This window comes from Ovis canadensis, chromosome 2 (assembly GCF_042477335.2).
Source record: "Ovis canadensis isolate MfBH-ARS-UI-01 breed Bighorn chromosome 2, ARS-UI_OviCan_v2, whole genome shotgun sequence".
In the NCBI taxonomy this organism is placed as follows: domain Eukaryota; kingdom Metazoa; phylum Chordata; class Mammalia; order Artiodactyla; family Bovidae; genus Ovis; species Ovis canadensis.
Window position 1 is genome coordinate 180,036,483 of NC_091246.1, and position 144,179 is coordinate 180,180,661.

The 144,179-nt window shown below is 42.9% G+C and overlaps 1 protein-coding gene and 1 long non-coding RNA gene across 4 annotated transcripts; one reads left to right on the forward strand and one right to left on the reverse strand.

Annotated features, from left to right (window-relative positions):
- Window positions 1–40,654: 40,654 nt before the first annotated feature.
- LOC138432825 (uncharacterized) lies at window positions 40,655–85,745 on the reverse strand. Of its 3 annotated transcripts, none has more exons than XR_011254002.1 (4): window positions 85,086–85,719; window positions 84,796–84,969; window positions 67,077–67,152; window positions 40,655–41,652 (listed from the first exon to the last, which is right to left on the reverse strand). It is a non-coding gene; the product is annotated as an uncharacterized lncRNA (long non-coding RNA). The 3 variants fall into 3 exon arrangements; XR_011254003.1 differs by having other exon boundaries at window positions 40,684–41,652; window positions 85,566–85,745; XR_011254001.1 differs by having other exon boundaries at window positions 40,684–41,652; window positions 85,638–85,717.
- Window positions 85,158–89,531, forward strand: CXCR4 (C-X-C motif chemokine receptor 4). Its single transcript, XM_069574438.1, has 2 exons — window positions 85,158–85,963; window positions 87,959–89,531. Exons 1-2 carry the CDS (start codon window positions 85,949–85,951, stop codon window positions 89,003–89,005), a joined length of 1,062 nt encoding a protein of 353 aa, XP_069430539.1. The 5' UTR covers window positions 85,158–85,948; the 3' UTR covers window positions 89,006–89,531.
- Window positions 89,532–144,179: the final 54,648 nt, after the last annotated feature.

Below are 144,179 nucleotides of genomic sequence, written 5' to 3' on the forward strand. Positions count from 1 at the left end.
CACTCCTCCTGAACAAAGTCATTTCCTGACCTACCGCAAGACACCATTCATCATCCCTACCCCATTAAATCTACTTGCTTTCATCAGCTGTTCCTAATCCAGTTGGGCATGGACAAAACGTTGGGCATGCTTCCCATGAATTCCACTTTTTACTTGAATACCCACTTCCTTCACTTAGTTTCCCTGGCTTACCTTTCATCCACTCCTCCCTAATCTATCAGCTTGCCTGTTGCCTGGGATATAGTGGGCTCAAGGAAGCTGTGACCATGCCCCCTCTTCACATCAGCCCACTCCCATCTCCACCCCCAGCTCAATTCTATACTCCACTGGTTCCTGGAAGTACTCTGATCTCAGGGTTAAGAGCATAAGAACTACGGGAAGATATTTTGCAGGCAGAGGCCCTGTTTGATGGCAGACTCGCTCATCACCTCCTTCCACGCCCTCTGAAACATTTTTTCAACTTTTATGGCTTTCTAAAATTGAAGTATAGTTGATTTACAATGTTGTGTTAATTTCTGCTGCACAACAAAGTGATTCAGTTATATATATGCAATATATACATACACATACATATATGTATTCTTTTTCATATTCTTTCCCATAATGTTTTATTATAAGATATCAAATATAGTTACCTGTGCCATACAGTAGGGCCTTGTTGCTTATCTATTTTATATAAAATAGTTTGTATCTGTTACCCCCAAACTCCTGATTTATCCCTCTTCCACCCTATTCCCCTTTGGTAACCACAAATTTGTTTTTTATGTGTTCATTTGTGTGATGTTTCAGATTTCACAGATAAATGATATCATATGTTATTTGTCTTTCTCTGTCCAACTCCCTTCACTTAGTTTGATCATCTCTAGGTCCTTCCGTGTTGATGCAGAAGGCATGATGAAAACATTTTGAAGCAGGTGTAAAAAGTCACACCAAGCCCATTGTCCAAGCCCATTGTCTTTCTGCTGCACAAGGTCAATAGGATAAGAATCAAGGGTCGGTACAATCCTAGGCATTTTTTTCATTCATGCTGCCAGGCCATGAGAGACCAGGGAGAAATTAGCTTCAGAATTATAGTCTGAGCCCCTTGGCCTTCTCTAAAATGAATGCTTCAGTAATGCACCATAGGCAGATCATCAAAACCTCCTTAGGTGTTGTTACAGGAATGCTTCTGAGGGCCACAAATCTTGCCACAGAACTTCAGTATTTACCCAGTCAGCATTTCCACAGTGTGCTAAGGGCTGGTGAAGGGTTGACAAGGTGGCTCTCCCAGCCTCCCCACTTTACAAAGTTGGAGGTGGCTGACCTTGAGCGGGGCATGTGTCTTCTCTGAACCTCAGTTTCCTCATGTAAAAAAAGAAGGGGTTAGACCAAAGCCTGTTGGAGAAGGAAATGGCAACCCACTCCAGTGTTCTTGCCTGAAGAATCCCAGGGATGGTGGAGCCTGGTGGGCTGCCATCTCTGGGGTCGCACAGGGTCAGACACGACTGAAGCGACTTAGCAGCAGCAGCAGCAGACCAAAGCCTGCCATGCTGAGCTGTTAGAAGATAGTTTCAAGGACACTGCTCCCCTCACTATTCCAAACACCCTGGATTCCATGCACCTGAGGGGCTGGTTTAATACAGGGTGGTCTTGCCTTGAAAAAAAAATAAACTGGTTAACAGTCCCCAAACTCAGATAGAATACTTTAAGCCATTTAACCTGAATATTTGGCAACGAGAGATGTCTCTCAGGTGTCTGTCTGCACAGCCTGTCAGAACCCCCCTTTTCTTTTGAAAACATTCTCCCAAGCAATACATGTGCATGGGCTTTCAACAGCAATGCTGGTGACCCTGCCCCTTCTGACGACTGGCCAGCAAAATAGACACTGGGCCCACGAGGAATCGATCAGATCCTCTCACCCAGAAGTCAGAGTTGGAACTGTGAGACTACAAGTCAGTTTCCACATAAAACTGGAACTATAACATATTTGTGGGCTTCTTGGATCAAGATAGAAAATATATGCTCATCCTCCAGTCTTCCTTCTACCGTTTGAACTTTAAAATCCGAGGTGTTCATCCTTACAGAGCTCCAACTGCCTGGGTGTGGCTGCTCAACACAATGTTTACCATTTCTCCTAGAATATGATACACAAAGTGGGGGTGGGGTGAAAAATTGGAATTGTGTAACCACATCTGGCATTAGAATAGCCTCTCTGCTGGTTTTCGTGGCTCGGAGGAACAATGTGGTGGCTGAAGTGTATAGATAGACTAAATCTGCAGGTGAGTTTAAAGATGGAATTGCAGGTAAGATCCTGAATTAGTGGTTCAAAGCTACCATCCTAAGTGTTCCCCTTATACTGGCCTGTGTGGCATTGGAATAACAAGATCCTGGCACTTTAAGGTTAATGAGACTCCTCTCTAGAGCCTTTCCATGGACTTTAGAGGCCAGGGTAGGGCAGCCCTATATAGTGGGGGAAAGTGAGGAGTAGTTATAGGCCTGTGTAACACGGCTCCTAGTCATGGTTGGCTAGATGGGCCAGAGAAGAGAATGCTTCTCTGCTGATGGAGAAAGGATGCTTCAGGCTCTCTTTTTATCAGCAACAGTTGTTTACTATTTCTAAGTTAGGGCAACCCGAGAGCCCTAACTTACCCAGCAAACCTAACAGTCAAGATCAAAACTGAATGCTCCTTCAGAGTCTGTGAGAACACAGTGTTAGAGAGAGTGGGTGACAAGTCTTGTGGGCTGCCAGCCACTCTGTAGCCGAGACAGTGCCAGACATTTGTGCCACAACCTGCCCTCAGCTTCCCCTTTCCCATGCTGCAAACAACCTACTCAGTTCTTTGCACTGCACCAACTTTGTGATCACCAGTCCCCCAAAGAGTCTTCAGGGAAGAGCCACTGGAGGGTGGTAGGCTCCCTTATGACCTGAGGCTCAAAGCAGTGAGCTGAAGGAGACGGTGTGATGGGTGGAATGGCTCACAGGAAGCCAGGACTCAGAAGCAGCAGGCCCAGCCCTCCGGTGAGCTGTGTGCCTGTGGGCAAGTCCCTTACCCTCTCTCTGGCCTTCACATGATTCCTCTGTAGAAAGGGGAGGGAAGAACAGGTGATCAATCACCAAGATCCTATGAGCAAAGGGATTCCCTCACCTCCTCTGGCAACACCTCCTATCTTCCAAACAATTTCCGATGACAGTCACTCCCCAGGAAGGTGGCTGAGCCTTTCCTGGACGCTATCTGCCCAGAGGGAGTGAGCCTTGATTGTGATTCACCCGACACTTCTTTCCTCCATCGCCAGGACTGCTCACTTGATTTGGAGTCGAGGACTGCCAGTGTCTGGGCTGCTCTGGCAATAGACGGTTGAGTTATTGGAACAGAACAGCAGGTCTTCAGTGCATGTCAATCTGGTCCTTGGATTTGCATGATTGCACATTCAGAGACAGGCACCTGCACTCAGAGCATCCTTGCTCGGGTTCCAACACGCTCCACTGAGCCAGCCCCAGCTGTTTCGAGCTGCCTGTTTAAACAAGGCCTGCCAGGAGCTGGGCCTGGCTGCTGAGGTAAAACTGTGTGTTACTGGTTGAGGTCGCTTGACTGGCAGCCGGGCCTTAGGGACAGCTGCACAGGGTGTCGGCCCCAAGAAGCCTCCTCCCTGCTGGGCTGGGACATCTGCTAAGCGTATTTGTCATCTTTTCCCAGCATCAGAGCTGGGTCCTAGGATACTCAGAATCCCCATTACAAAGGCTTTCTCTGGGCCCCTGGCTTACCTCAAGTGATAAATCCATGAATGGAACTCTCCAAGAAGATTTCATTGTAGCATACAATCCACAGTTAATTTCAGGGTTTCAGTCCCAACCCTACATTTACTGGCTGTGTAACCCTAGGCCTGCCTGAGCCTCTGGTTCCTCAATTGTAAATAGGAATGACAATACCACCCACCACATTGGGTTGATGTAGAAATAAATAATACAGGCTAAGTGCTTAGAACAAGGCCTGGCACTTGGTAAATGCTCAGTAAATCTTATGGTCAAGGGAGACTGGATGTGGAAGGTGGGTGGAAGAAGACAATTTCATTTCATCATTGAAAAGCACTACTTCTGTTTAAGTGTCAAAATCTTCCTTGTATTCAGATGGAATTATTTTTAACTGTGACACTGAGTACTATAAAATGTAATCTCTTCTGAGATTTTTCCATTTTTAAGATACAATGCATTATTTGGAATGCAGGCTGAGGGGAGAGTGGGAAAATGGGAAGGTCCGGTAGACCTTTCACCAGACCTGGTAGACCACTCCCCTCAGGCTTCTGGCCTCCCTCCCCATGGGGTGACGTGCCTTTTGCTCTGAACAGAAAAAGTCAGAATAGAGAAGTTAAACGATTTTTCCATAGTATCTATGCACCACATCCTCTTTACCTATTCCTTTGTTGAGGGATATTTAGATTGCTTTCAAGTCCTGGCTGGGGTAAATAGTGCTGCAATGAACACTGGGTGGTGGGAGTGGGGGGGTATCTTTTTGAATTATGGTTTTCTCTGGGTACAAGCCCATGAGTGGGGTTGCTGGGTCATATGGTAGTTCTATTTTTAGTTTTTTAAAGAATCTCCATACTGTTCTCCATAGTGGCTGTATCAATTTACATTCCCACCAACTGTGCAAGAGGGTTTCCTTTTCCCCACACCTTCTCGAAACATTTGTTTGTAGAATGTTTAGTGATGGCTATTCTGATAGGTGTGAGGTGGTACCTCATTGTAGTTCTGATTTGCATTTCTCTAATAATTAATGATGTTGAGCATCTTTTCATGTGTTTGTGGCCATCTTATGTCTTCTTTGGAAAGGACTATTATTCAACCTTAAAAGGAATGAAATTGGGTCATCTGTAGAGACGTGGATGGGCCTAGAGACTGTCATACAGAGTGAAGTAAGTCAGAAAGAGAAAAAAAATCCTAATATTAATTCATATATATGGAATCTAGAAAAAGTGGTACAGATGATCTTATTTGCAAAACAGAAATAGAGACATAGATGTAGAGAGTAAACATATGGATAACAAAAGCGGAAAGTGGGGGGTGAATTGGAAAATTGGGATTGGCATATATACACTATTGATACTGTGTATAAAATAGATAACTAATGAGAACCTACTTATAGTTCAGAGAAACCTACTGTGGTGACCTAAATGGGAAGGAAATCTAAAAAAGAGGGAATATATGTATATGAATGGGCTTCCCAGGTAGTTCAGTGGTAAAAGATTCCACCTGCCAAAGTGTGAGATGCAGGTTCAATCCTGGGTCGGAAGATCCCCTGGAGGAGGGCATGGCACCCCACTCCAGTATTCTTGCCTGGAGAATCCCATGGACAGAGGAGCCTGGTGGGCTACAGTCCATGGGGTCACAAAGAGACACAACTTGGTGACTGAGCACAACACGTATATATATAGCTGATCCATGCAATGGCAACCCACTTCAGTACTCTTGCCTGGAGAATCCCATGGACAGAGGAGCCTGGTAGGCTGCAGTCCATGGAGTTGCTAAGAGTCCAACACGACTGAGCGACTTCACTTTCACTTTTCACTTTCCTGCACTGGAGAAAGAAATGGCAACCCACTCCAGTGTTCTTGCCTGGAGAATCCCAGGGACGAGGGAGCCTGGTGGGCTGCCATCTCTGGGGTGGCACAGAGTCGGACATGACTGAAGCAACTTAGCAGCACCAGAAGAAAGTAACACAACATTATAAAGCAACCATACTCCAATAAAAATTAATTTTAAAAAATAATGATTTGTCCATGCTGTATGATTCAAAACCAGATCCACCTGGATGAAAAGTCTCCGCTATTTCTACTCCTCCATCGTGTCAAGTGTGGTGCCAAGCAGGCACTCCAGAAGAGACGTAGACATAGGACATGGCCCCAAATCCAAGGTGCCATCACCCTGACAGGAACAGCTAGTGTGACACAGAAGGCCTAGGAAACAGTTGAGAAAGAAAATCTAGATTTTCCAACAACAAGAAAAGGAAACTTAGAGAATCAAAACAAGAGATCTAATATCCAGCTAACCAGAGCTCTAGGAAAAGAGAGGAAATCATGGAGAAGGAAATGGCAACCCACTCCAGTGTTCTTGCCTGGAAAAGTCCATGGGCAGAGAAGCCTGGCAGGTTGCAGTCCATGGGGTTACATGACTGAGCGTGCATGCATGAGGGGAGAGGGAGATGGGTTGGTAGCAGTAAACTGGTGGAACTCAAAGAAAAAGAAAAGAGAGGAAATCAAAGAAATAAAGCTTCCCAAAACTGAAAGGTGTGAGCTCACTGACAAGGATCTGCTAAGGCTACAGACCAACTGGGGATTAGGGACACATCATGATGAAACTTTCTATCGATGAGGATAAAGAGAAAATCCTAGAGGTGTTCAAAGAAGAAAAATAATATACTTACAAAGGATTAGCCCCAGGACAGCACTGCAGTTCTTTCCAGCAACACTGGAAACAAACACCCCCCAGTTTCTGAGTAAAAACCATTTCCCACCTAGATTTTAAGACTATGTCAATGAAGTATGACAGTAAAATTGTCATTTTTTTAAAAAAGTTTTTGAAACATCTACTTTCCACGTACTCTTTCTCAGGAAGCTATTAGAAGAGACGCTGCATCAGAAGCAAGGTGACTGCCCAGTGGCGTGCTGTGAGCAGGCTCTTACCTGTCCACAGGAGCATCTCCTCCCATTCCTAAGCAAGATAGTGCGACTGATGTCTGCCCAGACATCATTACTGAGAGTATCTAGAAGGGTGTTTCAGAGGAGATTAATATTTCAATTGGAGGATTCAATTCAGTAAAGTGTCTTGTCCTCCCCAGTGTGGGTGGACATCTTCCAACCTGTAGAGGGCCTGAGAAGAAAAAAAGGCAGAGGAAGGAGAAATTTGCCCCTTTCACTTCCTGGCTGCCTGCTGAGCTGGAACATGGATCTTCTCCTGCCCTCAGACTGGGATTTATATCATTAGCTCCCCTGGTTCTCAGGCCTTCATACTCAGACTGGAATTAAACCACTGGCTTTTCAGGCTTTCCAGCTTATAGGTTGGAAGAATTCTCAGCCCATGTAACCTGGTGAGCCAATCCCTCATAATAAGTCTCTTAATGATTGATTGACAGATAGATAGGTATCTTATTGGTTCTGTTACTCTGAAGAACCCTGACTAATATATCAAGTTTAGTGATATTATATTAGTAAGCTAAAATCAGCCATGGAGGGAATACTGATCCCACAGAAATCAGCAACACTACAAACTAGGGCTTCCTCCCCTTTTCCACTGTCCCCCAGCCCAAGGTAGTCATGAAACATTTACCAGCATACCCCTGAAATAAACCAAGAGAGAAAAAGACAAGGGATCCTGGAAACAGCAAAGCTACTTAGGAGAAAAAGCTAAGTAAATTACAAAGATAATGATGAAGAGAAATCCCAGGATAGCTGAGGAGAAAGTAAATAGAGGGTTAGGAAGACTGATACATTATCTAACAGTTTTGACTGCCTTGAGAGGGACTTTTAAACTCTGGCAAAGACTATAGAGATATCTTAGTAACAGATGCAAATGAAAAGCACAAAGTCAATTATTAACTATAAGGAAAATAAAACGTTGTTACAACAACAACTCTGGTACACTGTTTGACTCCGCTGTGAATAATGTTAGTGACAGTGATGTAAAAACCAATGTTGATACTCCTCTTAAATACATCCACTACTAAAACATCTGTATTATTTTGGTGAGTGTGATAAGTTCTATTGGGTATAGAGCACAAGCTGTGAAGGATGGAGAGGACTTTCCCACCTGAGTATCTCTTGAGCTGTATGATATTTTTTCTCCAGTGTTTTGTTTTATACAAGTTTTTAATTTCTTTAATTTTATTACGTGTACTGAATACCACACATACACAATTCTGATTGTTTGCTCTGGTTTACTACCAACAAAAGACCTGTTAATCACACACACACAAAACCCTAATGTTGATCTAACTAAAACTGGTGTATAACTACATCAATCGACTGTATGGAAAGGAACTGGAGACGCTAGGATATAGTAATGGGCTTCCCTGATAGTTCAGCTGGCAAAGAATCTGCCTGCAATGCAGGAGACCTGGGTTTGATCCCTGGGTTGGGAAGATCCCCTAGAGAAGGGAAAGGCTACCCACTGCAGTGTTCTGGTCTGGAGAATTCCATGGGCTGTATAGTCCATGGGGTCACAAAGAGTCAGACACGACTGAGTGACTTTCACTTTCAAGTTATTGGAATACTGTCTAAATCTATAGTAGGCAAACAATAGATAAAATGGAAAATGGAAAAAAAAATTGCTATATAAGCATGTTATCAAAGTATACAAGTAAGCATCTCAAGAAGTAGAGAAGTGTAACTGGTTACCTCTGAGGAATGATAGGTCATTGGAGGGTGTCAGGAGGCAGGCAGGTGACTGTCACTTCTTGTCTAATCCTCATAGTACTATCTTACTCTCTAACTGTGCCCCTAATTATTTTAAATAAACAAGGAGAGGAGGCAGCGTGATACAGTTAGGATTACCTCAGCCTTTGGTCCTGTGAGGCTCCTGAGATGAAGAGCAAGACCGAGTGAGCTGGGGAAGATGGAGTGCCCAGTGCTTCCCTCGGTTATAGATCTGTGAAACGAAGAGAGGGGAATAGTCAGGGGGAAAGAAGTGCAAAGGGCAGGCACAAGAATCCATCTTGGAGTCAGTCAGCTGGGAACATCTACAATTGAGTCAGCTTCTCCCTGAATTGTTCCCAAACAAGGCTGCTAGCTATAAAACCCAGAAGTCAGTGGATAAAAAGGATTATTGACAATAATGGAAAACACATGATGCAGAAGAGTCCAACCATAAGGGATGGATCAAATTTTCAAAAGTGCATCCATATACAGAATAGTGGGCAGGCATTTTAAGAGATGCTTAGGAGGCTATTAAATGGCATGGAAAGGCACTTAAAGTCTGTTCTGTTTAAGGAGAGTAAAAGGGAGAAATGAGAATATACTAAAGCATATACAGCATGCCTTTAAAGAAAATTCCAAATTTGGTCATCTCCTTCTAAAACTATCAGGCAACAAACAGACATCCAAATGCAACATGCCAAAATGCTGATTTCTAAGTTAAAACAGAGCTCTTAGTTTGGTTAATACAGTAATTAAAAGAAGTTGCACTCTCTTCATTGGAGGGAATATAAACTAATACAAACATTTTGGAAAACAATTTAGAACTATGTACTTAAGCCTCAAAAGCTGATCTGGTAATTTCTCTTCTGGGAACATGATCAAAGAAAACAATGAAAATGCAGGAAAAAGGACCCTGCACCATTATTTATAAAGCAGACCAAGTAAAGTATTTAATCCCAGGGGTGGTATATTACATAGTCATTAAAAAAGATGTTTTCAATAATTTTAATAAAATTCAGGGAAATGCTTATGATATGATTGATGGTGGGCAAGGAAAAGGATGCCCCACTGTATAATCTCAAATATTTAAGCAAAATGCACAGCATAAAAGAAACGCATCAAAACATTAATCATGGTTATGTTTGAGAGGTAGAATCATGGTTAATTTCCATTCTCTTATCTAGACATGATTCCTCAGTTTTGTACGCTGATAGCTAAGAGGTTGAATAACATTCCTAAGTACACACAAACTGGTAAGTACAATGTTGTTTTCAATCATGCATTCAAGAAGTATGCTCATGAACAGACTCTCTAAAAAACAAAGAAACAACAACAACAACAACAAAAATACCTGGAACTATAGCATTTGCAATTTCCATGGTGTAAATACTCCCTCTGTGGCCAATTTCAAGCTTCAGAGCCTGCGTCACACAGGTAGACTGGAGCAGGGAGGAGGCCTCAGACAAACGCCTAGGGCAAAGGTGAAACCAAGCAAGCGGAGAATGAGTTACCCTCTCTAAGCATATCATCCAACCCACCTCCCCGTACCCCAACCTCCCAGCTTCCCCCCCAACTGTTGGAATCCTGCTAATGAGGGTCACGTTTACCTGGAGCCATGGTAAAGAAAACCAGCTCAAGAGTAAGATTTATTCAGTCCCAAAGACAGATTTCAAAAAAAGCTGGAAAGTCCAAAAGCCAAGATGGGTCAAAAACTGAGATTATCGCAGGTACACTCAAGAGCAAGTAGCTAATCAAGCCATGGAGACCAGCTGCCTCCAATCTGATTCATTTCCAGAGGTAATGGTGGGAGGAGGGATGGTTTACTCCACATTTTAAGGAGTAGCAGAGTCACCTGGGCGGAGAAGGCAATGGCACCCCTCTCTAGTACTCTTTCCTGGAAAAACCCATGGATGGAGGAGCCTGGTGGGCTGCAGTCCATGGAGTCGCTAGGAGTCAGACTCGACTGAACGATTTCACTTTCACTCTTCACTTTCATGCATTGGAGAAGGAAATGGCAACCCACTCCAGTGTTCTTGCCTGGAGAATCCCAGGGACCGGGGAGCCTGGGGGCTGCCATCTCTGGGGTCGCACAGAGTCGGACACAACTGAAGCGACTTAGCAGCAGCAGCAGTAGCATCAGAGTCACTTGGGAAATTTGGTAAATATAGATGGCAGGGCCCCGCCGTCATCACATGTGAGTCTGCAGTGGAGTCAGAAAAGGCGCATTTGTCACTCACTCCCAGGTAACGCCTGTGTTCTTGGCCCAGAAACCACATTCTGAGAACCACTGGCATAGATGGTTCAAGTTACCAGCAAAAAAAAAAAGAAAAGAAAAAGGAGAATTTCAGCAGAAGAGCGGATGGATGATGTTTTCACATGGATTAAAGGAATGAAAACAGGTTCTGTTCCTTCTAAATACACAATTACAATGGTTTCCAGTTCATGTCTTAGTAATTTGCAGATCAGAAGGCAATGGCACCCCACTCCAGTACTCTTGCCTGGAAAATCCCTTGGACGGAGAAGCCTGGTGGGCTGCAGTCCATGGGGTCGCTAGGAGTCGGACACGACTAAGCGACTTCACTTTCACTTTTCACTTTCATGCATTGGAGAAGGAAATGGCAACCCACTCCAGTGTTCTTGCCTGGAGAATCCCAGGGACAGGGGAGCCTGGTGGGCTGCCGTCTATGGGGTCGCACAGAGTCGGACACAACTGAAGCGACTTAGCAGCAGCAGCAGCAGCAGCAGCAGCTTACCAAGAAAGGAAAGTCAGAAGTCATTTTCAGTACTTTACACGTGCAGATGCAGTCGGACCTCCTAAAAACAACGAAGTTTTTACTACTGTCGCTGCTATTTTAGACACCAGAACACACAGCCTCAGAGAGGGTCAGCTACCCCAAACCACTGGGCGTGAGCAGCAGTGTACTGGGAATGGAGGTAGGGAAATGCCTCCTGCCCTTGTGTGCCCTCACCCCACTGTCCCTCCAGTCTCGCTGATGACAAAGAAGGGATGAAGCCCCAGGTTCTTCACTCTCTCATGCCGTGGACCCTGGGGCAAGCTGAAGGAATCTCTGAACCTCTTCTCAGAATCATGTTTTTCAGTGCTTGATGTAAAATATCCAAGATAAAAAGAAAATCAACTGCATTGAAATATTATCAAAATATTTTTTACAGTAACACATAGTGATGACAAGATATTGCTATATATTAAAACACTGAAAACCTAGGGACTGATCTACCAGCTGCCATCATTTTGAAATAGTGAAATAAACCATATTTTTATATAACTGAAGTAATTTCAATGTGCTAAGAAAATGGCTGTGATTTCTACTGGTGGCAGTCACAGGTTGGCTAATGCTGTGGTTTGCCACCTATATTAGTAATTAAAGGAAACACCAATTTTCAATTAGAGATATTCAGAATTATAAACATAGACCCCAGTTTAAGTCAGGTTCAACAAATCTAAATAAATCTTCATGCCACTCAAATTTACATTTTCATCTTATTTTTCATAGTCCTTTTAAAAACATGGTTGCATAATTCCTTGCCTTCTTTTCTCTTTTTTTCATTTTAAAACTTGGAATGAGTATACTTGTGGCCCAGTAATTACTCTAGGATCTACTATATGAAACACAAAACATATTCACATTTGTGTTTCAATAGGTCTCAGCAAATGTAATAGATCCAACCTAATTTCCAAATATAAAACATAATTGGTTAAAAATAATTGTATTTCAAAGTTTTCAACTTCGAAAGCTGGAAAGAGTTCTGGAAGTGAATGGTAGTGATGGTGGCACAACAGTGTGAAGGTACTCAATGCCACTGAATTGGATACTTAAAGTGATTGAGATGCTAAATTTGATGTTATGTATATTTCACCACAACTTAAAAAATAAAAAAAAAATTCCTAGATAAGTGTTGGTGATACAATATATGTAGTCTTTTTGTGTGGATATTGCCTGAAAAATCTCAACCCCTTAAAAAAATTGTATTTGACCCATGGGCCCATCTTTTTCAGAATCATAAACCCAAAGAAATCTTGCCTGTAGGGCGCTGCACCAAATTCCATCCGGTGCTCACTGCAAAGCATTTTTGGCTCCTTAGAACACATTCCACTCCATTCTCTACTGGTTCTTAATTAATGTCCTGTTAGGGCCACCCCAGGAAAAACCATTCCAAAAAAACACCTTTGTTCTCTTCTAAACAATCAAAAGCAAATAACCATCATAGCGGCAAAGGTAAGAAAAAAGAAACAGTATGTATTGTTTTCTAAACTCCATAACTGCACATGAACATATTTAAGGTAACTGGAAGTTAAATTTCTACTTTTTACAAGTCGTGGGCATCACTGCAGAGCAGGCACCACCAGCCAGCACATTCACATTTTTCTCATTGCATTCCCCAAGCTCCTGCCCTTTCAAACACGTATGGAAATGAGGGGGCCCAATGAGCTCTTAATGCAAATTTCTTTATATAAGGACCCTGAAAACCAAAAGGCTGTTGGTGGTTTCAGAAAATATCTTGCAGGAAAATGCTGTGTCCATAGTGAACTGTCGCCACATGACCCTGGGAAAATTAACTTGTGCGGAGGGAAAAACAAAGAGAGGCGGTCTAAGCAGGACACCTCCTTCAGTCTCCGAGCACAGAACCCCACAGCTATGCTGGTGGGGAGGAAGATTTTGAAAGGGGCTTGGGAGGGGCGCTGATTCTTTTTCATGGACTTGAGGATTATTCTTTAACAGGAAGATATCTCTAAACATCATGCTTAATAGTTCATTAATAAATGTGTAAAAAGGTCTTTGCTAGAGGGCTGCAGTCCTCCCACCCATCACTAGATCAGTGCTACACTAATGTGACCAGAAACCACAGGTCCCACTGGGCTCACTCCAGGGAGCCCCCACCCAAGGCTCTGCCCCTCCACCACCAGGAGGCTACCGATGTAGGAAGCCAGCTCCTGGTTTGGCTGGTGGGTCTGCTTCTTGCCTACGGGTTTTTCCTGCTGGCAGAGGGACTGGATTTTGTCACTTCGTGGAATCTGTTGGGAATTTGCTTCAAACTCTGCGCATTTCCCATAAGCCTATTTTTAAATAAGAGAGAGATGCTCTGGGGACTTCCCTGGTGGTCCAGTGGTTACGACTTGTGTCCCCAGTTCAGGGGTCCCAGGCTCCACCCCTAGTCAGAGTATTAGATCCCACATGCCACAGCTAAGAACCCCACACAGCCAAATAAATGCATAAATGCATAATTTTTTCTTTCTAAATAAAAGGATGCTCTGTAAGCAAAACCTTGAGAATCTAAAAGAGAAATCAGCAGAGGGGTGACACACACCCGTTTCCATGATTTAGACTCTCAGAGTCTCTGCTTCTCATCTGCAAAAGGGAGACGATAGACAGTGCCTGCCTGGCAGGGTGTGTGAAGGTTGAATAACTACTAACCCAGAGTACACAACCCGCTGTTATGTAGGTCAGCAGCTATTCAGCCTATAAAGTGCCAGCGAATTTTATTATGTCTTTTAACTCAGTCTGACACACCAAAAAACACACACTTCTGTGGAAAATTATTGATTTTGTGATCATGTATTGATTGGTCAAGGAAAGTAAAGGGCCATGTCCATTAGGAGCAACTGATCTTTTTTTTCTCCCCAGAAACCCATATTGCTGCACTTGTCAAACTGGTGGGAAAGCTCCAGTGCTCCTTTAGAGGGAGGGCAATCCCCCCTCCAGTCATCGGCCAGCAGTCCTGACACTGCCACACTTACAGGGGGTTTGGAGAATCCATTCCCTACAACACCCTGGCTTTAGTGATGAGACACTAGGACCAGAAGCATCTACTGTCCATGGTCACTGGCAGAGTCTAACCCAGAACTCAGCACCCCTAGTTCCCACCCAAGTTCATCTGTAGCTCCACAGTCCCCTTGCCACCCTAAGGTGGCTCTGATTCCCCTCCCCCCACCACCAAGTGCCTTTCATCAGAGGTACCAAGGGTTGAAGATGCAATTTAGACCTATGAGTGGCCTTTGAATTTATAGCCCATTGAAAGGATATAAACTCAGAAACTAAAAACTGGTAGTCAGAGGTTAGAGGCAGAAATGTTTCCCCAGGAACTGTCGGCACACAATTATTATTAAGGTTCCAGTAAAAAGTTGGCTTAAAGTTCAACATTCAGAAAATGAAGATCATGGCATCCAGTCCCATCACTTCATGGGAAATAGATGGGGAAACAGTAGAAACAGTGTCAGACTTTATTTTTTGGGGGGCTCCAAAATCACTGCAGATGGTGATTGCAGCCATGAAATTAAAAGACGCTTACTCCTTGGAAGAAAAGTTATGACCAACCTAGATAGTATATTCAAAAGCAGAGACATTACTTTGCCAACTAAGGTCCGTCTACTCAAGGCTATGGTTTTTCCAGTGGTCATGTATGGATGTGAGGGTTGGACTTGGAAGAAGGCTGAGCGCTGAAGAATTGATGCTTTTGAACTGTGGTGTTGGAGAAGACTCTTGAGAGTCCCTTGGACTGCAAGGAGATCCAACCAGTCCATCCTAAACGAGATCAGTCCTAGGTGTTCTTTGGAAGGAATGATGCTAAAGCTGAAACTCCAGTACTTTGGCCACCTGATGCAAAGAGTTGACTTATTGGAAAAGACTCTGATGCTGGGAGGGATTGGGGGCAGGAGGAGAAGGGGACGACAGAGGATGAGATGGCTGGATGGCATCACCAACTCGATGGACGTGAGTCTGAGTGAACTCCAGGAGTTGGTGATGGACACAGAGGCCTGGCATGCTGCGATTCATGGGGTCGCAAAGAGTCAGACATGACTGAGTGACTGAACTGAACTGAACTGACTGAATTCTCCTTACCTTCCTCAGTAGATTTCACTACTCCATTAATTTTAGGAAATGCAGCCCTATAAAGTTCTAAATGCAGCCCCAGATTCTTTACTCTCAGCAGCCTTTTAAGAACAGCCACCCTCAGAAGGCAAGGTACTGAGCCCAGCTGACCTTGGCTGTATGTGAAGTACAAGTTAACAAGCACACCAACCACAACCCAATCATCATCACACACCTGCTGGCCTCTGAACTCACACAAAATCTATACAAGTGCTTAGGGCCTCACCACTCACATTCGTATCTACACACTATCTCAACACATGAACACATTCAGCATACTCTGTACATACAATCCTACATGCACATATATGCATCATATTCAGCCTACATGTGTGCTCACACACAAACACCCCATGTGTGCGTGTGCTCATGCCCACCCGCATGTGCGCACACGCACACACACACACACACACACACATTCTTATTCAGTTCCCTACCTGACTGCTAACCCTCTAAGTCTTGGCTCTGTGATCCTAAACTTTAACCCTCAGGCCTGCTTCTGGACTTTTACACTTGGCATTTACTCTTGAGCTCTCTGGAACTTGAACATGGCTGTCTCTAAAGGTTTTTAACTCAACTTGCCTTACTTCTCATGAGATCTGCAACCCAGATCTGAAACATCTATGTTCTGGCTCAATCCTCTAAAGAATCCAAGTTCTGACACCTCCCATTTGGTCAGAGACCCAACCTAACCAATCCAGCCGGTCCAGCATCATGGCCCCTCTCCTTCCACCACTACATTGTTCACAGAATTGAAGGGTGGGGCCATGGGGGTGCAAGCGACTAGGCCGGACAGTCCCAAAGATGACCAGAACACGAATCTCACTCACCGGAGCCAGCTGCTCAGTGCCGTCAGCCTGGAATTCTGCATCTGCAGAGTGACTCTGAGGGACCTCATCATAGCGCTGCATAACTACCTTTCTGGTAGGAGTTCAAAGGTTAGTTAGTTCACCTCCTCCCCTAAAAAGAGCCACAAGGAACTGGCCCATCCTTGTACATCTTAAAACGATTTCAGATGCTTTTTTTCCAAACTTTTGAGGTGTTCTTTTTCAGAAAGCAGCTTGACACCCTGACTCTCTCTTGGTATGCCCAGCTGTCAGCAGCAGCTAAGGACAGCCAGGCAGAATCTCCTCGGCTCCTCAGCTGCCCGCCACAACTACCAACCAGGCAGAGTGTGGCTGATCTGGGCACAGGCCTAAAGAGACACCCACTGCCTATCCCTGCCTGATCCTGTCCCCATTTCCCACCATCAAGCTCTGGTTCAGGGTGCTATGCTGAAGTGAGGTCTCCAGGATTATAACCAGAATTGACCACTTTTTTCTCTCTTGTTTTCACGTGGTTTTGTTCTGAGACTGTGGACAAGGGTAAAGGTGGAGGCAGAGAGGTGATCTTTATCCTGCACGGAGCTCATTCATTTCCAAGGATGCCTCTGCTGCCCATTCTTAAACCCACCCCCAGAAGAAAACACACACAGGAGCCCAGGTTCTACCAAACAGCCACGGGCATTTCACATGCACACAGGTGACTCACTCTCCCCCACACACTGTGCAGTCATCTTAATAGCCCATGACCTCATGTTAATTGAAACCCATCCATCACTGTAAAGAGCAAAATGGACTGGGGAAGAGCAGTCCAATCGAGTTCCTTTTTCTTGCTCCTGCCTCTGAGAAGGAAGAAGTGTCTGTGCTGGTGAGTAACAGTGGCTCAGGGGAGGCGCTATCACCAGGGCAAGTGGATCCCATCCCCAAACTCCCTCGAGCTCTGAATGAGATGTAGAGGACCCAGGAGAGACTCAGAACTGGGTCCAAATGATAGATTAATACTTGACTGAATAGTTAGAAACCACACATTATTATCTGAGCTCAGAAATGAAGACAATATTTTACTTTTATTGATCATTCTACAGAATTACACTTGCAGCTATTCATAAATGAATTTCAACTGCCTGTGTTCTGTTTTATCACAAAAAGAACTAGAGGTGGCTAAAACTATTACTATACAAAAAGTATATTTTTAAAAGGTGATGGAACAACTCAATTAATGAATGGATAAACAAAATTTGCTGTATCTATTAAAATGTCTGACTCTCTTGCAACCCCATGGACTGTAGCCCACCAGGCTCCTCTGTCCATGGGATTTCCCAGGCAAGAATACTGGAGTGGGCAGCCATTTCCTTCTCCAGGGGATCCTCTCCACCCAGGGATCGGATCTGCATCTCCAATGTCTCCTGCACTGGCAGGCAGATTCTTTTACCGCTGAGCCACCTGGGAAGACCCAATTTAAATGGAGTATTATTCAGCCATAAAGAGGAATGAAATATGGATACATGGATGAACCTTGAAAGCATTGTGCTAAGTGAAGGAAGTCAGGCATAAATGGCCACATATCATAAGATTCCATTTATAGGAAATGTCCAAAATAGGAAAATCCACAGAGATAGTAAGCAGATCAGTGGCTGCCTAGGCTTGTGGGGAGGAAGTGGGAAGTGACTGCTTAATGGATAAGGGGTTTTCTTTTTAGGGTGATAAAAATATTCTGTAATGAGATAGCAGTGATGGTTGCATGACACTGTGAGTGTACTAAAAGCCACTGAGTTGTATGCTTTAAAATGGTGAATTTTATGTTATATGAATTTTACCTAAAAAATATTTAAAAAAAAATAGTACCAAAGCATTAAGGGAAAACAAATGGTAAGAGAATAACACAAAGCCTGGATTGGGGGTAGTGATTATTACCCCACAATCACTATGGTTTGCTCCACAGTGCAAACCATAGTTGCTGAGATGAGCCACCAGTTCAGCCATGATTCCCAGAGAGAACAGTCCAGGAAACCAACTGATCAGTTAGGAGGAGATTCCCATATTCCATCAGACAAGAGCAAGCCAGTAGTGAGGAGAAGCACAGGTCTCCCAGCACAGTCTCCCACGAACACTGATCCCTGGATCCCCAAAGTGCAAGCTCTGTGATGTGGCAGGCTGGGTACTCCCCAACAGACCTTCAGCAAACATGATCCTGACTCCCATGCAATTTCTGTTACTCAGTGCAACCTGAAGGCAAACACCAGATCTACTGTCAACAAAGCCACACCCATAACTAAATACCCACACAGGTGGCTTCCAACCTTTGAACTGTTTTTAAGGCCGGTATTTCTCAAAGGATTGTCTAATCTTTATCTTTCCTTATTTTTAAACATGTGTCCATATTGTATGTACCTTCAAGCCACTTTGAATCCTGCATTAGTAGCACTTGGAGTGTTGATTAAAATTAAGATTCCAGGACCTTAGGCTAATCTAATGTATATTCAAAGTCTTTGAGGATAGAGTCTATCATTATGAAGTTTAATAAACTCCTGAGACAATTTTTATGAACAATAACGTTTGAGAGTGCTCCCCTTCCATTCCCGGAGTCCCTGAAGAAGGCTGCACTCCACAAGCAGCAGGTGGGAGCCATGGTGTGTCTCCTTCCTCCTTACCCTCCCTCTTCACATCAGCCATCCAAGGTCTCCAATCCCTGGGTAGGCATATTATCACTTCAAAGAAAAGTAGTCAAGTGGCATCTTCCAAGGTCATCTCTCAGCCCTTTCAGAGCCTCCTGCTTTGAGTCAGATGCCCAGGAGTCTCAGCAGTTCTGTTCTCAGAGACAGAACAATGTTGATGAGGTCATTAACACCTCAAACTACCGCACAACTGCACTCATCTCACACGCTAGCAAAGTAGTGCTCAAAATTCTCCAAATCAGGCTTCAGCAATACATGAACCGTGAACTTCCAGATGTTCAAGTTGCTTTCAGAAAAGGCAAAGGAACCAGAGATCAAATTGCCAACATCCGCTGGATCATGGAAAAAGCAAGAGAGTTCCAGAAACACATCTATTTCTGCTTTATTGATCATGCCAAAGCCTTTGACTGTGTGGATCACAATAAACTGTGGAAAATTCTGAAAGAGATGGGAATACCAGACCACTTGACCTGCCTCTTGAGAAACCTGTATGCAGGCCAGGAAGCAACAGTTAGAACTGGACATGGAACAATAGACTGGTTCCAAATAGGAAAAGGAGTACATCAAGGCTGTATATTGTCACCCTTCTTATTTAACTTATATGCAGAGGACATCATGAGAAATGCTGGGCTGGAAGAAGCACAAGCTGGAGTCAAGATTGCTGGGAGAAATATCAATAACCTCAGATATGCAGATGACATCAGTCTTATGGCAGAAAGTGAAGAGGAACTAAAAAGCCTCTTGATGAACATGAAAGAGGAGAGTGAAAAAGTTGGCTTAAAGCTCAACATTCAGAAAACGAAGATCATGGCATCTGGTCCCATCACTTCATGACAAAGAGATGGGGAAACAGTGGAAACAGTGTCAGACTTTATTTTGGGGGGCTCTAAAATCACTGCAGATGGTGACTGCAGCCATGAAATTAAAAGACGCTTACTCCTTGGAAGGAAAGTTATGACCAACCTAGATAGCATATTGAAAAGTAGAGGCATTACTTTGCCAACAAAGGTCCATCTAGTCAAGGCTATGGTTTTTCCAGTGGTTGTGTATGGATGTGAGAGTCGGACTGTGAAGAAAGCTGAGAGCCAAAGAATTGATGCTTTTGAACTGTGGTGTTGGAGAAGACTCTTGAGAGTCCCTTGGACTGCAAGGAGATCCAAACTATCCATTCTAAAGGAGATCAGTCCTGAGTGTTCACTGGAAGGACTGATGCTGAAGCTGAAACTCCAACACTTTGCCCACCTCATGCAAAGAGTTGACTCATTGGAAAAGATCCTGATGCTGGGAGGGATTGGGAGCAGGAGGAGAAGGGGATGACAGAGGATGAGATGGCTGGATGGCATCACTGACTCAATGGACGTGAGTCTGAGTGAACTCCAGGAGTTGATGATGGACAGGGAGGCCTGGTGCGCTGTGATTCATGGGGTCACAAAGAATCAGACACGACTGAGCAACTGAACTGAACTGAACTGAACTGAATGAGTTCACAGGAAGAGCTAGCCATAGGACTTAGCAAAAGATGTCATGTCTCCTCACTGCCTGTCTAGGCCCTTCTACACATAGGAGCCACTGATTCTTACTGCATGTCCAGCCTTTCTCTCCCCAGTTTTGAGCTAAGCCTGGGTCCATGTTCATAGCTCTGTGCTAGACAGTTCCAGTCAGCGGTCCTGGGGCACCTTCAACCCAACAGGCCCCAAATGGGCCCTAGATCTCTCCATTATCTCTAAGGAAAGAAACAGCTGAATCTCCAGACCTCTGCAGGTAGGCGTGCAGTCTGTCACAGTACTTCTTTAGCAGCAAGAAGTAAAGGCTTGTACACAAAATCATGTATACTACACATATGGGATTTAAGGGACCTAGTAAGGGTAATTTTTACTCAGCTGGCTTTTGCTACCATCGAACTTCAGAGACTAACACACAGTTGATGTGACTCCTCTGCACCTGTTTCTGTTTATAGCATTTATCACTTGAGAATCAGCATTTCCCCCTCGCTAGATTCTGAATCGAAGGCAAGAGTCTCTTTTTCTGTTCTTATTATTTGCCCATTTTTCTATTGGATGGGTCTCTTCCTTATTGGCTTATATCACTCCAGTTTTATTGTGATACAATTGACATACAGCACTGTGTAAGTTTAAGGTGTAATGCATAATGATTTGACTAACATCATGAAATGATGACCACAGTAAGTTTAAGGAACAGCTAACATGTCATACAGATTTTAAAAAGAGAAATAGAAAAAATATATATTTTTTTCCTTGTGATGAGAACTCAAGATTTTGCTCTCATGACTTTCATATATGTCATATAGCAGTGTTAATGATATTTATCATGTTGTACTTTATTATACATTTTCTTATTCATATTGATTTATAGGTGCTCTTTACATAGTATGGCTATTGACCTGTTAATTGACATAGGTAGTACTATTTTCTCCTACTCTACCCATTTAATTTTAATGTTGTTTGTAACATTTTCCATTACATCAGAAATTTTGTTGCTGTTATGTGTTGGCAAGATACTATGGTGGTAATATTACCCCAGAAATGAAACTTTAGAAGAAGCAAGCAAAAGGAAAGAAAAAACTGCGAAAAGCTGGCAACATTGAAGTTCCAAAAGATGCTTTTATAAAAGCTCTGAGAACATAATCTAATAAGTAACTGATGGGGGAAAATAAGAATTTTCAAGTTTTTTTAAGTACATGATTGTCATTCTTCTATTTGATGCTTTAGGGGATTGTTGAAAATAGCTGGGCAAGTATCTAATAATCTGTCATCACCAACACCAGCAAAGAAATGTCCCATTTTGTTGACTTTCCAATGCCTGAAGACTTTCCAAATTTATTGCATAATTCTAAGCTTCTGGAATACTTCAGAATTTTTGCCCAAAATTTGATCTTCTAAAATAATCTCAGTTACAGGTGCTGTGTTTTGGAAAGAGAATGATTTTTCTCTACAGTAGTTCAGCTCATATTTAAATGGAGAATTTGATAATGAAAAAAAATTATGTAGTTCTAGTTCAATTATTTTCTGAAAAGCAAAGGCATGATAGAAAACCCCAAAAGTAATGTTGTTTCCCCTCACAGTATAGATTATAACATTAACAGAAAACTATCAGTTAAAATTAATAGTTTGAATGACGATAGCATTGATGGTAAAATCATCAGTGCTGCCTTATCTGTCCATCTTTCAATCCCTGTATCTGTGGCTTCTAGAGAAATGCCTGGTACCTAGACAGTGCTCAGTAGAAATGGATGGATTGAAGAAAATGAGTAAGCAAATATGTGCTAAAGGGATTGGACTTCCCTCGTGGCGCACTGGCTAAGACTCCATGCTCCCAATGCCGAGGGGCCCAGGTTCAATCCGTCAGGGAGCTAGATCCCGCATGTCACAACTAAAGATCCTATGAGCTGAAACTAAATAAATAAATATATAAATATTAAATAGCCAAATAAATAAGTACTAAATAAAAAGAAATCTTGTACTGAAAGGAAACTTCTATAAATATCATTGGCAGAAACTCTCATATTTTGAGATAGAAGTCTGTAGAAGGAGAGCCTTGCTGGCACGACACATAAGCACTGCTTTGAGAATTTTTTTCTCAGAAAAAAACCACTCACGGGCAGCTACTATTCTTCCTTTTTCACACAGCCTCAGCACCCAGGAACGGTTCAGACAAGAAGCACGCCCACTGTCTTGCACAGCCCCCTCTTTTCTCCCTGTACCCCTTCTGTATGGCCCCTTCACCCACGGAAGAGAACAAATGAGATTGCTCAGGCTGGGTGGAAGGGACCGAGTGTCCTCCTTGCCTCCCAGCATCTTGGAGATCCAAAGGATTTTAGTTTATACTGTATAGACAGCGTGTGCTAGAACCGAAAACCTAATCTTACAAGCGAGACTTTTTCCTTTCATCTCATCTGGCCAGTCCCCACTCTCTGATCTGATAGAAGCTTGCTGAGGGAAATAAAGCCCACCACCACCTCTACACACCCACAGAAGCTTCTTGTCCAAGAACTGCTCCAATGGGACTACCATTCTGGAAGGTGTGCAGACACACTTTCAGACTCTGGCTCCATCACTCATTAGTTATCTAACCCCAGAGTGACATCACCTTGATGTGCCTCAGTTTCTTCATCTGTAAAACCCTATTTTATAGAACTACTGAGAGAGAAAATTAACTGAATAAAAATGTATCATTGCTTGACAATCCTGGAAAAAAAGAAACACTCAAAACCTTAGGATATTCTGAATACACACCTGTTGTCTTGAGTCTTTACTGAAGGGAAAACTTTTGGTAGTAGTTCTGAAGGACACTATAGATTCTTCTGTCCCAAAAGGAAGTACTGATGACTGAACATACAGAACACTCACAGTGCAGGCTCATTTGGCCACTGTCCTGCCTCTTTGAAGAAGCTGTTTATCATAAGTTCAATTTCCTGAGGGGTGGTTTCAGCCAAAATGAAAAAAAAAAAAAAAACCAACGATATAGGATTTAACATAGTTTAGCCAATGGCAACCCACTCCAGTACTCTTGCCTGGAAAATCCTATGGATGGAGGAGGCTGCAGTCCATGGGGTCGCAAAGTCGGGCACGACTGAGCGACTTCACTTTCACTTTTCACTTTCATGCATTGGAGAAGGAAATGGCAACCCACTCCAGTGTTCTCGCCCGGAGAATCCCAGGGACGGGGGAGCCTGGTGGACTGCCATCTATGGGGTCGCACAGAGTTGGACATGACTGAAGCAACTTAGCAGCAGCAGCAGCAGCAGCCAGACCTAGGGCCACCTAGGAGTAAGGGGTGAGACCTCTGGCTCTGTCCACAGCTGCTCTAGACTTGGGATGAGGCACCATCGCTGATAGGCAGTCAGATGCTAGAACTTCCCAGGTGCTCCTGGCCCCAGACCTGGACAGGGTTCCTGCTAAACCTCTGCAGATGTTTGAACCAAACTGAACACCTTCCAGTTATTCCGCTGGACTCCTTGGCCCCACAGCGGTCTGTGGAGAAGAATCCAGGCCAGATTTTACCAGAGCCTTTCCTCCCCAGAGTCAGAACAGGGTTTTCCTCTCAGTTCTACACATTTCTCACTTAAAAGTTGATGTTCAACTTAACACCATGAAACCTCACTCACTCCCCAGAGCAATAAAAAGTAAGCCACCCCCAAATTCTACTCAATAGGGTAAATATTGGAATAAGATAAACATCTGAGCAGCCTTAAAAAGACCATTGTATTCAACCAAGCTGCCATTTCCTTACCTTGAGGAAGGTTCTGAATTCAGAAACTTCTGAGGAAGGGGCCCAGCTGTGGGAAGGGAAGGCTATTAATATGGGCACTGTTTATCCAGTCCCTACTATGTGCCAAGTTCCAATCAAATGCTTTATCCACTGATTTGCTCATCTTTTTAGCAGCACTGCAGGGTTGGTGTCTCTATCTCCATCCCCTTTATACCAGGACTACATGGCTGCCCCCTTCTCATGCACCAGATGGGTGGGCTGGGTCAAAAAACCAAACACCATCTTGGTTCCAACCTTCTGGACTTGCAATCTGACCTAAGGCCAGTGGTACTTCTTTTAGTTCATTCCCTCCATCTCCATCTTAGAATTGTCCACCTTCTTCCTGGGATAATGTGTATATAGAACTAGTGATTACTCTTTATTGAGTAACTTACCACACGATTCTAAACAATCTGATATGCAATATTTAATGTAATCCTATAAATGTGATGTTATTTATTTTATAGAGGCATGGGGGGCTCAGAAACTTGCCCAACCCACTGACTCAGATCCTAGTGTTTCTAACCAAAATCTAAACCAGACAAGGACAGAAAAGCAGCTTTCCTTCTTCCGCTCAAAATCTGCACCCATGAGGCTGCCAGCTGATGTTTCCCCAAAGGGCCTGTCTCTGCAGGTGTTGATCAGGCTTCAGGCTGCGCTGAGGGGAGCACCGCGAAAGTCTCAAAATGTTAAAAAGGGCATTTGATCTCAGAAAGAAATCACTGGAAGCTCCACACATTTCCTTAGGGTACAAAGAGCCAAAGAAAGCCACCTGCAACAGAGACAGAGAAAGAAAATCTAATTGATTTGATTCAGGATAACATGAAGGTGTGTCACTGAAATGTCTAGGTGTTTGTAAGCCCTAATACAGAGCATGCTCCCAAAGGGCCCACTGGGATGTGAGTTTTCTCTACAAATAATGAACTAAAGAGAGGCTGAGGATGTTGACGTGGGAGGTTGCAGGTTGCTTTTTCGGTCTGGGGGGTTGAGGTGGTGGGTTTTGTTTGTTCTGGTCGCTTTTTAAGTTTCTCCTGAAGCTTGTGTTTCTAGATGACTATCTCCTGAGCAGTCAAGCAAATGGACAAACACATTAGGTCAAAAACAAACATTTACACAGGCAGGGAAGTCTTTCTCCCAAGTCCCCTAATTCACAGGACTGTATCCATTTAGGGATTAAAACAAGCTGGCTTCTTTTCCCCTGAAGAGAGTAGATTCCTTCCAGAATTCCCATACTCTAGAGAGCAGGAGCAAACTTGGATGACAGGATTCTTTCTTCTCTTTCCAAAAACAAAACCCCAGTTCAGACGAGCAGGGCACATGGTAACTCTTCACAGCCTCACTCTCCACCCCCCGTGCAAGTAAACAATTCTCCACAATTAGCTTCTTTTCTTCCTTCAGACCATGTCCTTGACTTCCAGAAAACTGGAATGGGAGCCGATCATATACGTAATTTCTTTTAAATTAACCCAGCTGGGCTCTAGTCAGTCATTACCCTGGGAAATTAATTATTCTTTCTTCTCTTAAATCCATACAGCCCATGTAGATCTAAAATTATAGAAAGTGCAGGCTGAAAGGGCCCTGGGGGATCATCTAGTCCCGTGTTGTTCAAACTGAACCATGAGAGGCTCAGGAAGTCAATACAGAGGGTTATGACCAGCATCTTTAAAGACAGAAAAACAGAATTTCACATAGAAAGAGTAATTTCTGTTTTATAAAATTTTGTTTCAGTTGTAGATGTAATCCTGAGGATCGCGACATAAAATTATGGACACTTCTTCCTGTGGGTCCTGGTCTAAAAAGTTTGAAAACGGTTGACCAACCCTCTGGTTTTACAGATGGGGAAAGTGAGGCCCAAGAGGGTCAAGGGCTTACCCAGGGTACTATGGCCAACTAAAGGGGAGCCAGCCCCTCTTGACCCCCCTTCCTGACATGCTGACCACCCCACCCCCAGCTCCCTCCTACTGGCTAGCACACAAATCAGCACATATCAGGTCAAGTCTGGCATTATATACATCCCTTCAAATAGCAGACCCTGTATGAGGCCTGGTGACATACAGGCTTTTGTCACTCCACAGCATTGAGCACAGTGCAGAGCTCCTGGAAGGCATTGGCTATTGGTGAATCGTTGAGGTGGGAAAAAGAGGATTCAAGAAGGAGAAAAGGCATGAAGATGTCCAAGAAAGGAGAAGAGATCCAGGAGAAGGCCACCATGTTTGTCAGTTTCTCAACACCAATGACAGTGATGACAAGGATTCTAACAACAACCATCCACTAGTTTGCTTTATCCTCCCAGCTACTGGCTGAGCTCTGAGGATGCTATACTTTATTCACTCTTCACAAGAAGCTTGTGGAATGCTACTACCCAGGACCTGCCAAGGTTGAGGAACTCAGCCAGGGTCATTCAGCCAGCCAGGATTCAACCCCAAGCAATCAGGCTTTAGACTCCCTGCTTTTAACCACTCTAGTCCATCCCTCCTCTTGAGAAAGGGAGTAGAAAGTCCTCAGAATGTTAGCTTTCTGACACTGCAGTAATGAGTAGGTGTTTAATCCATTTGTTGAAAGACTGAATGAGTGGGTAATGGAGGGAGGATCACTCTAGTCTGCCCAGAGGCTGAAGACTGAGGCAGAGATTTACAGAAGCAGAGCAGTCTGGTCCAGAGAAACATGCTGGCACAAGATAAGCCTTCTTTCAAAGGGGGAGCTGATGCCCCTGGAATGTAATTGTCAGACCTTCTCAGCCCTCCTTCCACCCCCGAGTTGTCATCCATCATGCCCGCCACTGCCGACAGCACCGAAGGGAGTGACCACGCCCTCAGTCTAGCGATACAGTTTCTAACCCTAGAGTATGGGTTTATAACCCAGAGAAGTCTGTTAGGTCTAATCCCTAAATCAACACCCCTCCAGAATCCCTGTTTAAGAAAAAAAAATTTAATGTGAGGTTGAGCTGTGGAAGAGAAAATTAACTCAGCTTTTCATCAGCTTGGACTCCTGGGGTTGTCAAAGGCAGAGTGTCAAGTTAAAACATACAGCTAAAATAAAGAAGAAAAAGGAAAGAAAAGCCTGTCTTTGGAAGAGAGTCTTTTCTTTCTATTCTTCACTGTCAAGGAGGCAAAGCTGGTTTGGTTATTCTGCTTTGCTCCCCTGGAGAAATTCTCAATATGATTGGCAAGAAGTCAGGAATAACAAGATAGAATGGTGATGTAAATGCCTGTGGAAACAGTAGACCCTTTGTGCTGACTTTGTCTAAGTCTCAAAGTGGGAAGAAAAGCCGGGATTTAGACTTTGATGCAGAGCCCTTGCATGTAAAATTTACAGTATCCTTCCTATCGGAAATGCTTAAATACTTTCAGGTATTTACAATCTGTCCCAACATTTGGCTGACTCCTGGCAATTTTCTGCCTTCATTCACATTGACTACTTAGAGGAAAACTCCAGGGCAGCATTTTGAGTAGCACATTGAATTAAAACAAAGGATAAATCACCAAAGAAACTTTGGAGGGTCTGGAATACAGTCATCACCTAAGGAAAAAAAATCGTTATTCTTCACAAATACAAAACAATGGCAAGACATTGACAAGGACCCAGAAAGCTGAGAAAACAAGTCCAGGCAAAACTTCATCTGAAACCACAATGCTCTCCTCAAGAAAACATCCAAAGCTCTGACATTCCATTGTCCTGTTGTGTTTCCAATTTAGAATCTTTTTAATAATCACAATAGACACAATCCTTCCTTGTGTGTAACTTAATCCCTCCAACTGCTGTTTAATTTGAATTATCTTATGTTTTGCATCCAACAGAAAGAGAAACTGTATACTTACATCACAAAATCTCAAGCTCCTAGGATCTTTGCCTTAAAAAGTCTCAAGACTCCTGTTTTATTTATGAATTTTAAACCCTATACCAATATTATCCATGTTTGTCTTCATATGAAAATGCCATCTAAGCTATCATCAGGTTAACAAATCCACTAGGAAAATGCACTGTGTTTTCCAGTTTTCTGGCATATTCCCAGCTCACTGGCATAAACCCCCTTTAAAAAGCCCAGCTTCTGGCCTATATAACCCCTTAAACAGTCCATTCTCTATCCAGTAGAATGCTTTTGGCTGCAAGTAAAAACATATCTAATCAAAAGTAGCCTAGGCACTTCTCTGATGGTGCAGTGACTAAGGCTCAGTGCTCCCCGTGCAGGAGTCTGAGCTCAGTCCCTGGCCAGGGAGCGAGACCCCACAAAACTGCAACTAACAGTTTGCAGACTACAACGAAAGATCTCACATGCCACAACAAAGACCCACCACAGTCAAATAAATGCTTTTTCTTTTAATGGTGACCAAGAAATATATTACTGCATATAAAAAATTCCAAAGATAAATGGTACAAGATTGCTTAAGTGCTTCAAAAATGTCATCAAGGACCTAGGCTCCTGGCAACTTTCCACTTTACAAGAACTTTCAGTTTGTCCTCTCAGACACAAGATGAGTGTCATGGTTCAGGCATTCAGACAGAATACATTAACATCTAGTTGAAGAAAATGAATGCTTTCTCTCGTGAGCCATGCTGTATTAGGGAAGAGAATCTTTCCCCAAAGCCACCCCGCCCAAGGGAACTTTCCCTCAAGCTCCACTGGCCATGATTGAACCATATGCCTGCTATAGACTGAATGTCTGTATTTTCCCCAAATTCTAACCCCCATATCATGGTACTAGGAAGTGGGACCCTTCAGAAGATGATTAAGTCATGCAGGCAGAACCCTCATGTTTGGGATCATTTCTCTTATGAAAAAGGCCTGAGAAAGTCCCCTAGCCCCACCCACCATGGGAGGACATAGCAAGAAGGTGCTGTCCGTGAGGAAGGAAGTCCTTGTTACCAGACATGTCCCCCTAGCCCAGAAAGCCAAACTCTGATAGTGGGTGCTGGCAGCGAAGTAAGGATTTATCTTCAGGGCACCAAATAAGGAGAAGGGGCAGCTCATGCACAAAAAGACCTGAACTCTTGATGGATTTCAGGCAAGGGTTTTTAAATACCATCATAGGAGAGAGGGTCATAGGGTGCCAGATCAGTTCCTGAACCTTCTTCTGATTGGTTGGTGGTGAGGTAACAGGGTAATATTTCAGAAATCTCAACTTTCTGCTTCCAGCCAGTCTGGGGTGTATGTGCTTGTGGTCATAACAGAGTCACTAACCTCCATTTGAATGGGGGTCTCATATTTTACAGAACAACTCAAAGATGTGCATCAGATTGTTACCTACAGCCTTCAGGAGGAACTAGGCATCCTGTGACTCTATTGCCCTAATCGTTAACTGCTTGAGACTGCTTTTTGGAACTCGAGGAAGGTCTAGGAGACCCAAGTCTGTTTTCCTGTAAACAAGAAATGAAGAACAGAGAAAGCCTGAAAGGCCCCACAGAATCCTGCTCAGTTTCAATCCCCCCTTTTCTTTAATATTCCTCAATCCTGAGGGGAATGAGGGTGGGACAAGAAAGGAAATAAATAGAGTTTTGGATAGAGAGCCTAAACATAAAGTAAGTAAGGGAACGCGCTTTTAGGGGGACTTGGTTTCACAATCACCAAACATCAGATCTACCAGTACCATGATCATGGACTTCCCAGGCTTCAGAACTGTGAGAAATAAGTGTCTGATTTTATATGCCACATAGTCGCTGGTATTCTGTTATAGCAGCCCAAACAAGCTATTTATAATACAGTGCCCAAGCCTTAGTTGTAGCAAAGACTGGAAAATGGAAAATATGACATTTTCAGCTTCTGTAGTAAACGTAATTTCTTCAAGGAAGAAAGTAGATAAGTGGGGGTCTCATAGCCCTCCCACTAGACAGGTATGGAAGGATCTGCCACAAAGCCATCAGTCTCATTGGCTCAGCTCTCAGGGCAAAGCTAGATACAACACCTTGAATGAACAAGATTCTCAAGGGATTTGAGCAAGTAGCCCTAGGAACAGGGCCACTTTTGCAACATTTTGCAACATTTCTTCAAGCTCTTTTTTGAAAGCTCAGTTGGGAAAGAATCTGCCTGCAATGCAGGAGACCCCGGTTAATTGCCTGGGTTGAGAAGATCTGCTGGGTAGGGATAGGCTACTCACTCCAGTATTCTTGGGCTTCCCTTGTGGCTCAACTGGTAAAGAATCCACCTGCAATGCAGGAAACCTGGGTTTGATTCCTGGGCTGGGAAGATCCCTTGGAGAAGGAAAAGGCTACCCACTCTAGTATTCTGGCCTGGAGAATTCCATGGACTGTATAGTCCATGGGCTTGCAAAGAGTCAGACAGGACTGAGCAACTTTTACTACACTCTCTTTTAGTCCCTTGTGACCCATGACTTCTGTCTCCCTGTGTCCCTTCTCTACCTGTCACTATGGTCATGGTGCAGGGCACAATTAGGGTCCCTCTTATGCCAAGGGACCAAGACCTAGCTTCATTGGTTCAGCCCTCGTTTCAAATCCAGGTCACAAATTCCATACCTCTGGGTGCATATTTCTATATGCACATAATAAACTTTCCTACCAGAGAGAAACCAAAGAACAGTTCAAGAACAAATAACAAATGACACTGAATCTGTTGGGGATTAACAAGAAATGGCGAGGAATATGGCAAACTGAAAAATCAGCCCTGCTTCTAAAGGGAAGAGTGAAGTATTAACATATCATAACACACACACAGGTTTGTCAGATAATCCTACTTTTCTACAAAAGTCAAAAATCAAGGTGTGGTTTTTTTTTTTTCACAAAACTTTGTCAATGTTGTCTCAGCCTTTTTAAAAAACAATATGCAAGCCAAACACAACATGCATATCTCAGCTCAAGAACTTGCCCTCCAAGCCCCCATTAAAGCACATCCCTCTCACTAGTGGACTTGCAGCTCTAGCAAGGCCATGTCCTCACTTCATGGCTTTTCTTGACTACTGACTCTCCTCATGGCACAGCTCTTCATTCTTGGACAAATGCAGTCTGTGTTGTTTCTGGGCACCCAAGGATTTTCCAGACTGTAACACCCCTATTGACAACACCTCCGACCTCTTGACCCTGCTGTCCCTACATCAGGGCTTTATTTCACATGAGTATTTCCAGGCTGCTTCCCTGATGAGTGCCCAGCTGAGGCCCCTCCCTCTTGACAGCATCCTTCCACTCCACCATGGTGTCAGCTCTGCATCATCACCAAGACCTCTCTGGATTCAACTCTTCTGCCTTCCCCTTGCACAGCTGTCGACAGTACAGATCACAGGAGCAAACTGTTCCCTGTCTCCCTACTCATCTGCTAGGTCTGAAGGCCAGGACTTAGGCCAGGCCCCGGTCCCAGATCCTCCTCACCTTGTTCTGGTTCTCTAGTTCTGGTCCTAGGGCTGGGGACATTGCTGGGCATCACTGGGCTTCATGAGCTTGGCCCACTCTTGGTCCATTCTGTTTCACTTCCACTGAGTCCTTGCTGCCTCTTACTACTACTGTCCTACAGTGTCTCCTCCGTACATTGGTCCCTCTCCTCAAGTTCTAGGCCACCCAAAGTCTCCACTGTCAGCAGACAATGAGGATGAAGATGACAGTGATATGCAGTGGGTGGTCTATTGAGAGCCTACTTTTTGGGGGCACTCTGCAGTATTTCATTGAGTCCGCGCTCCCAGTTAGGTATCATCCCATTTAAATATGCAGCAACTGCCATATCATTGGGTATACATGGAGTGCTCAAGATCAGGTGGCTAGTGTCCCAGACAGGGAATACATCTATGCCTACTTGGCTCCAAGGCTTCACCTTCTACCCTCTAACCCACCGAACCAGTTCTGCTGGTCTCCTTCTCTTTCCCTGGACTCTACGCCTAAGGCCCCCTTGCTTTTTCCCCTCCTTTGTATCTCAGGAGAAACAATCCCTCCTTTCTGGAGCTAACAGCCCAATAACCACACTATACCTATCATGGCCTCTCTGTACTCCCTTCCCATCTTCTCGTGGTTCTTGATTCTTTTTCGATTTCTCCCTCTCTACTCAACACTTCCCTGAGTCTCTCTCTACTATCTGCTTCCCTGAACTCCCTGCCCTGAAAAATCCATCAGTTTATTTCCATAACCCTCTCCCCTGTTGTGTTTCTCCTTCTTTGTCATCATCAATCTAGCTAGTCCCTAAACCAATTCAAGCTAATGTGTTAATGGATGGTATGCCTTCTAAAGACTATATTTGTTTTATTAATGGAAGCCCTGGAAGTTTATCCACAGAAAGAACAATATTAAGAAAATTTCAGGGACATGAATTTGAATTGAGGGATGCTAGAGTGGGGCCTAGCATGACGGGGCCTCAATGCTTCTTGTAATTATGGAAGAAAGAGGGAAACTCTCTACTGGACTACTCATGATCCCTGCTTCATCCAGATCTTGATCTTCACAACAGCCCATTGAAGGGAAGTATTAAGGGATCTGCTTTTCTGCTTAGGAACCTAAGGCTCAGAGAGGTTAAGAGATTGCCCAAAGACACACAGCTAGATAGTAATATAGCTTCAATTTAAAGCTGAATCACCTGACCCAACAGACCCTGGACTTTTCATAAAGCAAAACAATTTCATTGAGAGGGTTAAGGCTGAACTACTGCAAAAGCTAAAACAGGCACACAGGACAGAGCACACCCACCCCTTTCTCTCTCTTCTGCATTCCTCCTCCCCAGACCACCCTCAGAGGACAAATGACTGCCGTTTAAGAACAAGACTGGAGTTTGTATTCTTCTCCAGATTTCTATTTCCTCCTTTCCAGATACAAACTCTTCCAAGAGGTACACAGTTCTTCAAATACCTGAAACTGGAACGATTCCAGGGCAGGGGCCTAGGAAAATGTGGCTGGTATGACTCAATCTGAGAGGCGACAGCGGCCTTATGGAGTAAGTGAGCTCTAAAGGCCCAGGTGAAATGTTCAATCAGAGGTAGTATTTAGACACATTTTAACTAGGCCTAACTCTTAAACTCCTACTTACTAAAAGGCTGACCAGTGACCCCAGGGTTCATTTAGCCCATGTGATAGCTAAAATTACCAGGCCTAGTCAAGGAGACTCTGAGAGCTTTTTTAATGCCCAGGTAGGAATTTAGCAGAATCTTTTTTCCACACAGCCTGAAAAACAGAAAGTCAAAAATGTTTGGAGTTGTCAGTACATCTGTTTCAATACTAAAAGGAGAAGCAGATCAGACAAGGAGTTGGAGCAATGTTCCTATTTCAAATTCATCCGATAACATCTTCAGATAAGACTGAGGTAAGAAACCCAGAATGCAATCACTGAAATAATTGCTGCTGAGAAGCTTGGGGTTATTAAAAACAAGAAGAAGAACGAAGACTTGCAACTGTACCAGCAGACTTTCGGGGCTGCCTGCTGCCTGGTCTTGCAGCTCAGCTCCGGAGCCTTTGTATGAAGCTCATTGTTAACAGGGTAAACACCCCACCAAAGGACTCACTGTCTGGAATTCCAGGTTCCACTGAAAGATTATCAGCAGCTAGTGTGTTGATGTTTCTCCATGTGCACTGTGTGGGGGAGGAAACAGTCCTCTCCTTTATGGCACCAATTCGTTATAAGGCACTGCCTCTTTCCCCAGGCTCTGGAATGATTTGCCGTTTTTGAAATGTCCTCTCTTCAAACTGCACAATGGCCAAATTAAGCATTTGAAATTCCTGACCCCTTTTTCCTCCCCATGTTCCCAGCTCTCCCTCTCTCACAATCTACTGAACTGCCTGGCTGGAGAAACCCCTGTGAACCAAGCAGCAGAAGCATCAGGCTTCCCAATCTCCCTCCTCCTCCCCCACCAACTCAGCCTGTTAGAAACAACCCAAAGCTCTTCTCTTGGCTGCCCACCCCCTACCCCTCCCTGCCCACTCCTGTCCCATTCCCTTATTAAGGAAACAACGAAGCAAACACACCAGGATATTCTGGTACAGACAGTGATCTCCAGCAATAAATTACTTCCTCACTTGGTGACTTTTATGGGTCAGAGAAACCATATGGCCCATGCAGCCAGCTCCAGGTCAACTCTAGCAAATTCAATGCTCATACTTCCCATCCTGATCATATTAAAAGACTGTGGGGTGCCCAATTCTAAAGTGTTTCATCACCCCAATTTCCCGGATGCATGCAATTCACTCTCAATAATCATGCTGCCTTCCTTCTTGGCTCTCTTGTCCCCTCTCCTCCATCTATTGACTCTTGTACCTGGTTTGTGGTGTCTGGGTCTCGCTTTGCTAGCATCTTTCTGGGACTGTCTAGTGGGGGAGGGACATTCCTTAGGAATTTATTGGCCCAAGTGATGTACTTTTCTACATCTTTATCCGGACTTTTCTTTTCTTGGTGATAGAATTCCATGGTATAGGTTGTTTCTAGCACAAATGAACTAAATTAGGCAGGGAGAAGCTGACCTGAGTCCACTCACCCCTGTTTCCACTCCAGTGCTGTGGGTGTCTTGGGGGAGCACTCCTTTTTGACACAGCATTGAGAAGGACATCACTTCCATGCCCACTGGCACTCAGAGTGCTCTCTGAGGTTGTGCTTCTCAAACTGGGGGCACAGATCCACACCCTGGGTAGCAGCAACTGGTGTATAGGAGTGGGATGAGGTGTGCATATGAAGCCACAAGATAAACCAGTCATTTTCTACTGACATATCAGGAAGCAATTTAACTAGTAGCTAATTCAAAACATCTTCATGTTAAAATAGGCCTGAATTGATCACACACTGCAATGCAAAAAAGCTTTATAAACTTAGACAAACTGATTCCTCATTTGCATCAGGCCACTTTGGGTCATGACCCCTCCCACAGACTCCCACCCTTAGGATCATTTTCCTTCCTCTGTTCCCAGAAGAATTTTGTTGAAAAGTATGAGAAGTGCACTAGGTAGTGATTCTGAATGTTATTTATGAAAATAATAATAGTTATTACTACTTCCCCTGAGATAATTTTTCTCAAGCAATGTTTTCATTATATTTCTGTGGATGGATTAATAATGATAATAATTAACTATCTGCTATGTGGCTTCTCAAGGAAGGTATTATTCCACTTTATATTTTACAGATGAGTAAATCGAAACTCAAAGAAATTAAGTGATTTGCCCAAAGTCTTTTAGCTAGTTACTGGAAAAAGCAGGATATGAACCATTTCTTTCCCTTCAATCTTTCCTAGCATCAGGGTCTTTTCCAATAAGTCAGTTCTTTGCATTAGGCGCCCAAAATATTGGAATTTCAGCTTCAACACTGAAGGTGAAGGCAAAAGGAGAAGGGGACGACAGAGGATGAGATGGTTGGATGGCATCACCGACTCAATGGACATGAATTTGAGTAGGCTCTAGGAGTTGGTGATGGACAGGGAGGCCTGGTGTGCTGTAGTCCATGGGGTCACAAAGAGTCATACATGACTGAGCGACTGAGCTGAACTGAAACATTTCTATCTGACCCCCAAAACTGCTTCTCATTGCAGTAGAAAATAAAACAAACTTAAGAGAGATAAAAGGACCCTTGAATATTCAAAAAGTTTGGTACTAGAAACTACAACCTAGAGACTTCCCTGGTGGTCCAGTAGCTAAAACTCCATGCTTCCAATGAAGGGGACCTAGGGTTCTATCCCCAGGCAGGGAACTAGATCCCACAGGCACATAACAGTCAGCATGCTACAACTAAAGATCCCACACACCACAAGGAAGATGGAAGACCCCATGTGCTACAACTAAGACCTGGTGCTGCCAAGCAAATAAATAAACTTAAAAAAAATTACAGTCTACCATTCACTGGGCATTGGCCCTTTGCCAAATATTATTCTAAGCATTTTACATATCTCATCACAACAACCTTGGGAAGTATGGACAAGCATTATATCCATTGTACAGATGAGGAAACTGAAGCAGAGTGTTACGCTTCATGAGGAAAAGAATTGTATCTGTCGTGGTCCCTCTTTTATCATAGCATTATCCTAGCATATAGTAGGCACTAATTGGATGAATTATTTGAATGTTTAGTCACAAAATACCTGATACATACTATCTGTCTTGTTCATAATACGATCCCTATCTAGTATCTAGCATAGTTTTGGCCATAGTGTACATTCACTGATTAAATAAACTAAATCTTATATTCATATAATATTTAATTTTCTATTAATATATTCAACATGTGGTGTCAATCTGTTTTGCATTCAGTGCATATATAAGGAGATATAGTCATCAGGACCTTGGGGTTGCAAATGACAGAAACCGAGCACAAACTAGCTCAAGATAAGAAGAAAAAGAAGAGTCAAGACAGGACAGAAGGAAGAAAGCAATGCATGTCACTATAAAGTTCCAATGTGGCCTTCAGGTAGAGCTGTATCCAGGACCTCAGTCAATAGCATCAAGACCATTTAAATGCATTTATCATTTAAATTTTCCTTTCATAGACTCTTCCATATGGTTACAAGATACTCTGCTGCTGCTGCTGTTGCTAAGTCACTTCAGTCGTGTGCGACCCCATAGACGGCAGCCCACCAGGCTCCCCCATCCCTGGGATTCTCTAGGCAAGAATACTGGAGTGGGTTGCCATTTCCTTCTCCAATGCATGAAAGAGAAAAGTGAAAGTGAAGTCGCTCAGTCATGTCCGACCCTCAGTGACCCCATGGACCGCAGCCTAGCAGGCTCCTCCATCCATGGGATTTTCCAGGCAAGAGTACTGGACTGGGGTGCCATTGCCTTCTCCAACAAGATGCTCTGGGTTATATCATTCTTATAACTAATACTCACTATAACTAAACTTTCTGTTTAGTTATAGTACAAGGACCAGGAAGAACTCAAGATTATACAAGCTGGAATCACAAGTCCATCCCTGACCTAATAATGAAGCCAAGGGAATCAGTGCTCTGGTTAGAGGGGTCTGGTTATATGCCCTTCTCTGAAAGGAAGATCACTTTTCCTCCCAAATAGCATGAAATAAGTTCTCTCCGAAAAACAAGTTTTGATTGTTTGATGAAGCGGGGAGGGAAGCCATGTTGGGCAAAATCTCTGGCTGCCACATTCATTAGCAAGAAAAGGTCCGATTCCCTTACATGGGATCCGAGGCCTCAGGAGTCAGACTCCTGTATCCACAGATTTCTTCCTATCACCCTCATTCAGCCGGGGTCTAGGCCTCTGGGGATGCAACCCTGAGAACCAAAGTACCTTCAGGCAAGCCCCTTTCCAGGCCCTTTCCAGTTCTAGCCCTGCCTCCACAGACTCTCAAATGGGGCTCTTCTCTTCGTGTGCAATGCAGCTGTATAACACAGTTGTACAGTGGGAGAGACATGCCATCCTTCCAGCCCCTGGAAACAAGGCCCTCCAACTCCTGAGCTCATCAGTCCTACTCAGTACGTCTGCACTCCATTTCCCCGGCTTCCTGCTCTAGGTGCATATTGCCCCCTACCCCAATGCCGTTTTCCAGCCCTCTATCATGGACCTTCCCTTGCTACATGACAAGGATAAGCCAGAGAGTGCGAGCACATCAGTCATGGTCTGGCAATGGGGATGAAAGATGAACTCAATTCTCACTCATCATCACAAAACCGGTAATGTGTGCAGAGAAGTCAGGCCCATTTATGGGGGGCTAGGATCTGTAACAGACTAAATGACACATTTGCAATCACTCCCACATGGCTGCCAAGAGGAGAGCACAGCCATTTGAGTCCCCATCAGCACTAGATTCTCTTCCCCATGCATGGATTCTGACAACCACAGTAACACTTAGTACCTCAATTGCACAACTTCTAAATGGGGCAAAACAGAGCTTAATTTTACATTCAGTGGTGCAAGAAACTTCAAAGTTACTTCAAATCTCTGATGCAATCTCTTGACAAAGAAACTGCTTATCAGGGTGTACAGTCCTGGCCCAGAGTGTTCAAAAGGATGGTAGAAAGCATTCTATCCAGTGGCTGTAAACTGGCAGCCTCTCAGCTGATTATGATTCACAAACATGTTCAGTTGGGTTCTGGTAATGCTTACAAATAAGGAAATTTCAGCTTTTAAAAATCCAGAGTCCTCACTTATCTTGAAATTCAAAAGATCAGACAGATTAAGTGCATAATCCATCATGGTAGCTGTCAGCTGAGAGAGAAGTTGGAGCTCCTCCATTCAGGTGGGTGGAAACTCACTAGCTCTCCGCACTCGCCACCACTCCCTATTGGCATCCATTTACATTATCCGTCATCCCCCTCATAGGAATCGGCACCTGCAGCTCCTGTCTAGGCCTTTCATTTCACATCAGATTCTAAGGAGGCTCAAAGTGGTAGAATGACTTGGTCAATTCAGACTAGAACTCTGTTTTTGTTATTGTTTTTAAACAATTTGTTGACTTTTCTTATTTTCAATTATCATACAGCAAAATTGACTTTTTTGTACAGTTCCATAAATTGTAATGCATATATATATTCCTGTGATAGAGAGTGAAAGTATGAGTGTTGCAGTCATGTCTGACTCTTTGCAACCCCATGGACTAAAGCCTGCCAGACTCCTCTGTCCATGGAATTGACGAGACAAGAATACTGGAGTGGGTTGCCATTTCCTCCTCTAGAGGAAACTTCCAGGCCCAGGGATCAAACCCGGGTCTGCTACATTGCAGACAGATTCTTTACCATCTGAGCCACCAACAAAGTACATGTATAGACTCATGTAACCTTTACCAAATCAGGACACAGAATGGTTCCATCATCCCCAAAATCTGGCTCATGTCACCCCTTTACTGTCGCTCCCTCCTGCCACCTCTAAGCCTGGAAACCACTGATCTGTTCTCCATCACGACAGTTTTATCTTTCAAGTCTATCAGAAAAGTGGAGTCATACATGATATAACCTTTAATACAGGCTTCTTAGAAGTAGCATAGCGGCTGAAACAATCACTTGAGATTTTTGGTGTATTGGTAGTTCATTCCTGTTTATTCCTGAATGATTTTCCTCTCTATGGATGTACTACAGTTTGTTTATAGACTGAAGTTTTTTACTCAAAGTTCAGAGGGGTTTTTTGAGACGTCAGACAGTGGGGGTGCTGGCTCAAACTGGATGAAAGTTGAGTGCTAACTTTTCAGAAATGATGCCAGCCAATTGTTGAACAAGCTATTACAAAGTTAAATCAAAAGTAAAGGTAATAAATACTCAAAGCTTGTCACATTCTAACTAAGCTAGTTCAGTTTACTACACTCTAAGCTGTGAGACTGCTGTATCTATCGTATCTATGTGGTGGGAACACTGCACAGCGATGTACAATGTCCTTACTTAGTGTTCAGTGACATCATGTTGATGTCATTAAATCCATTTACCAGGACACCATGGCTTTAAGCTCTAAGAACCAAGACTCTCCTACAGAAAATCCTCACCCATTTGCTCACCCACTTTTCTTACCTGTCCCAGACCCCCACCCTAGTTTTTCTTATGGATTCAATTCGGGTAAAGAAAGTTCCCCTGGGGAAAAGACGGGGCGCAGAGCTAGACAGCAGAAACCTTACATACTACACTTGGCCTGAAAGCAACTACAGGATAGTGCGGTGGGGCGTGCCTTGAGCTGGAGGGAAGGTGCCCGGGGATTGCTTCCCCCTACAGGGGTGTGGTGCAGGCCTTCTTTCCTGCCTCCCCACCCTTTCCTGCAGGACAAATCCCAGTTGGGAAGATCTTCTGCCCAACCTCATGCCTCGTCCAACTCCTCCCTGTACTGGATCTCTTCAGTAAAAGGAAGGAGCCAGTGAGTCAGAGCTTTCAAATGGCCACCTGCAGGTCCCCTGCTTCAAAGGCACACCTCCCAGGGATCACCAGGATGAGCAGGCAAAGATAAAGTGATGGGACAGGGAGCCTTGGACCCCCTACTTCCTATTTCAACTGAAGCCCCTTCGCTTTTATACTCCACTTTAATGTTTTATAAATGAAAGACCAGCACAAGATTTCCCTTGAAAGTGGTTTCTTCTGATAAAAGGAAACTAAAACTTTTTGAACATTAACCCTGAAGCATCTTTAATCTGAGCTATAGTAAAAGCCTCCTAAGTGGGCTCCCATTTTCTACTCTTGCCACCTCTCTTCTCCCTCCTCCCCCTTCCTGTCCCCTCCTCTCCCAAAACACACACACACACACACACACACACACACACACACACACACACACACACGGAGAGCAAAAGAAACAGCAGCCACAGTGATCCTGTTAAAATGCAAATCAAATCATGCTGCTTTTCTCCTCAGAACTCTGACAGCTTCCCTTAGTGGTCAGGATAAACTCTGAAGTCTTTAACAAGCTCCACAAGATTCCACAGGGTCTGGCCTCAAGCCCTTACTCTGATGTCATTGTCTCTCACCCTCTACACGTCTCACTCACCTGGCCTCCATCCTGCTCCTCACCGGCACCAAGCATGTTCAAGCACATGGACCTTTGCACATCTCTCTGGAATGCTCTTCCTCTGAGTATCCACATTGTTGCCCCCTCAAATATATGGCCAATGGCACCATCAGTGAAGCCTTCTCAAGTCCCCCTATCAAAACTGGTTGTTTTCACTACAATTTTTCTCTCCTCAACCTAAAATATACATTTCATAATTTAAAAACTAAGTCATGTTCATTTCAGAGACCACAGAAAATATGAAAAAGTACAAATAAGACAATAAAAAAATCCATTACTATAAACCCAGAGATAGTGAACATTCCACTGTATTTCTTTCTAGCATTTTTCTTTTCCTTTCTTTTGGCCTTATTCTTTTTCACTGTTAATTGTGCATAGAATGAAATAACCAACAAGATCTACAAAGCTTACTGTGAAAAGCAAGTTTCTTACCCTTCCACAGTCCCTACCGAAGCCCACCACCATCAACAACTTTAACAACTGCTATTTTAAAAAATTAACAAATTGGACTTAATTAAACTTATTAATAAAATCTTTTCACAGCAAAGGAAAATAACAACAAAATGAAAAGACAACCTACAGAATGGGAGAAAATATTTGCAAACAATGCATATATTAACTGACACAGGGTTAATATCCAAAAATACATAAATAGCTTATACAACTCAATATTTTAAAAAATTCAATCAAAAAATGGGCAGAAGATCCAAACAGACATTTCTCCAAAGAAGACATACAGATGACTAACAGGAACCTGAAAAGATGTTCAACAATATTAGATCATCATTAGAGAAATGCAAATCAAAACCACAATGAAGTACCTCACACTGGTCAATGGCTGTCCTCAAAGTGTATACAAACAATAAATGCTGGAAAGGGCATAGCAAAAAGGGAACCCTTGTACACTGTTGGTGGGAAATGGAAATTGGTACAGATATTACAGAAAACAGTATGAAAATGCCTTTAAAAACTAAAGGTATGGTCTGGCAATTTCGGAGAAGGCGATGGCACCCCGCTCCAGTACTCTTGCCTGGAAAATCCCATAGGTGGGGAGCCTGGTGGGCTGCAGTCCATGGGGTCACTAGGAGTCGGACACAACTGAGCAACTTCACTTTCACTTTTCACTTTCATGCATTGGAGAAGAAAATGGCAACCCACTCCCGTGTTCTTGCCTGGAGAATCCCAGGGACAGCAGAGCCTGGTGGGCTGCTGTCTATGGGGTCGCACAGAGTCGGACATGACTGAAGTGACTTAGCAGCAGCGGCAGAAGCAATTTCACTCCCAGGTACATATCTGGAAAAAAATGAAAACTCTCATTCAAAAAGATACATACATCCAATGTTCAATGTTCATTGCAGCACTGTTTACAATAGACAAGACATGGAAGCAACCTAGTCTCCATCAACAGATGAATGGATTAAAAAGATATGGTCCATATATACAATGGAATACTATTCAGTCAAAAAAAAAGAATGAAGTATTGCCATTTGCAACAATGTGGATGGCTCTAGAGAATATTATACTTAGTGAAATGTCAGACAGAGAAAGGTAAATACTATATGATATTATTATATGTAGAATCTAAAAAATAATATAAATGAATGTCTATAGCAAAACAGAAACAGACTCACAGACATAGGACACAAATTTATGGATACCAAAGGGGAGAGGGAGACGGGGAAGGACAAATTAGGAGTACGAGATTAACATACACAAACTACCATACATAAAATAGATTAGCAACAAGGATCTACTGTACAGCACTGGGCATTATATCCAGTGTCCTGTAAAATCTATAATGGAATATATCTATTAAAAAAAACAACTGAATCACTGTGTTGTACACTTGAAACTAAGAAAAATATTAAGTTCAGTTCAGTTCAGTCACTCAGTTGTGTCTGACTGTTCGCGACCCCATGGACCACAGCACACAAGGCTTCCCTGTCCATCACCAACTCCCAGAGTCTACTCAAACTCATCTCCATTGAGGTGGTGATGCCATCCAACCATCTTATCCTCTGATGTCCCCTCCTCCTCCCGCCTTCAATCTTTCCCACCATCAGGGTGTTTTCAAATGAGTCAGGTCTTTGCATCAGGTAGCCAAAGTATTGGAGTTGCAGCTTCAAAATCAATCCTTCCAATGAACATCCAGGACTGATTTCCTCTAGGATGGGCTGGTTGGATCTCCTTGCAATCCAAGGAACTCTCAAGAGCCTTCTCCAACACCACAGCTCAAAAGCATCTTTCTTTACAGTCCAACTCTCACATCTATACATGATTATTGGAAAAACCATAGCCTTGACTAGATGGACCTTTGTTGACAAAGTAATGTCTCTGCATTTTAATATGCTGTCTAGGTTAGTCATAACTTTCCTTTCAAGGAGTAAGTGTCTTTAATTTCATGGCTGCAGTCACCATCTGCAGTGATTTTGGAGCCCTCCCCCAAAATAAAGTCAGCCACTGTTTCCAAATATATTTGCTTTGAAGTGATAGGACCGGATGCCACGACCTTAATTTTCTGAATGTTGGGCTTTAAGCCAACTTTTTCACTCTCCTCTTTCACTTTCATCAAGAAACTCTTTAGTTCTTCTTCACTTTCTGCCATAAGGGTGGTATCATCTACGTATCTGAGGTTATTGATATTTCTCCCTGCAGCTTTGATTCCAGCTTGTGCTTCATCCAGCCCAACATTTCTCATGATGCTGTGGAAAATTCTGAAAGAGATGGGAATACCAGATCACCTGACCTGTCTCTTGAGAAACCTGTATGCATGTCCGAAAGCAGCAGTCAGAACTGGACATGGAACAACAGACTGGTTCCAAATAGGATAAGGAGTGCGTCAAGGCTGTATACTGTCACCCTGCTTATTTAACTTATATGCAGAGTACATCATGAGAAATCCTGGGCTGGAGGAAGCATAAGCTGGAATCAAGATTGCTGGGAGAAATATCAATAACCTCAGATATGCAGATGACACCACCCTTATGGCAGAAAGTGAAGAAGAACTAAAGAGCCTCTTGATGAAAGTGAAAGAGGAGAGTGAAAAAGTTGGCTTAAAGCTCAACATTCAGAAAACTAAGATCATGGCATCTGGTCCCATCACTTCAGGGCAAGTAGATAGGGAAACAGTGGAAACAGTGGCTGACTTTATTTTTCTGGGCTCCAAAATCACTGCAGATGGTGGCTGCAGCCATGAAATTAAAAGACACTTACTCCTTGGAAGGAAAGTTATGACCAACCTAGAAAGCATATTACAAAGCAGAGACATTACTTTGTCAGCAAAGGTCCATCCAGTCAAGGTTATGGTTTTTCCAGTGGTCATGTATGGATGTGAGAATTGGACTATAAAGAAAGCTGAGTGCCTAAGAATTGATGCTTTTGAATTGTGGTGTTGGAGAAGACTCCTGATGGTCCCTTGAACTGCAAGGAGTTGCAACCAGTCCATCCTAAAGGAGATCAGTCCTGGGTGTTCATTGGTAGGACTGATGTTGAAGCTGCAACTCCAATACTTTGGCTACCTGATGCGAAGAGCTGACTCATTTGTAAAGACCCTGATGCTGGGAAATATTGAGGGTAGGAAGAGAAGGGGACAACAGAGGATGAGATGGTTGGATGGCATCACTGACTCAATGGACATGGGTTTGAATAATCTCTAGGAGTTGGTGATGGACAGGGAGGCCTGGCTGTGCTGCAGTTCATGGGGTCGCAAAGAGTTGGACATGACTGAGGGAGTGAACTGAACTCTGCATATAAGTTAAATAAGCAGGGTGACCAGTCTGTTCTATCTGGAACCAGTCTGTTGTTCCATGTCCAGTTCTAACTGTTGCTTCCTGACCTGCATACAGATTTCTCAAGAGGCAGGTCAGGTGGTCTGGTATTCCCATCTCTTTCAGAAAACATTACAAATCAATTAAACTTCAATTTTTTAAAGTATACAAAAACGAAACAAAAAATAAATTAATTAAAAATTTTAAAACGCGTTTCAGCATTGTCTGTTGATTTCCACTATGGAAGGTGAGGGCTTCTCTGGTGGCTCAGCTGGTAAAGAATCTGCCTACAATGCAGGAGATCTGAGTTCTATCCCTGGGTTGGGAAGATCTCCTGGAGAAGGGAACAACTACCAACTCCAGTATTCTGGCCTGGAGAACTTCATCTACTCTATAGTCCATGGGGTCACAAAGAGCCAGACACAACTGATCGACTTTCACTTCACTTCATGGAAGGTGAGAAATTAGCTTCTCTCTTTCCACTTCCCTTACCACACACCACATACTTTCTGTCTCTTTCCCCCTAGTATATACTACTTTGGGGTAGGTCAACAGTGAATTATATAATTATGCAAATGCTTGAATCGTGTGTGTGTGTGTGTGTGTGTGCACGCATGCACGCTCCAGTCATGTCCAACTCCTTGCAACCCTGTGGACTATGGCTCACCAGGCTCCTCTATCCATGGGGATTCTCCAGACAAGAATACTGGAGTGGGGTGCCATTTCCTTCTCCTCCAGGGGATCTTCCCGGCCCTTGGATCAAACCCATTTCTCTTGCATATCCAGCATTGGCAGGTGGATTCTTTACCACTAGCACCACCTAGGAAGCCTTGAATCATACAGCGTTATATGATTACTTTTTTCTTTCCAATTATCTCTGTTTTTCCTGGAGTTACTACCTGTATAGTTTCCTGTTTTATTGTTTCTTTTTTTTTTTCTTTTTTTTTTTTTCTTTTTTTTAATTTTAATTTTAAAGATTTTAAAATTATTGTTTCTTTTGTTCTGTTTTACATCAGTAATAACAACCAAAAATCATGAGTTGCCTGTTTCTTGAAGTACTTTCCTCCCTTCATCTTGTGACATAGTGAGTGAAGTGAAGTCGCTTAGTCGTGTCCGACTCTTTGTGACTCCATGGACTGTAGCCTACCAGGGTCCTCTGTCCATGGGATTCTCCAGGCAAGAATACTGGAGTGGGGTGCCATTTCCTTCTCCAGGGGATCTTCCCAACCCAGGGATCGAACCCGGGTCTCCTGCCTTGTAGGCAGACACTTTACCATCTGAGCCACCAGGGAAGCCCCATGGTCCAGTCTAAATGGTTTCCCTGTGTATCTGCAACACAGATGACTTCTTGGAATTTCTCTTCACCATCATTCTAATCATATTCTCTTTCCTAACCCTGATATCTTTATTTTTCTTGGTTTATTCTGTTGTTTTGGTGCAGATGCTGCAAATGCTTCCTAAGAAAGGTTCCATGAAAAACACATTATTTTTAAGAATCTGTAATCTGAAAATGCTTCTGTTCTAGCCTTACAACTCAGATAATTTGTCTGGAAGTAGAATCATTTTTCAGAAACCATATTTCTCCCAAATTCTGAAGGCATTGCACCACTGTCTCTCAGCTCCCAAAGTTTTCTCAATAGAAACCACACTGATTAATAATCCTTTGTAAGTGATGCATTTTTGCTGTCTGGAAGCTTCAAGCTCCTTCTCTGGCTTAGTGTTCTGAAAGTTCATGACAATATAAGTGTAGGACTCTTTTCATCCATTTTGCAATTGTAATGGGCACTTGGTGGCCTTTTCAATCTGGAAACTCGTATTTTTTTAATTCTAGCAATGTCTATTGAATTCTTTCTTTGACAATCCCCCTCTTCCTTGTGTCTTTTTCTCTCTTTCTGAAATCCCTATTATATGGACCTCCTGGGCTACTTTTCTAATTTTTTCGTCTTTTCTCTCCTAGATATCCACCTCTTTGTCTTTTTATTCTGTTCTTAAGAGGTTTCTTCAAGTCTCCAGTTATTCTACTATAGTTTTCATTTTTGCCATCACATTTTCAATTTCCAACAGCTCTTTTTTCTCTGAATATTACTTTTTATACAGCATTCTGTTCTTTTCTCAGGGTTGCAGTATCTTTTATCTCTCTGAATATTCATTGAGAATTTTCTCCCTCCCTCTGCCTCTGTCTTACAGGTTTTCTTCTGCCTGCACAGTCTGTTTCCTCCACGTTGTTTTTTTCTGCACATTTGGCTTTTGTTTGGTCTTTCTTATTAGAACTTTTCCTCAGATGTCTGGTAATCCTTGGCCATCTGCTCCTCTGAGGATCAGGGAACTAAACTGCTGATTGGAAGCTCTGTGTGCACAGGTGGGACTTGCTGACTAAATAGTTTCACTACATACTGAGATCAGACTGCACACTTTGACTGGAAAACTCCAACATCACTGTCTTCAGGGCTTTCTTGAGATAGTCAGACTCTCCAGAGAAAACTTCTCCAAACCCCTGCTGGAGCACATAGGCCTGGCTGCCCTACTCACAAGGAGAGAGGGCCTCAGCGTGCAGTGCCCATGTACCCATTTAATCCCCTATTTGAGTCTGGTCAGTTTGCCATCCTCTGCTGCTCAGGCAGTCTGCTGCAGGGACTAGAGCCCCAGTCTTCTGCCGGAGGTACCCAGCTCTCCTCTGTGGAGAAAAGGAGGTGCTCTGAACTGATCCTCTTTATTTTATCATCTGTCTTCCACATACACACACAGCATTCCAGATACCCTGACACACACATTGCCCACACTTTGGGAGGTGACTAGTGTAAACCAGGTTGGTTCTCAGCTTTCTCCTTTACCCACTGAGGACGCAACTTTCTCGGGTTTGCCTTTTAGCTCCCATGCTTAGTCCTATAACCTCCTCTCCTGATTTCCTCATCCATGAATATCTATGCCTTTAAAACAATGCCTTGCACTTCCCGGCCACTCAGTGGTTAAGACTCCATGCTTCTGCTGTAGGGGGCGCAGGTTCAATCACTTAGGAAACTAACATCCCACGTGCCACATGGCATGGCCACAAAAATAAATGAATTAAAAGGGGATTTATTTCATTCTATGATGTCTCAGAAAGGAGTAAAAGGAGATACGTGTTTTCAATCTGACATTTGTGTCCAGGAACCCATAGTGTTTATCTGCTTATTTGTTTACTGTCTGTTTGCTCTCACTGGAACACGCCCTCCGTGATGGCAAAGACTGGAATGCTTTGGTCACCCCTCTATCTTCGGACACTCCCAGAAGAGTGTCTGGTGCATACTAATTAAGTGTTGACCAATAAATGAATAAATGTAAGAAGGAAGGAATATTCGTCTGGCTCTATTTCTATTTTGTGGGCTTTTACGCCATTTCCCAAGTTTATTCTAACTTTCCTTCTCTTCAGCTATGTCCCTTTTTCCCAAGACTTCCCACATCACTGCTTACCAAACTTTATTCTTCCCCTGCAATTTTTTCTCTTTACTGACTCACTCCCAACTTTCCTTTCTACTACCTGGCATTGACTTCAGTCTCAATCTCCATGCAAATGAAAAAAGTGAAAGTGTTAGCATTCAGTTGTGTCCGACTCTTTGTGACCCCATGAACTGTAGCCTGCCAGGCTCCTCTGTCCATGGAATTCTCCAGGCAAGAGTACTGGAGTGGGTAGCCATTCCCTTTCTCTAGGGGATCTTCCCAACCCAGTGATCAAACCCAGGTCTCCTGCATTGCAGGCAGATTGTTTACCTTCTGAACCACCATGAAGGAGATCGAATTTTCACTCAGTAAAACACACCCATTACATTTGTAGGAGCTGGGAAAACACAAAGAGAGAATATTTGGTTCCTGCCTTCTCTGGAAAAACATAATTTAACTAACTCTGTTTTAAAATCAAGACTTCTATTAAGACACTAATTCAAGGTAGGTTTCAAAAAAAAGAAACATCAAATTACCAGAATGCAGGAGCAGGTGGGTTAATAAGCAAAGGCCTGGGGATGCAGAATCTGAGGGATTATGGGAAGGGACAGAGGACTAAGCTTCTAGACAAAGAAAGGCCAAATTAACACTCACAGTGCTCATAGCCACTCTTATCCTTCCAACCCCTCCTTTCCTGTATCTCTTGTTTAAAAAAAAAACAGGGCTAAATTGGAAAAGAAAAAAAAATGTTCATTTTTCTCTCATTAATAAGATGTTTCTTGAATTTCCTAGTATATTCTAGCCCTAGGTAAGCAATTCAGACATGGCATCTGCTCTTATAAAGTTAGAGCCTAGTGTGAGATTCAGATTGCTGCTGCTACTGCTGCTAAGTCACTTCAGTAGTGTCCAACCCTGTGTGACCCCATAGACAGCAACCCATCAGGCTCCCCTGTCCCCAGGATTCTCCAGGCAAGAACACTGGAGTGGGCCACCATTTCCTTCTCCAATGCATGAAAGTGAAAAGTGAAAGTGAAGTCGCTCAGTCGTGTCCGACTCTTAGCGACCCCATGGACTGCAGCCCACCAGGCTCCTCCATCCATGGGATTCTCCAGGCAAGAGTACTGGAGTGGGGTGCCATTGCCTTCTCTGGAGATTCAGATTATAAACAAGTAAAAAAACAAAGTATAGTACAAACAGTAGCAGGTGCTCTGAGGGAAGTACATAGTGTTCAGTGATAGAAGATAACAAAGGGGACTTCCTTAGATGGGGGTGGGCCATGAAGGCTCCTCTGAGAAAGTGTAACAGACTTCTTGTTGATGCTGCGGTATTCTGAAGTTAATTTCCTACTTTTCCCAGCAAAAGTACTCTGTATCATTTTTGAAATTTCAGCTCTCTCCCGTATGCAGCCATGCTATTAGCTCATGTGGGGCCCCACCCTCAGTTCCAAATAAAGGTCCTGACTGGCTTAAGCCAGTCTGTTCCTTTCCCTACCTTCATGTCCCTCCCAAGGTGATTGATTTAGACATGGGTTTATGACACAGTTTAGTCCAATGAGAGAAACTGAATCCTTGGACTTGAGCAGGAACCACGAGAAGAGACCCTCTCTATACTCCTGGAGATTGTGGTATGAGGATGTAAGTTTGGAATAGTGACAGCCGTTTTGTGATCATGAGGAAAGAGCATCTGTACGGTAAGTGAGAGAAACAGTCTTCAGTAACATAGGTTAAGCCTTTCTTGAAGCCAGAACTATTTCTGGACTTATTAGATATAGGAGTGGTGCTAGTGGTAAAGAACCCACCTGCCAATGCAGGAAACATAAGAGACGAGGGTTGGATCCCTGGGTCAGGAAGATCCCCTGGAGGAGAGCATGGCAACTCACTCCAGTATTCTTGCCCAGAGAATCCCAGGGACACAGGAACCTGGTGGGCTACAGTCCATAGCGTCACAAAGAATCAGACATGACTAAAACGACTTGGCACACACATGCACAAATTCTTCTTATTATAATATTTTAGGTAGTCTGAGTGGGATTTTCTCACTTGCAATTAAAACAATTGTTACTGCTAGAGAAATGATATTTAAGCTAAAAGCTGAGAAAGAACTAACCAAGAGAGAAGAGGGTGTAGGAGCATTCCAGGCACAGGAACCAGCCCTAAGAAAGCACTAGAGAAACAAAAATCTTTGTGTGTTCAGGGAATAAGTGGAGGCCAGTGTGGGAGCCACAGGATAAGAGAGTGAACTGGAGCCAGATTGGCGAGCAGGAAGTCATGGGAAGGAATCTGCATGCTTAGATTTTATTCTAAGGAAATAGGAAATCCCACTCTGATTCGTGTTTCATGATAATGTGGTTGCTGAGTACAGAATGGATTGCATGACTGGACAGGGGCATAAATGTGAGAGGAATATTAGAAAGAGCCTCTGTAATTGTCTGGGCAAGAGAAGGTGGTTTCTTAGGCTAAGGTAGTGGTGGTGGGGATGGAACATAACAAAAAACTAGATAGTTTTCTAGTAATTTCTTTAATTTACTTGTACATTTATATATTCAGCCACGGAAATGAAGAGTCTCTGTGTACCACTGTGTTAAAGTTCAAGACCTTAAGATGAAAATATACTTTTGCTATCCAAAAGAGACTTCTATCTAAAGGGAAACAACCAGGAAAATGATTATAACAATAGAAAAAGAACTGTGATGGAAGTACTACAAGATGTACTGAGGGCATTGGAAGAGAAACCACTAATTTGGCCTCGGAAATTCAGGCATGGATTCTTTGAAGAAATAGAGACATAGGTCTAAGGAGTTTGTCAGATCAGCAAGGAGGATATTCCGGGCTGAATGTGTCAGAAAGACATGGAAGCTTTAAAATAGTTTGGTGTTTTTGTTGCTCAGTCACTAAGTCATGTCCAAATCTCTGCGACCCCATGACCTGCAGCACGCCAGGCTTCCCTGTCTTTCGCTATCTCCCAGTGTTTGCTCAAACTCATAATCACTGAGGATGGTGACTGCAGCCATGCAATTAAAAGACGCTTGATCCTTGGGGAAAAAGCTACAGCAGAGACATCTCTTTGCCAACAAAGGTCTGTCTGGTCAAAGCTATGGTTTTTCCAGCAGTCATCTATGGATGTGAGAGTTGGATTATAAAGAAAGCTGAATGCCGAAGAACAGATGCTTTTGAACTGTGGTGTTGGAGAAGACTCTTGAGAGTCTATTGGACTGCAAGGAAATCAAACTAGTCAATACTAAAGGAAATCAATTCTGAATATTCATTGGAAGGACTGAAGCTGAAGCTTAGGTTCCAATACTTTGGCCACGTGATGCAAAGACCTAACTCACTGGAAAAGAGTTTGTAGTCAGGGGAAAAGAAGTCAGGTATTTCCAGAGTTCCAATTGCAAATTATCAAGACCATTCCCCCCCAAGAAAAAGAAATGCAAAAGGCCAAAATGGTTGTCTGAGGCCTTACAAATAGCTAAGAAAAGAAAAAAAGTGAAAAGCAAAGGAAAAAAGGAAAGATATACCCATTTGAATGCAGAATTCCAAAGAATAGCAAGGAGAGATAAGAAAGCCTTCCTCAGTGATCAATGTAAAGAAATAGAGGAAAACAATAGACGGGGAAAGACTAGAGATCTCTTTAAGAAAATTAGAGATACCAAGGGACAGAAATGGTACGGACCAAACAGAAGCAGAAGATATTAAAAAGAGGTGGCAACAAATACACAGAAAAACTATACAAAAAAGATCTTCATGACCCAGATAACCATGATGGTGTGATCACTCACCTAGAGCCAGACATCCTGGAATGTGAAGTCAAGTGGGCCTTAGGAAGCATGACTACCAACAAAGCCAGTGGAGGTGATGGAATTCCAGTGGAGTTATTCCAAATCCTAAAAGATGATGCAGTTAAGGTGCTGCACTCAATATGCCAGCAAATTTGGAAAACTCAGCAGTGGCCACAGGACTGGTAAAGGTCAGTTTTCATTCCAATCCCAAACAAAGGCAATGCCAAAGGATGTTCAAACTACCTCACAAGTGCACTCATCTCACATGCTAGCAAAGGAATGCTCAAAATTCTCCAAGCCAGGCTTCAACATTATGTGAACCATAAATGTCCAGATGTTCAAGCTGGATTTAGAAAAGGCAAAGGAACCAGAGATCAAATTGCCAGTATCTGTTGGCTCGTAGAAAAACAAGAGAGTTCCCAAAAAACATTTACTTCTGCTTTATTGACTACATCAAAGCCTTTGACTGTGTGGATCACCACAAACTGTGGAAAATTCTTAGACAGACAGAAATACCAGACCGCCTTACCTGACTCCTGAGAAATATGCATCCAGGTCAAGAAACAACAGTTAGAACTAGAAATGGAACAACAGACTGGTTCTAAATAGGGAAAGGAATATGTCAAGACTGTATATTGTCACCCTGTTTATTTAACTTATATGCAGAGTATATCATGCAAAATGCCAAGCTGGGTGAAGCACAAGCTGTAATCAAGATTGCCGGGAGAAATATCAATAACCTTAGGTATGCAGAAGACATCACGTTTATGGCAGAAAATGCAAAGGAACTAAAGAGCCTCTTGATGAAAGTGAAAGGGAGAGTGGAAAAAGCTGGCTGAAAACTCAGCATTCAGAAAATGAAGATCATGGCATCCGGTCCCATCACTTCATGGCAAATAGGTGAGGAAATAATGGAAATAGTGACAGATTTTATTTTTCTGGGCTTCAAAATCACTGCAGATGTTTACTGCAGCCATGAAATTTAAAAACACTTGATCTTTAGAAGAAAAGCTATGACCAAGCTAGACACCATATTAAAAAGCAGAGACATTACTTTGCCAACAAAATTCCATCTAAACGCTATGGTTTTTCCAGTAGTCATGTATGAATGTGAGAGCTGGACCATAAAGAAAGCTGAGTGCTGAAGAATTGATGCTTTTGAACCGTGGTGTTGGAGAAGAGTCCAATTCTTGAGAGTCCTTTGGACTACAAGGAGGTCAAACCAGTCAATCATAAATGAAATCAGTCCTGAATATTCATTGGAAGGACTGATGCTGAAGCTGAAACTCCAATTCTTTGGCCACTTGATGCAAAGAACTGACTCACTGGAAAAGACCCTGATGCTGGGAAAGATTGAAGGCAGGTGGAGAAGGATACAACAGAGGATGAGATGTTTGGATGGCATCACCGACTCAACAGACATCAGTCTGAGCAAGCTTCACGAGTTGGTGATGGACAGAGAAGCCTGGCGTGCTGCAGTCCATGGGGTCATGTTGCAAGAGTCAGACATGACTGAACAACTGAACTGAACTGAACTGAATTGCAGAGATGGACCATGATAGAAACAGTAGTGATCACTAAACATTCCCCACATTTCCCAGGCCCTTTGCAGCTAAGTGACAAACTTGGGCAAATGGACTTTCAAGATGAATCTCAGAAGAGTTCGTGGCCACTTTCCAGGTCTCTCTTTCTCCTCCATGACAACCACGGAGGAAATGTGGTGAAATGGAAATGTCACATGTCAAAGTAGCTTGGATCTCTGAGTTACTGCATGGAGAATAGTTCCTCTAGAGAATCATCCAAACTTGCAACAGACCTTATATAAATAAGAAATAAATCTTTGTTGTGTTAAGCCACTGAGAATTTGAAGTTGTTTGCTAATGTCATAACTTAGCACGACTAATATATAGAGTAATGGGGATAAGATGACAGAAGGGCAGGGGCCAGACCACAGAGAGACTTGTCTGCCAAGTGCCTCAAGCAAAGATTGCACTTTATCTTGCAGGGATTTAAGAATCACCAAAGAATAGAGATGAATATGAGACCATTCTGGCAGCAGTGGGATGGATGAATGGATGAATACTTGGGTTTGGGCCTTGAAGGGGAGAAGTAATTCTTAAGGGCAGAGAAATTATAAAAGAGGTGTTGAAATAGTACAGGAGAAAGATGGTGACAGCGTGAACTAAGGCAATGGTACAGTACAGAAAGGAGTGTGTAATTTTGGTGGATATTTTAAGAGGGAAAATGTAGAGACTGAATTAGTGACTATTCATTGGGCACAGAGTTAGAGGAAACAAAAGAGGGAAGCTTTGACTCCATTAAGCCTCTGCTTCCTTAGCCCTGATAACAAGCCACCTTAATCACCATGAGTCCAACCACTGTTCAGTTCAGTCGCTCAGTCCTGTCCAACTCTTTACAACCCCCTGGACTGCAGCATGCCAGGCTTCCCTGTCCATCACCAACTCCCGGAGCTTACTCAAACTCATGTCTTTTGAGTCGGTGATGCCATCCAACCATCTCATCCTCTGTCCAAGACAGGACCAGAAAGAAGAGCTTAAGGAGAAGCTCTCCTTAAGTGGTTCCAAGGCAAATGAAAACACTTGGCCTTGAGGCAGAGGAGCCAGGGGACTAGGTCTGGCCCCTTTGACTGGTTGATTCATTGTATTTCTCTAGACTTCAGTTTTCTGGAGTCATCAGACTTAAATATTTCCAATGTCTCTTTCCATTTTAATGCCATAACTCTCAAAAAGGAAACAGAGGAGCAAAGGAAAGGATTGAAGAGGAAGAAGGCAAGTGAAGAGTTCAGCTACGACTAACAAGGAAAGAAAGGAAGAAAAGAGAGAAAAAAAACAGGTGTGGTTGGTCAAAAAGGGATTCTCAGAGCCTGGGTTACCCCAGCAATCCATCTGTTCATCTCCGCCAATATTCAGTTGCATGGTATGGATTTTGTCTCAGCTAACATGTCATTGTTTTTGCTTACTGAATTTGTATTTTTAGTTGCAACTATTATGATTATCCATTCAGTTCAGTTCAGTTCAGTAGCTCAGTCGTGTCCAACTCTTTGCGACCCCATGAATCGCAGCACGCCAGGCTTCCCTGTCCATCACCAACTCCCAGAGTTCACTCAGAGTCGCGTCCATCAGGTCAGTGATGCCATCCAGCCATCTCATCCTCGGTCGTCCCCTTCTCCTCCTGCCCCCAATCCCTCCCAGCATCAAAGTTTTCTCCAATGAGTCAACTCTTCATTGACCCAAAAAAATGGATCAATGGCTCAAAAGTGATGGTGATGAAAATTGTCATGCAAATACCGTGACTCAGGATAACACCTTAAATATAAAAAACAGATTTAAGGACAAATGAAGGGAGGTGATGCAGTACATGCTAGCAGAAGTGAAAATATGATTGTGATGATCCAGTTAAGAGAAATCTAAGTCTGTAAGTCAAGAATAGGAAGTTTGACCAGAAAAAAATACCTGAAAATCGAATTGTATTCGACTGGTGATACATGTTCCTCTAGACCTCCACAGTGGCCTCTTTTATAAAAAATGTTTTCCAGTAACAGTAGGAAGCCATGAAAGCTTCAGTGCTATTTTCCAACAAAGTACAATGACTTCTCTGATAGAACAATAAGGTTTTTCCAGAACAAGTGCAAACACTGTAAGTGTTTCCCAATACACACCTGATGAATTGTATTGCTCAAAGTGATGGGGTAGCCAAAACTACCAGAGGCATCATAAAGGATACACTCCTTATAGAAAAGGAGGTGTATGCTGCACTACTGCCAAAAGTTTGTTAAAACCAGCTACAAAGGGCATGATAAATATTACACTTAGAAAGAAAGCAGAACTGTCAGGAAATTTTCTTTATCAAAGAACATCAGTAAATGTTGCAAAAGATCAACCAAACATAATGTGTGAGAAAAAAATATCATCTCTGAGCAGACATTTCACTTTATATATGGACAAAACTCAGTTCTGGTGTGGGGCACGTGTATGCAAACAGACATGCTTTATGACTTCCTCCCCGCAAAACCTTTTCTTAAAAAACAGCTTTATTGAGATACGATTCATATTCCATACAGTTCACCCACTTATAGTATACAAAGTCATTGGTTTTGATATATTACATTATGAGTCTTTTAAAAATCGTGATAAAAAATATATATAATATAAAACTTGCCGTTTTAACCATTTTAGGCATATAATGCAGGGGCACTGGATGCCTTTACAATGTTGTACAACATCACCACTATCTACAGGACTCTTTTTCTACTGAGATACAATCAACTTGCTGACTGTCTTTCTGCTAGAATCCACAAGCTAATTTTCAGAAGATATATAAATCTCACTGCAGACAGTACTGCCTTGTTACAGAAACCTAAGGGCTGATACTGTAACTCTCCTACTGCCATAAACTCCACGAGGAAGCTTTTCCCACATTGATACCACCAGTACCATGGGCCTTACCTGGTCATACAGCCCAAGCCTCTAATGGCCGCAGAATTCTTTTTCTGCTCCAGGCACCAGTCAGAGCTGACAGCCTTGACTATAGTTCACTGTATGATGCAGTTCACTATATGAACTAGAGCAGTACCCCCCAGGTTTGGAATAAGCAGTCTCCAGAACCAGAAGAAGCCTACCAAGAGTCGTGCATTAGTTTCCTTCTTGGTGCCTGGAGGCTCATGATGTAATCAGTTGTCCTTTACTTTTGAGGGGATATCCTGACCCACCCTAGAGAAGTAGAAGCCTCTAAATATGTTACTGATGTGGTGGGTCTCTGAATCTTTGTAGTGTTTATCTCCCACCTTGGAAGTGTATATGCTTTACCAAGGTGAGTTTTCCTGATCTGATTAGCATATGTGATATTCCATGCGATGTCCAGACAAAGTAGACTATTTTATGACAGAAGACAGGAGAATTAACTGAGACAAAACCACGAATGAATGTTCTTGTCCTTTCCAAGTCAAGGCAAGTTATTTCTGATCCTCTTTCTTAATGGAGTTGAAAAAAGAAAGACTTAGCCAGAGCAATGACCACGTATCATATACCCGAGGCCATGCTAATCTGTTTGATAAAGAAATTGCATTCGGGACTACTAATTGGTTAAGTTTACAGTGGTCCACTGCCATTTTTCAGGATCCATCTGTGGCGTTCAGGCGCCAGACTGGTGTAGTATATGTGATATGATGGGGACTTCCACCTGGAGTCTTTAAGTGTGGTAGTAATATCTGCTCTTACCCCCCAGGATGTAGTATTTTTAATTTTCTGCCTTGTTGGTGGGCAGGGTGAAGAGAGGTCATTTCAGGACCTGCCATTTGATCTTACCACAACCACATCTCTCACCAACAAACCAAGAATCCAGTGTGGGGATTGTGCCAGTGACCAAGTATACCCGTTCCAGTTACATATTCAGGGACTGGGAAATGATCACCTAGTGTGTCCACAGATCTAAGGAAGTCACCGTGAGCCGGACAGGGACCAGGACCCCATCTATCACCTACCTCTCATACTCCCCAGGTAACAGGGGCAACTCTGACTCTGTGTTCAACAGTCCTTGAAAATGTTTGGATATTTCCCTTTCCCAGTGTAAAGCTACCAGAGCAAGTGACCATGGGCCGCTCTGAGGCAGGACTGGGACAAATCATTGCTGATACATGGAGAGGGGGTCTGAACTCTCCCTCCACTAGACGTGCGTATGCCTGGTTTAAAAACTGACTCACATTCGAAACTGGGCAAGGGATCATGAATTTTTATTGGAACAATGACTCTCAGCCTCCTGACCATCCACCCATGATTTCTTTAAAGCAGTACAGTTGTGAGCTGCCCATCTATTTTGCCCCTAAGAAAACCGAGCATGGTTAACTATCTTTAGAGCAATCTGTAGGTGAGGCCCCCTTAGATGCCATTCAATCTTGATGCTCATTGTAATTGTCCTCACCTGGCTGCTAACAGTAACACAGTGCCAATGGGCTCTAATGTTTGGGGTTCCTTTGACCCTTGTACCATCTGTGAAGCCAGTTCTGTAACAGCATCTCCTCTGTCAGGCCTAGAATACAGAACACAAGTGCCACTGAGCTTCTAAGCAACACTGGTGCCCTCTCTACAACACATTCCTTATCGCTTTGGTCAATGGTGTGTCCTCTTGGCTCCTCCAAAGAACAGAAGCATCTTGTGGCGTTTTTACCCTTAGGCAGTATATCTACTATCATGTGCCCACTTCTCAGCCTTTTCTTCTTCTGCCATCTGGAATTTCTGTAATTTCTGCTTCAGTTAGTGTAGATCACGACTTTCCTCATGCGTCTAAGAGCCATTCTAGAAGCATATTTGTACCATTTCCTAGGCATCTTTACCCAGGTATTAAATTCTATATCTCAGAAGAGTGCTCTCATATCAATAAACTCTCATTTATCGAATGTATGTTCTGCCCCCTCCCCAGCACTGGACCCTCAGAATCCAATTCTCTCCTGCGTTCCGCTGGTTACAAGTTGCCTAGGTCCTGCAACTCCCTCCCTGGGCAGGCATCTCATGTCCTCGGCTGGGTTACGTTGTGACTGAGCCCTAGACATTGTCTTAATGGACAGAAAAAAAGAGGAAGAAAGAAACGCATGTTGTCTTACAGGGGAGATCTCTGCATCCTCTTCAGGCAAGTGGGAAGCATCAGTGCTTGCAAGGAGACATGCCACCTGTGCAGATTCAGAGGGTCTGAATCCCAGAGCCAAGATATTTGGATGCAGGAACGCAGATGCCCCCCAGCCCCTATCCTATTCTGTCCCAACCAAGGCCTTAACCTTGTAACCTTGGGAAGTTTAGCTTTCTGTTTGTTTGTTGTCACTCAGTAGCAAAGTCGTGTCGGACTCTTTGCAGCCCCATGCACTGCAGCACACCAGCCTTCCCTGTCCTGCACTGTCTCATGGAGTTTGCTCAAACTCCTGTCCATCGAGTCAGTGATGTCACCCAACCATCTTATCCTCTGTCATCCCCTTCTCCTCTTGCCCTCAATCTTTCCTACCATCAGGGTCTTATCCAATGAGTCAGCTCTTCACATCAGGTGGCCAAAGTATTGGAGCTTCAGCTTCAGCATCAGTCCTTCCAGTGAATATTCAGGGTGATTTCCTTTAGGATGGACTGGTTTGTCCTCCTTGCTAACCAAGGGACTCTCAAGAGACTCTCATTTAGAGCTCAGCTACCCTTACAATTAAATCCCAGGCCTGAACCTCAGCTTTCTCTCCTGCTGAAGATGATGCAGGCCTTTCATATGCTACCAAGGAGGCCCTCTGGATTCACATTTATATTTTTAACTACCAGTTAATCACTCTCAGACTTAAGTTCTTTTTCCCAAATGGAGTTACTTATAGCCACCAAACTTCACTGTCCTTAAAGTCACCATTTCCCACATATTGCTCTAAAGCCTAATACACTGCACAAGCTATCACACTGTCTGTCTCCCACCCACGAATCATTGCAGTTAACCATGGTAAGAGTTGCCACACTGAGCCAGGGCCTATCTATGCTCCCCCTACCACCAGTGATGAGGTCCTCATTGCCATCAGGCAGCATGTGCTCTAGACTCAAACTCCCATCCCAGTGACTGCTTCCTCCTACCTCTTCTGGCATCAGCTATCACAGGTTGGATTCTCCAGGAAACAGATTTGAGAGAGATGTTAACATGCAGGACATTTATTAGGACTTACTCTTAGAATCAACACTAATGAAAAATAGAGAAAGAAAGCAGGATGAAGGAGGGAGAATTTGAGCTGTAACCCAGTCCTATGCCAACCCCATGGAGAGTTCTGAGGCTGGGACAACCTTTCAAAGTAGTCTCAAGCTGAAAGTGAGGTGTCGGGGCCTATCTCCTCATTGATCTGTCAGCTCCTGGAAGGAGACAAGACCTCGGATTGGGCCTTTTACTTTGGCAGAAGCATCCTCAAAGAGGGCACCCTCCCAGCCATAGTCCCAGGAAGTGGGAGGAGTGGAGGATGGGGAACAAGTCTGTCTTTCCTGGAGGGGGACCTGGGCGGTAGACATTATAGAGCCCACAACAAAGGAAATGGTGAAAACTGGAAACATGATGAAATTGTGGTCACTGATAGATAATAACACTGACAGATAGACTGATAGACACTGATAGTCACTGATAGGTAATGTTGATTATTCATGGGGAAGATTTTGAAATGAGAGATGCGATAAAAGTAATTTTTCATGGATGGACCTTGAGGACATTATGCTAAGTGAAATAAGTCAGAGAGAGAGAGAGAGAGACAAATACTATATGATTTCTCTTATAGGTGGAATCTAAAATATATATATATATATTTTAATATCAAGCCTAGCTTATAGATAGAGTAGAGAGGACAGATTGATTGTTGCCAGAGGTAGAGGGTAGAGAAGGTGGCGGGGGTCGGGGGGGGGGGGGGGCAGGGATAATTTAAATAAATTAAAAGTAAAACAAATAAAATTGTTGTTTTATAAAAGTAAAATAAATATCTAAAAATGAGCAGTAATTTCTTCATGACCATTTCTATGATTTCAAGTGACTTGCTACAGAACATATCTCATTGATATAGTCCCTACTTTAGACAGCCTGACCCTGCATGGTCATGTCAAGGATAAGGCATCCAGATATTTTTAAGACTGAACCATAGCATAAAGAGTTCAAAATGAAAAAAAAAAAAAAGCTGATTTGTTGCCAGCATTTAATGGCTTTCCTCACTCATTGGAAAACAAAACCCATTATGCATTATTTTATATGTTTAAAAACACACCTATATATAGCAATAACACATAAATAGTTCTCAGAGCCAAATGAAACCCAAGAATAGACTAGGGATCTGTTCGCTGTTATCTCCTGATTTGCAACCTCCAACTGTCTCACATTTGAGTGTGGTAAGCTCATGCACTGAGCATCTGACAAACATCAGATGCAGTGTTCAGAGAGAGCCTGCCTCATAATTACTGGGTGTGTGTATGACTGAAATGTCCAGAGGTAAATACATGTGCCTTTCTCCAAACTTTCATAATTGTAAGACAGGGTTTTCCTGTTTAATAAAATAGGAAACAAAATTAAAATATAAGAAAAGATGAAAAAAGCAGAGTAAGTAAAGAAAGTGACTTGGTGCAGCTCAGAGTAATGATTCAAGAGGTTGATACAAACAAACTGTAGATGTCTTAAGGGGCGATTGCCAGCAACATCATCCGTCTCAACCCAATGAGACAATTATCATTTGATTTTTAGCATATTGTTTAATTTTTTATTTTATAATGAAGACAATTTGTAGTCTATTTATTGTAATTTACCTGTATTGGCAGGTAGGGGTCTGACAGTTCCTTAAATGCAAGCATGAGCATGTGCACGCATGTGCACCCACAAACACACAAACAGCCTTCAACTACAGCAGATACGCGTTCACCTCTATTTAATAAAAGGCTACCCCATAGGACATGCATTTTCAATTGAAAAGACACAGATCCTAGAGTTAAAATCAAGTCTGAAACCACAACACTAAGTTATCTGAACCCCTGGGGGGGTGCTGTAAGTTTATCTAATTATTCTGTTCATTTTTATTATATTATCCTGTTTTATTATCTTCATAACTCCTCATTATGTATCTATTTGTTTGTAGCATGTTGTCTTGACTAAAATTTAAGTTCACTGAGTGCAAGGACTTTGTCTTTTCACCCCTTGCATCCTTATTACCTAGAATGATGCCAAGCACATTATACAGACTTACTAAATATTTGCTGAGTAAGTGAATGAATGAAGCTCTCACTTATTTATCCATTCATTCATCCATCCATCTATTTATCCATCATGTACCTATGCATCCATCATAAGAGAAAGCCATGCATACTAGTGAGTTTGTTTTGTTATCCATTTGAAAGTTTAAGTAAGGTTTATAGATATATAGATGATATAGATACAGATATAGATATACAAATGTTTATATTTTGTGAAACAGTATTCTGGAGAAAAAGTCCTAAGGTTAAAATCCACAAACCCAACAAACTGGTGATTGAAAGTCATCTTCCACCATTATGTCCTTGGTTATTCCAGATGGTAATGACAGGGTGACAGCCAGCAAAGAACAGGACCTGGAGCAGGCACTGCTGAGAACTTGTTTCATCCATCCTATTATGCTTTGTACTGACTCCATATTTCAGTAACCTCCTCCCAAATACCTTATGAAACCAAGCTAAATCGCCCCTTTGTACAAGACAGTATATATCTGATGCCCAATAATAACCTCTTTGTTCTTCCCTTCCCCTGCCCAGTACAATTCCATTTATTATCTAACCTTACTTAGGCATTTTCAGCAATCTTTTCATGTTCCTCCACACACATTTTCTAAAAAGCCAGCTGTGCAATTTAGACCATCCCTGGAGATTATTGACCAGTTGGGTTTGCATTTATGAGCACATAACTGAAGCTGACATGGCCTTTACCAGAATTAATAGCTCTTGGAGCAATTTGCTTTCACAGCATTTTACAAACAGCTTCATAATACATCTAAGGGCAAGGCAGGTTTTAATTAGTGTCACTAATAGCTAAGTATTCAGAGGTGAAACAATTAAGCAGCCAGACCGATACGAGCCAGAGGTGAAAGGTGAACTTGGAATCTGTGCAGGTTCAAGGTGATAGAAGTTTCCACCTGTCATTGGAGTGGTACTGGCGAGCTGTTCTCTACTGACATGAGTCTTCTGTTAGCGCTGACCAGGAATTACAGCTGACAGACTCAGTTTGTATGTGTGCAATATCATTTTGAAATATCCGGTGCTTCCTTCTACCCACTCTCTCTCTCTCTTTAGTTTCTCCTCTTGTTTAATTTTGGTTACTCTATTTTACAAGCAAAGCAGCTGTCTGCATGGGGACAAGGTGCACCATTCAGATTTGTGGTTTACAGTTCACTAAATGTAAGCCTGCCTAATCCTTTCATATCATTGGATTACTCTCCCCAAGCAAATTTTCCCAGCTTTCATCATGAGAAATGGGCTCCCTGCCAAGAAACCACTCATCCCAGCTCAGGTCCACCTGGCTTTTCCCGATTGTCAACTCCTCCATCTTAAGCCATTAAAAGGGCTTTCAGATTGAATATTTGCACAACCATTTCTGAAAGCCAAACACAAAATCTTTGTCACAGAGTCACTAACTTCTATGCAGAATTGTGGTCCAAATTATTATCAGGCAAAGAAAGAAAACCTTTGATCACTGGCTCAGTTTTCTCTTAATAACATCTAATTAGATACAAATACATTTATTTAAAGTTTAAATAATAACCCAGATCAGATCAGAGGATTTAGAGAAGAAAATGTGACTTCTTAGTATTAGGTGGCTGCGTTTGGAAGATAGGTTAAGGTTAAGAAAGTCATCCTAAAATTCCTAAGTGCTCCATAAATGCTCCATCAATTAAACTTTCAGTGGATTTTTAGAAAATATTCATGGTTATTTGCTACCTAATTCCCTCCACAGGTCCGAAGAAGAGACCTTCTTGGATTTCAAAGGGAAAGGATTCTTTGTGCAAAACAGAACAAGGGGTTTGATTCACACACACTCCTCTGTCAATCACATCTGAAATTTTGAGCATGTGTAAACTCTCTCAGGGAGACAGCACAATAGCACCTTGCCATTCAATCGCTGATTCTGATCCCTCCTAGGCTAAACTTTAACAACTGTAAGCAAGCAACTGGGGTGAGGGGGAGAGTTGATAGAGCCCCTTTCCAACTCAGGTATTCAGCTGGATTTTAAGACCTAAAAGGCACCTTTCATTTCACAGGCAAACACTCAGACATCTACCTTGAACACAAATCTGGTTAAACTGTTATGAAAAAGTTTCTCTGTACCTGTACAGTCTCTACTTTTTACACAAAACTTTCAGGAGTCTGAGTGTATTTAGCATTCGAGACACTGAATGTACACTCAAGAGCAATACGCTGGGTGGGCTTCCATTACGCTATTTTATTGATTTCCTTGAGCCCAAGCACTCAAAAGTGGAAAGACAGAAAAATGCATTTTCAGTGTCTCAGGGTCTCCCTTCCACACTCTCTGTCCTTTTCATTGCTTTCCAGAGCTGCCACAGCCTAAGGAGGTTGGGGAGCAGTAAAGGGAGGTGGACAGTTTATCCAAACATGGTAATAAAGCTAGGCAGAGCACTAGCCTTTCACGAGTTCCTTCTTCCAACCTTCCAGATAACGGGGCAGGAAGGTCTAAAGTCTTGCAACCCACTCACCAAAGATGGCACCTCTGATTTTCTGTTTTTGCCTTTTGTTTTCATTTTTGGCTGCATTGGGTCTTCTTTGAAGCATTCAGGCTCATCTTGGTTGTGGTGCGCAGGCTTTCTCTAGTTGCAACACTTGGGCTTAGTTGCCCCATGGCCTGTGGTATCCCCAACCAGGGATCGGAGTCATGTCCTCTGCATTGGAAGGCAGATTCTTAACCTCTGGACCACCAGGGAAGTCTCAGCACCTCTGGTTTAAATAAAATAGCCCATATGTGTGGTAAAGAATACCCCTGCCAAGGAAGAAGACGGATGAGTTCGATCCCTGGGTCGGGAAGATCCCAGGAGAAGGGAATGGCGACCCACTGCAGTATTTTTGTCTGGGAAATCCCATGGGCAGAGGAGCCTGGTGGGCTAAAGTCCATGGGCTTGCCAAGAACTGGACACGACTGAGCCACTAAACAACAATGAACACAGAACTTTAAAGAGAAGAACTAGAAGATACCTTGCTAACTGGTTGGTTGACAGTACATTTAATTTTCAAGTAAGTTCCTTTCAAGGTAAGGGACCATGTTTTCTATGAAGAGTAGAAGGTGACATCTCACAAACGGTCAACGCTGATAAGAAACTCTACGGGAACTCAGCTCCCATTACTAGAAGTCTGCGTGCTGTGATACGCACTCACGCTCCCAAGTTTCACTTTGCATTTCTCGTTCATCAAGCTATCAGATTCAAGGCTGAAAGTCAAAGTGAAACCCTCACAAAAAAAACCACACTGATTTTTACCTGCTTTAATCTCAATGTTTTGAGAAACTAACATGAAATCAGTCCAGTTCACTCCACACTTACTTTTGGGGGCATATAAAATATCTCCAGTGAAGCGTCAGAATATTTGACTTGTTTCAAAAATGTTCACCAACGAGAGGGGTTTTTATTAAATCCAGAACTTTCACAATGATTTTTTAAAGTTTTTAAAGACCCCTGCTGAGTGTCTCAATTAAGTCAAGTATTCAAAATTGAAAGAGGAAAAACAAGGCACTTATAAATTTCAACCAGTGAAAAGTGCTTTGTGAAAACCTGAATTCCCCAAAATAAATGACAAAAGTAACTGTGTAACTTTCTCCATTAATATGCATATAATAACACTGCCAAACCAAAGAGAGAGAAAGAAAGGGTTTAAAAGGGTGAGAGCAGAAGGGAAGGAAAGAGGAAGAAAGTTGGAGGGGGAAAAAAAAACCCAAAGATGAATTTCTTTTTCACCCATTTCTGGAAAAGGTAGAGTTTTCACCTATGATTACTAGAAGAGGTCTGGTCTGAAATGCTTGAGTCAGACCAAGAGTCGAATTGGTCTGTCCAGTTTACCTGGGGCCATCTTCATCGTATGTGGATAGCATCTCGGGCACTTTTCTGCCTGCGTCTCTGAAAGCGTATCACAGGGGCCAGCCCAGTTTCTGTAAGGCCTCACGGAAGCCAACAGTCAAAGGGAAGAAACAGAAAGGAAGCCGAGAGTCTAACTGCTGGGAATGTGCAAACAGCAGAGCCAGAGTGGCCGAGTCAAGGACCAGTCGAGGTCACAGAGCTGGAGTTGGTCAGATGGGAACAGGTCGGCAGCACGGAGAAGGGAGGCATTGGAGGCAGTTCTAGAAGACTGACTAATGGGAACATTTGGAGGCTTAATTATCCTCTTAGAAAAAAAAAAAGAGAGAGAGAGAGAACCCTAGGTCTCTGTCTTTACTGAGTCTTTACTGTCTTTACTGATAAAATTCAAAGGGTCCCAAGTGGGAATTCCTCAGAGGTTATGATGAGAAGAGGGCTTCCCCAGTGGCTCAGCAATAAAGAATCTGCCTGCAATGCAGGAGCCTCAGAAGACTGGGGTTCAGTCCATGGGTTGGGAAGATCCGCTGAAAGAGGGTATGGCAACCCACTCTAGTATTCTTGCCTGGAGAATCCCATGAACAGAGGAGCCTGGCGGGCTATAGTCCGTGGGACCACAAAGAGTCGGACATGACTGAAGCAACTCAGCATGCATGCACAAGGATGAGAAGAGACAGAGCTCACTCGCCCTACTGCACTGCATGCCCAGTTACTCTGCGCACCCCAGATGGTGGTGACATCCTTATGGGCAGTGGCTCCTATCTCTGGGTTCTTAGAGCCTAATCCAGTGCCTACTGTTTGCTAGACATTCAGTGGAAGTGCTCAACTCAGTGACTACGTGGACAAATTCATTATAAGAAACTACTTGATACTTTCAATCTTAACTGTCTTAGGATGCTTTAAGATATTTGTCCCCAAGGTCAATTAAATGTCATCAGTCTCTAGAAAACCCTGTAACTGCTACACTCACGCTCAGTTTGCCTTCTCTAGAATGACAGAGGCTGCTCCTTTTCTGGAAACCCACAAGGAAGTACCTTACAGGCAGCCCATCTTCCCGCCTTTTTGCCTGTAAACAAAGTCTCTCTTTGCCTCAAAAATATAGTATGTGTGTTTCCAAGCTGCAAATAAACCGTTGAAAATTAAACCACAGAGCAGCACTTTAATGAGAACATGATTACCTAACACCCCAGTGTGGTTTCAGATGGCCTTGTGCCAACCTTCCAAAACGCTACCAGAAGTTCAAAGTAAAGAGAAAAAAAAAAAAAAAACGTGATTAGCATCCCCTTAGTGAAGGTAGGTCTCTTGGATGGCTTCCAGAAAGATTTCTCTAGAAGGACATATGTTATTGGTGTCTGCAGTTAACAAAACTTTTTCTTCCTGTTTTGAAAAGTTTGAGAGAGAGAGAAGGGGGGGCCAGCCCTTGAATTAGTACATGATGTCCTGAACTAGGTGTTTTTAGCACCAAAGCTCTGCTGGCAGCGTCAGTACCTAGTGCCGTCTATCTCATCAACTCACCTTCTGTGCACACTCTTGCTATTTCTGTAGCCTAGGTTACAAGACCGCAGATGTTGATGCTCCACTGGCCCCACAGAACAAAACCCATGCAAACATTGTTCCTCCCTGGTTGACAGCTCGTGCTGAGCATGTCCAGCACTAGGCACAGAGGAGAGGAGGGAGGCGCTGACCCCATGTTGGGGTCATTTCTCAGGGGCATCCTTTCCTGGGTGCTTCAGTGCTAAGGAAGTGCTTCCTTAGCACTGAAGCACCCAGGGTTGTGGTTTCATTTCCACATTGGGTTTCCTGAACTGTCTTTTGCAGTTGTCTTCGCACTGATTCAACGACAACAAGATTGCCCCGAGAGGCCACAGGCAAAATCAGATCACCAAGCTGGAAGACACCGGAGTGAAATCTCTTCATTCCACAGGTGAAGAAATCCAGGCCCATAGGAAATTTAGAGATGCAACCAAACTCACACAGATACTCAGCATCCTGATTTCCAAGCTGCAGGTGTTGCGCTAGACACACCACCTCTGATTCCTTTCCATTACATAGTAACTTAAACAACCACCTGCACACAACTTGGTGGGCACAGAGTAGGCATAATACACACTACTTTCCACCCTTGCCAAGCATTCAGCATTGTGCTAAACCCCAAAAAGGATAAGTGAAAACATACCATAGACTTCTTTTTTCAAAATTGTGATATAGTTCCCTTGGGCCTTCCCTGGTAGCTCAGCTGGTAAAGAATCCACCTGCAATGAAAGAGACCCCGGTTTGATTCCTGGGTCAGGAATAGCTGTTGGAGAAGGGATAGACTACCCACTCCAGTATTCTTGAGCTTCCCTGGTGGCTCAGCTGGTAAAGAATCTGCCTGCAATGCAGGAGACCTGGTTTTGATCCCTCCATTGGGAAGATCCCCTGGAGAAGGGAAAGGCTATCCACTCCAGTATTCTGGCCTGAAGAATTCCATGAACTGTAGAGTCCATGGGTCACAGAAGAGTCAGACATGACTGAACAACTTTCACTTTCACCGTAGTTGCTTTACAATGTTGTGTTAGTTTCTGCTGTACAACAATGTGAATGTATTATATGTATGCATATATCCCCTCCCTCTTGGACTTCCCTCTCATCATCCCCCCATCCCACTCCTCTAGGTCATCACAGAGCGCTGTACAGCAGGTATCGTATACATGTCAATCCCAATCTTCTCATTCATCCCACCCCACTCCCTGCCCCAAGTCCACACATCTATTTGCAATGCATTTCTATTCCTCTCCTACAAATAGGTTCATCTGTCCCATCTTTCATATCGTAGACTCTTGCCCTCAAGAAGTCATAAAATCTTGAAGGTAACAACATATACACATTAGGCATAGAAACAATACAGATGAATGCAAAGTAGGGTGGGAGTTGCCCAATAGCATTTCATACAATGAAAAGCGAAATGCTCTCTTCTTTACTCTCCTCACTTTGTTGACGTCATGGTTTTGTATTCATTTGCATATATTATTTTATTAACATTCTTTTCCATTATGGTTTATCACAGGATATTGAATATAGTTTCCTGTGCTATATATTAGGACCTTATTATTCATCCATTCTAAATGTGATTTTTGTCTTCATTTTGAGATTGCCTCTTTCAGGAAGCCTTCGTGGGTTTGGTTCAGGTTGGATTCTAAGTTTCTGTGCACTTGTCTAGGTCCCTGTGAGCACTTTAAGAACAAATTCCTGGTCAGCCTTGGGTATTCCCATGTCAAGTGCCTGGAACATAGATGGTGCTCAGTAAATGTCTGGGGAAGAAAGAAACTGAATGTCAATTGAAAACCTTTTAGTCATCAAATGGGATTGGAAATAGGCTCTAAAAATAGGAGGGATGTGAATCAATGCAGAAGGGGGTCAAGAAATGGATGGACAACACCTTCCCCATAGGGAAAACCACCCCAATCTATGCTGGTGAGAAGTCAGTGAGGACACGCTCAGGGATGGAGTAGTCATCCTGGATGAAAGGACCAGGAAGGTGCTGTTGGGTAAGTCAGATAAGGCCAGACTCTGGGTGGTCAGGGAGGCTAAATGCATGATGGTAACTGACCAGAAGGAAGACGTGTTGCTCTTTAAAAAGAAGAGAATTAGGGAAAACTCAAACTGGGAGGAAGCTGTGCACAGCAAACTACTTAGCTCAGTTTTAGAATCTGATTTTGAGAAGCATTTTTCCTACACTTGCAAAGAAAGCTTTTGGGCTTCCCTTTGGTAGCTGGTGTTTTCCTCCCTTCTCAATTTTGAAGCACTGAACACCTGAAAAGACAGGCTGAGTTTCACCTTAGGAAAATGCAAAATAGTCAGCTGCAGTGAGAAAAAACAATGAATTGCAATCTCAATCACAGATTTCTTTGAAACACTGCGCTAAAGGGAATTCTGAAATTCTGAAAGGACCACTGACTCACTCAGCTAGTGAGCCAGGGTGAACATTTAATGTGGTAACAGAAACTGAGGAAACCACTTCTCTGTGGGGAGTTGATGGTTCTGAGTCCTCTTATCTGGATGCCTTTAACAAACTGAGTATCATCTTTCACTTGGGGGCACCTGGTAGGCATTTACGAAAAGAAAGGAGTTCCGAGAAGAAGAACTATAATTATCAGCAGCGGAGAGGGCTCAGTTTCTGCTCTCTTCGTGGCTCATCCACAGAATGATCAAAATCAAAGAGCAAAATAGTTTGTCTGGGAAAAGTAGGTGTGAAGGAGGAACAAAGAGTCCTAAAACCGTGGGATTAGGGATATTAAATATGCCCCTCCCCGACATCCAAGGCTGAGGCCATATACTACGTAAAACCCCGTAGATGTTCTATGTCAACTCACGCCATTCTAGCAAGACATTAACGTGGATGAAATGCCAGGACAATGAGAGGCTGGAGGAGAGAGAAAGCATATTGCTATGGAAGCCTGGCTGTTAGGCAGTCCTGGACTGTTGCTGGTGATATCAACTCCAACCTAGAGCAGACTAAGTAGAAACATCTGACTCATCTCTAAGGAAGAGCCTTGAACAGGTTCATAATAGTTCTGCCTCTCCCCAGGGTAAGATCACCTGGAGGTTCTTGGTTTAGCGACCAAAACAGTCCTATGGTCTGAGATGTCATTGCACGGAAGGCAACCATGACCCCACATGGATGCAGATAGTTAACATGATTAGCCCTCACTAGGGAAGCCATCCCACTCTTGAGGTCCATCTGCAAGCAGATTTGAATTTCTAAGTGGCATTTCAACCCAAGTTCCATGTTCCTTGGGATCCATGTGACCAACCTCCCAGGTGGTACTAGTGGTAAAGAATCCGCCTACCAGTGCAGGAGACATAGAGACACAGGTTCAGTCCATGGGCCAGGAAGATCCCCTGGAGGAAGACATAGCAACCCACTCCAGTATTCTTGCCTGGAGAATCCCATGGACAGGGGAGCCTGGCAGGCTACAGCCCATGGGGTCTCAAAGAGTTGGACATGACTGGAGCAACTTAGCACACACACACTTCTAATGAGAGAGTCACCCCTCGAGGACCAGGTAGGAGACGTTGGGATGAGCTGCTGCCTTAGAAGCAGCATGCTGTCATCCACGCACTGGAGCAGTCATAAGAAATGGTGGTTGACATCTTCCTGCTCCCCATCAGCCTCTGGAGGCATCCAGCGAGGTGCCCCCTGCTATGGGGTGCAAGAGAGGACATGCAAACATCTGTTTCCCTGGTCCTACACTCCACATAAAGAATGATGTGAGCTTCTGACGGCCTTCTCCTCCTTCTCCCACATCCTCAACATGGGTTTCTATTGGCTGCTAGAGAATGGTATCCTCAGCCCAGGTCCAGCACAGGGCAGGTGTGTCACAGGTTGATGTTGATGGCTGGACTCATGACCAAGAGGTAAGCACCACTTTGCATTATCATCATTTTGATAAGGAAACCAAGGTCCCAAAACATCAGGTAATTTGCCCAAAATCTCTTGATTAGTAAATTCACATCATTTAACTCCAGAGCCCAGGGACTAAAACTGATTCATCTCCTTTGCTCAAGGTAGTCTGGATGGATGGAGGAATTGGGTGTGTCAGAACCTTCTTAAAGAACACTTCCCCTCCCCTGATTTCAGCAGCATCAGTCTCCTACTATTGGGCAAGTGCCTGCTTTATGCTTGCCAGTCTCAGTGGCGGGCTCAAGGTCACAACTGTTTATACCGCCTCAAGAGCTCGTCACACCCAGTGTTCCCCAGTTTCGTTTGTACTTTGAGGTTCCAACTGTCAGTCCCCAGCCGGCACATTGGTTTCACTTCCCTGGGCCCTAATTCATCCGTTTTTTGAAATAGGGATCTATCTACCAGGGTGGGTGTGAGAAGAAAGAAGAGGGGCATGAAAACATAACCACAGAAGCCTCACCATGACGCTGTTCATGCATTAGTGAGCACTTCACAAACAAAAAACCTTATAATAGGGTATTTGTGTCCTTTCTTAGTAGTCTTCTGTCTTGACTCTGGCTGACATCAGAATCACCTACAGCATTTTTTAAAAATACAAACACCAAAGGCCTCATCTCAGTCTTACTAAATCAGAAACACCAAAGTTGAGGCCCAGGGATCTGAATTTTACATACCAGTGATTCTAATTAACTTACCTAGTGATTCTAATCAACTTACCTAGTAGTCGAATTAGTACCTAGTGGTAGTAGTTCCCGGTATGTAGGGGCCTGGGCAGAACTCAGTGTACACCCTTCCAGGAGTTTCCATAAGGGATTCCCACCCAGGATGGGGGATAGAGTTCCAGGACTTGGAAGCTGCTTCCCAAATGATAGCCTTCTTACTTGGCTGGTTCTTAGTTGGCAGCTCCCTGCTGCAAGCCAAGTGGTACTGACATATGGAGAAATATTCCTTTCATCCCATTCCACTCTGCTTATCTCCCAAGCTCTCTCCCTGTCAGTTCAAGAGCCTACCTGGAGGTAGGCTCCAGGTACAAAAACTCTGCTCCCTCCAGGCTGCCTTTTCTCTGCCAAACCAGAAAATCACTTTTAACAACCACAAAGTTTCATGAGCCACCAGATGAAAGCTGATCATGCCCTTAGTGTCTGTTGATGGAGAACACGCTTAAACACACACATACACACACAAACCCCAAAACAAGTTATGGATTCAAGAAAACTTTCAAATAAATTTTGTATTTCATTCATTGCAGGCCTGTCCATCTGTCACTTGCATCCTAACAGTTAATGTCCACCAAAGAATCTAGTCATGGAATAGCAGTGTTTGAAAGGAGCCACCAGTGTATAACTAAAAAGCCAGAAAAGTGACCTGAGGTCAAGAAAAAAAAAGAGAAAATGGATCTGAAGATAAACTTTGCCCATAGTGAAATATACGTAGGGCCAGCCTTGAGCCTCACTCAGGAACCAAAGTTGGACACTCGGAGGTAGACCAGGGGACTTCCGTGGTGGTCCAGTGGTTAGACTCCGTGTTCCCAATGCAGGAGTTGCTGTTCAGTCTCTGGCCAGGGAACTAGATGCCACATGCCGCAACTAAGAGTTTGCATGTCGCAACTAAAGATCCCATGCGCCATAACTAAGACCTGGAACAGCCAAATAGATAGATAAAAAATTAAATAAACGAACAAAGGAATGCCAGAACACTCAGCAAAATAACTCTTATAATATTGTAGGAGTAAAGGTCTGGATGCAAGAGTGCCTGTTTTCCTTAAAAACGACAGTGGCACAATTTACACTTAAAGACACAAGTTTAGAGCAAGTTATTTTCAGTGGTCTGCTAGAGATTGTTTGCAGTTAAAGGGCCCTGAAATTATTTTAACTTCAGGCATTTGGGTAGGACTTCCCAAAAGTGTGCCCAGCCGGGAGGTGAACGATGTGGCACTGTAGTCTCTCTGCAAACAGGATTCCATCTCTTCTGCAAAGCTTTCCTGGGGCACACTGGTTTGAAATGACTCCTTCCTCTGTACTTTGGGCCTCAAACCTGGTGATTCTGATTCTGCAGGTCTAAGGAAGGGCAGATGCCATCAACTCCTTGTTTTCTGTAAATTCATCTGTGACCATAAAACTTATAAACTATCAAACTCTTACTACATTAGAGATGTTGACTGAAGTTATTTAAGTTTCCTAGGACAGCCTCTTCTTTCCTTCTGCCTTTTCTCCCATAAGTCTTAGCACAGTTCAGTTCAGTTCAGTTCAGTCGCTCAGTCGTTTCCAATTCTTTGCAACCCCATGAATCACAGCACGCCAGGCCTCCTTGTCTATCATCAACTCCTGGAGCTCACTCAGACTCACGTCCATCGAGTCAGTGATGCCATCCAGCCATCTCATCCTCTGTCGTCCCCTTCTCCTCCTGCCCCCAATCCCTCCTAGCATCAGAGTCTTTTCCAATGAGTCAACTCTTCACATGAGGTGGCCAAAGTACCGGAGCTTCAGCTTCAGCATCATTCCCGCCAAAGAACACCCAGGACTGATCTCCTTCAGAATGGACTGGTTGGATCTCCTTGCAGTCCAAGGAACTCTCAAGAGTCTTCTCCAACACCACAGTTCAAAAGCATCAATTCTTCGGTGCTCGGCTTTCTCCACAGTCCAACTCTCACATCCATTCATGACCACTGGAAAAACCATAGCCTTGACTAGATGGACCTTTGCTGGCAAAGTAATGTCTCTGCTTTTCAATATGCTGTGTAGGTTGGTCATAACTTTCCTTCCAAGGAGTAAGCGTCTTTTAATTTCATGGCTGCAGTCACCATCTGCAGTGATTTTGGAGCCCCAAAAAATAAAGTCTGACACTGTTTCCACTGTTTCCCCATCTATTTCCCATGAAGTGATGGGACCAGATGCTACCTACCCCTAACTGGTGTCCAATAACTACATATTGATTAGCTTTGACCTGGCAGTGTCCTACCCCAGAAACCGACCTCCAAATCAGACCCAGTCAGAAGCCTCAGAAATATAAAGACATAAGAAGCATCTTGATTGAAATCTACTTTTTCTGATCTGCCAGGTTTTGCCACCTCTGATACTTATCTTCTAACCATGTGCACGCTAAAAAAAAAAAAAAAGATGTACATGTAGATGGAGTCACCCAGTGACCTCAGTAACGGGATACCATCAGACATCCTGTTCCACACAAAAGCCCACAAGGCAGGTGCAACCAACCCTCAAACTTTGAAAACATAAAAGGATAAGCCTTCAGACTTTCTCTAAAGAGCATCACTCCCCCGCCCCACTAACATCCTCTCTCCTGACCTCTATTCATCACACCTTAGCTGGAATTCCAATCACCCTGAGCTCTGTCTCCCTCAACCCCACATCGATGAGTCACCAGATGCCAGTTCCCCAAGATCTCCTTTATTCACTAGCCTCCTTCCAATTCCCACCACTGTCCACCTAGCCCAGACATCTACAACCTCCCACCTGAGCCATCCACCTCTGTTTCCTCCTTCCAACCCACTCTACACTCCACGTACAGATTAATTGTTTCAAAGCATGGTTCTGACAATATTTTCCACCAACTCAAATTCTATACAGTTTCCCTGTTGTTTTATAAAGTCCAGACCTCTCAGCGTTGCCTATAAAACCACCTATGATCTAGCCTCAATGTGCCCTCCAGAGAGAATACCAACCTACATTCCAGTCAGACTGGCTGATCCTTGTTCCTGGGTCCAACATTTTGTTTAAGCTTTCTCATTTCAACCTGAATGTCCTCCTTCCTGCCCAACTCCGTCCAGGTTAAAATCCTACCCATGCTAGATACATCTCCTGGGTAAAAGACATCCTCCTCTGCTGGACCGTGTTTCTACGTCACTTACACTGTCCATTCTGCTCTGGCTTGCGCCACATTTATCTCTGTGTCTGTATTATCTCCCTTGCTGGACTTAAAGAGTCTTGAGACCAAGGATTATATGCTATTTGTGCTGTGTTTAGTCGCTCAGTTGTGTCCGACTCTTTGCAATCCCATGGACTATAGCCCACCAGCCTCCTCTGTTGGTGGAGATTCTTCAGGTAAGAATACTAGAGTGGGTTGCCATGCTCTCCTCCAGGGGATCTTCCCAACCCAGGGATCGAATCCACATCTCCCGCATTGCAGGTGGATTCTTTACCATCTGAGCCACCAGGGAAGCCCTAGATAAATATGCTGTTTATCTAGTTTCTATCCTATTGCCTAGAAGAGCTGTGCGCATCACAGGCACTCACAGCAGTTTGTGACAAGAAGGAAAGAAGGAAGAAAGTGGGGGAGGAAAGAAGAAAGAAGGGAAGGAAACAGGCACTGAAGAGGCCTCAGCAATAGAAGAAAGGAGCTCAGAAGGGGCCAGAGAGAGCAGGAAGAGAATCTACTAAGCAGAGTGGCGGGGGGAGGGGGGGGCGGGGAGCAGGGGGGAGGGGGGAGGGGAAATCATAAAAATGAGAATATACTGTATAGCACAGGGACTCTACTTAATGCACTGTGGTGACCTGAACGGGAAGGAAGTCCCAAAGGGAGGAGATATGTATATATATATGGATGGATGATGCATTTTGCTGTATAGTAGAAACTATCACAACATTGTATAGCAGCTATAGTCCCCAAAAAATTAATTTAAGAAAAATAAAGAAATGGAAAAATTAAAAATGCTATGGAACAGACTCTGGCAGCGTGAGAGCATGTGTTCCAGATCTGAAAGGGGAGAAGAACTGAAGAAACGTGCTTGCCCCATGAGAGGACTTACAGCAACCTTGATTTGATCCCAGGGGCAGACTCTTTCATCCTGTTCGCTCCCCTACCCCTCACAGCAGGGCTGGGGTCTCCAGGTGGAAACTTGGTTCCTGTGATTTATGAAACCTGAATGGGGAGAAACTGGCCTTCCTCATACATTCCATCTAGAGCTAATTAAAAATATCTTATCTCTATAATAATTAACTTCTAATTAGTATCATTTGCAGTTTACAAAGTATCATCATTCATGACCCAGTATGGTCCTGTATCAGTGGTGTAAGGTAAGTGGATAACATAATAGCTACACCCTGAGAGTCGTCTGGCACTTTCCACAAAGCATTCTGTCTGTCAGGGACATTCCGTGTGGTCTCCACTCACCTTTCCATTAGTTCCTTAAACCCCAGTCACACCCAGGGAGATCCATCCCCTCCAGTTTCCAGGACACAGCCTGCTATTTGATACTTCATCATCTTCGCAAATATGAGACAAATAGGTGGGATGAGTGGACAAATGGGTAGAATTCCTTTTAGCTCTTCACAATCTCCACCTCCAGAAGCCAGGTCTTCTCAGGGAGGACTGGAGTAGCAGCACTCCAGGGACCCTCTGAAGTCCTCTCATGGTGGGGAAAGGGGGTGTTCGTCACCAGGCAGGCACACCTGGCATTCTTTGGTTGCCTCAGCTTCTGTGGAAACTCTGGAAGGGGACTTGGGATCAAGGGGATCATGGGACCCACAACACTGCCTCTGACCAGCGAAGAAACACAGACACGTGTGTATACACCTCTGCCCCAAGCAACAGATGGAAGGGAGAGCTCGTGCAGTAAAACCCACTTCCTCTGCTGCTGAGACAAAAGAGGAGAACTCTATACTCACTACAAAGTGGGATGGGGAGCAGGGGAGAGAAATTCTGACTGTATTGGTTTATTTCTGTCCATTTCTGACTCTTATGGATGCCTCACACACCCCCATTTTCAGCTCTTTCTTCTGTAGAATTCATTCGAGACAGCTCATTCTGTTCACGGAAGACACAAAGACATGGGGCCAGAGACTGCAGATCACAGGCAGTCTCCTGCAGGTCAGGAGAGCAGGGTATTCTAAATTATTTTCTCTGACTTAAGGTGGGGGTAAAGCAGGTATTTTTTAAAGCATACAAATGGAAAAAATATATTAACACTTAATTGTGTATTTTCTTAATATTTGGAAAACAACTTCTTGTTTCACAGGACAAACTTTAGAAAGTTAGCAAAGTTCAACAAAACCCTCTAGGCTGGTGGAAAATGGGCAGGAAAAATATCTTCTCTACAGTCTGACTTTCAAGGACAAGGCCACAGATTTCTCATGGGATGTACCTGAAAGGAGGGCCCATCAAATGTCAACGTTTAGCATAAAAGGGCAGAGACAGTCTTTACCTACCTGGGACCAGGCAGCCTGTCTAGTGACCCTCAGCACTTGAACTTTTAAGCAGAAGCTCAGATAGAAATTCATGGCAGTGCCCGAAGCAAGCCTGTCCCTTTCTAGAATTGATGCTGGGGCACAAAGCAGGCACAACAGAGAAGAGGGAATGGAGTTGCTTCTAAGACATCAAAAAATTCAGAAATGCTGGATAACACAGGTTTCTGGGGTGCTTGGCTATGATGGTGTGTGTGTCAGTGTAGGCGTAAGAGAGAAGTTAGGGGAGGGTCTTTGGTTGAAGGTGTGAAGGTGGCTCTTTTTCTAGCCTGGCCAATTGCCAAAGTATGACCAAAAAAAACCTCAGCACACCCCATATGGGGTGGTAAGAAAAGGAATCAGAAAAAAATCTTCCCCTCCAAAAAGTAACCAGCTGCCAGAACCCTAACCCTGAAGTGAAAATTTACTTGGCAGAGAAGAAAAATCCTACCCAGTCCTGAGGAGCCTAATTGAAATCACTTTAGCGGGAAGCTTGAAGATGGGGCTGGAATGCCCTCTCATTTATCATCAAAGATAAAGTTCTCAGCAACCTGGATGTGCAAATGGAGAGCTATTTGTGGAAAGGACTCATCCAAGTTGTTCACAGTTGTTCAGAGTATCACCAAAAATGTCACTCTCCTCTGCCCCCAAACAACCAATCAACTATCTGCATGTGAGCTGATTTCCGAACCACAAAGGGATCAAGGGGCAGACTCGGGAGGTTTGATGGCTGCTCCCTCTGAGGATCTACCCCTTCGCAGCTATCAGAGACAAGAAGGGCTGCACTTGGCAACGGGGCCTGAGTAACCACAGCCCAGAGGATAATGCCCAAACTGGTTAACCACAGGGATCAATGAGTGGAAAAACATGAAAGAATATCTGAAACATACCACCCTGATATTTTTAAATAACTCTGAAAATGATTTCGTTCCCTCCATTTAAAAAGAAATCGCTCCACCACAGAGCTATCCTCAGTTGACAGAGATTCCAGGAAATGCCCTGAGATTTTTTATTGAAAGGGAGGGGTTTGAGGGGCAACTAGATGAGAATGCAAGGTTTTCTCCAGACAGCCATCAGCACCTGCTAAAAAGAAACCCATTTAGGCATGGATCTTCAGACAGTTTTTTAGTATTCATTTTCACCTGGCTTTCCCCTAATGTAATACCAAGCTAAGATGGGGTTAATCTCACCCTTGATGAATGAACGGCTTCCCACATTTTCTTTTGTTGAGTACATCAGAAAGTCTCGGGAGGCCTTAAAAAGTCTAGCACTAAATCTTTTGAGTCACTTAATCCCCAAATCTTCAACGTTTGGAGATAATTTCCTTTATGAAAAGAAACCCTAACCTGGCCCAGTTCCGCTGTCAAACTTGCTAATGAAACAAAGAGGCCTCTCATTAGACTCATCCCTGCGGCTGCAGAAATAAGTGTCTCAGGAAGGGCAAGCAGGTTTCGCTTTAGCCCTACCATGGTTTTGGCTGCTGCACTCTCTGGCTTCCTCCTGTGGCATCTCATCCAGGTGAGCTCTGGCTAAATTAGACCCAGTATATGGAAAATTGGGCAGGTGGGTGCCTAGGAAAAAGGCCTGTCCAGTGATCAGGCTCACCCATCAGTGAATGGGCTCCCTTTCTGAGTAATGGGCTGTCCATTCCCAGGAGTGTTCAAGATGAGACTACCCTATATGGTTATAGAAGGAGCCCCTTGGAAAGAAGACCAAATGGATTCCCAACCCCAAATCTGAGTCTCTGTAACTCAGGAGGGGACTTTCAAGGCACATACGAGAAACTTTATGACTTCTCTTTCCTTACTCCATCACATGTCTCTCTTCTGCCCCACAATTAGAAGCAGGAATGTTTCACACTTTATTGAAGGCTCTATTTCCCTTTACCTCACTTCTGTGGGTAATGGTGGAGAAAGCCATTTGCCCAGTTAATCAAAGGCCTCCAATGACAAGAAAGACATCTCAAAAGCTGAGAAATAAGTCTATACAGTAATAATAACAGCTAATGTTTATTAAGGACTTACTAGGTCCTTAATAGCCCCACACTGTGAGAAAGACTTTACATGCATTTGCCAATTTAGCCCAGCCAACAATCCAAAAATGGAAATGCTCTTGTTATCTGCCTATTACAGCTAAGGAAATAGCTTGCCTGGCTGTGATGCTCCTGCATGTGGAGCTGGAAAAGATGTGAAGTTAGCACTCAAGAATCTATATGAGTTGGTTTCAACATCCTGTGCTCCAAACCACTAAGCTTCACTGTCCATCTGGCCATCCTTCCTTCCACTGTCAGTCCTCCTGTTTAAAGAGCAAAGAAAGGAAGGCCCGTCTTCCAGAAGGAATCTGTCCCCAAAGCTGAAAGGAATAACAGCCCAGCATGCATGCCATCAAGGTAGTCAAGAAGCCTGAGAGCCTGGGAGTGGGGAAGGGTTTAGGAGAAAAAAAAAACAGAGCCAAACAGAAGTTAATTCTCTTCAGGGTCCTAAATATTAACTTGAGTACACTGGGAGCTGCAAGGGAAAAACAACTCAGGAAATGCAAAGTAATTGATTTCAGTCTTGGAAAAATGGACAAATTATGACACAGAGGCTACTGAGAAAGGATTCTGAGGCCAGTTCTGACTACTTGGCACTGGTTTTCTTGTGTGTATCCATTCCATTCCTCCAAGTGTCCGAATCCCCAATTTTTCCTTTGATTCCTGGTGCCAATACCTTAGGCCAGTGTAAACTGGACGTTTATAAAGTTTTTGTTGGTTTGCTTGTTTTGAATCATTTTAAAGTGGAGAGATTTCACATTTAAAAAATTAGGACTTTCAGCTTCTCTTTTAAAAAAAAGGAAGATAAGGCTCAAATTCTCTCACAGGGTAATCAAGGATGATGGCTATGGACAGGGTATGTACCTTCTCCAGTTCTTCACAGTCTGCATCTCTCCCTAATGCCTCATTCATTTACAATAACTGCAGGTGTTTAGAACTTGCCACTGGCGCCTTAGGCCTACAAGTAGCTCTGGATACGTGTAGCCAGGTTGATTATAGCTTTGGACTTAGGAAATTGTTCATGCAAGAACACTGCGTGCATTCCCTCTATACACACACACACACACACACACACACTTCCTATCTTGTCCTTTTGCTAATATAAAACTCTTGGTAGAATGATCTCAGAGCACATCTGTATGGGCGATCAGACCACCGCATTTCTGGAAGCACCCTGGCTCTGCCATGGATGCATGATTCTCTTTACAAAGCAGACTGTCCACAGGGCTCTGGGTGCCTCCTCTTGTTATATAGCTGCATGAGGTCACTGCCAATAAATTACTGGGTTAAGGAAAACAATGACAAGCCTTTTCCATGGGGAACAGAGTTTGCTCACTCAATTATTTCCTAAAGTCGTGCCCTCTTTCCCAACTAGACACTATAATTTTTGAGGTAACAGGACTGAGTCTGTTTATTGTTTGTTCTTCTGATCCAGAAAGCCACATTGCACCTGCCACATGAGCCCAGCAAACTTTGCAAGTAATGCATCCTCCTGGCAGTGAAACTAGTCAAGTAATGATCATTGCACTGTTAATTAAGTGGCTGCTTTGTTAAAATTACTTACCAGGGTGACTCTAAATTGGCTGTGTTTGTTTACCAGTCTAGCTTTTCTCTTTGTATTGTTCTTGACTGCTACAGGGAATTGATGGAAATCACAAATAATCTCGTTTTATCAAAATCAGACCTTTTAGAAATTCAAGATATGACTTGAATTTGGGATAAAAATATACCCAGAAAAACAGTAATAATTTTCCTAAATTGGTATATAGCTGAATGATGGGAGACATAGGTTTATTTGCCAAAGTCATTTTTCACCTGTAGGTGTTGGAGACATAAGGAGTTGGGGATGGAGAGGGGCTGTGTGGAGTGGCAGTGTGGAGGCAGACCACTTCTCCCACCTAATATCAGCTTGGAAATTGCTGACATTTGATAACACTGTCACTTTGGGATTTGTAATCCTCTGCCAGAATTACATGGCCCTTGAGAAATAGCTTCCTTTTTAAAAAATTACTTGGGAAAATATTATCTTTGAGTATCTCCTACTACCATCAAGGAAGTTTGTGTTTTGTTTTGTTTTGTTTTGTTTTCTGTCAGAAACAAAAGTGGCAATTTTTATCTTCAGAGACGTGGCAGGACCCAGCAAGGGGCCAGGGGGACCTGGTATTTTCAGAAACCCTTTAATGATGCTGCCTCCTGCCAGCCACCATCAAGAGGAGGTCTGTCCCTCAGCTTTCTGTTCCCAGCTGGCTCTGAACCTATTTGGGGACACAGCACAGCTTTCTGTCATGCACACACAGATACACACACGTGTACACACACTCACACACAAACCAACTAGCTGCAGAGCAAGCAACAGGAGGCGGCAGAATGCTTGCCACTGTGTCACTGGATTTGTAAGCATCCCCTCCAAACCACGGCCAAGACCAGTTACTCCCTGGGCTAAAGCCAGCCTGAGAACTTGGGGATCCTGCCAAGCCAACAGCCCCTAGGCCTAGCTCTGTTGCCAGAGCCACACAGGAAAGTCATTAATTCACTAAACAAAGCTTCAGAAAAAGATTAGGGAGCCCATCATTTGTTCATCAGTGGGCTAGCTGCACAGAAGATATCTGAGCATTCACTTTAAGGAACCTAGAATATTTGGAGCTGAGGAGAAAAGCTATACACTCATTTGAAGATGGAATCAGTTCAGTTCAGTCACTCAGTCATGTCCAACTCTTTGGGACCCCATGAACCGCAGCACACCAGGCCTCCCTGTCCATCACCAACTCCCGGAATTCACTCAAACTCCCCTCCATCGAGTCGGTGATGCCATCCAACCATCTCATCTTCTGTTGTCCCCTTCTCCTCCTGCCCCCAATCCCTCCCAGCATCAGAGTCTTTTCCAATGAGTCAACTCTTCGCATGAGGTGGCCAAAGTACTGGAGTTTCAGCCTCAGCATCAGTCCTTCCAATGAACATCCAGGACTGATCTCCTTTAGGATGGACTGGTTGGATCTTCTTGCAGTCCAAGGGACTCTCAAGAGTTCTCCAATACCACAGTTCAAAAGCATCAATTCTTTGGCACTCAGCTTTCTTCACAGTCCAACTCTCACATCCATACATGACTACTGGAAAAACCACCTTGACTAGATGGACTTTGTTGGAAAAGTAATGTCTCTGCTTTTTAATATGCTATCTGGGTTGGTCATAACTTTCCTTCCAAGAAATAAGAGTCTTTTAATTTTATGGCTGCAATCACCATCTGCAGCGATTTTGGAGCCCCAAAATTAAAGTCTGACACTGTTTCCACTGTTTCCCCATCTATTTGCCATGAAGTGATGGGACCAGATGCCATGATCTTCGTTTTCTGAATGTTGAGCTTTAAGCCAACTTTTTCACTCTCCTCTTTCACGTTCATCAACAGGCTTTTTAGTTCCTCTTCACTTTCTGCCATAAGGGTGGTGTTATCTGCATATCTGAGGTTAATGATATTTCTCCCAGGAATCTTGATTCCAGCTTGTGCTTCTTCCAGCCCAGCATTTCTCATGATGGACTCTGCATATAAGTTAAATAAGCAGGGTGACAATATACAGCCTTGATGTACTCCTTTTCCTATTTGGAAGCAGTCTGTTGTTCCATGTCCAGTTCTAACTGTTGCTTCCTGACCTGCATATAGGTTTCTCAAGAGGCAGGTCAGGTGGTCTGGTATTCCCATCTCTTTCAGAATTTTCCACAGTTTATTGTGATTAAGATGGAATAACATCACATAAATACACTCATTTTAAGACGGAATAACGTCACACAAGGGGCTCCCCTGGTGGTTTAGATGGTTAAGAATCTGCCTGCAATGCAAGAGACCCAGGTTCAATCCCTGTTTTGGGAAGATACCTGGAGAAAGGAATGGCAACCCACTCCAGTATTCTTTCCTGGAGAATTCTATCGACAGAAGAGCCTGGTGGGCTGCAGTCCATGGGGTCACAAAGAGTTGCTAAGAGACGACTGAGCATCTAACAATTTCTAACGCTTTCACACATCGTCACACACAAAAAGATGCCACTCAAAGCTGTATGTAAGTAAATGCTGAATGACTTTCAGAGGAAGGAGTTCCAGAGGGTGAATCTCCGTGGTCAGAAAGGGCACATTGTGATGTTGAGGAGAGAGCCTGGGCTTTGCTGCTGCACAGACTGTGTGAAGATCCTAACTGTGTGATCACAGCCAATTTCCTCACCCTCTCTGGACTTAAGTTTGCTTACCAGTGGAGAAGAGGTGGTACATGCCTTACAGCGTTGCTGTGGGGATTACATGAGGTTGGCTGCATATTCCAAGCCTTCAAAAAATGTTTGAGTTTTATGTATTGTTCTGTTTCGAAGAACATTAAAGAGTTAAAATAAAAATCAGTTCAGGTAGGATTGGCCCAGAGGAAAATGGTGCAAGATCATTCTTTGAAGAGGAAATTCATAGAAAAAGTTATCATATTTAGCAAATACTTTAGGAAGTGGAAAGGTATAAGAAGGGATTGTCTTTTTTTTTAATCATATTGACTTTTTCCTGAATATGAAAACATTTCATGCCTATTACAAGAAATTTGGAAAGCATAGTAAAATGCAAGGAATAAAGTTAAAAATCAAATATAATTTTGCACCCAATGAAAACTCCTACAAACATTTTTGTTTTCTTTCAATCTTCTCCTAGTTTAAAATTAACTGAGACCACATTGTATACACAGTTTGGAATCGTACTTTTTGCACCTAATATTTCATAAGTATTTGCCCTGTCCTTGAAAGTTCTTTGCAAACATCATCTGCAATGGCCAAATGGAATTTCACATATGGATGTATCAACATTTTCTCAACTATTCCACCAACAGTGGACATTTAGGGCTGTTCAGATATTTCACTATTATAAATAAAGCCTCTGTGAATATATTTTTTGTTGTTTTTTGCAAAATCCTCTTTCCTTAGGATAAGCTTCTATAGGTAGAATTACTGTTCTAAGATTCCTACTAGATATAAAACATTTTCCACGAAGAAGTCCAACCCACATTCCCCCAGGACACAAACAAGAGACAGTTGGTCTTATCAAATCCTGAGACCCAATAATATCTTTGGAGAGAAGATTTTTTCCCTAAGTTGACAGTCATGAAATAGCATTTCATTGTTCTCTTAACTATCTTCTTCCTTCTAGCAATATACCTAAAAGGATCTAAAGGAGTTCTCAGATAAAGGATAGGAGCTTTCTTTTGTCTGCAATCAACAAATATTTAATGTGCAAATCATTTTACTCTGGATTTATCCTCTCTCCTCTTTTTGAGTGGGTTTGGGAGATTCTGCTTTTCAGGTTTTAGCCATTGTGAAGATAAGAGTCTGAGGTACAATGCAGCTGACATTCTGGGTCAAAACACTGATTCTGCCACTACCAAGCTTCTTGAAAATCAAGCCATGGAACCTGTCTGAAATTCCAGCCCTTCAGCAGATAGAATGCCTGTCCTACCTAGCTTATGAAAATGTGAAGGTACTGATGTTTTATTAATGATTTTAAGTGCTTTTAAGGCTTTTTTAAAAACCTGCATAATATTATGATTGACTGTATCCAATCATTATTGCGACCTAAATTGACAATTTGTGAGTTTGAGTGAACTCTGGGAGTTGGTGATGGACAGGGAGGTCTGGCGTGCTGCAATTCATGGGGTCGCAGAGAGTCGGACACGACTGAGCGACTGAACTGACTGAACTGAACTGAGAAACTCCAATATCAGCTTTCAGTGGATGAGGACCTTCACTGGCAAATATTAGGGAATGGGTCCATAAAAAAGATAAAAATTATGCTCTGCGAAGAAATGATTCCCAGTCTACACATTGTCTCGGGAATATCTCCAGATTGCAAGATTTTCTCTGGAAGAAAAGAAAGTGGTGCTTAGGGTCTAGTCTGGGCAAGCCTTTTTCTGGCGACGGTCCCAGGGTGGGAGGTGTCTGAGGCCCTCCTGGTAACGCAACCACTGCTCGCCAGTCGCCGCAGAAACTCACACCTCGGTCCCCGCTGTCACTCACTCCTGCAGTCACCCTCGCTTGCCTCACTATTTATCGGCCCCGCCCCTCACTTGGTCCCCGCCCCATCCAGGCTCTGCGTGCGGGCGGGAGGAAAGTGGCGCGAGACTCGAAAGCATTGTCTGAGCGACCACTGCAAACCCCAGCCGTCTGAGATACCTTTAAGCGTCCAGCCCCCACCCTTATTCCACCCTGCCCAGCTCTCCAACCGAATTTCTTACTGTTGCCAACGCTTGTTCTCCACATTAGGTTGGACAGCGGATGTGAGGCCAGTAGATCTGGGTTTGAGTCAGGCTTGTCATCTCCGGGCAACCCTGGAATTGCATGTCTGCGGATCTGTTTCTTGTTTCCTCCGCATGGGGGCCTTGTCAGGTTCACCGCTGTTTCCCCAGCTCCTAGAACAGTGCGTGGCATGCAGTCAGCCCTCACTAAATTATCTGTTGACTAAATGCATCTCTGTAATGATAACACCTACAGGGTGTTGTGAGAATGAATGAATCTGTGCAGCTACCTGGCGACATGTTAGGGAAGTACTCTTCGCTGAGTATCTCTTATAACACAGCACAACTTTTTCAAAAGCACTATTCACGAACTGGTTACCCGGGAACACACATCTACTTCTCTATCACTATCTCCCTCCAGAATTATGGCAAATCATCCGACCTTCGTCTGAAAATGTTTTCTGATTGTCGACACTTGACTCTAGCACTCTTACGGTGGATGTGCATGTCTAGTTATATACAGTTGTGCTCTGAAGAAAGAATCTTCACTTGTTTCATTTTCTGAATGACCTGCATCTGCTCAAAGAGCAGGGAATGGACTCAAGATATTGGACCCACTGCTAGCATTGCCGCCTGCTGGTCGGGCTTCTCCGGCAAGTCACTTCCCCTCTCTGGACCTCAGTGTCTACATCTGTAGCTTTCCCGGGTCAGCAATACCACCCACGTGAGCAAGGACAGAACAGGGCGCGTCAATCGCCCGCGCTTTCCACCTCCTCCAAGCGCATCCTGCTTTCCCAACTTGGGACACGCCTCCAGGATGAGCTTCCCAGCTTAAAACTCACGAGGTGACCGCGAGGTAGAGCTAAAGGTAGCCGCTGAGGGCCTCCCAGGCTTACGCTGCCGGAGGGCCTACCCCTCCACCCCTCCCTCGCGTCCCCCGCCCCCGCGTCTGCCCCCTCCTGCACCCAGCCTTTCTCCCCGCCCTGCCCTCCCGCCCACCGGCGCGGCGCATGCGCCGCCCGCGGAGCGTGTTTTTATAAAAGTCCAGCTTCGGCCAGAAACTTCAGTGTGTTGGCTGTGGCAGCAGGTAGCAAAGTGACCCTGAGGACTTGAGTAGCCGGTAGCCCCCGCGGCTGGAGAGCAAGCGGTTACCATGGAAGGGATCCGTGTAAGTCCAGTTTCAACCTGTTTTTTCTTAAACGTGCAAACACCTGAATTTACAGCGCAACCGCTCTCTGAGTGGGCCGGAGCAACCAGACTATTGCAGGTGCCAGTGCCCCGGAGAAAGGGTGTAGAAAGGAGATTTCGTGCGCTTGGCTACAGGAGGGGTGAGGCATGCTGGACTGAAATCTTTTTTAAGTAGAAGGAGAAAAGATTGGGACGACCGTTTCAATGGTTGCATGTATCTCCCCCTGAGTTCTGCGGCGCGCGCCGGTTTTGCACGCTGTTTGCAAACAGAAGAACACTGTGGAAAAGTGCAGAGATGTGTGCTCTGTCAGAGACCGTGGGTCTCTTCCTCGAGGGAGCGGGGGTTTCTTTTGGAGCAGATAACACGATCTGAATTTGGAGGTGGAGGGCGGTACTCCCGGGCAGAGTTACCAGAGGCGTTGGGCGCGTGTTCACTAAACTCCGCTACCCGCGGAGTTGTGCCAGTGGCTGGGCACTTGTCGCTCAGTTGAGCTGTCTGCGCGTTGGTCGCAGCAGGGAGGTAACGGGAACAGCCCTCGCGCCTTGGGATCGAGGGAGAGACTTCGCGGGCGTCGCCAGCGCCGCGAGTGGGCTCCTGGGTTCTGGAATTTGGGGGTCGTGCAGAAGTTAAAGGAGTATAAATGGTCACAGTGCAGCAGCACCCCGACTGTGCGCGGCGGGGACTGGGGGTGGAATGAGGGGCTGGAAGGGCACCTGGGCCGCCGGTGGTTGCGGTGCAGACAGGCAGGTGCAAGTGGAAGACGGTTTGCCTCTCACCGCGCCCAGTAGCGCCATTCAACCGTCGGTGGTTTCCTGGAACCTTTTGAAAACCCCTTACTAGGGAGGCTTTTCGTTTCCCCCAGCGGCGGGCGATTCAAAGGCTCCCGCGGCGGAGACGCCCAACCTCTCCCCAGCACCCAGTAGTACTTGCCCCTGGCGTGCGGCGGGGCCAAACCGCCGCAACCGCACTGGGCGGGCGGCAGGCGTGGGCTTGGTGGACAGCCGGGAGTGACGGAGCTGGACCACCCTGTCCCCAGCGTGCCCTCCGCCCGGAGGCTTCCCACTACAGACCTCCCACCTCTTTTACTGCATCATTGGCGGCATGGGAAGCGACTTGGGAGAGTGAGGAAATGAAACTTGGGGCGAGGACCACGGGTGTAGACCCCGTGACTTTCCCCTCCCATTAAAATTCTGTGCTCGCTAACGTCCCAAACGCGCCAAGTGATAAACAGGGGTTTGGCAAAGAAACAAACGCCCCTGAAGAGCGCCCATGAACGGGCGTCGGGGCGGTTACCCACTCTGACAATCCTGCCCCCAAGCACCAAAGCCCTTCATTCAAGGCCGCATTCTCCTTCCTCACTACGTGTTGCTTGAAGTGCAGAATGATAAGTGTTTAGACAGTCGTGGAGAAAACAGTGTTTCATGCCTTAGAATAAGAATCTTTGGGACACTCCGCCCTTTCACACACACACCCCCCAGTGCTTCTTGCTCCCGGCTTCCCTATCCTGGCGAATCTTCGTTGAGAAAGTTAATCCCAGCCCCTCAGAACACGAGATTCTTCCCCCACTCCCACCCACGCTCCCACGCCGCCTTTGTGTTTTGTTTTGGTTTTTTGCCCCGGAGGTTTTTTCTTCTCTCCAGTGGGCGGGGCAAAAGAGTTAGCGAGGATGTAACTTAGGAAACCGAAGACTCTCATCGCCGTTTTGTTTTAAACAAAGAGTTTTGTAACTGGTTCTCCTAAAGAGGGATGTAATGAAGTGACTTGTGGGGGAAGATGGGAGGAGATCCGCAGGAGTCTAGAATTCCCTTATCCTTTTTACCCTGGTACTTTAGTGGGAGCAGAATTTCCTGAAGAAAGCTGGACTGAGTTGGTTTTTACAAATTGCTTTTTTTAAATACCAGAAACATTGTTTTGAACTTGGAGAATACCTGCTGAACTTGAAAGTGAATGTCTGTTCCCTTGCCTGTTTTTCAGATATTCACTTCCGATAATTACACCGAGGATGACTTGGGCTCAGGTGACTATGATTCCATGAAGGAACCCTGCTTCCGGGAGGAAAATGCCCATTTCAACCGGATCTTCCTGCCCACTGTCTACTCCATCATCTTCCTAACTGGCATAGTGGGCAACGGATTGGTCATTCTGGTCATGGGTTACCAGAAGAAACTAAGGAGCATGACGGACAAGTACAGACTGCACCTGTCTGTGGCGGACCTCCTCTTTGTCCTCACACTTCCCTTCTGGGCGGTTGATGCTGTGGCAAACTGGTACTTTGGGCAGTTCCTCTGCAAGGCAGTCCATGTCATCTACACCGTCAACCTCTACAGCAGTGTCCTCATCCTGGCTTTCATCAGTCTGGACCGGTACCTGGCTATCGTCCATGCCACCAACAGTCAGAGGCCAAGGAAGCTGCTGGCTGAAAAGGTGGTCTATGTTGGTGTCTGGCTACCCGCTGTCCTGTTGACTATTCCTGATCTCATCTTTGCCGACATCAAGGAAGCGGATGAGAGGTACATCTGTGATCGCTTCTATCCCAGCGACCTGTGGCTAGTGGTGTTTCAGTTTCAGCACATCGTGGTCGGCCTTCTCCTGCCTGGTATCGTCATCCTGTCCTGCTACTGCATTATCATCTCCAAGCTGTCCCACTCCAAGGGCTACCAGAAGCGCAAGGCCCTCAAGACCACAGTCATCCTCATCCTGACTTTCTTCGCCTGCTGGCTGCCCTACTACATTGGGATCAGCATCGACTCCTTCATCCTTCTGGAAATCATCCAGCAAGGGTGTGAGTTTGAGAGCACTGTGCACAAGTGGATTTCCATCACTGAGGCCCTAGCTTTTTTTCACTGCTGCCTGAATCCCATCCTCTATGCCTTCCTTGGGGCCAAATTTAAAACCTCTGCCCAGCATGCACTCACCTCTGTGAGCAGAGGGTCCAGCCTGAAGATCCTCTCCAAGGGCAAGCGAGGTGGGCATTCTTCTGTCTCAACCGAGTCTGAATCTTCCAGTTTTCACTCCAGCTAACACTGGACTTTTATACATTAAAGAACTTTTCTTTGAAGTTACACATGTTTTCAGATGTAAAAGACTGACCAACACTGTACAGTTTTTATTGACTGTTGGATTTTTTTCTTGTGTTTGTTTAGTTTTTGTGAGGTTTAATTGACTTATTTATATAAATATTTTGTTTCATGTTGATAAGCTTATAGGCAGGACCTGTGGCCAAGTTTTTAGTTGCTGTATGTCATTGTAGGACCATAGAAAAGGGAACTGAACATTCCAGTGTGTATAGTGAAATCACTTAGGCTAGAAATGGTTCTCAGCTGTTTGTAAATAAATGATCTCTCCATTCCAGTGGAACATTTTCTTTTTCCTGTTCTTAAATTCTTTGGTTACACCATGTGATTTTGCTGTAGAAGATGGCATTTATAACCAAAGCCTGAAGTGATATGGAAATGCTGGTTTTTCAGTTTTCAGAAGTGGATTGATTTCCACACCTACAATGTACAGCCTTGTATTAAGTTGTTAATAAAACTACATGATAAACCTACTTAATGTTATGTTCTGATTTCTATTGACATTCCTTTGTCTGGCAGAAGTCAAAAATAACAATAATAGATACATGTATATCATGTCAGATCTGTCCTAGGTATTTAGTTGTCATATTTTACTTAATGCTTATCACAACTCTGCTGCTGCTGCTAAGTCGCTTCAGTCATGTCCGACTCTGTGCGACCCCAGAGACAGCAGCCCAACAGGCTTCCCCGTCCCTGGGATTCTCCAGGCAAGAATACTAGAGTGGGTTGCCATTTCCTTCTCCATCACAACTCTGCTAGACTCTAACATTTTTTAGAGCGTGAAACCAAGCTACTGAAAGCCTAAGTGACTTGGTCAAAGTATAGTAAGTAAGAGCAACAGATATTTCAAACCAGGCAATGTGACTTCAGCAACTCTTAATTCATGCAACTTTAGAAATATCCAACCAGTTCATATTCCTATGAAAGATAATATTCCTGAAGGATAGATGTACATAAAAAAGGAAAGGTATGCAATCCCACATCTTAGATTTGACTAGTATCCTCGCCTTGTGTACTCCAGATCTGTGCCAGCCAGGCATTGTATGCTCTTCTCACCTACTCCTCTCAATCTGGATCTTATCACATCCTTTTGACAGGTGAGGAAACTGAGGTTTAGAGACTTGCCATAACATGTACTTTCACGGGGGCATATCAGGAGCTGACTCCATTCATCCTTCCAGCCCTTGCTCTTAACCATTACCCACTGTTGTCCCCCAGAACACCTGGTCATAAGGCAACTGAACTGTTATTGAAAATAAAGCCAAAAGTGAATGTTTTCTTCATAAAATTAACCGTGCCTAAAATACCCCTCTTGCAATATCTTCTATGCAAATCTCAACACTTATTCTTAATCTATTACAACATCTAGCACCTCAAGGGTTCAGCCAAGCAGATAAAAGTTAAATTGGTGCTTTCAGAGCTCAGAAGAAAGGTCCATTGAAGCAAACTCCCCATTGCCCACATTTTGCACAAGATTCTGGAGTCTTATGTAACATCACCCAAAGCTATTTACACTACTGTTGTGCAAGCCCCAACCTCTTGAGTAAATTTCAACTCTGGTCTCCATTTAAACATAATTTCTAAACTATAGCAGCCTTAACCTGTCTTACTCTGTGACACAGACAGGGCACTCCAGACATGTGCTCTAGGATAATAACCAGGATATAATTAAGGAAATATTTGGTCTACTTTTCATAATTGTTTTTGGCACAGAAGATCCATTTTGGAGGAAAATTGCAATGTCTTATCTTTCTGAGGCAAATCACATTTGTTGAAGGCAAATTATAGATCCTGTGAAGGAAATAACTTAATTACTTAGAATAGAATCCAATTTGGCTGTACATTTTTGCTGCAGTCTATGGAGCTGGTATAATTCAGAGTGGTATTCCTATTCCACTTGAGAAGACAATTAGATTTTACATAGGAAATTATCTTGAGGTTTCTTGGTTTTCCCTGGGAAGCCTAATTGGATCACCCTTCATTTAAGCATAGTTTTACATGCTCTCTCTCAAAGGCTTAGTCTTAAAGCCGTGACCATTGTAAAAGACTTCACTTGAACTTTCTCTATAAATATTTATTCTTGAGGAGACAATAGAAGAAATCCTTGGAAGGAATTCCTTTTCTTTCTCATCTTGGCTTGAAACCTGTCACCCCAGATTCCTCGCCTCTGCCCTGGAGTCACAACAAAAGGCGCTGAGCTGAAACAAAATTCCCAGTGTCACCAGTCTTAATGGATATTTCATTCTCCCTTGGAACAAAGGTGGGATATCTCTTTTTCAAAAGGAAAAATAGCCTTGGCTCGTTCCCTGCCCTGAAAGCTCCCGCAGCCCCATCATTCTCTGTCTCGACCCTGCCATGTTCTAAACGGCTCCAAAGCACTCCCTGTGTCCTGGTTTGTCTGACAATGCTGGGAAAGCCAGTCTGCTGGCCAGCCCTTGCATGAAATAGTTGATTGTTCCCTTTCCTCATCCCCTTATGAATGGGGCCCTTGAAGGTCAGTAATGTAGATCCAGTTGTATAATGGAAGCTAAAATATTTAAATTGTATGCATGCTGCCAATAATGGCATAAATATGACATCTGAGTTATTAATAACATGAAGCTTGTAACTGGGGAGGCTTTATCTTGCAAAGCCTTTGTTTTCCTAAAACGCCACTCGGCAATTCACCTCTCCCTACTCTGGGCTTCTCAGCCTCCTTTTCCGGTTAGGCCCATATTAAAGCAATAATTCTGGGGTACTCTGCTAAGAGGATAACCTACAGGCTTTCTTTTAATAATTCAACTAAGTGTCCGTGACTTTCTCCAAGCTTACTGTCAGTAAATAAGGCACCACAAACAGAATTGAGTAGTCATTATTTCCATCAGCTTCCCAGGTGGCTCAGTGGTAAAGAATTTGCCTGCCAATATAGGAGACACGGGAGACGTGGGTTGGATCCCTGGGTTGGGAAAATTCTCTGGAGTAGGAAATGGCAACCCACTCCAGTATTCTTGCCTGGAAAATCCCATGGACAGAGGAGCCTGGCAGGCCACACACATAACATTGAGTAATAAAGACACAGACACAACTGAGCACAAACACACACACACACATACACACACATTCCCAGGTAACACTTAAGAGGGACAACGACCACTGGAGACAAGATTCACATTACCTTAGCAATTAATGTAGGCAGCCCCAACACCTGGAAATGTGGCACTGAGCCTAGCATTGTAGGGATTAACCCAGGCCTCTTTGAGGAGGTCTCCACCTGGCTGCCAATGTGGCTTAGCCAGGCAGTGCTGGAGAGATCCAAAAGGTTAGCTAAAGGAATGGCCTGAGAGGAAAGTTGGAGCCTCAAGTGTCCATAAAGTCGTGGAAACAAATCCTTTCAAAGCAGTGGTTCTCAACTGGGGGTGATGTTTGCTCACCAGGAAACATTTAGTAAGGTCTGAAAACATTTGTGGCTATCATACTGGGGGGTTCGTGGGTGGGTAGAAGAGTAGGTGAAGTGCTACTGGCATCTTCCAAGGATGCCACCAAACATCCAGTGATGCACAGGACAGGCCCCCACAACAGTTAGCCAGCCCAAAGTGTCAATAGTGTTCAAGACTGAGAACACATTTTTTTTTTCTATTAGTATTTGTTTATTTTTTTTTCTTTATGAGTATTAACATTTTATTTTATTTATTTTTTTTTAAATTTTAAAATCTTTAATTCTTACATGCATTCCCAAACATGAACCCCCCTCCCACCTCCCTCCCCACAACATCTTTCTGGGTCATCCCCATGCACCAGCCCCAAGCATGCTGCACCCTGCGTCAGACATAGACTGGCGATTCAATTCACATGATAGTATACATGTTAGAATGGCATTCTCCCAAATCATCCCACCCTCTCCCTCTCCCTCTGAGTCCAAAAGTCCGTTATACACATCTGTGTCTCTTTCCCTGTCTTGCATAGAGGGTCGTCATTGCCATCTTCCTAAATTCCATATATATGTGTTAGTATACTGTATTGGTGTTTTTCTTTCTGGCTTACTTCACTCTGTATAATCGGCTCCAGTTTCATCCATCTCAACAGAACTGATTCAAATGAATTCTTTTTAACGGCTGAGTAATACTCCATTGTGTATATGTACCACAGCTTGCTTATCCATTCATCTGCTGATGGACATCTAGGTTGTTTCCATGTCCTGGCTATTATAAACAGTGCTGCGATGAACATTGGGGTACATGTGTCTCTTTCAATTCTGGTTTTCTCGGTGTGTATGCCCAGAAGTGGGATTGCTGGGTCATAAGGTAGTTCTATTTGCAATTTTTTAAGGAATCTCCACACTGTTCTCCATAGTGGCTGTACTAGTTTGCATTCCCACCAACAGTGTAGGAGGGTTCCCTTTTCTCCACACCCTCTCCAGCATTTATTGCTTGCAGAATTTTGGATCGCAGCCATTCTGACTGGTGTGAAGTGGTACCTCATTGTGGTTTTGATTTGCATTTCTCTAATAATGAGTGATGTTGAGCATCTTTTCATGTTGAGAACACATTTTTAAGGTGAGGGCCATGGTATGAAAATAATTATCAACACATCCAGGGACTTCCCAGTGATTGGGACTTCACTTTCCAAACGCAAGAGGTGCAGGCTGGATCCCTGGTCGGGGAGCTAGGATCCCACATGCCTCACAGCCAAAATACCAAAATATAATTCAGTTCAGTTCAGTCACTCAGTTGTGTCCACCCAATGAACCGCAGCACACCAGGCCTCCCTGTCCATCATCAACTCCTGGAGTCTACCCAAACCCACGTCCATCGAGTCAGTGATGTCATCCAATCATCTCATCCTCTGTCATCCCCTTCTCCTCCTGCCCCCAATCCCTCCCAGCATCAGGGTCTTTTCAAATGAGTCAACTCTTCGCATGAGGTGGCTGAAGTATTGGAGTTTCAGCTTCAGCATTAGTCCTTCCAGTGAACACCCAGGACTGATCTCCTTTAGGATGGACTGGTTGTATCTCCTTGCAGTCCAAGGGACTCTCAAGAGTCTTCTCCAACACCACAGTTCAAAAGCATCAATTCTTCGGTACTCAGCTTTTTTATAGTCCAACTCTCACATCCACACATGACCACTGGAAAAACCATAGCCTTGACTAGACGGACTGTGTTGACAAATTAATGTCTCTGCTTTTTAATATGCTGTCTAGGTTGGCACCCCACTCCAGTACTCTTGCCTGGAAAATCCCATGGAAGGAGAATACTGGAAGGCTGCAGTCCATGGGGTTGCTGAGGGTCGGACACGACTGAGCAACCTCACTTTGACTTTTCACTTTCATGCATTGGACAAGGAAATGGCAACCCACTCCAGTGTTCTTGCCTGGAGAATCCCAGGGATGGGGGAGCCTGGTGGACTGCCGTCTATGGGATCACACAGAATCAGACACGACTGCAGCAACTTGACTGCAGCAACTTAACATCAGCAGCAGCAGCAGGTTGGTTATAACTTTCCTTCCAAGGAGTAAGCGTCTTTTAATTTCACGGCTGCAATCACCATCTGTAGTGATTTTGGAGCCCAGAAAAATAAAGTCAGCCACTGTTTCCACTGTTTCCCCATCTATTTGCCATGAAGTGAGGGGATCGGATGCCATGATCTTAGTTTTCTGAATGTTGAGCTTTAAGCCAAAGCTCCTCTTTCACTTTCATCAAAATATAATTAACAAAGAAATATCGTAACAAATTCCATAAAGGCTTTAAAAAAAATAAGGATACATCCAACCAGCGTAATTTCATGAAATTATTGCTTTGACAGAGTCCCAGGGTTTCCCTTGAGCCCCTTTTGCTCTGTCTCATGTCAATGCATTTTTTCACTCCCACCTTACTCAACTTATAATTCTCTTTCACCCTTATTTCAATGTTACTTTGTCATGAACATGTCTTTCTGTTTTCTTCTCTCATGCCATTCTAGGAAGACATCCCGCAAAGGGAAATACACGGTAAAGGGTGACTGCTAATGATTCTGTAGTTACCACCCAGTATCTTTCACTGCAAAGACTATGATGTTTACTCATGTAATTCCCACCACAGCCTGTGACTCAGTTGGGAACACTTCCCATTTTTCTCCTTTTATTTGAAAAATAAACAAGGAGTGATGAGGTACCAGCCCATTGTTCTATAGTCTGCAACTGATTCGGATTAATTTAAATCAGTCTCGTTAAGTCCCACAATTAAAATCTTATGAAACCTACTGAAAACCTTCCTTTCAACTGAAAATGTAAAATGCTTGCAGGCTGATGTAAAGGATCAGACAATGTTAAGAAATCCACAGAAGGGGAAAGAATTTTTCCAAATCAAATAAATACAGGTGCTCAACCAAACATACCAGGTGCTGGCTGTTTATCTGGCAGAGTCAGGACACGATTAAGTTGATTTACATATTACAGTTCAATTAACTAGAACCCAACTCATCAACACTCTTAATTAAAGGGAATTACTTCCTGATATTTGACACTGTCAAAAGGAAAGTAATACTTATTGAGAGCTCACTAAATTCTAGGCACTATCAAATATGTGGTCCATGCATGAACCCCAGCAGTTAGATGATATTACTTTTCAAGTGAAGATGCAAAGAAGTTAAACTACAAACAAAGGGGTTATGCTCCTTCCACTACGCATACTAAAAATGGCATTAAAACAGAACCACCAAGTTTAGGGGCATGTCCTCAAATTCTCAATACATTCAATCCAAACATCTCTATCTATTCTAGACTGACTACTACAGGATAACAAAACAGTTACCATTACCATTTACTTTGAGAGTTTCCTACATTAAAAAATACATTGCTTATTTCATCACAACAGCCATATATGGTAGGAATTATTATTTGCTTGTTTTAGAGATAGGGAAATTGAGGTAAAATTCACCCAGTGCCACACACTTAATGAGTGGCAAAGCTTTGACACCAGGCAGTCTGACATCAGACTGTACCTTCTTAAGCACTACAGTAATTTATTTTCTATGATGGTACCCAGGGTAATCCCCATGAGGTCAAAAAGATCCTCCATGCTCTCCAGTTCTCTTTAGGATTCAATACTAGACACTCCATTGATTGTCCTTTTTAAAGCAACAAAACAGACACTGACATTTGAGAAAGATTTTCACTATTAGTCATTGAAATAAAATGGGTTTCGGTGCCTGGCACATAGAGGACCCAATAAATATTTGTTGAATGAACACCCATAGTTTCTGTTCTGAAAGCACACTCTGGTTGGAGCATTCTGATTACTGTTTGTGTGTGACCTGACCTCCTTCCTTCACTCTTTCAGCCATTCTTTTTATTTTAATTGAACTATGTTTGATTTATAATATTGTGTTAGTTTTAGGTTTACAGCAAAGTGATTCAGTTACATTTTTAGATTATTTCCCATTATAAGTTCTTATAAGATATTGACCGTTTCCTGTGTTATATAGTCAATCCTTGTTGCTTATCTATTTTATGCACAGTAGTTTGTGTCTGTTAATACCCTACTCCTAATTCATCTCTCTCCCTCAATTCTTTCTACTTTGTTAACCATAAATTCATTTTCTGTGTCTTTAAGTCTGTTTCTGTTTTGTATATAGGTTCATTTGTGCTCCTTTTTAGATTACATATATAAATAACATCATGACATATTTGTCTTTGTCTGACTTATTTTAGTTAGTATGATCATCTCTAGTTCCATCCATGTTGCTACAAATGTCAATACTTCATTCTTTTTTATCAGCCATTCTTGTATTAAGTAATTTGTTAAACAAAACCCTGGGCCATACAGATATGAATGTTGCTCATGGTATAGTGGAAGATGTAATTCTTTGGTGTTCTAGACATGCTGGAAAATTAACTAAAGGACTCTGAGACTTTCCAACTTCTTACATTTTAAGAAATCAAAGTTTCCATCCTCCCACCCTATTTTCCTATTATTCAGTACCCGCCTCCGAAGTCTGGCTTCCAGTGATTTCCCCATCTATTGGAGAGCAGCTCCCTGCCCACCTCACAAGCTGGATGAGAAGCTCCCAATCCTGGTCTTCCTATTTCACCAGCCCAAGGGAAACTGCCCATTCACATCATGAGGCTAACGGCAGAAATTCTGTTAAACCATAGGACATGGGAAAGAACCCTAAAGCCAGTTTCTTGGGCTTCTGTCCACGGGAGATAACTTGATAGGCCCCTGGGACTGAAGAAGGAAATTATGACCATCATTTTGGCCCACATCCTTTCTCTGGCAAGCCCACTCCATCTCTATCAGTCCAAAGTAAGCTTTTCCACCCTAAATTCTTAGCTCATGAAGTCTGCAGCTTGTAAGCTAGCATGCATAAAAGGCTTTTGAAAAGTTAAAAGCAGCTATTGAGTGTCATTACCATTATTCTTTTTTTATTTTTAAATAAAATTTGCTTCCCAACTAGTTAAATGTCTTAAGTGCAGAGACCTTTGCAGTCTAACATAGTTAATTGATAGATTGGATTGGATTGGATGAAAAACTAACCAGATTCCATAAGGTTGTGCCAATGCTGGCTAAAATTATTTAAGGTTAGCTCAGTCGGTTAGAACCTGATGTTTCTAAGCCAGGACCAAGGGTGAGTCCCATTAGGGCCATCTTTAAAGTAATGTTGCACATGGCTATAAGCTCTATGAATGCAAAGACTATGTCTATGTTGTTTATAGCTGTATTTACACTATCTAGAAGAGGAATGGAAAGCTTTTTCTATAAAGCACTAAGTAGTAAATGTTTTAGACTTGCCAGGCCATGCAGTTTCTGTCACAACTGCTCAACTCTACCATTGTAGCAAGAAATCATCCAGAGAGAATACATGAATGAATAAGTATTTTTGTGTGTCAATAAAACTTTATTTTTGAGCACTGATGTTTGAATTTCATATAATTTTCACATATCACAAAATATGATTCTTCTTTTTGCTTTTTTCAACCATATTATTAAAATGTAAAGAGCATCCTTTGCTCCCAAGCTATGAGAATCAGGGGCAGGTCAAATCTGACTTGCAGGCTGTAATTTGCTGACCCCTGACTAAATAATGCTTAAAATACAGTAGAAATTCAATAAATGTGAATGAATATGTGAAACTCTCAATATGAGAAAGTTTACTCTTTAAGCTTTAAAGCACAAGAAGCTGCAGTGAAGCAGTGACTTTTAAGTAAAAGCACAACACCTACCACTTAAAAAACACTTGCTGTTGCTGCTGCTAAGTCGATTCAGTCGTGTCCGACTCTGTGCGACCCCATAGACGGCAGCCCACCAGGCTCCCCCGTCCCTGGGATTCTCCAGGCAAGAACACTGGAGTGGGGTGCCATTTCCTTCTCCAATGCATGAAAGTGAAAAGTGAAGGTGAAGTCGCTCAGTCGTGTCCGACTCTTAGCAACCCCATGGACTGCAGCCTACCAGGCTCCTCTGCTCATGGGATTTTCCAGGCAAGAGTACTGGAGTGGGTTGCCATTGTTAAGCAGCCACAAAACACTTTCAAAGATGGAACCTCAGCCTGGGTCTGAGTGCTGGTCTGTGCCCTATTGGCTGGCCAAATCCTGCTACTTTACTGTGTCTCTTACTTGGGGAAGAAAGGTCTGGGATGCAGAGTTGCCTTTTTTATCCACTTTTGTGTTCTATCACTCTCATCTCCCAGAGTGCAACATCTCCTTTTTTAACTCTCTGTAACTAGAACAGCAATGGCTCACTCATAGGAGATGTTAGGACACGCAGACTAACCTTCTTCACTTCTCCAAAGTGATAATCACCAGTCCAACTTTTGGCAGTGACTCCAGTCAGTAAATAAGACAAAAGAAAAAGCCATAATCTGCAGCAATGAATAGTGTTTCATAGCCGCAAGCTGAGCCACAAAAGCGCAAGAAAAATCAATGGTGCAGAAAGCCTTTATGGACCTGACCCCAGCTTTGGGGGGAATGAGGATAATTCTTCTTTTCCCTTTTAGCCTTCAGGTGCCTCATGGAAATCTCAAAATAAAGCTCCAAGGCTGCCACTAGTATGTCTCTTACTAAAAGAGTTTCCAAGTGAACTTCATTACTTTACAGAACGTTCTTCCCAAGGAGAGAGACCCAGCTTTTGTCTCAGATGAGGAGACATGAGAAGACACTGAAGAAACTGTGAAGTGCTTTCTGTTTAAGATGGGCTTTATTACAGCTATACAACAGTACAAAAATGACTGCACAGTCACCACAGTCCTAGGTAAGGAAGACAAGCTCTATGGGCTAAAACGGCCCTGGGGATAAAAACATCACTGGCTGAGCCAGAATCCTATCTGTAAGGAGTGGAAAAGAGCGATGTGGGAGAAATAACAGATAAAATGAGAAAGGACACAAAGTGCCAGTTCATAAAAGAGGAAATAAAACTGATAAGCAAAGATAGGAGGAAATGTTCAACCCCACTGGCAACCAAATAAATAAAAGTCAAAACAACAACACACTCCCTCTCATTTATCAAACTAGCAAACATTTTCAAAGTAACAATGTCCCAAGTGGAAGGCTGCAGTGAGCCAGGCATCACTAAGCACTGCTGGTCAGGCATTAATTGGTCAGACCCTTCCAAAGCCCTGGCAGATGTCCTGGAGGCTTCAGTGTTCATCCTCTTGTACACAGAAACCATGTCTGTATCACTCTGGATCTTTAACTTTAGAAAACAATCCTAAATACTAAAAATGTTTGTGCACAGAGCTATTTGCATGTGGTGTATCAGAAAACAGGAAATCGTCTAAATGACCTGGCAGCAGGGACTTCCCTGGTGGTCCTCTGGATAATACTCCACACTTCAACGCAAGGGGCACAGGTTTGACCCCTGGTCAGGGAACTAAGATCCCCCATGCCATGCAGCATGGCCAAAAATGAATAAATATCTGGCGGCAAAATGAAAATTAAGGAAACCATGAATCTACACAGTAGAATATTATCTAGTTTTTTCAGTGATATTTACAGAGACTACAGGAAAATGTTTATGAGATGTGACATTAAAGAAGCAGGTTTCATACAGCTTCTACTGTGCATACTACCTGATTATAATTTTTTTAAGTCTACGGATATAAAAAAGAAATGAAAATGTTATTAGCAGTAGTTAAGTGATAGGTTTTTTATTGATTTTTAAACATTTTTTTTCTTTTGATTTCTCTGTATTTTCCAAACTTACTATAATGAATAATGAAAACGTAATCAGCTGATTTTAAAAAGGTGTAGGGCAGGGAGAAAAGAAGTACGCAAGCCCCTTTTTAGTCTATAAATACTTCAGGGTAGGAACCCAGTCTTTTCCTTTTTTTTGAAATTGGCTTATGGCATCAGTAGGTACTAAATAAATGATTGTTGAACTGAATTGAACTAGGCATTTGCAGTTTTAAATTAATTAAACAGGAGATCATTAGATTGAGATTCTAATGCCTTGGCAGTCTACTAAGCAAACCAAAATCTAAACTTTTAAATGCCTCAAGGTTATATAATCAAAATGCTAAGGACAACCAATTACAAACAGCCAACTAGGCTTAAAGCTATAGTCAACCAAATAATTTCCTGTCTTTGCTGCTGCACCTCTTCTAGGTAAACCTTTCCTCTGGCTCTTGTGGAGGAGCTCTTATGTCCACTAACCACTTCTGATTTGGTGCTGCCCAATTTCAGTCGATTTTTGCTCACATAAACTCTTAAAAAATTAATGTGTCAGTTTATCTTTAAGCTGTCTGATATACATTTATATTACCCTGAAGGTATTTAGAATGTAGCAGTATAGATAGAATTTACTAATAGCAGAAATCTTAACATTATATTCCAAATTAGAGCCTTTGATAAAATCGAGTGTTTCTGACTTGAAGGTTATGATCTGAAGAAAGCATACTAGAGAATTCCACAAGCACAAGAGAATGGAATTCAGGACTCTGGGGCAGCAGCCAACGAGCTGGACTGAGCTGATGGTGGTGAGTGAAGCTGTTTCATATCAGTACACATTCATGGCTCCATGTTTACGAGGCTGGCTGTTTAAGGCTCTAGTAGAGGTGATATGGATCTGGGGTCTCTCAAACAACTTCTCTCGGAGAGGTCAAGCCTTTCAAAACCTACAGGAAAATAAACACACAAGAAAACCTAAAGGAAATCTCTAAAAGTTAGGCATTCATATATGACGGCAATACTGTGGGGCCTGAAATGGGAACAATGTGTAAGTGGTCAACCCTAAATACTCCACTTTTGCATTGTATTAGAAAGGAAATGTCATGTTAGGGAAGAACTTCCTTCACTCTAATAAGTCTTCAAAATACAGCAGCACACAACAATGGTGGTTTACAAGATGTAACATAATGCAAGGTTCTGAGGTGGGGAATGCCAGCTGAAAAAGACCAATGTTCACTCTGTGACAAAAATACCAAATGTTTCTTACTTTTACTACTTGAGATAAGCTGAGGAACCAAGTAGACAAAAGGACAAGAAAGGAAATATTTAACATTTTTCCTGTAGTTAAAGTAAATTAACATTTTATAACAAATTTAATATTTTATTATGTTCTAGTAAACAAATTTTTCTAGTGCATATATAAATTATCTTAAAAACAATATATATTAATTATAAAGATACTGTCTGGTCTGATTTGGATTTCAAATCCACATAAAAGAAATCTCCATTGGTAGTTTCAAGCATATGGCCACTTAAGAGTTGTAATTTACTTCTTGTTTAAGATAAATGATTTACTTAGTTAAGCATTACAAGCCTACTCAGGAATTACCAAGGCATTTTGGTCTTATATGTTCATTGTATGTTTTTTAGATATACTTATATAACTCTTTGGCTATAAATCTGAGAAAAGATATTAATTCTTTAAGGGTCCTAACCCAAATAGCTGTGAAAAGAAGAGAAGCAAAAAGCCAAGGAGAAAAGGAAAGATATAAGCATCTGAATGCAGAGTTCCAAAGAATAGCAAGAAGAGATAAGAAAGTTTTCCTCAGCCAGCCATGCAAAGAAATACAGGAAAACAACAGAATGGGAAAGACTAGAGATCTCTTCAAGAAAATTAGAGATACCAAGGGAACATTTCATGCAAAGATGGGCTCGATAAAGAACAGAAATGGTATGGACCTAACAGAAGCAGAAGATATTAAGAAGTGGCAAGAATACACAGAAGAACTGTACAAAAAAAGATCTTCATGACCAAGATAATCACGATGGTGTGATCACTCACCTAGAGCCAGAAATCCTGGAATGTGAAGTCAAGTGGGCCTTAGAAAGCATCACTACCAACAAAGCTAGTGGAGGTGATAGAATTCTATTTGAGCTATTTCAAATCCTGAAAGATGATGCTTTGAAAGTGCTGCACTCAATATGCCAGCAAATTTGGAAAACTCAGCAGTGGCCACAGGACTGGAAAAGGCCAGTTTTCATTCCAGTCCCGAAGAAAGGCAATGCCAGAGAATACTCAAACTACCGCATAATTTCACTCATCGCACATGCTAGCAGAGTAATGCTCAAAATTCTCCAAGCCAGGCTTCAGCAATACATGAACTATGAACTTCCAGATGTTCAAGCTGGTTTTAGAAAAGGCAGAGGAACCAGAGATCAAATTGCCAACATCTGCTGGATCATGGAAAAAGCAAGAGAGTTCCAGAAAAACATCTATTTCTGCTTTACTGACTATGCCAAAGCCTTTGATTGTGTGGATCACAATAAACTGTGGAAAATTCTGAAAGAGATGGGAATACCAGACCACCTGACTGGCCTCTTGAGAAATCTATATGCAGGTCAGGAAGCAACAGTTAGAACTGGACATGGAACAACAGACTGGTTCCAAATAGGAAAAGGAGTACGTCAAGGCTGTATATTGTCACCCTGCTTATTTAACTTCTATGCAGAGTACATCATGAGAAATGCTGGGTTGGAAGAAGCACAAGCTGGAATCAAGATTGCCAGGAGAAATATCAACAACCTCAGATATGCAGATGACACCACCCTTATGGCAGAAAGTGAAGAGGAACTAAAAAGCCTGTTGATGAACGTGAAAGAGGAGAGTGAAAAAGTTGGCTTAAAGCTCAACATTCAGAAAACGAAGATCATAGCATCTGGTCCCATCAGTTCACGGGAAACAGATGGGGAAACAGTGGAAACAGTGTCAGACTTTATTGTGGGGGGCTCCAAAATCACTGCAGATGCTGATTGCAGCAGTGAAATTAAAAGACACTTACTCTTTGGAAGGAAAGTTATGACCAACCTAGATAGCATATTGAAAAGCAGAGACATTACTTTGCCAACAAAGGTCCGTCTAGTCAAGGCTATGGTTTTTCCAGCAGTCATGAATGGATGTGAGAGTTGGACTGTGAAGAAAGCTGAGCACCGAAGAATTGATGCTTTTGAACTGTGGTGTTGGAGAAGACTCTTGAGAGTCCCTTGGACTGCAGGGAGATCCAACCAGTCCATTCTGAAGGAGATCAGCCCTAGATGTTCATTGAAAGGACTGATGCTGAAGCTGAAACTCCAGTACTTTGGCCACCTCATGCGAAGTGTTGGCTCATTGGAAAAGACTCTGATGCTGGGAGGGATTGAGGGCAGGAGGAAAAGGGGACGACAGAGGATGAGATGGCTGGATGGCATCACCAACTCAATGGATGTGAGTTTGAGTGAACTCTGGGAGTTGGTGATGGACAGGGAGGCCTGGCGTGCTGTGATTCATGGGGTTGCAAAGAGTCGGACATGACTGAGTGACTGAACTGAACTGAACTGAACCCAACATGACTGGTGTCTTTATAAAAAGAGAAAATTAGTACATATGTACAAACAGAGGGAAGTCCATGTAAAGACACAGGGAAAGATGGCTATCTATAAGCCAACAAGAGGTCAAAGAAGAAGTCAATTAACCCTACTGACACCTCAATTTCAGACTTAAAGCCTCCAGAATTGTGAGAAATGATATTTCTATTGTTTAAGTCACCCAATCCGTAGTGCTTTGTTTTGGCAACTTTGCCAAACTAATACAGCCTTTTTCTAAAAATGCTATTACAGTATGTCTTATTCTTGTCTCTTCTATTTAATATAAACCAAAAAAAAAATTAACATACATCCAATCATTCAACAAATATTCATTGAGCACCTCATATGTGTCAAGTGCTGAGATACAACTGTAACATACAAAGTCTCTGATCTATGGACTTCACAGACTAATAACAAAGGAGTCTGGAGAAGGAAATGGCAACCCACTCCAGTATTCTTGCCTGGAGAATCTCATGGACAGAGGAGCCTGGAGTCTATAGTCCATGGGGTCATAAGAGTTGGACATGACTTAGCGAGTAAACCACCACCAACAGCAACAAAGGAATTATTCTCCTTCTAGAATTATTCTTTATTTCAGAAATAGGCCTTATAAATTGAGCCACTAAAAATCTTCAGAGAGAATTAACCAGGAAAGGAATATTGAAAAATCAAAATAAATAAAACCCTAACATTTTAATTGCAAATCATTATATTACTGGAAGCCCTCTGCATCAGTTATATTTTTCAGGAAGCAGATGGTGGGGTAGAATTAGGAGTGCTAGAGGTTTATTGGAAGTATAGCCCATGAAAGAGCAAAGAGAAAGGAAGGGGGTTTGGAAGAGAAAGCTTTTAAACTGTGATCTTGAGGAGAAAGCAGGATTGAGAGAGCCTCAGACCACAGTGGAGATCCAACAAAGTCTTGGCCAACCCAAAAGGGAGCTCCAGAGAAAGGGGTACCTGTTACAGAAGTCCTGCATGGGGTACAAAAGGCCAGGCCCTGGTACACCAATGGTGCTCATCATTGGCTGAGGGCTGCCTGGGAGGCTTCTGCTAGAAAGCTGATGTAGGGGCCTGAAGGTGTCCACAGCTGAAGACTGTCAGCTAAATGGAATCAAGACAATGTTCTCCCTGAAGAGAGTTCTGAGCACCACCTTCCTGACTTTTGCAGCCTTCAAAGGGTAAAATAGGAGACTTTTTCTAGGGAGGTTACTTAAAATTCCATGCAAACAACTTCTTTCCTTTTAAAACATAAGAATGTGTCTCAGCAAGTACTTTAGCCAAAATCTAGATCTTTAAGAAAATGCATTTTTAACACCTGATATAAGGTTAACTTAACAAATATTTAAATAATGGAAAGAAGATTTAAATTTCAAATTTTTGCTTAAATGTGATATGTCACTATAGGCAAAAGCATGTTTGTAGAAAAAGGGCAGTGTACTTTTGAACGCAACACTAGGATTTATAAATTTACTAGGAGTTATAAATTTCATTCATTCATTCATTTATTCACTCCAGGTGCTGTGCTAGGTGCTGAACACAGCAGACCAAACATAGTCCCTACTTATATGGAACCTAGAGTAAGAGAACTAAACAAATGCATATTTATGAACTGGACTTAGTAATCTGCAAGAAGCCAAGAAATATGACCTAAAATGACTTTGTCCTAGGCAGGAAAGAAATTCCTAAGAAATGTTGGCTGTACTGACATCAGAAGGATGAGTGTGTATTTGCAGAGAGTAAGGGATACACGAAATGACAGCATGAAGGGCATGTGTAAAGACCCTGGGGCAGGGAGAAGTCAGCAAAACTAAGGCTATGTGATTAGATCTCCAAGGCCAGGGGGAGAAGTCGTACCAGATGAAACTAGGTTCTCAAGGCAGGGTTAGACCTAGCCAGATTTCATAAGGCACATCACTTTGATCTCTGCCTAAGAGAAATAGGAAGTATTTTAAAGCAGAAATCTATGAAAACCATAAACATGATAAGGTTAATGTTTTGAAATGATAACTTTGTAATGTAGGAAAAAATTAGAATGGGCCTGAGTAGATTTAGGAAGACAACTTAATCTGAAAGTGTGTGGTCCAGGTGAAAGAAGAGGGTCCCAGTCACTGATCACCGTTTCTTTAACCTTCACAATGTGTATTTCAAATAGGGCACACTGTGGAGAACACCATGGAAGAGGAGAAACTACCCTGTCCCTCATTAAAATGAAAAGATCACAGGGGCCTCAAAATAGACACAGAAAATGACCTGTTTCTTATAGGTTTACTCACCAAGGTTTTCATTTTCCAGTCACTTCAAAATATGCTCAATACAGAAAGGAATCCCCTATAAACTAGATCTGCATCAAGTCCACTTCCTCCCACCTGCCACAGCATCATGTCTCATCTTCTACATGTGAAACCCAGATGTTATCAGTGGCATTTCCCTCTCCTTTGTCCCTGTGTCCAGTTTGTTGCTTAGTGACCCGGGCAGGACAGAATTACACCCAGATCTCCTGGCTCTTTCCACCATGTCCCTTGTCCCCCTTCAAGGGCAGGGCCGCACAGGGGTCTCTGTCCAGAAGAACAGTGGTTTTCAGGAACAAAGACAATTTAATTTTGTATTCTCATCATATTTCACAAGTGTGGTCACTAGGTTTAAACCTCTTCTCTTTCATGTAAGTTTCCTGTATTGCTCTGGTTGCCTTCTCCCCACATTCTTAAATCCAACAGTCCACACTATGCAATTTGCTTCTGAATCACCGTCTTGTTCTTTGATTGGCTGCAATTTCCTGATTAGCCAAATGGAAGATTTAGACAAGACTTATAATAAAAAGCAACTTTCAAACAAAATCTTATGTGGACACCCAGCATGTGAAACATAAAATTATAATTGTTCTGATTAAACAAAGAGTGGTAGACCAGGAAAAACTTCCCTATGCCCCCCACTTCCTAGCCACCTCTGAGGGCCCTTATTTCAAGGGTATAAGAAGCTTAATTTGAAAAGCAATTTTTTTAAATTAGAGGCCTTGAATGCCTCTAAGGTCTCTTTCAGCCCTAAAATTCCATGGTTTGTCATTTCATAAATGTCACTTGGTCTTTTTTTTTTTTTTCATTTTTATCGGCACACAGTTGCTTTACAATGTTGTGCTATTTTCTGCTGTACAGCAAAGGGAATTAGCCATGTATATACATATAGTCCCTCTTTTTGGATTTCCTTCCCGTTTAGGTCAGCGCTGAGCACTGAGCAGAGTTCCTTGTGCTACACGGTAGGTTCTCATTAGTTATCTATTTTATACATAGTAGTGTGTATAATGGTTAGTCACTCAGTCGTGTCCAACCCTTTACAACCCCATGGACTTTAGCCCCCCAGGCTCCTCTGTCCACGGAATTCTCCAGGCAAGAATACTGGAGTGGGTTGTCATTCCCTTCTCAAGGCGATCTTCCCGATCCAGGGACTGAACCCAGGTTTTCTGCACCGCAGACAGATTCTTTACCGTCTAAGCCACCATTGTATATATGTCGATCCCAGTTTACCCCACTTCCTCCTTTCCCTCCTTGGGGTCCATATGCCTGTGTCTCTATTTCTGCTTTGCAAATAGGTTCATCTGTGGCATTTTTCTAGATTTCATATATTCGTATTAATATATGATATTTGTTTTTCTCTTTCTGACTTATTTCTAATATTTCCCACTTGATTCTCACTACAACATAGTTCAGGCCTTTTTCACCTCCTGCCTGGAATATTGCAAATCGGTTGAAGAGCATTCCCCAAAATATACTCATGTTTACCTGGAACTTCAGAATGTGACCTTATTCAGAAACAGGGTCTTTGTAGATATAATCAGTTAAGAGGAGTTTATATTAGAAAAGGGCACGTCATAAAACCAATATAGTTGCTGCCTTTCTAAGAAGAGATGTAGAGAAAGGAGAGCATGCAGGGAGAGAGCCATAGGACAATAGAGGCTGCCACAATGCTGCCACAAGCTGCCACAATGCCTCCCTCCACAAGCCAAGGAACGCCAAGGATGGCTGGAGACCACCAGAATCTAAAGACTCCGGGAGAGAATCCTCGCTTAGAGATCTGGTCCTGCTGGCCAGATCTTTTAGTCTTCCAACATCCATAACTGTGAAAGAATGAATTTCTGCTTCTTTAAGGTCCCCAAGTTGCGGTAATTTATTACAGAAATCCTAGGAAACAAATATATTCAGTCTCTCTCCAACAAAAATCCCCTTTACATGTTTCTTCCAGGTAAAATTTCCTTAATCTCTGCTCTCATCAGAGTCCTCTCCTAATTATTTCATTTGAAGAAACATTAAATTTATTGAGAAACTACTATGTGAAATTCACCATGATAATACTGATTGTATGGAGGTGAAGAACACCAACATGGCCCCTCTCACCGTGGAACTTTGAGTCTAGCAGGGAACAAATGGTCTCCATCTGACGTATAATCATAAATTGTGATGTACTAAACATGAAAAGAATCGGTTATTATGAAGTTCAGGTGGAGAGCTGAGGAAAAAGGGGTTAAGCTGATGCTTGCGGAATGACTAGGCACCAACATGACAAAGAATGAATGAAAGAACTTTCCTAGTAGAGACAATACATGATCAAGAGGCCCAGAGTGGGAAAGAGCTTGGGGTATTTAAGGAACTAAAATGGAAAATGGCTGCTGTGGCTGAAGACTGGTGAGTAAGGAGAAAGTGACACAGGATGAGGTCAGGGAAGAAAGCAGAAACCTAATCATACAGGGTCAAGTTCAGGTCTTAGCACTCTGTCTTAATAAAATGAGATGGCACTGAGAGGTTTCAAACAGCTACATGACCTGAAGCATGTACGCTCTTAAAGATGTCTCTCGCTATAGTCAGGAGAGGGATGTATGGGGGTCAAAGCCAAATGATCAGTTAGGAAGTAATGCAGTTGCTGTACATGAATTTGGATTGTAGATGAATTTAAGATATTTTTTAGGTTCAACCAATAGGACTTACTAATAATTTGATTCTGAAGAAGAATGGAGTATTAATAGATTTCTGGCTTGCAAAATTAGGTTGATAAACATACCATTTACTGAGATGGGGAAGACTAAGTGGATGAGTTAGGAGCATAATCGAAACTGCAATACAGAATGGTCCCAAAGCACAATGGCCTACAGAATATGAACCATTTCTCTCTTACATAATAAGCCATAGGTAGAGAGTCCAAGGCTGGTATGACAGCTTCACCAGCATAAGCGCAATGTTTTTTGGATCTAAGTTGGTTGTTACAGATTCAGCCCTGACTATAGCATCCTACCCAGCACAATTTGGGGGCCACCAGCTAGAAATGGCTCATGTCACTTCTGTTGACCTCTCATTGGTAAGAGCTAACTATATGACCACACCTAACTGAAATGGAGACTATGAGTGCAGCTTTCGGCTGCACCTCTATACACCAAGCAAAAATTGGAAAGTTCTTTCACTAAAGGAAGAAGAGTATAAAGGTTGCTGATGGACAACAGCAGTGTCAACCACACTGAAGGGTGATCTATATCAAGTAGGAATGGTAAATGTGTAAGTGGGAGCTTCCTGTAGGATACCTAAGTGGAGATGTCAAGTAGGTAGATGGGAATATGGTTCTGAGAAGTTCAAAGGACAGTGTGAAGCCAGCGACATGTATTTGAGAATTATCTCCATGCAGATGATATTTAAAGTTATGACTCTAGATTAAATCAAGTACAGTAGCTAAAGAAAGGGGCCAAGGACAGAACCCTAGGCACCTCTAATACTTAAAGTTTGGATAAAGGAGGGCAGGCTTGTGAAAGAGACTGGGAAGACCAGTAAGGTCAGAGGAAGACCAAAAAAATGTGTGGCTTCTGAGAGCTAAGAGCAGAGAGCATTTCCAGAAAGATGGCCCACTGTGTCACATACCAATTAGAGACTGGTTCCAAATAGGAAAAGGAGTACGTCAAGGCTGTATATTGTCACCCTGCTTATTTAACTTGTATGCAGAGTACATCACGAGAAACGCTGGGCTGGAAGAAGCACAAGCTGGAATCAAGATTGCCAGGAGAAATATCAACAACCTCAGATATGCAGATGACACCACCCTTATGGCAGAAAGTGAGGAGGAACTAAAAAGCCTCTTGATGAAAGTGAAAGAGGAGAGTGGAAAAAGTTGGCTTAAAGCTCATTTAGAAAATTAAGATCATGGCATCTGGTCCCATCACCTCATGGCAAATAGATGAGGAAACAGTGGAAACAATGTCAGACTTACTTTTGGGGGGCTCCAAAATCACTGCAGATGGTGACTGCAGCCATGAAATTAAAAGATGCTTACTCCTTGGAAGAAAAGTTATGACCAACCTAGATAGCATATTGAAAAGCAGAGACATTACTTTGCCAACAAAGGTCCGTCTAGTCAAGGCTATGGTTTTTCCAGTGATCATGTATGGATGTGACAGTTGGACTGTGAAGAAAGCTGAGCACCGAAGAATTGATGCTTTTGAACTGTGGTGTTGGAGAAGACTCTTGAGAGTCCCTTGGACTGCAGGGAGATACAACCAGTCCATTCTGAAGGAGATCAGCCCTGGGTGTTCTTTGGAAGGAATGATGCTAAAGCTGAAACTCCGGTACTTTGGCCACCTCATGCTAAGAGTTAACTCATTGGAAAAGACTCTGATGCTGGGAGGGATTGAGGGCAGGAGGAGAAGGGGATGACAGAGGATGAGATGGCTGGATGGCATCACTGACTCTATGAAGGTGAGTTTGAGTGAACTCCGGGAGTTGGTGATGGACAGGGAGGCCTGGTGTGCTGCGATTCATGGGGTCGCAAAGAGTCGGACATGACTGAGCAGCTGAACTGAACTGAACTGAAAATGAAAATATAGATACTTATGGGGCTTCCCAGGTGGTGCTAGTGGTAAAGAACCAGTCTGCCAATGTAGGAGACATACGAGACGTGGGTTCAGTCCCTGGGTTGGGGAGATCTCCTGGAGGAGGGCACAGCAACCCACTTCAGTATTCTTGCCTGGAGAATCCCACAGTTAGAGGAGCCTGGTGCGCTACAGTCCATAGGGTCGCAAAGAGTTGGATATGACTGAAGCGACTTAGCATGCACACCCATAGGCACTTATAATGTATCTCTGCTGCCTTTTCTACTTTCTGTTTTCCTTCAGAGAAGTTTGAATCTGTTTTTAGCCTATCTATCAAACATACTTCTACTTCTCATTCTAAAATCGTGTCCTTATTCTCAGAGTTTCCACACATATCAACTGGTCCCCACCTTTCATCATACTCTTCCCTGAACTGATATTTCTCTCCATTCTCCAGTTACCCAAGTTGCCCTTGTTCCTCAAGTTTCCCCATTCATGATGCCCCCTTTGACTCTTAGAGCCCACACTAGTTGAACAATAAACTGGTTTCTCATTATATTTTACCTGCTCTTTTTCCTGACTCTTAAGGGTGGAAACCACGTTACATTTATTCCATATCCCAAACAAGCTAATAGAGTTAGCTGAGTACTCAAACTAATGGGTACTAGTATTTATTGACTAAGGCATAAATATAGTGGTTTCTGGATACAATATGTGGGAATAGAGCATTAGCATTTTAGATGTAGAAGGACCTTTGGGATTACATGATTCAAATCTACGACTTACACATGGAAAACCTAAAGTCAAAGCAACATGAAAATATTTTCTCTGTATTTAAAACAGAATCAAGTTAATAGTCATCACCTTCCTCATCAAGGAGCACCAATGAAACACTGTGCCTCACTAGTTGTGCTTTTCACCAGTCTTCCCTTTGCTTCAGTTTCTTCTATAGTGCCTCGTAAAGCATCTATTAAACACCTGGTGAGTGTCAGGCTCTGTGATTATATGAGCAAGATGAGGTTGTGCCCTTGAGGATTCTGTAGCTATAGAAGCTGGAGACTATATCAGTTTCTTCCTTCCTGATTTCCAGCAATGCACCAGTTTTCCAAGGAACATTGAATCTTTTGCACAGGCATAAAAGAAAGCCCCATCTTTACTGCTTCAGTTGACGAAAAATGCTCCCTTGCAAGAGTTGACTTTTACTTGCCTCACTACAATTCTTCCATTTATATGCTGTAAGTTGCACCAAATTTAGTGTAAATACATCGAGCAAATAAATATATTTAACATTTGGAGGTATTTAGTTCTTTTCTAATTCAAATAGCCTTGTATGAATTTCACTGTGATATGTCAATCGTCCATATGATGACTTACAAATGTTTGTGGTGGAACAGAGATATTCTTAACCAGCATTTAACCACCATAGTATTTGCTTTGGGAGGGCCACTGCAGGGCAGGTGCAGGTCAGAAATGAGAGAAAATTTACTAAACACTAAAGGTGCTCTTGCCTGGAAAATCCCATGGATGGAGGAGCCTGATAGGCTGCAGTCCATGGGGTCGCTATGAGTCAGACACCACTGAGCGACTTCACTTTCACTTTTCACTTTCATGCATTGGAGAAGGAAATGGCAACCCACTCCAGTGTTCTTGCCTGGAGAATCCCAGGGACAGGGGAGCCTGGTGGGCTGCTGTCTATGGGGTCGCACAGAGTTGGACACAACTGAAGCAACTTAGCAACAGTAAAGGAAGGGTCAAGGAATCCTTTTGGGGAAATCTTATGAACATTTTAAGAAGCTGCTCAAAAACTGGGTAGCACCATTTCACACTGACCTGCCTGTGCAGTTCACAGAAAATAGACAAGTGGCTAACAGAGCGGTAGTTCTGAAGTCCAGCAACACCCTTACATCTGGGATCCTGGAATCCCCTGCTCTGCAGAGGGTCTCACTGGTGAGGAGTTCATGGGAACAAAAGAAAATGCCCAGCAGAACCTGTGCCTCGGGCACTCTCAGCACCCAGGCCCTGGTAAGTCCATATCCTAATAGTTATAGGCCTGCTGCCAGGCTGTGAGGACCTCTTCTCTGGGTCATCCTCCTGAGGCCAGACTATATCACCAATACGCCATACTCTTAGGATCAAGGGACAGCTTTTTGAAGGGGTAAGGGATGGAACTTGGATATGCCAGCTAAGTGTCCCCAGCTAAGATGGAGCTAGGAGTAGGAAAAAAAGGGTGGCTTGAAGCCTCCATTTGCATTTTGCTCAGACCTCCAATGTCAGGGGCAGGCCAGTTCAAACTCTTGTAAAAGGAACTGCATTATAAAAACACTTTCATGCTCCACGCCAAAAGACTCTATATGACTAAGTCCCTTTGGGGATCCTCTAACAGGTAACAGCCATGGCAGCATCTGCTGAGAAAAGGGCTTCCTGAGATTCACCTGCTTGGGTACCTAATCACTGATGAGAGCAGAGAGGAGACTATCTCATGGAAACATCTGGGATGTGGGTTTTGGTTCAGGGCTCAAAGTCAGGTATTGATTTTCACGTCTACTCAGCTCTGTCCAACAAGAATAAAGCTAACAGGCTGGAATGGATCTTCATGTGGTAGAATGTTATTTGTATTAATAAATTAATTAATTTAATTAATAAACTAATTAATTAAAAGTTTTAAGACTCCATTGTATATTCTTGCCTCCTTTGTCAAAGATAAGGTGTCCATATGTGTGTGGATTTATCTCTGGGCTTTCTATTTTGTTCCATTGATCTATATGTCTGTCTTTGTGCCAGTACCATACTGTCTTGATGACTGTGGCTTTGTAGTAGAGCCTGAAGTCAGGCAACAATCTCTTTAACAAGTGGTGCTGGGAAAACTGGTCAACCACTTGTAAAAGAATGAAACTAGATCACTTTCTAACACCGCACACAAAAATAAACTCAAAATGGATTAAAGATCTAAATGTAAGATCAGAAACTATAAAACTCCTAGAGGAGAACATAGGCAAAACACTCTCAGACATAAATCACAGCAGGATCCTCTATGATCCACCTCCCAGAATTCTGGAAATAAAAGCAAAAATAAACAAATTGGATCTAATTAAAATTAAAAGCTTCTGCACAACAAAGGAAAATATAAGCAAGGTGAAAAGACAGCCTTCTGAATGGGAGAAAATAATAGCAAATGAAGCAACTGACAAACAACTAATCTCAAAAATATACAAGCAACTTATGCAGCTCAACTCCAGAAAAATAAACGACCCAATCAAAAAATGGGCCAAAGAACTAAATAGACATTTCTCCAAAGAAGACATACGGATGGCTAACAAACACATGAAAAGATGCTCAACATCACTCATTATTAGAGAAATGCAAATCAAAACCACAATGAGGTACCACTTCACACCAGTCAGAATGGCTGCGATCCAAAATTCTGCAAGCAATAAATGCTGGAGAGGGTGTGGAGAAAAGGGAACCCTCCTACACTGTTGGTGGGAATGCAAACTAGTACAGCCACTATGGAGAACAGTGTGGAGATTCCTTTAAAAATTGCAAATAGAACTACCTTATGACCCAGCAATCCCACTGCTGGGCATACACACCGAGGAAACCAGAATTGAAAGAGACACATGTACCCCAATGTTCATCGCAGCACTGTTTATAATAGCCAGGACATGGAAACAACCTAGATGTCCATCAGCAGATGAATGGATAAGAAAGCTGTGGTACATATACACAATGGAGTATTACTCAGCCATTAAAAAGAATTCATTTGAATCAGTTCTGATGAGATGGATGAAACTGGAGCCAATTATACAGAGTGAAGTAAGCCAGAAAGAAAAACACCAATACAGTATACTAACACATATATATGGAATTTAGGAAGATGGCAATGACGACCCTGTATGCAAGACAGGAAAAAAGAGACAGATGTGTATAACGGACTTTTGGACTCAGAGGGAGAGGAAGAGGGTGGGATGATTTGGGAGAATGGCATTCTAACATGTATACTATCATGTAAGAATTGAATCGCCAGTCTATGTCTGACGCAGGGTGCAGCATGCTTGGGGCTGCTGCATGGGGATGACCCAGAGAGATGTTGTGGGGAGGGAGGTGGGAGGGGGGTTCATGTTTGGGAACGCATGTAAGAATTAAAGATTTTAAAATTTAAAAAATAAAAAACTAAAAAAAAAAGAAAGAAAAATAAATAAATAAAAATAAAAACCTGATGAAAGAAATCAAAGACTCAAAAAAAAAAAAAAAAGTCTCATCTCTTGCATTGGCAGGCAGGCTCTTTACCACTAGCCCCACCTGGGAAGCCCCAATCCAGTATCACTGGTGTTTTTATAGAAAGGGGACAATTGGATGCAGACACACAGGGAAAAGGCCCTGTGATTGAAGTTATGCTGCCACAAGTCAGGGAACTATCAGAAGCCAGGGGAGAGTCCTGGCGCAGATCCCTCCCTGGGGCCCTCAAGGGGGCATGGCCCTGTTCACCCAGTGAACTTGGATCTTTAGCCTCAGAACTGTGAGACAATAAATTTCTGTTGTTTAAGCCGAAAAAAAAAAAAAAAGTTTTAAGACTCAAAGTTTAGAATTTAAATTTTTAAACCCTTACTTTCAAAATGAATATAAATTTTGGCCAAGATGCTTATTTTGCCCTACTTGGAGGTAGCAGGAGATGTTTAGCCCTTAAATTAAGCCTTTGAATTGTTCTAGAAAGAAATTATATTTAATATATGTATTATATATTTAACATGACTATTATCTGAAAGTGCCTACTTATTTTTTCTTTGTTCTTCCCCAGTCTTTCTCCCTCATTTCTTTTCCTCTACTGACTCCATACAAGTGGCTAGAGTACACATGCTAATGAGTTGCCCAGGCACTTGAGGATCTTAATCCCAAATCATAAAGACCCTAAGAAGGACCTCAGCTGCCATCCATAAATTTTTATTTAAAAGCAAGATAAAGTGGAATTAATTCAGCGCAGAGTTAGTGCAGCAACAGGAAAAAAAAAATGTGTCATTTCAAAATATTCATGCGTGTCCCTACCCATCCCAAGCTCATAAGTTTTGCACATGCTTAATAGGTCATGTCATAGTTAATGCTTCTTCCTTCCAGGAATGGCTTCATAAACCCCTCTTAAATCCAGTCATCACAGATGATCGGGGAATCGAAACACAGGGGCAACTCTCTCCTTTCTCTAATTGGAATGACTAATTCAGCCATAACAGCAGTTCCTTCCAGATGCTCAGATTGGTTCAGAGTATGGAAATCTGCAGTGAGGGGATTTACTCAGGATGCTGAACAAAGAAAGCCATCATTATCTGTGGTCAGGAAGAAGTATTCTAATTAGTGTTAATATTCTCCTGCTGAGCTCCTGTCATCCACGTTTTGATCTCTGTCCTTGGGCTTTCCAGGATCTGATGTCCTGGCTATGTGTAAGCAAGGGTCAGGGTCCTGATACAGGCAGATGGGAAGCAGAGACTGGGAGTGCTGTCCAGAGCAAAAAAGTTAGCTTAAAAATCTCACCCACATTGACTTTCTGAAATGAGATCTTTATAAAAATTTGCTCAGCAAGTGTCAGTCTAATGCACTCAGTTTATAAGCTCATAATAACAGACAGTAACCGAATAAAAGCATGAGAAGAATCTGTGGAACATTGTCTTCAAACATTTGAATTACCATTAAGGCTCATCTGCAAATCTAGCTGAAACACTTGGTTATCCATTCAGGTGTGAGATTTCTCAGCAATAAATTTAGGCTCCAAGGGAGATTAGGCACAAGTCAATGCTTAATAAACCCCTTCTGAAGATGTCAGTGACAGAAAGAGGTGCAGGTGGGCCTTTCTCTGGATTCCTTTCTATTCACTTACCCCCTAAAGTCAGCACACTAATGGGCTGATTTGAAAGCCAAATAAATGGCCCAGAAACAGACTAAGGAAAAGAAGCTTGATGTGCTTAGCCCTATGTGGAAAAGAGGAATGAAAAAAAGGGCCCAGCAAACCCAAACCATTAATGTCCAAGGGAGACTTAAAAATTGAGAGCTTTAACTGACGCAGTTGAATCCTTTCATACGATGTTACGATGTTCTCTGAGCACCAGGCACTCCGCCAGCCATGTATCTTATGTCACTTGTAACATGTGTGGCTCATGGTGAGAGCCAGGATTGAAGAGAAGCCATGACGGCAGGTAATCCAAGCAGCGCAAAGGGAGATTCTCCCCCTCCACCCACTTCACAAATCTCCCATCCCTGACCTGCTTCTTTTCACCCCTCCTTAAGCGAAAATGACTTCAGGAAAATAATCTGTGACAATATCAAAAATATCTGAAATGGCTAACGGTGGAGTTCAGTACCTGCTACCCCAAAATATAACACCTTGGCATATTAAATAGTGTAGGTGGAAAGACTTAAAATCAGCAAAAGCAGGAAGATCACTGTGATCTCCACCTCCCATTCCTCCCTGAAACAGGTTATAAAACCCTTCTGTGAGAGGTGCTGTCCTATATCCAGAAGAAAGGAGCATCCTTATCTCCAGAAACAAAAGAACACCAAAAAGAGTCTGAACAATTGGGCCTTGCTAAATTTCCGCCCCCCCCCCCCATTCACTATACTTACCTTATAATCTGAACCTATCATGTTCCTCCGCAACTGTTCACTCTTCATCAAATCTAACATGAAAAATACCCACAGGGCTTCCCTGGTGGTCCAGTAGTTAAGACTCTGCCTTTCAACGCAGGGGGCACAGTTTCAGTCCTTGGTCAGAGAACTACTGTCTCACATGCCACACGGTGCAGCCAAAATGTCTTTTTTACATACTCAGGTTTAATTAATTCTTCAGATCTTCATTTCTTTATGAAGGCTCCTGTGTCACGTGAAACTTACACTAAATATATCGGTATGCTTTCCTCTTGTTAATCTGTCTTTGTCAGTTTAATTTTCAGACCCACTCAGGGTCCCTAAGAGGATGAAGGAAAACTTTTTCTCTCCTACACTACACTAGAAACTAATACATACTAATTATTAGAGGAAATGCAACTCAAAACTACAATAAGGCCATCATCAAAAAATCTACAAACAATAAATGCTGGAGAGGATGTGGAACAAAGGGAACCCTCTTACACTGTTGGTGGAAATGTAAATTGATACAGCCACTATGGAGAACAGTATGGAGATTCCTTTAAAAACTAGGAATAAAACTACCATACGACCCAGCAGTCCCACTACTGGGCATATACCCTGAGGAAACCGTAATTGAAAAAAACACATGTACCCCAATGTTCATAGCAGCACTATTTACAATAGCTAGGATATGGAAGCGACCTAGATGTCCATTGACAGACAAATGGATAAAAAGATATGGCACATATATACACAATGGAATATTACTCAGCCATAAAAAAGAATGAATTCAAGTCAGTTCTAGTGAGGTGGATGAACCTAGAGCCTGTTATACAGAGTGAAGTAAGTCAGAAAGAGGAAAACAAATATAGTATGTTAACTCATATGCATGGAATCTAGAAAAATGTCATTGATGACCCTATTTGCAGGGCAGGAACGGAGATACAGACATAGAGAGCAGACTTGTGGACGCAGTGTGACCCACAAAGAAAGAGAGTGGGACAAACAGAGGAAGTAGCAGCAACATATTTACAATATCATGTGTAAAACAGATAGCTAGAGAGAAGTTGCTATGTCACACAGGGAGCCCAGCCTGGAATTCCGTGATGACCTAGAAGAGTGGGATGGGGGGAGGAGAGCGGGGCTCAAGAGGGAGGTGATACATGTATAATTATGGCTGATTTGCATTGTTGTACGGCAAAAACCAACAACATTGTGAAGCAATTTTCCTCCAATTAAAAAATAAATTTAATTAACTTTTTAAAAAAGTAATCCATTCACTGACTCCTATTTTTTTTTCAACTCTAGAGGTGGAAGATGATAGATTTAAAGCTTCCTATGAAAACTGAGGTTCATATCTTTATCCAACTGATACTTAAATGCTGAAGTCCCTGACCATAAAGGCAAAAGGAAACCTACCATGTGTTTGGCCTTTTTACAGTAAGATTTCAACCTGAGTCCAAATCTGTTATTTATTGTGCTATAATAATAGCACAATATTATTTATAATAATAGCTGCTTATTTATTTTTTCATAATGAAGTTATATAATAAAATATCAATTATACATGTTGTTCCTTACAAAACCTAAGACATTAGCTCAGTAACAATGTTGCTGAGAAATAAGAGAAAGATTTCATTTCATGTAAATCCTAGTATAACAGGATTTTTCAGTCTTAATATCAATTAAGAAGTAAATAAATTCTGATTTTAAAGTGCAAATCTTGTGGCTATTATCTTCTGTGTAATTTCTCTGTCCCTTTATTTACAGGTACAAGTAAATAAAGAAAATGCTTAAAGTAAATACCAAGAGGCCAAGATAAATATCTGAAGTAAGAGCAGGGGAAGGAAGAGAAAGGAAGTCTCAGAAACAAAGTTTTGTTGTTATTGTGGATGATGATGTCATGGGTGTTGATGCTGCTGCTGTTGCTCCTTTTTTTAAAGTTTTCATTTTTTAGTTGCTAAGGATATATTTGTTACCACCATGAGAGTGGTTTCCACTATCAGACTCCGATCATATCCAAAGAATCAGTCTTTTAAAATCAGGAAAACTGCCATTTTATTGACTGTGCTGAGTCTTCATTCCAGTAGGCAGGCTTCTCTTTTTGTAGCATGTGGGTTTAGTTGCCCCATGGCATGTGGGATCTTCCCTCAAACAGGGATTGAACCTTCATCCCCTGCATTGGAAGGCAGATTCTCAACCACTGAACCACCAGAGAAGTCCCACTATATTCTCTTTAAAATATCATTTTGTTGTTCAGTTGCTAAGTTGTATCCAACTCTTTGCACCTCCATGGACTGCAGCACACCAGGCTTCCCTGTCCTTCACTATCTCCCAGAGTTTGCTCAAACTCATGTCCATTCTGTAGTGGAGGAAAACTCTTTTTCCTACTATTCTCCTAGGTTCTCTGGCTGAGGCCCTGACAATTGGTCTGACAAAAGACATATTAACAAGAGAAAAGGATACACATTTATTTGATGTAAGTTTTACATGACAAAGGAGCCTTTGTAAGGAAACAAAGACTCAGGAAAAACAGTTCAATTTGGGTATTTTTTATACTATGTTTGATGAAAAGTAGAAAGTCAAGAGGGAATGGGATAGGATGAAAGGGTATGAGGTAAGTGTAGTAAAACTTCGTAAGGCCTGTTTGCTCAGCTTCCTCTAAGTGTATTCTTATCTTCAGAGAGAGGGGTGCTCCTTCCCTCTGGGTGCAGGGAGTGCAGCTCTCGTGTAGGGGTTTGCTGCTCTGCTTCAGGTGAAAAGGGAGAAGTCAGAGAGCTCTTCCTGCACCTGCTGTTTCTCAGATTCCTTCAGCTTAAAATATTCAATACGCCGAGGTACCATATTTTGAGGTAGTATGTTCTGAATTGTCAATCCCAATAAATTACAGAAACATTATATTTGTTTTTTGTTTTCACTTGTGATAAGAACACTAACCCTTCTTAACAAAATTTTCAAGTGTACAATGCAGTATCACTAACCATAGGCACAATGTTATAGGGTGGATCTCTAGAACTTGTTCCCCTTGCTTAACTGAAATCTTATACTCTTTGAATATCAACTCCCCATTAGTGGGGCTTTTCATGGAGAAAACCCAAGCAAACTAAAGGCTTTCCTCATCTTAAGACAGATAATTAAAAATTACTGGGGAAGAGAAATAGGGGTCTAAGAACTGAGGTAGAAGAAAGCAAATATAACAATATCTCCACAGATGGAAGTTTATTCTCATCTGCCGGGCTTCAATAAGTGTTACTTTACAAAGAGTTAAGGATGATGGGGTTCAAGATACAGTACCTCAAAACATGGCACCTTGGGATGTTGAATATTTTAAGCTGAAAGAATTTGAGAAAACAACAGAAGCAGAAGGTTACTCTGACCTTTTCCGCTCCCCCTTCTCCCCTGAAACAAGTCATCAAAACCCTCCTGAGAGAGATGCCCTCCTAAACCCAGGAGAAAGGAGCATCCTCATCTCCAAAGACAAAAGGACACCAAGAAGAATCTGAACAAATAGGCCTTACTAAGTTCCCCAAAAATTACCTCATTCATATTTCTACACAACTGTTCACTCTTCATCAAACCTAGCATAAAAATACTCAGGTTTAACCATGTCTTCAGATCTTCATTTCCTTATGAAGTCTCCCACATCATATAAAACTTACATTAAATAAATTTGTATGCTTTTCTCTTTTAAATCTGTCTATGTCAGCTTAATTTTCATACCCAGCCAAGAACCTTAAAGATGCCAAGAAAAAAATTCTTTTCTCCCCTATAGAGAAGAGCAATGAGCAAAGGATACCTCAGCCAATACACACAATATCCACTTCCCGAACTCTCTGCTCACCTAACCTTATTATAAGTGATATTAATGAAATTCATTTATTCCTTTCTTCCATAAATATTTAATGAGAGCCATTCTGTGCCTCAGTCTTTCATTCAGTATGTATCTATCGAGACCCCACTATGTGCCAAGAACTGTTCTAGGTCATAGGAATTTAAAGGTGAGTAAGATAGGCAAGGCAATGCTAAAGAATGTTCAAGCTACCACACAATTGCAATCATCTCACACGCTAGTATAGTAATGCTCAAAATCCTCCAAGCCAGGCTTCAGCAATACATGAACTATGAACTTCCAGATGTTCAAGCTGGTTTTAGAAAAGGCAGAGGAACCAGAGATCAAATTGTCAACATTCACTGGATCATCAAAAAAGCAAGAGAGTTCCAGAAAAACATCTATTTCTGCTTTATTGACTATGCCAAAGCCTTTGACTCTTTGGATCACAAGAAACTGTGGAAAATTCTGAAAGAGATGGGAATGCCAGACCACCTGACCTGCCTCTTGAGAAACCTATATGCAGGTCAGGAAGCAACAGTCAGAACTGGACATGGAACAACAGACTGGTTCCAAATAGGAAAAGGAGTACATCAAGGCTGTATATTGTCACCCTGCTTATTTAACTTATATGCAGAGTACATCATGAGAAACGCTGGGCTAGAAGAAGCACAAGCTGGAAACAAGATTGCCAGGAGAAATATCAGTAACCTCAGATATGCAGATGACACCACCCTTATGGCAGAAAGTGAAGAGGAACTAAAAAGCCTCTTGATGAAAGTGAAAGAGGAGAGTGAAAAAGTTGGCTTAAAGCTCAACTTTCAGAAAACGAAGATCATGGCATCTAGTCCCATCATTTCATGGCAAACAGATGGGGAAACAGTGGAAACATTGTCAGACTTTATTTGGGGGGGCTCCAAAATCACTGCAGATAATGACTGCAGCCATGAAATTAAAAGACGCTTACTCCTTGGAAGGAAAGTTATGACCAACCTAGATAGCATATTGAAAAGCAGAGGCGTTACTTTGCCAACAAAGGTCCATCTAGTCAAGGCTACGGTTTTTCCAGTGGTCATGTATGGATGTGAGAGTTGGATTGTGAAGAAAGCTGAGCACCGAAGAATTGATGCTTTTGAACTGTGGTGTTGGAGAAGACTCTTGAGAGTCCCTTGGACTGCAAGGAGATCCAACCAGTCCATTCTAATGGAGATCAGCCCTGGGTGTTCTTTGGAAGGAATGATGCTAAAGCTGAAACTCCAGTACTTTCGCCACCTCATGCAAAGAGTTGACTCTGGAAAAGACTGATGCTGGGAGGGATTGAGGGCAGGAGGAAAAGGGGACGACAGAGGATGAGATGGCTGGATGGCATCACCAGCTCAATGGAGGTGAGTTTGAGTGAACTCTGGGAGTTGATGATGGACAGGGAGGCCTGGCGTGCTGCAATTCACGGGGTCGCAAAGAGTCTGACACGACTGAGCGACTGAACTGAACTGAACTGAAGATAGGCAAGATGTCGTCTGATTCTCATAGAGCTCACATGATAGTAAAGAAATAAACTAATAAGCAAACAAGGTAATTTCTGCTTATAGTAAATATTAGAAAGAAAGTAAAACAATAATATAAAAGAGGGGGACCAGGCAAGCTATTTAAGGTTGCTGTGGCTGCTACTAAGTTGCTTCAGTCATGTCCAACTCTGTGCAATCCCACCAGGCACCCCCGTCCCTGGGTTTCTCCAGGCAAGAACACCGGAGTGAGTTGCCATTTCCTTCTCCAATGCATGAAAGTAAAAAGTGAAAGTGAAGTTGCTCAGTTGTGTCCAACTCTTAGCGACCTCATGATCTGCAGCCTACCAGGCTCCTCCGTCCATGGGATTTTCCCAGGCAAGAGGATCAGAGTGGGGTGCCATTGCTTTCCCCTCTGTTTAAGGCTGGGCAACATCCAATCAATAATCCATCCATCTCTCAGCAAATATACATTGGGTGCTTAATCAATTAGTTTTTGCAGCATAACAAACCACCCAAACTTAGTGACTTAAAATAAACACCATTTTTTTAGTTCATACTTCTTTGGCTGATCTTTTGGGTTGGGCCCAGCTGGACAATTCTCCAGGTCTCAGCTAGACTCACTCATACATCTGTGACCACCTACTGGCCGTGTTGGCAGCTTATACTTGGGCTGATTGGCTGTCAGATGGAGTGATAAGAGTGACAGAGCTGTATATCTGGAGGCCACCCTAAGCTCATTCATGTGGAGGTCCTGTGCGGTCCAAGAAGGCGTGACTCAAGGCCAGAAACTAGGAAGTCAGACTGCAAAAGGCAAGGATAGAGGGAAGGGAAGAATTATTGGGGTTTTTATTTATTTTTTTGTTGTTTTTTGGCCATCTAATACAGATGCTTGGAGTAAGCCAGGCAACTGAGAATACAGTGTTAAATAACATAGGTATGAATCCTGTCTTCTTGGAGCCTACAGTCTATCTATCTATGATTTGTGCTACAGTAGGAAATGCCTGCCCGCTGATCTAAGAGAATGGGTATGGAATGGTTGTTTACCTGTGAGACCTGAATGTTGGTTTCGTTAATTGGCACTTGGCACCTGAGACAGGGGATTCTGCCTGCTCAACATGGGACCTATTAACACGCCTTATTGAGAATAGAACTAATTACTAAAATTGGATTCTAACCAAGCCATCCTCGGCCACTTCTCTACGGAGTGCCAATCCTATTGAGCAAAGGACAGACACAGCTCTGTTGAAATTTTATTTTCTTTTAAGACAAAGTCGTTTGCTCATTTGTTCATTTTCTCAGCTCCCTATTGCATCTGGTGCCCCTGGACTGGAATTATTTGTCCAGAAGGTGACCTTCACCACCATGGCTTTCTCCTAAAAAACAACTTCCAACAAACATGCGGTGAGCTTGAGGGCCAGGAGGCCGGGCCAAGGCCTGTTGGTCGTCCACCTTCCAGATGTCAAAGCCCAGAGACAGAAGGTGATTGTCTCCAAATGGCCTCATCCTTTGGCACTGCAGGGGGGCAGCCATGTGGTAGACACGACAGGCCCCTTGCTGCCAAGGCCGCACAGAGCTCACCATGGGCCAAAATGGAAGAGAAAACTTGTCAAATTCTAGCAGAAGGGCTAAACAAAGCTCTTCATGTGCTTTGTCTAATTTTTCTTCCTGAAAAACAGAGCTGCAACCACTTTATTCTCATTCCCAGATTTTTTTCAGAATGCATGCCCTGATGTGTCCACATTAGTTGGTCAACAAACTTTTATGAAGCATTATATTAGAGTTACAAAAATAAATAAGACCCAGTCCCTCATGGCACTTGTTGGCTTAGAGAAGTGTACAATGAAGCTTCTTAAGGTCTGAGACTGCAATTATAAGATGGTTTTATTTAGTGTCACACAGAGCAGGCTTGCACAAAACATGGGTGTTGCTAATTATGATGTTAATACTTACTGTAACTTAAAAGGAAAGATCTTCTTTGAACTGCAGGTTTGCCATAGCTATCCTGTTGTGTCAAAATTCTTCAGCCAGTGGGTTAAACATTTTGGAAAAGCCCAACTGTACTGAGATTACTCCTTCAGAATTGGAAGAGGGGAATGTTTCATGCTAAGAAATGGAATTTCCATGGCTGAGTGAGGTTTTACCCATCCCCTAAGAGCTGGGGGAAATGAAGACTGGCCAACCTCTTCTAGCTCTGGCACCTCACCCTGCACTCCACTGACTGGAGACACATACTATGGTCCCAATTCCACGTCCTTCTTTGGTCTGTGGCCTCCACTTTCTTTCTGCATATGCAGATTCCAGCTCTGATATAAAACTCAGCAGAGAAGACCCCTCTCTCATGAAGTCTGACCTGATCATCTTGCCCACTACTCATAGCTTTCCAAAAGTTCCATAGTATTTATCTAAAACTGTTGGTAGCATTTTCAATTTGTTTCCCCACAGTGCATAACACATTGTACCAGATGCCTAATATATTCTCCATGAAATATGAAAGGGAGTGGAGAGGAGAGGGGAGATAAAATGGAGAAATATCAGTGGGAAAGAGAAAAACAGAATGGAATGGAAAAACTCCTAGGAAAGAGACAGCACCACCCCAAAAAGAAAAACAGAAGAAGAAGACTCCCTGACTATTTGGGGAAATCCTATGTCTAGTGGCACTGACTTTCTGAGTAAGAAGATGGATTTCCCTGGTGGCTCAGACAGTAAAGTGTCTGTCTACAATGTGGGAGACCCGGGTTCAAGCCCTGGGTTGGGAAGATCCCCTGGAGAAGGAAATGGCAATCCACTCCAGTACTATTGCCTGGAAAATCCCATGGACAGAGGACCCTGGTAGGCTACCGTCTATGGGGTCACAAAGAATCTGACACGACTGAGTGACTTCACTTTCACTATCCAGGGGGAAGCTTTATTCTTTCCCTTTTGTTCTGATATGTGTGATGACTCAGGGACCAATCCAAGATGCCAGGGCACAAAAGAATCTTGCTTAAACAGCTGCAAACTGAACATAACCAACACCAGCCCCACCGGTCCCCTAGTCTAATTCCAGATAGTCTCCAGGCTTGTTGATTTCAAAATAAAAGGGACTTGGGTCCTCCAGGGCAGCGCAATTTCCTCTGGTCATGAAACATGATTACTTCAGACGATCACCCCCAGAGCTGAAGCCAGGAAGAAGAGGGAGGGGACACTCCAGTACAAAAACTGAGACTCTCTTGCCAAGTCCCATTTTACCCCTAATCAGCTTTTTGGTTCTTCTTTTGAGCAGTAACATACCACAAAATAGTGGCTAAGCTCAGAGGAAGGCAGAAGTGGCAAGGTCACCCAGGATGCAATAGAACTGTCATCCTGTGGGCCCCAGGACTGGCTGCCCTGTTAGTCACTAAATCAAAGTTTCTACTTCCTGCTGTCTGAAGGTCAACTCCAAGAGCTCCTGGCAACACTTCTCAGGTGCTGAAAGCATGTCTATACTCGGTCTCAATATGATCTGCAAAAATCACAAGCTGTCCGGTAGAGAGAACTGGTAGTGCTATTTCCATCTTACAGATGGGGAACTGAGAGGCTAAGAGGTTAAATGACTGGTCCAAGGTTACAAGCAAGTAAAGGAGACCAGAACCAGGACCCAATACCTGTGGATACTATGTCCCACTCATCCCTTTCTCCCAAACACCCTCTCCTTTTTCCTTGCGCTCCCACAGTACCCTGTGATAACCTCCACAGCAGATTTCCAGTTTTCCATCTCTTAGCCATAGTCTGCCTTACCCGTTTCATCCCCAGCTCATGACACATACATGACTCATAAAAAGCATTCAGTGAATATCTGTTGAGTTAAACTGTACCAAAGCCCAAGACTTCTAACTCTAAACTCATAGCTCTAGAATCTATTCCTCCCTAAAAGTGCAGTTTACTGGCTGCAAAAAGGGTTCACCAAAGATGACTTGGAAAGCAATGACAAATATTCGAAAAAAATAGACTAGTTTCATGACCCAAAGGTAATTACAAGTTTCATTTTTATTTCCTCCAACTTTTTTTCCCATGAACATATATATTTTACAGATTGAGTTTATAAACAATTTAACACTGGATTGTAAAACTTTTTCCTCATTATTGTATTTTGGTGGAAATCTTCATTTTCAATGGTTCTTGAAATTTTTATTCCAATATTTAAATATATCCCAACATTATAATATTCAAACATATAAGTATCTGAAGTTATTTAGTTTTTCTTACTGTTTTTTATCTAAGCTGGTTCTGACTTTAGATATTAACAAATCTAAGATAAATATCATTGTAAATAAATCTCTGTTAAAGTTTATGACTGTTTCTTTAAGACAAAGTTCTAAAAGTGAAGTTACTTTTAAAGTTTTTTAGAAATTATTGTTAAATTGCTTTTCAGAAAGAGTATAGCCTGAGGTTCTTTTGTGACATTAGACAATTAGAAACATAATGCTGAAAGAAAGTTAGGTATTCTCTACCAAAAATCAAGTTATTTTATGGATAGGAAAACCAAGGCCTGTGAATGGTTTGTCCAAAGTAACATTGTTGTTAGGTTAATATCTTTGAGAGGAAATAAGCAAAAAGAAGGAAAATTGACGTTCTTAAGGTATAGGTACAACCATAAAATATGAAGGAAATTGGTTTAAGATATGCCCAGCAGGCCAGGGGTAAAGAGCTCATTCAACAAAGCTCTCCACTGCTAGCTGTATATTTCACTAACTACAGTAATTGATTCTGTCTCTGCCTCTAACTGACTCTCAAAGGAGTCCCTTAAAGTTTTAACATCCCCACTCTGACTCCTGGCCAAATTGTTAGTCAGCAAACATTTCAAGTCAAGAAGACTTAATTGAGCACCTACTGTGTTCTAAATATTGTGGTAGGTACTGAGGACACAGGGATGAGCGAGAGAAACAGAGCCCCTGTACCCAAGGAGCTTATATGCAGAAAACAGACCATAACAAATAGATAAATGATGTAATTTCAATGACCAATAAATGCCATGAAGAAATAAAATAGGACAAGATACATGTGACGGAGAGGGATGCTAATCCAGAGTGATCAAGGGTCAATTTTCTGATAGTTAAGACCCAGTTGAATTCTAACATGTATACTATCATATAAGAATTAAATCGCCAGTCTATGTCTGACACAGGAAAAAAAAAAAAAGACCCAGTTGATAAACAAGGAATAGCAAGATCTGGAAGAAAGCAGTCAGCTCCAATGGCTCCGAGCCAGCAGCAAACAGCCTAGCAAAAGGACAGAAGAAAAACCAACACAGACAGAACAGAGGGAGAGGCAGGCAGAGACAATCTCATGTAGGGCCTTGAAAACCACCATAGGAAGGACCTTGGATTTTACTCTGTGATGGAAAGCCATCGGGGGCTGTAAGTCCAGAGCTGTGTGCTGAGCTTTCTGCTTTGTGGTGATTGAGATCACCTGTAGACAGAGTACAACTACCTAAGAACGAGGGTCTACGGACTGAGCCCCAGTGACCCCACAATGAGAGTTGTTTTTGGAGAGAAGGGAGTAAAGGAGACTGCCATGTGTGTTATTATTTAGGTAGAAGGAGAACCAAGAGATTGTGGTCTTCCAGAAGCTCAAAGAAAAAAGTGTTTGAAGGCGTGTGTGACCAGCAACGTCCAATGCAGCTGAGAGGATAGACAAGGTGAGGGCATTGACCACGGGCCTTGACAAAATGTGGATCGTCAGCAACTCTGTAAAGAGTGAGTTCAGTGAGGTAATTGAAATGACTGAATAGCATGGACTGGGGAGAGAAACAGTGGTGGAGAAACGGAGATAACAAGTAAAGCTGACACTTGGAAGGAGTTTTGCAGGGAGGAACAGCAGAGACGTGGAACCAGTCACTAGCACAGGGCATGGGTCCAGGGAGGTTTTGTAGCAGCACGCTCCAATAGAACTTTCTGCTATGATGGGACTGTTCTGTATCTGCCATTGGGCACTTGAGGAGTGACGGAACTGAGGAACTGAATGTTGCATATTACTTAATTTATTTAATTTAAATGGCTGCATATAACTGATGGCTACTGTTTGGGGAACACAGTTTGTAGTTATTCCTTTGAGAAGTGATATTAAGACACATGTGCCTGCTGATAGGAATAATTACACACATTAATTAGATGGGTACCTGAGTAACTCTGGATTCTGGGTCACTTTTCTACCACCACCCCCTTCATGTCCTTAAACCTGTTGGTGTTTGACTCATAGTTTGTCTTTTATGATAAGATAAAAATATTCCTCTCTTATGGTCAATTCCATGAACCGTTATAGTTCTATGTGAGTCACTTTAACCTCTATGTGCCTTAGTCCCTCCATCTAGAAATGAGGTTTGAAATGAAAACAGCTCAGTTCCCATTTTCTAAGGAAAAAAGAAGTCATTGGTGGATCTAGTTAGAATGGCTGTATGATAAGCAATTAAGACCAGAGGCTTTGGGTAGAGCAAGCTATAGATGTCCAGCTCCCAGCTCTATGATGTATTAGCTGTGAAACTTTATGTGAATTACATGAACTTCTCAGTGTCTCAGTTCCTACATCTGGAAAATGGGATAATAAGAGTCTAGAGTAAGGACAAAATGAAATCACTTGGGCACAGTGCCTGCCTGGCATATAGTAGGCATAAATAATAAAACAAAAATTCAGAAATGTTAGCTATTATCATTAACAGCATGCATGAGAGAAAGCCTTGGAAGCAAGCACCAATATGCCCCAGTCTGGTGCTGGTTTAAGGACACTAATGTTTCAATGTATTCATTTTCTTATCTGAAAAGTAGATACAAAGGCTTATATGACACCAGGATAGCTTCATTTCCTAAACCTGGGATCCAGGATTAGGATAGAGCTTCTCTAATTTATAGCAAATGGCTCCTTCCTGGAAGTGGGTGCAAGGACAGGAGGCTTTGGAGGACTTCTCCAATAAACATTACCCATTGCATGACTTGTTATTTTTCCCAAACCCTTATCTACCAGTGCTGCCCATGTAAACCAAAAGACTTACTGATAATTCTGAGCCGAGCTGCCAGGCCAGCAGTCATCTGTTTAGAACTTCAAATGAATGCCCCCCCCCCACCCCCGCCCCAATCCGCCTACTTTCTCTGCACAGCACTACAAGATAAGTCTCCCCTGGCTCCTGATAAAGGCTTTGAAGAACATCTTGTCTGTTAACAAACAGCTTTTGATTATGCCTGGGTTTGATCTTTATTTTGTTCTTATTCATAAGACCTCTTTAAATGGATTCTTTCACACTCTTCAGATTAGCCTAAAGGAAGCCCCATGAAACAATGCATCCAATTCTCCCTGGGTGCAGGGAGTGGGCTGTCAAAAGACCACATATGGCCTCCTGCAAAGCTATGAATGGAAAGAGTGGTTGGTGATGTTGCCAGCACCAGTGAAGAGTGAATTAGGCTAGCTTCAAAAGCAGTAAAATAGGATAGAAGAGCAGAAACACAGCACACAGCCCTCTGGCCCAGGACAATATTCCCTCACTTTCAAAGAACATTTGTTTCCCTTAGAAATAGACAGCTTCTTCATCAGAAAGCCCTAGGTCATCACTAGTGTCTAGAACACCAGAGCTGACCTCCCACTGGCAGAACAGGAAAATAGCCAGTATGGTCCAAGTGATTGGAAGAAAGGAACTTTATGTAAAGGATACAGAAGACCCAGGATCTACAACTTGGTCAAGCTGTTTCTATTACATAGAGACCTCAACCCCAAAGATGTCTTCTTATTCTTGAAAGTATCCAAATCACTGTAATTTCAATGAGAATTTTTTTTTAATTGAACTGAACATTTTCTACAGATGTGTTCATGATGCATAGCCATATTGAATAACTAATTATTTATACCGAATAAGCTACAAGGGGAGTGGTTAGGACTCAACGCTTCCACTACAAGGGGGCACAGGTTTGATCCCTGGTCAGGATCTCACACGCATACAGTGTAGGCAAACAAGAAATCAATGAGCTACAAGAGCTATGTTACTTTTCTTGTGCGCCGTAAACATCATAAACATAAGGCAAAGAGAACTGTTAGATAGATTGGAGAATCACACTTGAAGTTCAACTTCTAGAAATATTGCCTATCTCATTTCAGAGCTGGTCTAATGATAATCATGATTGCTACTACCAGGCGCTGGCCATTTGTTGGCACTGTTATTTTTGTGCCACTTCTGACAACTTTGGAGCCTGGAAACTCAAATTGAGACCAATCTCTATGCTTCCAGCCCAATTGTGACTTCTGAGCCAAGAAGCTCATACACCATGGCTTCTGCCACTGTTGCTGGATGTAAAGCCTCCACATCCTTCCCTCACTAGTTCCTGAGTCAGAGCCTGACCCCAATAGGGTTGCTTGCAGACTTTTATGGACTAAGTTGAATCCCCTCAATTCCATATTTTTACCCACAATGGGACTGTATTTGGAGATAGACTCTTTAAAGAGATAATTTAAGTTAAATGACATCGTAAGGAGTGGGGCCTAGACCAACAGGACTGGTGTCCTTATAAGGAGTAGGAGAGACATCAGGGAGGTGCACGCACAGAGAAAAGAGCATGTGAGGACAGAGTGAACGGGCAGCCGTCTGCAAGCCAAGGAGCGAGGCCTCGCGAGAAACTAGACCTGACACACCTTGATTTGGGACTCTCAGTCCCAGAACTGGGAGAAAATTACTTTCTACTGTTTTTGGTACCCATTCTATGGCATTTTGTTATGGCAACCCTAGTGATTAAATGCAGTGTATTTATTCATATGCCTTTCCTAGCTGCAAGGGAGGATGGGAAGTGACAGGCAATATTATGAAGGATAAACTCAAGAGACTTCACACATAAAGATAGAAGACGATTTGGTGGCTAATTAGAAACAGGGATGAAGACAGAGAATGTGTCAAAGAGGTCTCTCAGATATAGAACTCAGATCATTGATAATGACCTGGTAGAGACAGAGAAGTTTCACAAAAAATTAGATTAGGAGGAATTCAATCCTATACATACTGAAAGGTGGAAATAGCTAGTGGAAATTTTAAGTGGCAACCCAAGGCAGGGCATACAACTTAACCCTAGTGCGTGGAGGCAAAAGCTGAATCTATAAGAAGGATACACTGAGAGAGAGAGAGAGAGAGAGCAGGAGATCCAGGATCTTGTGGAAAGCCTAGCTAGGGGTGGTGAGAAGGAATATATCAGCTAGATCAGTTAGGGTGATCTAAGTTATGCCTCAGTAATAACCCTAATATCTTAATGGCAATAAAGGTATAATTTCTTGCTCTGATTCACCTCCATTGGGTTGACTGGTGGATTCACTCATTTTAATCCCTCAGGGACCCACGCTGACGGAAGCTCTATCTGGACATGTGCTTCAGTGATCACCAACCATGTCAGGGAGAAGAGAGTGTGGCGAATCAGGCACAGACCCTTAAAGCTGGTACACAGAAGTCACGTCCACTCACCTTTTCTTGGCCAAAATAAAACGCATGCCCCAAACCTCAGAAGGATGAGAGTATAATCCAGTCATGTACCCAAAAGGGTCTGAAGTGAAATTATTTGGTAAACAGCAACAGTGACAACCGCAGAGGACAAGAGGATGAACAGGAACCAGTAGAAGAGACAGGATCAAATCATTTAGAGAAAGGTTGTGAAACAGGGCAAGGTAGAACCAAAGAGGCCCATTTGAGGGCTTCCCAGGTGGTCCAGTGGCTCAGATCTGCACTCTCAGTGCAGAGGACCCAGGTTTGATCCCTGGTCAAGAAACTAGATCCTACATGCCACAACTGAGATTTCACATGCCACAACTATAAATTCGCACGCTGCAACTATAAAGATCCCACGGGCCACAACTAAGACTTGACACAACCAAATAAATCAATTTTTTTTAAAAGAGGTCCATACAAAATTTAACAGGACCACTCACTGCTTTGATTGCTAGAAGAGTGTGTATGTGTGTGTCTTATGTTATTTTGTTTGGTTTTGACTCTTTCTAAAAGGGAGGATTTCCCCGTAGTGTGTATTAATAATTTTAGAGAAAAGGAAAGTCTGAGACAAGATTTTCCCCCAGGAAGCAAGGTACAGGCAAGTGGTCTGACAGGCTCATGACCTTTAAATCTTGACTGCTGCTGCTGCTGCTAAGCTGCTTCAGTCGTGTCTGACCCTGTGCAACCCCATAGACAACAGCCCACCAGGCTCCTCTGTCCCTGGGATTCTCCAGGCAAGAATACTGGAGTGGGTTGCCATTTCCTTCTCCAATGTATGAGAGTGAAAAGTGAAAGTGAAGTCACTCTGTCGTGTCCAACTCTTCACGACCCCGTGGACTGTAGCCTACCAGGCTCCTCCACCCATGGGATTTTCCAGGCAAGAGTACTAGAGTGGGTTGCCATTGCCTTCTGCATTAAATCTTGACTAAGAAGAGGTAGTAGTGGAATCCACAGAGTCCAGCAGCCCCTGAGGTGATGCCAGGGCCTGACCATTACCACTGAAACACCAGCTTCTCAGCACTCAGGACTGCTTGGTTTGCAGCCCACTCCCAAATCTTCACTGCTGGTCTCCAGTTGGCTCTATAAGCCGTGTTGTACCCCCCAGTAAATTAATTAAAATAGCTAGAATTGATATCAGACTCTTGGATCTGAGAGCATCTTCATTCAAGTCCACACCAGGGTAAGGCCTGCATGTGTAGAGGGAATTTATGCAGTTTTTCCTATTTTTAGTCAGAGCCCTGATGATGGTTTCATAGTTAATAGGGCATAAGAAAATAGCATAATGTCAAAACTGTTCTTTCTAAAACAGCAAGATACCCAATAATGGGAGTGGAGGTGGAGAGAAAGTGACTTTGAATCACCTAGGTAAAATTATTGCCTACCTACCCTTACATTCCTTTGAATTGGAAGTGGAACTCTATGTAGTATCATCTCTTGGACTGGCCAATATCTCAGTCCCCTTCCTCTGCTTGGGAAATTCCCCATTGTGTGTCTTGGTGGAAAGTAGGGCCTGCCTCCCACCACAAAGCTGCATGTGCCGGGTGCTTACTATCTGGCTTCCTGGTAATCACGGCACGTGAACTAGGCTCAGCCCCTGGGGTTGCTCCTACCGAGGATGTTGAATATAAGACAAGTGGCAGAGGGCCAGAGGTAGCAGGGCAGGCTGGGTGTTCAGTGTTCTGGAGAAGAGACAGAGGCAGCCGCCTAGTTAGCTGTGAGTCGGGAGCACTGATTCCCTGGGCCATATCAGTTTCTGCTCAGTGTCCGACCTGGTTCTTTGGTCTTCCCAGGAACCAAGGGAAGTCTGTGATACATCTTCAGTGAATTCCTTTTCTGCTTAAGCTAATGCGACAGTTAATTTTTTGTTTGTTTGTTTTTTCTTTTTTTATTATTATTATTTTTTAAATTTTAAAATCTTTAATTCTTACATGCGTTCCCAAACATGACCCCCCCTCCCACCTCCCTCCCCACAACAACTCTCTGGGTCATCCCCATGCACCAGCCCCAAGCATGCTGCACCCTATGTCAGACATGGACTGGCGATTCAATTCTTACATGATAGTTTACATGTTAGAATTCCCATTCTCCCAAATCATCCCACCCTCTCCCTCTCCCTCTGAGTCCAAAAGTCCGTTATACACATCTGTGTCTTTTTTCCTGTCTTGCATACAGGGTCGTCATTGCCATCTTCCTAAATTCCATATATGTGTTAGTATACTGTATTGGTGTTTTTCTTTCTGGCTTACTTCACTCTGTATAATTGGCTCCAGTTTCATCCATCTCATCAGAACTGATTCAAATGAATTCTTTTTAACAGCTGAGTAATACTCCATTGTGTATATGTCAGCATGGCTGGGCCACAGCACCCAAATACTTGGTCAAACATTATTCTGGATGTTTCTGTTAGGGTGTTTTTGGATGAGATTTACATTTAAATCAGTAGACTTTGAGTAAAGGAGATTGCACTTCCCATTGTGGATGGGCCTCATCTAATCAGCTGAAGGCATGACTCATCTCAAACAAAGACGTTCACCACCTCACCTCCCCAACAAGAAAGACTTGGGCTACAACCTTGGCTCTTCTGTGGGCCTCTAGTCTGCTAGCCCACCCTGCAGATTTTCTCCTTGCTAGCCTCTATAATGATGTGAACTGATTTCTTAAAACAAATCTCTTTCTACATATACATATACCCATCCTATTGGGTCTGTTTCTCTGAAGAATCTTAGCCAATACAATTAATCAGAATGGCTTCTGATAGCTGTAGTCTAGAATCCTGATCTATGTATTTTGAAAAAGGCCTCCTTAGGGAATTCTAGTATATTACTCACTTTAAGAATTATTGTTTAAAATTAATCTCTACCTGCTTAATTCCTTGTATTGTTGTTGTTCAGTCACTAAATCACGTCTGACTCTTTGCAGTCCCATAAACTGCAGTACGCTGGGCTTCCCTGTCCTTCACTATCTCCCAAAGTTTGCTCAGATTCATGTCCATTGAGTCAGTGGTGCTCTCTAACCATCTCATCTTCTGCTGCCTCCTCCTCCTTTTGTCTTTAGGCTTTCCCAGCATCGAGGTATTTTCCAATGAGTCTGCTCTTCACATCAGGTGGCCAAAGTACTGGAGCTTCAGCTTCAGCATCAGTCCTTCCAATGAATATTCAAGGTTGATTTCATTTAGAATTGACTGATTTGATCTCCTTGCTGTTCAAGAGACTCTCAAGAGTCATCTCCAGCACCACAATTTGAAAGCATCAATTCTTTGACACTCAGCTGTCTTTATGGTCCGTTTCTCACATTTGTACATGACTACTGGATTATGTGTTATAGTCTGTAATGTATTATGTATGGTTTGTCTGTATGGTTGATAATAATACCTTCTGTTTCTATCATGATTTTTTAAATTGTGGTATAAAACATACAACAAAGTTTACCATCTTAACCATTTTAAACGTGCAATTCAGTAGTGTTAAGTATATTCACATTGTAAAATGAGTCTCCAGAACTTTTTCATCTTGCAAACCTGAAACTCTATACCCATTGAATAATAACACCTTTTTTCTTCTCCCCCTAGACCTGGTAACCACCATCCTACTCTTTGTTTCTATGAATTTGACTACTTTAGCTACTTCATATAATGGCGTCATCTTTTAGTATTAGTCTTTTTGCAACCGGTTTATTTCACTTAGTATAATGTCCTCAAACTTCATCCATATCATAGCATCTGACAGGAGTGCCTTCCTTTTAAAGGCTAAATAATATTCCATTGAATAAGGACACATCACATTTTATTTATTCATTCACTAATGGACATTTGGGTTACTTCCACTTCTTGGCTACAGAGAATAGTGCTGCTATAAACGTGAGTGTACAAATACCTCTTCAAAACTCTGTTTTCTATTCTTGTGAATAAATACCCAGAAACGGGACTGTTGGATCATATGGTAGTTCTATTTTTAATTTTTTGAGAAACTTCTATCCTGTCTTTTATTGCAGTCATACAATTCTATCTACAATGCTTTAAACTTCTCAAATGCTTTTACATTTATTGTTTTGTTCTGACACCCCTATGAGGTTCATAGAACATAGATCATTATCCCCGTCTTGTAGAGGAGGTGGTTGAGGCATACAGAGGTTAAATGATTTGCCTAATATAACAGCTATTTCATGACAAATTGGCTTCCTAGTCCACTGCACTTGTGACTGACCAAGGACACTAAATCAGAGGTAGGGGGTAGAAATGGCCTAAGTCTACAGAAAGATTTTTTTTTTTTTCAAATTAAAACTCTGACCCTTTCCCAAATAAATGGAACAAAAAATCCTTTTAGTGAGAGCTGATACTGATGTGCATGGATTGTGCATGTGAACGGTACAGAAGTGGGGGAAAATCTCAGAACTACTGTTGCAGATGGCACCGTCTCTCAGGGACCCTGCTGCATTTGTTTATTCGGTCTTCACCCAAGTCCTCCTCTAAAGAACAGTGTCTGCCTGATGACTGAAATAGACCTAACAATTCTCAGTGAGGATATTTGGAAATGGGGAATCATTGGTTTGGTTGTTAGAATGACAGCCCCCTCTTCCCTGACATGTAGTGAGTGGGATGGGGGACACTGAGAGTTGCGCAGCACGAGGTGGTCCCCACATAAAGAAAACGGTCCATTCCAAAATGCCAGTGGTTCCCTCTTTGAGAAACACAGGCTTAAGACAAGGTTAGTGGTGCTGGTCAACCGGGTGGCTTAGGGGCTTTTGATTCAAAGGTTCTTCAAGTCACTGCAAGTAATTACACAATCTAAGTGGCAACAGTGTGCTTGCTACACAAACATAGCCTCAAGCCGGGTCCCTTAGCCACTCCTGTGCTTACAGATCTCCACTACTATGCCCTCTGGTAAAAAAAATTGTGAAGATGCTACTGAGCATGCTCAGAATTCAACCCCCAGAAGTTCTGGGAGGTAATTTTGACTGCCAACTGGTGATTTCCCTTTAAATAGAAACAAAAATAAGATTTTTAAAGGAGCAATTAAAAACAAAAACCACTTAACTTAAACCCACTTGCTGCTCCAATGGAAATGTGAGATTCCCAGTTTCAGGTCATCTTTTAGACTAAGCTAAAGGAATGTCATCTCCTGCCAGGCCTCTCCTTAGTAAAGACGCTTTTACTCTGGTTGATGGGTATTTTGCAAGTAACGAAATCTTGGAAAAGGTAAAACAGCCCTTTTCTAAACTGTGTGTTCCCGGCCTTGGAGCTGGTCGTTGCCACATGCTTCTTCAAGCATTCACTCCACATCCACTGTGTATGGGGCCTCTGACCTACGTGGTGCTGGCTGAGGGCATCCTGGAGGTTCTCAGCTTGAACAGATCTAACTCAAAGAGGAAAGACAGGAAAGAGGGGCAAGGTGGTTTCATGCTCATTAGCATTTCCAATTTCCTCTCTCACCACTCCTCCCCTCTCAGATCCTGTGTGACACAATGAACTAATTCTTGTGATTGATCAGGGCTTGTAGATAACAGGGCGTACTTTCTTGCTTTTGTATTCGCTTGTTGGTCACATAAAGAACCCACAATGCTGTCTACAAGGAAAGCTGGCATAAATCTGAAAAACTTAAATATTCATGTAGAGAGTGTTTGTAGAGCTCACTTGCAAGTAGCTTCTTTTTCTCTAGTTTTCATAAAAGCGGCAGAGGGGGCGGGCAGCAGTAGGGATGAAGATGGCAAACTCTGACGGCTTCAGCCTTACTCTTTTAGAATTGTAGTCAGAAAAGATTATGAGTCGTTTGGAAACGAGCACTTAGCCCATTTCTACTGCACTCTGGAAACGATGAGCATTTTCATTGCACGTACACGGATGATCAATTTCTAAGCACATCTTTGTTTTTCCTAAATAGCTGCATTATTTGTCTGATGTTGAAAATGGCATCTGTACTGTATGTAATTTCCATACTCGTTTGGCACCATCAACTGCCTTTGATGACACTCAGGACTGTTTCTTTTTTGTCTCCTTCTTCCCTCCAGCTGCAAGACCCAGATGTCAGGTTCAGGAATGCATTTTCTCTGGCAGAGCTATCTGGCTTCCCTCAGCAGTCCCTGAGTTGGTGGCTATAGTAGAACTGCCAGCCAAAAAGCACAAGATCACAGTAAAGACAGGATTCAGATGTTTTTGTGGAAAAGAAAGAGAGTCCGAAACTGGGAGGGAAAAACACATTTCTTATGCCTCTAATTATAAGCCAGGCAAGTGGCAGGCCGTGCCTGAGCAAATTGCTGTCCCCCCCATTTATCTGCTGCTCATCCATTTTCCCCTCTTGACAGTTTTTTATCTCCCTAGCCTGCATCTGAAATCGGCAGCTGGGTACGATGAAGGGTTTGCCTAAGTTAATCAAACCTGGGGTACTGACAGGGTCAGGCCCTATGTAAAATATGTGGATTAGAAAGAAAAAATAGAAAGGAAGGAAAGAAGGGAGGGAGGGAGGGAGGAAGACAGCCTGAAGGAACTGGTAACGGAAGCAAAGACAAAGGACAGAAAACCTTACCCAGAACTGCTGTGCCCAAGAAGGCGATTTGTAGCAGCCCTCATGTCACCTGGGTATTGGGATGCCACAATTCGCTTTTCTTTTTTAAGCAGCCTTTGTAAATATGAATGGAGATAGACCTACCCTCTGTCCTAGCCTGGCTTCTACTGGGTCTTGCTTCAGACATCTTGAATGAGGCAGAAACTCAAAGAAACATAACCCAAAACATCAAATACCAGTGGAGGTACCAGGAAGTGAAGAGAATCTTAAGTCATAAAGGAGGCTTGTGATGTCTTTTTTTTTTTTCCCCCTCTTCTGAGCAGTTGCTTTGGGCCAAGAAGTTGAGTGCAGGGCAGAGTTTGGAAGCTTCCTACACGCAAATCTGTCTACCGGACGCCCACCAGCTGCCCCTTGTTCACTGCCTCTAACACTCCCGACAGTTCAAAGAAGTTTGCTGAAACTCCGTCAGGGAGAGTCTGTCTGCCAGACCAAAATTCAGGTTATCCTGTGCTTTTAGAAGTATGAAGCAGTGTTGCATCTTAATGGTATTTACCGTGAACTCACCCACCCACAGTTTGAGCCACGTCACACATGGCTCTGCCATTTCACTTCCCACATACGGCTCTGGATCATATCTCTGTTTAAGGGTGGACCGCTCAACTGCAGGCTGATTCTTCTGATGCCCTCCACAGGCTAGGTCCCTGGGACATTCCAGCTCTTAGAGCTCAAGGTCATCTAAGTACAGGGCAGATCTGAATCATACTCCATCCTCCAGCCTTGAATCTGGAGACAAGTCAGTGCTCAGAAATGTCAGCCAATCAGAGTAAACCAACACCAGCAGGTTCCCCCAGGAGTTCACACCCAACCAAGGCTCCTCCTGCCCCTCACCCTCACTGATGGAACTCAAGGGTTATTTTGATTTTATGTGAACCCAAAGAGCAAGCCAGTTATAAAAGATTCTGAAGGCAGGTCATACACCCCAGAGAACAAAAAATGCAGCACATCCATATTAACTCTGCAGGGAAATGTGGACATGGTGAATTTGTTGAAAGAAGGTTCTTTTATGTTACAAAGCATAAATAAAAGCATGAACTCTACTTTTTCATGTAAAGGCTTTTCTTAAAAATCTCAAAACTTGAAACTGATTGGATTTTTAAGGGCATTTTCACAGAAAGTATGAAATCCCAGTCCCTCATCATCTGCCTTCTCCCTACCATCTTGCCCTCAGTTAGGCTCCCCTGCTCCTGCTTCAGCCAGACCGGTCTCCACACAGCCTCCTTGTTGACTTATGCTGCTGCTGCTGAGTTAGCTTCAAAGACATCTTGAATACTTCTCTCTGCTTTGTGAACACAAGCTCTTCAGTAACCCAGAGCTTTCAGATGTCTTCCCAACTGGTGAAATGCGTACAGCCTCTGACATAAACTGAGTTTCATACCCATGTGTACCCAAGTACTCCAGAAGACTTTTCCAACCTGATCCTTCTTATTCACGTGCTGTCTCCCTTCCCCATCAGTACCTGTCTTATCTCCATCATTCATTTTGACATAATCTTAAGCTTCCACACTGGGATTGAAGAAATAGTGAAGGTTCTTACAGGGCCATGCCTCTTACTGCCATTTTTTCCCCCAGCTGTGTAACACAGCTGGTGCCAGAGCCATTCCCAACATCTGTGGAACAGGCTGCTTGGCAGCCTCCAATGGGGCTGTCCTGCCTCAGTACATACATCCATGCAAGGTGGTGAATTTAGTCTACTCAGCTCAAGATATCTGGTTTACAGTACCTGAGGGGCTTCTTTAAGATTTAAGAAACAGCAAAATGAATGAGATGAAAAGGAAGAGGATGAATGACATACACATGAGTTGTTTAACAACCTACTGTCCTAGATAAGTTTTTCATATGTGTAATAAGTTAGAGAAAATTCCATTTATGGTATTGCCAGGAAGACTATGTGAGTGCTTAGCAGAAATATTTTATTTGCTCTTTGAATTAAGGGTGGGACCCCCTGTGGACCTTCCCTGATAATGATAGGTGGTCCCTAAACTGCCCTTCAGAAAGGGTCTTTGCTTTGCAGACTGAGTAGATATACAAGTTGGGGACTGAACTGAAGCTGTCTCTTCTGAGAAGGTAGAAGAGATGGAGAAGGAGAAAAGGATTTGGACAAACTTGTCTAGTGAACATATTTGCAGTTGCTTGCTATGTAGTGTAGGAATTCCTTGGTGGCTCAGACAGTAAAGAATCCGCCTGCAATGCAGGGGACATGGGTTCAGTCCCTGGATCAGGATGATCCTCTGAAGGAGGGCATGGCAACCTGCTCCAGTATTCTTGCCTGCGAAATCCCACGGAGCTAAAGTCCATGGGGTTGCAAGAGTTGAACACGACTGAGTAACAAAGCAACAACCAAGTGGTATGCAATAGAAACTACTTCTTCCATTTTCCCTATGGAATCTTTCATCGACTCTTCTTAAAAAATCATAAAGCACAAATATGATTAAATGTTTTGCTGTGGAAATGGTTAAGGCACCAAGTCTGCCTGTCAGAAGCTACAGTGCTAAGCCTATATAGATGAGGGGCAACCTGTATACCTCAATCATGGCTGTGCCACAAAGGGGATCTAGTTTACCTGCTTGGGGTTTTTTATGTAAATCTTAGGGTCTCTCTGTGATTTTTTGTTTCTAGTGATTACAGTGCAAGAACTTTCTCATTCTACCAGCGAATTTTCTCTGCTATAACAGCTGTTGCTGCTGCAACTGGCAGCTTTTCACCCTCTCAGCACATTTGTATGTCCTACATAACGCCATAGTTGACTCAGTTTCAGGGGGCTGACTGCTTTGCCTGCTCTGGGATGAGCTCTGTGTACAGTTTTGCCCACTTGCTCCTGACGATGGCTGTTTTCCAAGTGACTCCCCACCCTTAAGCACATGGTCCCAGGGTCATGACCTCTCAGATCATACCTTGCCCACCTAACTACAGCCCACATGTCAACCATTCACTCACTTTACAATGTTTATTGAGCACCTTCTTTGTGCCTGGCACTCTTTTAGTTCCTGCTTCCACAGGGCTTACAATCTAATGAGAGAAAAATCAACTGACAAACACAGCGTGTGCTGGACAGTCTGTCTTTGCTACTCCCCACTCTTTTCCACCTTGCTCTGTGCCCAGGAGGCTGACCTCTACCTGTTGCTTCACTTGGGCTTCCTTGACCATTGGTTTTTGGATGGGTTTGTCCAGTGAGGGCACCAGCAGGGAAAAGGAGGTCAGGATGAGACAGAAAGTGTTTGTTCCCCTGGCCCTCCTCCTGCCCGATGGTCATTTGGCAGTGGCTATGTTCCTCTACCTAAAGCCGCATCTCCATGAAAGGCCTCTCCACCAAAGCAAGAGCTCTCTCTGGGTTCCAGTATCAGCTTCCTTTCTCATCCTATCAGGACCACCAAGCTTTCCTTAGGATAGTTTCCCTTGTTGCCAAACCCTAATGCTTAACCATCTCCGGTTGGTCTCTTAACTCTGCCCACATCCTTGAAAATAGTTTTTTCATTAAATTACATCAACGAATGTGTCATCTATTTCCTACCAGGATCCTACCAATCTGTATGTAATTCCATACAAATGTCAAATGACAAAAGCTATTAAAAAAATTATATATATATATATATATATATATATATATATATAGGAGGGTAAGGGACAGAGAGTGAGAGGAAGTGAGGAAATAAGGGCTACTTGGTATAAAGTAGACAGTATTCAGGGGAGGCATCTCTAAACAGACATTTGAGCAAATGCACAAAGGAAGCAGAGATTCCAAATGAAGAACTCTCCTGGCAAAAGGAACAACAAACGCAGAAGCCTGAGGAAGAGGTTTGCGTAAGTGTTTAAAGAGCTGCCTGGAGTGGAGTGATTACAGGGCCGTGGACAGAAACTGAGAGAGGTGATGTAGTCTAGACTAAACAGGGCATTTGTTACAGATCAAATGTCTATGTTCCCCCAAAATTCGTGTTTTGAAATCGTAATTCCTAATGTGATGGCACCCCACTCCAGTACTCTTGCCTGGAAAAACCCATGGTTGGAGGAGCCTGGTAGGCTGCAGTCCATGGGGTCGCGAAGAGTCGGACACGACTGAGCAGCTTCACTTTCACTTTTCACTTTCATGCATTGGAGAAGGAAATGGCAACCCACTCCGATGTTCTTGCCTGGAGAATCCCAGGGACAGGGGAGCCTTGTGGGCTGCCCTCTCTAGGGTCGCACAGAGTCAGACACAACTGAAGCGACTTAGCAGCAGTAGCAGTAAGTGGAGCCTTTAGATAGAGATTAGGTCGTGAGGGTAGAACCCTCATGAATGGGATTAATGCCCTTATGAAAGATTCCAGAGGGGTCCCTCACCCATCCCACTATGTGAGAAGTTAGCAGTCTGCAACCTGGAAGAGAGTTCCCTGGAACTCAACCATACTGTCACCCTGACCTTGAACTTGCAACCTCCTGAAATGTGAGAATTAAATTTCTGTTGTTTACAAGCCACCTGATCTATGGTCCTTTTTATAGCAGCCTGAATGGATTAAGACAGCCATGGTAACAACTTTAGAATTTATTCTGAAAGAAATAGGAAGCCATTGGAGAGTTTGAGCAGAGTGTTAAAAACAAAGTTCAACTGAGTAAATTTGAAGATCTAATTGTCTTCATTAGGCAATTCATGCATTGAGCAGCAACCCATTAACGCCTAGGAGGGTGCTCTGAGAGGTTGTACAAATGGAAGGTTTTTAAGGGGAAAGAGGTAGAACAAGGGAGCTATGAGTGAAAGAAAAGAAACAACTATTTTTAGGCAGGACATCTTTTGTGGAACAAGGAACCTGCAATGATTTTGTCATGCATGCACATGCCTCTTCTTTCTCTGGGAGATGGAAAGAAACCACTTGACACATAACCTCATTGCTGCTGATCAGACAGTTCCAGACTGGTTGATTAAGATTACATTTCTGAGAAAGTAAAAACTGCAAGTAAATCAGGTAATAAGTCTAGGTTTGCTATCATCAACTTTAGCACAAGTGATACCATTTGGGGCCTCTTTAAAAAACCTTTGTGGTTTTCTCTGTAACAGGAGAGATAATATAATCTGACTTTATTTTTAAAAGTAAATCTCTGACTGCTATGTGGAGAATATACTGCAGAGGGATAAAAGAAAAGCAGGGAAAGCCATTAATGAGCAATTCCAACTGCTTAGCAAGAGATAATAGTAGTAGCTTGAACTGAAATAGAAAGGCAGTGAGATGTCAGAAGTTTGTTTTACAAAGGTTAATTTGAGATACTTATTCTGTATCCAAATGGAGATGACAAGTAGGCAACAGATTTTCAGCACTGGAGTTGCAGGAGCAGTCAGGATTTACAGATTAGGGAGTCACAGATTAAGAGGAGTTTTTATCAATTTGGGAATTATCAGTTTATACATGACATTCAAAGTCATACACCTGGATGAGGTCAGCTTGTGAGCGAGTGCCAGTGCAGATAAAGAGGTCTGAGTGCTGAGCATAGGGCTCTACCATCACCTAGAGTTCAGAGGATCCAGCAAAAGTGACTGAATGAGGTAGGAAGGGATTCAAAGATCGTCTCCAATGGCTAAGTAAAGAGTTTCAAAAAAGAAGGGGTGATCAACTGTGTTGACAT